We start from the raw sequence: 144,179 nt of genomic DNA, 5'->3' as shown, positions 1-144,179 counted from the left end.
CCTTGTTCAAATTTTTCTTCCAACCCCAATGGCACTTCCATGTAGACTTCCTCTTCTAAGTCTCCATGTAAAAAGGCATTCTTGACATCTAGTTGCTGCAATGGCCAATCAAGATTAGTAGCTAAGGACAATAAAATCCGAATAGTGTTCATCTTTGCCACAGGTGCAAAGATTTCATGGTAATCAATTCCATGAGTTTGAGTGTACCCCTTTGCCACTAGTCTTGCTTTGTGTCTTTCTAGTGTGCCATCAGCCCTAAACTTTGTGTTAAACACCCATTTGCAACCCACCTTCCTTTTTCCTATGGGAAGATCAACAACCACCCATGTGTTATTTTTTATTAGTGCACTCATTTCTTCCATCATTGCTTTCCTCCAATTGTCATTTCTAAGTGCCTCTTGGACAGTTTTTGGTGTCTCTATGGAATTTAGTTTGGAGACAAAGGCTTGGTAAGAAGGTGATAGTTTTTCAAGGGAAACAAAATGGCTCAAGGGGTGTCGAGTACATTGTCTTTCTTCTTTCCTAAGGGCAATAGGCAAATCAAGATCAATAGAATTAGTACCTTTTTCTGGTTGAATGACTAGGACATGTGGAGTTTCTAGGGCCAGTTGCTTCCTCCTTGAATAGACCTTGGGTGGCACTTGAAGATCCTCCCCCTCTGAACTTTGCATATAGGATTCAAATCTGGGTGACTCAGGGACAGCTTCTGGTGCAGTTACTGAGGCATTCTTTGGGGCAATTGCTTGGGTATTTTCTGAAGTAACAGCTATAGAAAAATCTGGCATTACTGGTGCAGTGTTTGAGGCATTTTCTGGGGCTGTTTTTTTTGGTATTTTCTGAAGTGACTGTTATGGAAAAATCTGATCCCTTAGTTTGGACAGTTTTGGTGGAGTTCTCTAGGATAGGAAGAGTAGGTAGGCTAGGAAAGAATTCCTTATCTTCTGCAAAAGGCTCCCCCTGAAGATAAGGACTAGAAAAAAAAGGTTGTTTTTCATTGAATGATACATCCATAGTGACAAAAAACCTTTTAGAAGCTGGGTGATAACACTTATAACCCTTTTTTGTAGGAGAATAACCAACAAAGATACATTTAAGGGCTCTTGGGTCAAGTTTAGTTCTTTGATGAGCATAGATATGTACAAAGGCCACACACCCAAAAATCCTTGGGGAAAGGTGGTTGAAACCATCAAATTTTGGAAAAAAATGTAGAAAGTGTTTCAATAGGGCTAGAATATTTAAGAATCCGAGAGGGTGACCTATTTATGAGGTATGTAGCAGTTAGGACAACCTCTCCCCAAAATGACTTTGGAACATTCATTTGAAAAACCAACGCTCTAGTGATCTCCAATAGATGCCTATTTTTAGGCTCGGCTATTCCATTTTGTTGGGGAGTATCATTACAGGATGAATAATGTATGATTCCTTCTTTTTGGAGATAAGGAGTAAGGTATTGATTAAAATACTCTTTTCCTTTGTTTGACCTTATTCCTAAGACCTTGGCATCAAATTGATTTTTTAGCATGTTATGAAAAATGGGGAAGATTGTGCTAACCTCAGATTTTTGTTTCATGAGATATACCTAAGTAAATCGAGTACAATCATCAACAAACAAAACAAACCAGCTTACTCTAGAAATGCTATGAACTTTAGTAGGTCCCCAAACATCCGTATGAATCAAACTAAATGGAACAAAACTATTCTTATTACTTAAAGGAAAAGACACACAGTGATGTTTAGCATACTCACAAACATCACAATGGAAGTTTTGAACATTTAGTTTTTCAAACATATTAGGAAATATTATTTTCAATAATAAAAAAGGTGGATGACCAAGGTGAAAATGGGATAACCAAACTTGTTCCTCAGCTGGAGTATGATGTTTTGATAAATACGTATGAGTAGGACATGTTGTGCCACTTTCAGCTTCAAGGAGAAACAGTCCCCCTTCTTCTTTAGCATGCCCAATCACTTTCCCAGTAAGAAGGTCCTGAAAAGAACATTCAGATTACATAAAGTTGACCGAGCAGCAATTTAGGTCCTTAGTAATTTGAGGAATGGACAACAAATTTACTGATAGTTTTGGAACATGTAAGACATTTCTTAATGTCAGAGAAGATGTTAAGAAGACATCTCCTTGACCAACCACAGTCACTAAGGTACCATCAGCAATTTTGATCTTTTGATTTCCCGGGCATGGAATGTAATTAGAAAAGGCTTTTGAGGAATTGGTCATATGGTCTGAAGCCCTTGAATCAATGATCCAAGGGCTGGAAAACTGAATTTTAGAGGCACTCAAAGAGAAGGAATACTTACCTGTTTGAGAAAAATGACTATGCCCCTCAGGTTTTTCTAGCTTGGAAATGAATCTTTTAAGTTTGTCAATTTCCTCTTTGTTGAGCTCCATTTCTTGGCCAAAGCTTTCTTCCTGCTATTTTCCTCCAATTTCAGCAAGATTGGCTTGTGATTTATAGCCAGAATTAACCCCTTTACCCCCATTCCCCTTGAAGAAATTTAGGGGCTTGCCATGGAGCTTCCAGCATGTCTCCCTTGTGTGCCTATTTTTATTGCAATAGTTGCACCATAAGGAGTCTTTCTCACTTGTTTTCTTCCCTTCATTTCTACCAGAGTTTGCAGCATTAGCGCCGCAACACTTCCTTCATTTCCACTTGGTTTTGAGATGGTTAAAGCAGATCTGTCCACAGTGTTTTCCTTTTCTAACATTATATTTCTCCTTCTTCTCCTCTAACTATTGCAAAGGCTTTGTTTAGAGATGGCAGTGGCTCTTTCCCAAGAATTTGGACTCGTACTTGATCCAATTCCACATTCAAACCCGCCAAGAAATCATACACCCTCTCTCGTTCAATGAACTCTTGATGCATTGTTGCATCTATGCTGCACTTCATTCTTAAATTCTGATATTGATCAAGTTCAAGCCAAAGACTTTTAATAACACTGTAGTACTTAGTTACGGAAAGAATACCTTGTTTGGTGTTGTGAATCCTTGTCTTTAGTTCATACATTTGGGCTGCATCCCTTACCTTAGAATAGGTATGATACACGGACTTCCAAATTTCCTTGGCTATTGAGAGAAACATGCATGTACGGCTTATCTCCGGTTGCATAGAGTTCCAAAGCCATGACATGTTTTGAGAGTCTTCTTCATCCCACACGACAAACCTTGGATCATCCTTACTCACAACAGGTCCAATGAGATGGTTTAACTTCCCTTTGCCCTTAATACAAGTCTTTACCAACTGTGATCACACTAAATAATTTCCCCCATTGAGTTTGAAGGATCCTACTATATTCTGGAATTCAGCAAGTGGTGTTGATTGTTGGATTGTGGTTTGGCTCGATATTGAAGAATCAACCTCTGAAGTGTTTGACATTTTGAGGGGAAGAAGGGATATGAAGGTCAAAAAAATAGGGGCAATGAAGGCCTAATATGAAGCAACGTTTCTAACAGAAGGTTAGAAACTAATGGGATATGATCTGAAAAAAAAATTCCTCCTGGCAATCAAGGCACTGAACATTGGAATGCTAGTGATTAGGCAAAGAAAATTTTAGCTCTGATACCATGTTTTCATTCAGATCTAGAACCCTTTTTTGAAATGCTTTCTGCTACCTTTTTTGTATAGGATTACATATGAATATATATAAAAATAGCCTAGGAAATAATGTCTACGATCACGCTATCAAAGATAAATAAGATAAGTGAAGAATGCTAAGAAAGGAAAAAACCCTAGGAGATTCTATGTTCAACTATACAATTATTACAGCTCATATGGGCTGGAAAAATAGTCAACACAATCTGCTAGAATTTCCAACAAATTCCCTCAAGGAAATTAGTTTAATTCTGCAATATAATTCTCAGAAGTCTCTTTGAAGTTTCAGATGATTTACTAGCAGAGTCCAAAACTGAACAAAATTGCACTATTAAGTTATTTGTTGCAGTTTATGAGTGCTATACATGGGTGTGGCATATAATTTTTTTATTTTATGTGTGCCCCTTGGTGATGTTTTTTTTTTTACCATGTCACATCAATTATCGCTACAAACCATTTATGTTTTCAGGGGTTTGGAAGCTCATTCTATTGAGTCAGTTGTTGATATTTGAGTATTCGGGTTATTTCAGGCTGACAATGTATGTTTCTTGTTTTCCATTTTTTCCTAATTCATGCTGGACCAGATGTACAGAAACAAACAGCAGAACCACAAAACCTATTAAAACCTGCCTTCCATGGTAACTTTGAATAGGGCCGTGAGTCCATGACATATGATTGCCCCAAACCATACACCTTATCTGCCTTATAGTTAAGATTGGCACTAGTTGTACTTCCACTGGAGGAATGGCATTCCAACAATGAAGAAGAAGCACACAAGATTTTAGCTACAAATATCTGAACATGGTCAATGCTGAACAAGCATCCTCATAGAATCAAAATCCTGATTATAAAAGACGACTTTATTGCTGCCTGTCCATGTCAGACATAGAAACCAGAGTCAGATAAAAGACCAAAGTCAAGATGTTAGAATCGCAGTGAGGCCCCAGGCATGACCAAGAAACTGGGGTTCTGTAAAGGAATAGGAAAACTTAAACTGAACGGTAAACCCAGGGAGGAGCCCAACCATGTCATTTGCACAATTAACCAACTAGAAAGAGGTGACTTGAGTTTCATCAGACTACCCACTAACTGACTTGTCAAAAAAATATCAGATGACCTACAAACTGGAAAACTGGGATTTTGTTGCCTACATATGGCAATTACAATTCATGATTGATACTTTTTTTTTTCTTTTTGATTTTTACTAAATCATTTACAAAAGCCTTGTCATTGTTACTTTTGGCCTGGGATTGACTCTTCCTAAAATTTCTTGCATATATTTAAGTAGTACTAGTAGTGGAGGTATCTATCTTTCTGTTGTGCATCTCAATGTATACAAAATAAATAAATAAATAAATGAGGAAATTATCCACCCTCTTCCTGTCATACATACCTGCATATTTTTGTCCATATCCATATCATCAGTAGTGTCTTTCATGTTTTAGTGCACAGAGTTTCTTTTGTTTTTATGTCTGGTGAGCTTTGATATTAGTACTTTTCTTTCATTCTATGCCAGCAGCAAGTGTTCACTCTCTTTTCTTGCTCCTCTAGAAGCAATACTATTTGACATCGATGGAACAATATGTGATTCAGATCCTCTCCATTATTATGCCTTTCGTGACATGCTTCAAGAGGTATGCTTTTCTTTTTTCAAGAGACATTCCCATAATTTGCCATTTTTGTACTGCATATGACCAAAGTAAGTGTTCCACAGGTAGGTTTCAATGGAGGAGTCCCCATCACTGAGGAATTCTTTATTGAGACTATTAGTGGCAAGCACAATGTGAATCTCGCCACCATCCTCTTTCCTGATTGGGAACCCCAAAGAAGCCAAAAATTCTTGGAGGATAAGGAAGCCTATTTTCGGAGGTATCATCAACCACCTTTTTACTTATTTTGTTCGAAATAGAGGATTTGGAAGAAAGGGAAATGAATTGAATTAGAATGGCAAATTTAAATGTTTGAAACCAGAAGAAGTTAATTGGGAAAGAATTAGGAAAGGAGTTGAAGTGGAATTTATCTTTGACTACCACACAACAGCAGTGGACTTTAGATGAAATTTATTTTAAAATTTGTTTATGTTCTCTTGATCCTCTTTTTCTTATTACATGAATGAAAAAAAGGGTTAGAAGAAAGAGCAGTTTCTCATTATCGAATAAGAGAAAAAGAAAAATGAAACCCCATTCCTTTCTTTTCCTTTTACACCAATTGAATTTGAATGGAGTGAATGAGCTGAATACGATGATAGATTGATGAAAATAAGGACAGGGGCATGAATCATGATAGCCTATGATATGATATAGAATATGACCCTAGAAAAGGAGAGTATAGTCTTATCTCAAGAAGCTTTTTGTCATGCTGTGTACTTGTGCTGCACTCCAATTTACCTTTCCTAAGAAGTAATTTCCATACCACAGGTTATCAAAATTAATACCTTTTCTATTTTCTGTGATCCATCCCAAACCCAACCTAATTATCAATATGCAGATTGGCATCAGAACAACTACAACCCATGCATGGGCTGCACAAGTTGTGCAAATGGGTTGAAGAACAGGGCTTGAGACGGGCTGCCGTGACAAGCGCTCCAAGATCAAATGTTGAGCTCTTGATCCCAATGTTGGGCCTGTCAGATTTCTTCGAGACTATTGTTATTGGGAGCGATTGTGAGCGAGTGAAACCGTTCCCTGACCCCTACCTGAAAGCTCTCCAAGCACTTAAAGTGTCCCATAAGCACACTTTTGTGTTTGAGGTCTGGCTTACTCCCACTCCCAAAACCATGTGTTTTAGCCTCTTTTCAAACCTTTGATGGGGCTTTTTGTTATTTGCCTTTTTTTTTCATACTGTTGAGTAATGTCTTATTATGGTTTCTGTTTGGCTAGGACTCTGTTTCAGGGATAAAGGCAGGGGTGGCTGCTGGGATGCCAGTAGTGGGCTTAGCCAAAAGGAACCCCGAAAAACTACTGGCAGCAGCCGGGGCCTCTTTCGTCATTGATGATTTTGACGACCCAAAATTGTGGGGCGTGTTGGAAGAGCTACAACGCAAGCCAGAGGTAACAACAGCTACTTAGCTCGAAATGCTATTATTCTTTAGCGTATATAATAAAACAATGAGACAAACATGCGCTGCTAAAGAACAAGGGCTTGGGGAAGGGGGTTTATACTTCACCTATGGGTTCTACTCTTTATACATTATCTACATCTATCTATTCGAACTTCACGTAGAAATTGCACCCATTGTCTTTTACATTGAATTTCTTTTCCCTTTTGATGAGGGATTCATGTACTTAAATGTTACGCAACAAGAATACTTCTGTTTGCTGTTGAGTATTTGTTAGAAGAATTTCAGGGGCAAAAGGAGTCCAGAGAAGAAAGTAATATCCTCTGGAGTGTCTAAATGTCCGCCTTAACGTTTTTGAGGTGACCTCTTCTCTAACCCCGGTTCCATTTTTTATTTAACTCTACTGCTCTGTAAACTTGGATTAAAGAAATATATTAAAGACGAGACACTACGAAAGACGATGATACTCAAGGAGAGGGGCCCCCGGGGGGCGGGGGGGGGTTTGGTTTGGTTTGTGAATTTAAATGCATCATATATAAAAGGCCATTTCAAGTTCTACAAAACACATAAAGACATCCGACAAGGATGTAATAAGAATTGCACAACAAAACAAAACAAAGAATATCAAGCCGTTCTTCGGTTCATCGGAATCAGAAAAGGTTTGAGTCATCTGTATTGTGAGATGAGGCATCTCCTAATATGCGTCTCATCGGACCCATGATACACTATCAATCTCATCCCTTGCCGCCTTGTATAGTTCAAGTCTTTTTGCACATTGTTGCCTCCTCTCCATTAATGCCGGGTCCTCATCTAACATCTGTGAAAGCTGCTTACCCTGTGAAGCAGATCCCAAAAACCTTTAGTTAACATCAATGGCGAAAAAGGGCTTACACATAACCAGGTCTTGGAACAGGATGATCTGAACGTTAAATTTTAAAACTAGAAATGAAACAAAATTTTAAAATAAAACTAAAACATAAATGTATACAAAAACTCAGAAAATAATAGGAATTTATTTTTCATTAACAAAGTACGGAAGGGATTGGTTACCAACCACATTCATACATGGAAAGGAAAAAAAATTAGGATTCTCAGTTTGATATTATTATTTGATTCCCCTAAATTATGTGATAGGAATTTGTTTGCACTGAATGAAGACTACTACCGGGCTTTGCATTACATAATACATTATTGCATGTAGAATTGTTATCTAATCAACATTTCCATGAATATTTTTAATATTTCCACAGAACTGATAACTTGGTCAATCCCAATACTTCAGTTACCTAAACAGGTATCACAATAAAGCTGATGCATCTAATAGAATTGGAGTGTGTGCCCACAGGCTGGTGAGTGTGTGTGTGTGTGTGTGTGTGTGAGAGAGAGAGAGAGAGAGAGTACCTCTTTCTTCCCAATTTGTGTGTAAAAAAGGTTGAGTAAAGATTGTTTGGCCTCCCTAACTTGACAATGTACCACAGCCTTGGGGATCGTATTCCTGAGTGTGTCAGACACCATGTTCACATAAGAGGACACATTTGATGCTATCCTCCTGAAGTGCCCCTCTGTATACCGGTCTACAGTTGAGGCAGCTGGATTACCTCCAGCTGGATTTCCTACTTTCTCCACTTCCTGGGGAAGTTTCCGGAAGAATTCCACTGTCAGGTATGAAGCTTCCATCTCCACCAACCGAATAACTGTCTTCTTACTGTCGTCACGGAACCTTTCCAAGGATTCACCAGTAGCAGCAGATATTTCAGCTTGCAGAGTTGGGAAACGCTTCAACTCCTGTTCCATCAAAACACAAGCATAAAACCTTTTCCCTTTCACAGAAAGAACTGCACATGCATCAATGACAAAGCTCCCAGACAAGTTTACTCAAAATCTCACCTGAGTTTCTCCAATGGACTTCCTCACAAGTTCCTTCAAGACGAAGTGAACCTACATTCCAATTTCTTGATCGGTCAGATTAAAAAAATTTCTTTCCAGATACATACCACAACTTTCCAAATGAACTTCCATATACATAGCAGATGAAACAAGAACTACTCACAGCATCCACTGAAGCTTCAGCTGGGCCCCTAAAATAATTCAGCGACCCCTCAATAAGGCGACGATAACCTTGTTCAGGGGCAATCAAGTGTGGTTGGTAACCATCTGCCTCTGAAACAATTTTCCGTACATTCTGCAGAGAAAGATGTCGGTCAAATGGAAGTTTCCTCAAAGCAGCAGGGAGCTGGTTGTCAAAAACTCCATAAATCCTATCACCTCCTGGTCGTCTGAGATTACAAAAGAACCCCAGAAGTATTAGAAAACAAGTTATAAGCATATACATACACTTATACATATCAGCAAAAACTACTGAGGTTTAATAAGCCTGGGATCAGAAGCAATTTGTCTGATTTATGTAAATTACGCCATCAACCAGCATCATTCCACCATCTAGCATGCATTGCTTGAGTGCATCAGTCCTGCAACTAAAGGAGGTTTGAATCCAGATGCCCAACTAAGATCAATATAAGAGATTGATTCAAACCTGAGTTTGAGTCTGGATCAAAAAATCTCAATCCAATCCTCACTTGGTTGGGACAAGATTGTGGCCTTGGGCAAGTTGATCCAGCTTAAGCATCATCTTTTGTGTTTGCATTGCATTAAGCATATATTATTAAGAGCTATAAACTGATGTGTAAAATTTCATCATTGTTACAAGGATAAGCTTGATTATGATAGGATTTAACCCATGGCCCCTAAATTTAACTTGTACACTAAATGGATCAATTTCGACAGTGAGACTTTGCTGCCTCTCCACCAAGGATATTTAGAATTTCAAACACAAGGAACAATTTAGTCAAGAACCACACAGCTTCCTTGAATAGAGTTCAATGCAAAGAATCAACTCAAGGATACATAATCAAAATCTACTTGGACCTAAAATTGACAAATGGAACAATATATCAAATATATATATATATATATATATATATATATATAGAAGTATTTCAAATGTTTACCCTCCATCCAGATGCTCCTTGAATATACGGTCAAATGCACGGCAAAGTTCCAAGATAGTGTATAATTGGGCCTGAAAGTAACATCACGGTTAGTTACAACAGAAAAAATGTCTCATTATTATTTAATTAAATGAAGCATAAGCCACTCACCCCTGCATCAACAGCAATAGGCCTACCAAGATGGTCCATCTCTGACTCAAGTTCATCAATGCTTTTGTTTATTAAGGACGTGATACTGGGTATTCTAGCCCTGATTACAGTCTCCAAATGCTGAAACCAAATTCACTCATTCAAATGATACCCAATGTGCTTGTATACATAACGAAGAAGACCTCAAACGGACATACTACAAAGTTTACCTTTGAAAGAAGTTTTGCAAGATATTCGGAACCCATTTTACTGGCCAAGTGTCCATAATCTGGACTAGTTGCAAAATACTCACGCTCCTTGCGCCTTGCAACAATCATGTCCACATTTTTATTGATATCAGCTTGTGAGCGATTCACAATTCCAACCCAAGGATGTTGCAGCCGATAGGATCTTCCTTCAAGAACCTTCAAGCAAAAAAGAGGTGAGGAAGAAGAGCAATCAAAATTTCAGACATCTTGTTTGGCAGGAAACCATATGATTTAGAAATACTTTTCGATATGTAATCAGCATGAATAGAAAAAGACCACAACAAAACATGTAACCAAAAAAGTTTCACATACAGAGAAAGAGAGAGAGACTCACCTCCAACGCATTTGTTCCTTTATCCATTAAATCCAGCTTTGTCAACACCCCAAATGTCCTTTCACCTGAGCACGGTAAAGGCAAACACTTGTTACGAAAGACAAAAACCAACTGACAAGGATGTCTTGTGAAATCTGAATAATACCTGAAGGATCCACTTCCCTAGCAAGTTTGATAGCATCGGATGTTGCTATGTCTTGATTGGCTGGAGATATTGCTAATATAATGCTGTTAGGCTGCAGAAACCATACCCATCGATTAGAGTGACAAATTAATGTACAAATTTAAGGGCTTCAGTTGAACCTGATAAATATCTATTATTCTCACAACATAAGAAATCAAAAGAAAACCACATGACATAAGTGATCACCCAACAAAGCCCTCCAACTATATAGTGTAAAAAACCACATGAAACATATACTGCACAAAATAAAACCTGCTTGACCACAATGGCAAGATGCCCTGAGCTTCAGCTGATAAGGGTAGAGGCTTATGAAACAGTAGCTAAGCAATACAAAAATGCAAAAACAGTTGGATATGTGATTCATATAAGGAGTGTAACAATATCAGCTACAAAAGAAGCCATATCAACAGTAGCAGGCAAATGACAGCCCACATAAAATTCCTGACTGATGATGAAATTGCTTTCTAACTGGTGGATCCATCAACCTAATCCCACGCATAAACAACCATCGTTCAGAGAAGAAGTGTTGGAAAACAAAGCTAATCCATTTCTTTCATTTTGCTCATGAGGATGATAGTGCCAAGGTTTTGCAAGAATTTGGTGACCATATCCAACAGCTTACAGGATACCCTTGTTCATTGGTTACTGGAACTGTAAAACCAGAGAGAGAGAGGGAGAGAGAAGATGGAGTGTGTGGTTGGTCCATACATATTTAATTTAAGAAACTACTATCTGTTCACCAAAAAACATGGTACACTTTCAATTAAATGAAAAAGTAAAGAGATATAACTTTCCACAATGAAAGGAAGCCGCCAGAACAAAAACTCAAGCATTATGCCCCATATTTAGCATTTTTTAAAGAAAAAAAATGCATTATTACCTTCTCCACATAACTCCTAACCATGTTTTCAATGTCTTCAACAATAGTTTCAGGCTGTCCCTCTGCAAAGAACAAAATCTTTAATCAGTAAGGGACGAAAATATCTAACTCAAAAATCAAATTCATAACTAGTAACTAAATACAATACATACCCACAGCAACCTTTGTTAAACCAGGTAAATCAATCAAGGTTAAGTTGACAACTGCCAAATAGAGAGAATCACAAAATGGTGTCAGAGTAGAACAAGGACATTATCAGTTTCTGAAGATGCAATCAGAAGATTTAACCATTCCTACCAACTTCATTTCACGTATTAAATGATAAAAAAATTGGTAGAAAGAAGAATAAATACAAGCAGGGGAAAAATAAATGGAAAAAATTCTTCACCAAAATAAAAATACCTAAAAATTATTGAAGGTGTCAGATTCATTTTTGTGACATCAAAGCTATTCCCTTTAGGAATGATACTAGAAATTCATTTTTAGAGTCATAAGCACAGGAACCTGTTTCTCAAAAGTTTTGAGCTAATTGATAATAGTGAAGAAAAAAATGCATGTGATGAAGTGACATTACAGTCAGATTTTCTTTCCATATGGTAATTCACTGTGAAGCCATATTATTATTTAACATTTCAACCCAAGTATTCGGAAATTAATGTTGCAAAATAACATACCATTTGGAGAGTAGATACTAAGATGAATAGGAACATTTGATATCTGTTTTGTCCTCCCAGTTATTCTATCAGTTTCATCCTGAATTTCTTTGCGAACCAGGGCTGCAGCAGAAAAATCAGATGTCAAAAAGTAAGCAACAGCCCAGCAGACTATATAAATTACATGCAACAAAAACAATAACCAATGTTAAAGCAAGTATAAAAATCCTGATAATGCAAAATCATAACAACAAACTTTGCTATTTGTGAATAGTTGCCCATTGAAAAAAAAATTCAAATGGGTACACAAAGGTAGTAAACTGCTTCTATCTTATCATCATGTAAGTTCCAGCCACAATTTGAATTCTTGATGCATTCTTTAAATTGTCTTCTTCTTCCTCTTTTTTTATTTTTTGGACAAGGAAAATATAAATACATATTAACAAAAGGCACCTAACAGAAAAAGTGGTACAACCATATGCACGTGTCATATGCAAATCCACATAAAAGGTAAAAAACATATTAAAAGAAAAAAACAACAAATCACACTCTCCTAAACTATCCCGCCACATGCTATCTTGATGCACTCTTTTATTTTCAATGGTGCATTCTTAATATTATAATGCAATTCTTAGTACATTGTATTACAATCTTCCCAATTCGAATACTTAAGGTACAGCATAAAGTTTTGATACGAACCTCACTCAAAATTTCAAGGTCCTTAGTTTTGGGCCATTATTTGCATTTCCTTTGCCTTTAACTACAATTATTTGTGTCATCTCATTTGATTGGGATGTACATAAAAGGTTGAGAGATTCTTCCATCAAATAAAATAGAAAAAGAAAAAAATAGAAGAAACTCAAGAGGAGGACAAGTATCCCTCAAGCTCAACAGGAGAAAAAGCTTTCCCCTTCGCCAATTTATCGGCATCCTACTTACCCAACCAAAATCTCCATGCAAAGGGGCAATTCACCAGTATGTAAATGTCAACACTATATCAGAGACACTAATAAAATCTTCAAGATCCTTTCTCATACTGACACATCTGAGCAATTTCACCAACCATGATATTAGAAAACCCAATCATAGTCTTCTTTCAGGCTTCCCAACAAGGCCAAAATCCTTTGTATCAATGGCCAAACCCAACTCTCAACCTTCAATAAAGCTCAAAAGACTATCACTTCCTGAAAACAGACCAACACCCATCTTCAAGTTACTCACAGAGTAGACAAGCCTAAGGCACCTAATGAGCAAGGAGCCAACTCATCCCCTTTAGTTTATTTGGCATTCGTGCCAATAGTAGTCTGACTATTAGATCTTTTCTTCCTAAGATTTGATGACTTTATTTACTTAGAAACTTGCTTGCGCAAAACTTCTTACTTCTAGGCACTGTTATCAACTGCACACATAGGCAATAGATGGATGAGTACAAATATTCCTGCTCTCTCTTCATTCCTTTCTGACAATAAAAAATCAAATCCTGAATAAATGGAGATACGCATACATAGCCACCCATGAAGTTATTTTGAATTTGAGTTTTCTTTTTCTCTTTCTCTCTCTTCTTTTTTTTTTTTTTTTTTCCCTGTTTTGAGATTACAATAGCTGCTAAAATTTCTTTGTTCTGTTTGTTTGTTTTATTTAAATCTTTGTATAAAGGAAATTCGTTCACTTTGCAGAAAACTAGAGTTGCACAATTTCAATATCATGTGTTATTGTGATTGAATTTGAATGTTTCTTTGTGATAAACACACATGTTAGTATATTAAAAGCTTTATTATGCAATTTGCAGTATTATTTGACATATCATCACATACACTCATGCACTTAGTTTTGACTTACCATGCCTAAATATGCTCTAAGCTCCAACATGAACCTAGGCTCTAGGACACTTAAGTGCCTTAATGTGCTTTGGATTTTCAACTACAATTTTGATAGGCAAGCAAAAAATGTATCCCTAACAAAAGACTAGTGCATTAAGGTAAATAGGAAGTATACTAAGCCCATCAAATAGCATAGCATAGAAAAAGAAGAGGCCCTCTCATCAGGCAGCACCCAACAACAAATCATCTGTGTTTTAGCAACTAAGTTCTTACAAAGTTTGTAACTGAAGTGAACTGAACTTTCTATTTTCTAAGATTTCTAGTCTGTCAGAGTTCCAAATGTGAATTCTATGGGAAATATTGAATAGGTTGTAAGCCCAACAAGTGTGTAGATATTTTCTTGGTTATTCTTGTTTTAGGAAGGTTTTTGTCCACCTAAAAATTTTTAAGAAGTTAACAATCCTGGCATCTTGGTGAAAAACAAACTAGAGTTTGATTCCTGAAATTTTTTAAGTTCTAATGATTTTCAATATAAGGGAAGATTTCCAAATGCTGTCCACAAATTTTCACACAAAAAGCCATTCCTTTATTTAATCTTCTAGCTAAGAGCCCCAATCCAACCAAATCCAATGCTTGTTTTAGAAAAAAAAAATGCTCCTGTTCCGATTCCTATAACCAAATTTCCTCTAAATGGCAAAAAGACATTCAGAAGATATAAAACTACAACTAATTATTAAAAACTAAATCACCATAAATAAATAAATAAATAAAACTACTGTGAAACTTATGCTTTCATCACAAATAAATAATGAAAAGTGCAATATACATACCAAAATCAGTAAATCTCCGTTTTGGCAAGTGAAGGAATTCCGCATACTCCTGTTGTCCACTTTCTGTCTTGTGCAGCTGCAACACCAAAGGCCGCCTCGTCACAATACCTGCAAATCTCCATAATCACCTTCACTCAAACGTCACAAAAACAAAACAAAACAAAACGTCAACGACATGTAAAATCCAAAACTGAAATCTCCAAACCTGATCCCCTTGGAAGAAAATCTCGCCCCACGATGCTCTCCAAAACCGAAGACTTGCCAGAACTCTGATCTCAATCAAAACAAAACAAAATTCAAAATAATAATAATAATAATAATAATAATAATCTTCAAAATCGGGCTTTCAAAAGCAATAAGAGCAGTTTTAAAAACCTGTCCTCCAACAACAGCGACAGAGGGAAGCGCTTCCCATAGAGAAGAGAAGGTGTTGTCGCCACCGCCATAATCGCCGAGAACAGTACACGCTCTCTGGATCCGATTGACTAGTCCGATCAAGCTCTCCATGGTAGTCATCTTGGAGGAAATTCCGTAGATCTGAGGCGCAAAACCCTAGAATTGAAAGGGGAGAAACAGATTTGACTTGAAATGAACGCCAAGTGAGGGGGTAGAGACACGGAGTTGTGGTGCGAGTTCTATGTTCTAACGTCCAAGAAATTCTGGCTCTTTCGGCATCGGGAGAAATGTCTAAATGTCAGAGTCGGTGGAGATATCATACGCCAGGTGCGCACTGTTGTTTGTAATAGATGGCTGGTCTACCTTTTTCTTTTATTCTCTCACGCCGTCACGCGTTTGAAATTTTGAATTTTGAAATGCTTACCATCGCAGCCCACGGGTGCCCCCCTTTTCTAACTTCGCCACTAAGAGATGGATGGCCACTTTTCTGTTTTTTTTTTTTTCTAATTGATTATTAGTATCATTCCTGTTATTATAGTGTTAGGTTTAATAATGGTTTTTTTAGAAAAGTTTTTCTTAGAGAAAAAGAAGAAGGGAAAAAAATATATATATTTTATTACTAAAGAATAAAGTCTTTTAATTATTTTTATTATTTTTTAAAATTTATTAGATAAATAAAAATAATAATTAAAAATAAAATGCGCACATAAAAGTTATTTTTAAAAAATATAAAAGGTAAGCTTAAAATATTTTAAGTTACCAAATGGATTTTTTTACAAAGAATATGATCACGATTTTCAAAAGTTGTTTTTTAAAACTGTTTTTGAAAATACTTCCCCAATAAAAAGCATTAAAATATATTTGAGAATTAAAAAAATACATAACATTTTTTTTCTTAAAACTATAAAGATGAATTTTTTCAAATAATTTTTTTATTTGCTTTCACTTATTTACTTACGACTAATTTAACAAATGTAAAAATAATTGTAGTCACGAAAAAATTAGTGGATTAAATTACTATTAATTTGGTCATCAAAATGAATAAATTTTATTTAAAAAAAAAAAAGAAAGAAAGATATCTCTTAGGGATAAGTTTCCCCAATCTCCAACTATAAAAAGGATAATAATAATAATAATCCATAAAGTAAAATCTTAAGGAGAAAATCCAAAGGCGACTTCGTAAAAACTACTACACGCGTTCTTCACCATTTAACAAGTTCATTTAGGAATAAGTCACTTGTAGCCTTCGATTGATCTTCAAAATTAAGAAAACGTCATCGTCATCTTCCAAAGTGTGATCAAGGTAAAAGAATTAGAGGAAAAATATTCTTTTGAAAATAATATTATTTTTTGAAATTATACCCACAATATTTTAATTTCAATAAATATTTTGTTTGCGTTATTTTCCTATTTTTTTTGCTAATTTTGTAGGACAAATTTACGAAATTTGTGCATACAATAATTAAAAATAGAACAATCAAATAACATTTATTTTTAAAACATGCTTAAAAATATATAAAAAAAAACATGTTAAAAATATTTCAAATTTTCAAACGAAATATATGAGAATAATTTTTAATAACTATTTTTCAAAACTATTTTTAATAACATTTCTCAAATCTACCTTCTCTTCCCAAAGTTATTTTAGGTATTAATATTTTTTTCTTCATATATAATTAATTTCATGCATAAAATAAAATTATTAAGTTGACGCATAATTTTTATAATTATTACCATGATTCCAAAAAGAAATTAATCATTCGACACAAAGGGTTGAATAAAAGAAGAAAAATATATTAGAATAAACAAATGGCAAATAAATTTGGAGAGAGAGAGAGAGAGATTATGAATAGAAACTACAAGAAATGTTTATAATGAGGGGAGAGAAAAACTCCATTTTCACTTGATAAATGGTTAGTTGCCAAAAACACATTGGAATTCAAATTTTATTTTATATTGATAATTAATAAAAGAAAATTACATAAATCTTTCTTGAGATTCGATGATATGAACACAATGTCTCTTGTATTATGGAATATTATATTGATTATATGTCTTAATAGTTATTAGCCACAAAAAAAAAAATAATAATAACTAAAATATCTCTTATACAAAATAATTCAAATTTTCACTTTTAGTTTATTCTCATCTAACTCATGCACAATTAAATACATCTCAATCACATTTTAAATCAACAAAAAAAAATTTTAAAACCTTAACTTACACCTCTTTTGTCCTAAAATTTCTATAAATCCATCTATTGAAGCTCGAAACTCAAAAAGAAATGGTATTTGATTTCTTTTGTTTTATGGTATTTCAATTATACTTAATTGTGTAGGTATTGTCCATTTTGAGCTTAAAGGACTCTCACAACATTAAAATGCATGCACAAGATTAAGAGGAGGTCATACATATATAATGTCAAAAACTTTTTCACTTATCCGATGTGGGATATCATAATCTATATGGCATGAGAGAAATGATGCAATACTATAGTTTATTCTTTCATTACCTTGACTAAATACACATCATTGATGGAGTTGGTTTATTTTAGGCTTTTGAATGATCAATTAGATTGAAATAATAAACATGGTGCTCTTTGAATGTGAGTGTGAGACTTTACCTATTTTGGTTTAGGGTCCAATAATGAAATCAAAGCCAAATAGTAATAATGAATTAAGACAAATGCTCATTGCCATGAGATAATTGACTATATACTTGGAAGTTAACATTAGAAATATGATGTGTGATGCCTCATGCTAGACTTTGGCTTTGAGAAGCTAAATCATCATCATTGTTGAACCTTAACCTTCTTACATTCTACAAAACGAAGCTAGACCTTCCATATAATGTTGTGAGGATGAGGATGATGAGGAATTTTAGTGATAAAAACACTATTTCAAGGACCGATAAGCTTTGGTGATTTGTAGGGTACACACTTATCCAATATAAAGAGTTTATAATAAAGAAAGTTTAGAGAATCATAGTGAAAAGTGAATGACTACTTGTTAGGTTATAACTTAATGAGGAAAATTTGTGTATAAGTAGGAACATGACATAGGAATACCAGTGTAACAAAATTTATCCTATGCTTGGTTCCTAGAAATATGAAGAAAAATATATGAAAGAGAAATAAAAATAAAAATAAAAATAAAAAAAGTAGAAGGAAAAAAATGAAGGGAGATAAAAAATAAATTTAAAGTTAGTCAATTATTTTTATATACTACTTCAAACTTCATTATATTTGATTTTTTTTTTCATATTTTTTATAGTAAAATTAAATATGAGAAAATCATTTTTCCTTAACTCTGTTTTTTTAGTACTAATTTTCTATACCAAATGTAGCATTAAGGATAAAGTTAAGGGAAAATAGAATTGAAAGAAGGGTAATTGTTTGTCAATGTTATTACTTTCAAGGAAATATTGGGAGATTTTTGGATCTAAGAGGGTTTGAGAAAGTGAGGGTTAAAAATAGGAAAAATTAGGTTCAAAGAACAAAACCTAAGTATTAATGCTATACTGCTATAAAGGTCATGAAAATATAAAAATTGCCTCAAAGATTAAACATTATAAAATGTCCAAACTAATAGTCTAGTTCATCTTTCAATCAAAATTGTTGGCCTTGTACATGCATTAAAGGTTGAGTGATATTGCTTTGTACATTGTATTTATTTTGCTTATACAATTAATTGGACATCTATTTCACTAGGTTTTAATATAATGTGGAGGTTACATATGTATATATCATGAGTCACTTGACACTAACATGCAACTTCTAATTTTTAGGGATGATATTTCATAATCATTATTGTACACCTTTGCCCATGCTTTGTATCTATAAGTGAAAAAGTCTTGTACATTAAATTATCGGGTTAATTTATTAAAAGGGATAAAATCATTCTCAATTTATAAATTTAACACTTCACGTTTTTTAGTTTTCTTATAAAAATAAAAATAACACTTTGTGGACCCTGCATTTCTGCTCATGCGCTTTCACTCAATGGCAAACTCGCTTTTTATTTTGAAAAATGATTTTATTTTTTAGAAAATAACTTAAAGTCGTCATTTATTTTTGTTTTATTTTTTTAAAAAGTAAAAACAAAATAAGAAAGAAAACTCTAAATGTGACTCCTTATTTGAAAAATGTGATTTGTGAAAAACCAAATCTAGGCTCGAGGGTTAGGTTACTTATTGGGAAGGTATAATAATGACCGTAGCACCCCTTTAAGCCCCTAAAATGGGTCTCTACTAAATAAAATAAAGCAAGTATGACAATTGATCGATCAAACATGGATACCAAAAGAATATCAATCTAAAAAAAATAATCAAATGAACAAGAAAGGCAAAGAGTGTACCTGAGTAGTGAACTGATTACTTCATGGAAAACAAAGGTTAGTGAGCAAACACAAAATAGTCGCATGCATGTCACAAAGCGAAATCAATCAAGCATGACAATCAATCAATCAATGAGGAAATCACACATGTGGGGCCCTGCCAAAACCCGATTTAGTTTTGCACAAATTAATTCCATGAATTCCATTATTTGAAATTATGACATTTATTCACGCTTATTTTAAAATGTGAAAATCAGAAAATTATTAAAAATCAAGGAGAATTTGTGAAAGGTGCTTACCAGAAAGAAATATGGTAACTAATTTTATTTTATTTTTAAAAAGAAAATATTTAAAATCAATGAAAAAATAAAAATGAAAATAATAATAATAATAATAATAATAATAATAATAATAAAATAAAATAAATAAATAAAATAAAATAAAATATGCATGCTAGTGGAAAATGGTTGGAATTGCTTTATTAAAATTGGATTTATTTAATATCAAGAGAGAAAAATTGAAGAATTTAAAATCATTTGAAAACAAGATTTTTTTTTTTTTTTTTTTGAAAATCGGTTTTTAAAAGCATGCATGAAAATATAGGGGGAGACATGTAGATTTTAAGAGTGGCCCACCAAAGGTGGCCATGCATGACATGCGAGAGTGGGTTTCAGGGGTTCATGAGGTGGCAGAAAACAAAGGATTTTCAATGCATCAGCAAACTCAATGGTGGTAGTTAAGTTTCCATCAACGTCAAAATTGACAATTCCACCAAAACCAGTCATCTGTCGCTTGGCAATATGATGTTCAGGATGACTTGGCAAGCTTGGATAATAGATGCATTTCACCTTAGGATGGACATCTAAAAGCTCGGCCATCCTCAAACTGAAATTGCTAACTGTAACAATTCCACTTTATTACTTTGGTAAATCTCCCACAACTCTGGGATCTTCTTTTCATAACTAGATATAAAAACTTTCAAGAATTGATCTTTAGGGATTATCAATGCCCTCCCCATACTCCTTATAGTCACAAGACCCTTTTCAATTAGTAGCTGAATGACACGAGACCTGGAGACCATCTTCTTCTCAAAGCTAAGGAACAACACAGTTGGGTACTTGGAAATATCCTCTGGCATCCAATGCAACTCATTCATGAAAAAAACCCAAGGATTTCTTGATCCTTGCTTCTGAGGAGTCCATAAACTGGGGTTGCTTCACAAATAACGTTATAACCTCCTTTATGCTCATATTTCTTTGAAACGTGACCAATGCTATGAGGTATCTACCATAGCGAGGATCAGCTGCACTCGTCATATTCTTTGCATCCCACATCTACTGGGTAAGTTCTGAGACTGTAAGATCTTGGTACTATTGAGATATTAGGAATGTTTAGATATTAGGAAAGTTGAGATATTAGGAATGTTGAGATATTAGGATATTAGTTGTTCTTTCCTTATATCATTCCTTCCTTGTATCATTCTTTCCCATTCTTAAAATGGTGATTACCCTCTATATATATTCTGTACATGAACGAATGAAAAAATCAATGAAAAACTATCATTCATCAATTTGAAGATGGTATCAGAGCCATGGAACTGAAATACTGGATATTTTGTCGGTAAGGCCAGCCATCGCCCCTCTTTTGCGATAAAAAAAAAATGAGTGAAAAAAATACTATTGTTTTTCAATATGAAGGTACTTTTAATCCAAAAATTATTTTGATTGAATCAAACTATGACGTTTGGTCACAACTCGTGGAGATGCATATTGCCGAACGAGAAAAACTTTCCTACATTCAAGGTAAGAGAAATCCACCAAAAGAGTCAGAAGATGGATATGAAAAATGGTATGCTGAGAATCAAAAGGTGAAGAGATGGTTGTTAATGTCCATGAGTCCAGAAATTATGAAGCGTTACTTACGCTTACCCACCGCTCAAGAAATTTGGAGTGCATTATCAAAGGCCTTCTATGATGGAAGTGATGAATTACAAGTTTTCACTTTGAATAAAAAAGTCTTCAGTGCCAAAAAAAGCGGCAGGTCTCTTTCTGAATATTATGGACAATTAACTGAAATTTTTTGCGAATTGGATCATCGGGATAAGGTAGTCATGAAAGACCTTGAGGACATTGCAGCATATCGGAAATCCATTGAACGACAACAGGTGCACATCTTTCTTGCTGGATTGGATGGTGACTTTGAGCAAGTTCAAGGAGAGATTCTACGCAAAGATCCTTTTCCCGATTTGGAATAATGTTATGCATTGATTCGACGAGAGGCAGTGCGTCATGCTAGTATGAAAGCAGAATCTGACAACCCTGACACCTCAGCTATGGTAGTCCAACAACGATCAACCCAGAATTGACAGGACCAATCCAAGACCAACCATCCTAAGGCAGACCCTAATATTGATAAGTTAACCTTCAAATGTACTCACTGCAATAAGACTGGTCATACCAAGAGTCGTTGCTTTGAAATTGTGGGATATCCAGACTGGTGGGATCATAATCGTGAACAACAGAAGAATGATTCCAAGAAAACCTCGACTGAAACTATTGCCAAAATAAAAACAGAGGCTAATGTTGCTAAGAAAGCCTCTGCATTGGTAGTCATTACAAATTATGGTGGTAAGTTTTTAAATACTTCTACACCTATTATTAATAGTGCATGGATAATTCATTCTGGTGCTACAGATCATATGACTTTTGATTCTAAACAGGTCTCACCTTTTAGACCTTCCTCCCACAAAATTGTTTCCACGGCCAATGGTAACACAACCCTAGTCATTGGGGAAGGATCCTTAACTCTTACTGATACTTTGAATTTGGATTCTGCTTTAGTTGTTACATCTTTAGATTACAATCTTTTGTCAATTTCTCAAATCACTGCAGTCTTATCTTGTATTATCATTTTTTGGCCTGAATTTGTGTTTTTAAGGACATCCAAACAAGACAGACGATTGGTTATGGTATTAAGCAGGGAAAACTCTATTACTTGGACTTGCAGTCAAAGGATTCAAATAAGTTGCGACAAGCCTTTATGGCAAATGGATTTGAGAGGGAGAAAAAAAAGTCTGAAATTTGGTTGTGGCATCGACGTTTGGGACATGCTTCCTTTGGTTATTTAAAAAAATTGTTTCCTAGTTTGTTTGCAAAAAGTGATATTTCTGGTTTTCGTCGTGATATTTGTGAATTGGCTAAAAGCCATCGTGCTTCATTTCCGTTAATTTTGAATAAAAGTCTGTTTCCTTTTATGGTTATACATTATGATGTTTGGGCCCATCCAAAGTCCCAACTTTGAGCGGTCCGCGTTGGTTTGTTACTTTTATTGATGATTGTACCAAAATGACATGGTTATACTTGATGAAGACCAAGGATGAAGTGAACTTGTTGTTTCAAAATTTTCATTAAATGATTGAAACTCAGTACAATGCAAAGGTTCGGGTTCTGCGTAGCGATAATGGTGGAGAATATCAGAGTTCTGATCTTCAAAAGTATTTGGAAGGACATGACATTATTCATCAAACTACTTCTTCCAATACACCTCAGCAAAATGGAGTCTCTGAACGGAAAAATCGACACTTGTTAGAGGTTGTTCGTGCTTCCTTGATAACAGCAAAAATACTGATATCTTATTGGGGATAAGCAATCACATCTATCGCATACTTGATCAATCGAGTACCTTCCAGCTCAATTAACTTCCAAACACCTCTCCAAGCTCTTACTAATGTCGTAGTTGCCCCAACCGTCCCAAATCTACCTCCTCATATTTTTGGTTGCATGGCATTTGTGCATCTACACAAACACCGACGCACTAAGTTAACTTCCCGTGCATTGCAATGTGTGTTTGTTGGATATGCATTGCACAAAAAGGGATATCGATGTTACCATTCTCCAACTCGACGAATGTTTATTACAATGGATGTGGTGTTTCATGAAGATTCAATGTATTTTTCATTTGAGTCTAAACTTCAGGGGGAGTACCAAGAGGAAATTCAGACTCTCGATTATGATTATCATATCTTTGAGGATGATGAATCTAGACAATATGAACTAGTGAACTAGGAAGCGGGTGAGTTAGATATGAGTGGTACAACTTTAGAACCAAGTAGTAATGACCACCCAGAAACTGAAGAAGTGATAGAAGAAGGAAGAGACAGTACAATTGAACCATTACCACCATCTGAACAATTTGGGTCCGAAGATGTCTTCACTGAAATACCATACCAATCGTCGTTTGTTAAGGGTGTTCTTAATTTGGAACCTGATCCATTCATGAAACGGTTACCACACCGTCATAATAGAGGTATTCCTAAACCCACATATGAACCTGAATTGTCTACCAAAGTCAAAATTCCTATGAGCAACCATGTGTCTAACCATCGTTTGTCAGAATCAAATAAGTCATTTGTAAATCAATTATCTACTGTAACTATTCCTAACAGTGTGCAAGAAGCCTTAGCTGATCCAAGGTGGAAAGCATCCATGAATGAAGAGATGAAATCATTGCAGAAGAATGAAACATGGGAACTCGTAGAATGTCCACCAGGAAAGAAGCCAGTTGGGTAGTCGTTGGATCTATATTGTGAAGTACAAGGCAGATGATAGTATTGAACAATTTAAAGCAAGACTGGTAGCAAAATGGTACACTCAAACTTATGGAATTGACTACATAGAGACATTTGCACCTGTAGCTAAGATCAACATAGCTTGAATATTACTATCTTTAGCTGCAAACCTAGATTGACCATTACAACAATTTGATGTGAAAAATGTCTTTCTGCATAGCAAGTTATCTGAAGAAGTATATATGGATCTTCCATCAGGATGCATGGTGTCAGAAAAACAATGTCAAAAGGTGTGCAAATTGAAGAAGTCATTGTATGGGTTGAAGCAATCCCCGAAAGCATGGTTTGGAAGGTTCACAAAGTCAATGAGAGCTTTTGGCTATCATCAAAGTAATTCAGATCACACTTTGTTCCTGAAAAAGCAACATGGTAAGATTACGACACTCATCGTATATGTGGATGACATGGTAGTTACAAGAAATGATCCCGAAGAAAGAAAAGCTCTACAAAATTATCTATCTAGAGAATTCAAAATGAAAGATCTAGGTCCTTTAAAATACTTTCTTGGGATTGAAGTTTCTCGATCAAGTGAAGGAATTTTTCTGTCTCAAAGAAAGTATACCTTAGATCTTTTACAGGAGACTAAAATGTCGGGATGTCAACCTGTTGATACACCAATAGAAGAAGACCTGAAATTGTGTGTTGAGTCTAATCAAGTATCAACCAATAAGGGAAGATACTAGAGACTTGTGGGGAGATTAATGTACTTAGCTTATACAAGACCAGATCTTGCTTATGCATTGAGTGTAGTAAGTCAATACATGCATAATCCTGGAGAGCAACATATGAATGTAGTCATGCGTATTTTGAGGTATTTGAAGAATGCTCTTGGGAAGGGAATTTTGTTCACTAAAAATATTGATCATCAGAGTATAGAAGTATATACTAATGCTAATTGGGTTAATGTAGTAGATGATAAGCGATCTACATCTGGTTACTTTACCTTTGTAGGTGGTAATCTTGTGACATGGAAAAGTAAGAAGCAGAATGTCGTCGCTCGTTCAAGTGCAGAAGTGGAATTTAGGGGTATGGTTCTAGGACCTTATGAGGCATTATGGCTAAGACTCCTCTTACAGGATTTAGGTTACCTATCTAGGCAACCAATCTGATTGTTTTGTGACAATAAAGCCGCATGTGATATTGCTCATAATCCAGTACAACATGATCATACAAAGCATGTCGAGGTGGACAGATTCTTCATTAAGGAGAAGTTGGATGATAAGATTGTGGAATTGCCTAAGATTCGATCAAAAGATCAATTGGTCGATATCCTTACCAAAGCTACAGTCTCAAGTCGAGTGTTCTCAAAATTTTTAGACAAGTTGGGCATGTGTGACATCTATGCACCAACTTGAGGAGGAGTGTTGAGATATTAGGAATGTTTAGATATTAGGAAAGTTGAGATATTAGGAATGTTGAGATATTAGAATATTAGTTGTTCTTTCCTTATATCATTCATTCCTTGTATTATTCTTTCCCATTTTTAGAATGGTGATTACCCTCTATATATACTCTGTACATGAACGAATGAAAAAATCAATGAAAAACTACCATTCATCAATTTGAAGAGGTACTGCTGAGACCCACGAGATGTGAGAGGTGCAAACCCAACCATAAAAAATTGTAGCCTTGGGAAATGGATGAGGTTGACTGCCAACTTGCGAAGATTTTAATTCGGTTGGCCAGGGAAGTGGAGGCAGCATGTGACTCTACTCATTGTGGCATAAATTAAATGGTTCGAGTCACCAAAACTGGGCATGGTGAGCTTGAGTGTACGGTAGCAAATGTCATAAAGGGCTTCATTTTCAAGAACCATACACTCATTTGCATTCTCAACAAGCTGGTGAACAGAGAGTGTGGCGCTGTCCATGGTGCCCGGCTCCAGATTCATGAACACTACCCTAGGTACGAGCCTCCCATAATTCGCCTTGTTATAGTACACATTGACTCACTCCAATTGCAACTCCGTGTCACTTTGGTAGCGCCCGGTGGAGTCAATGTCATGCTCAACACAGACCACATCCCAGAACTTGGCTTCTATCTAATTCTTACATTGCCCACCCTGAACATGAAAGATTTCACACATTTTTTTAGAGAGAGAGAGAGTTGGTTCTAGAGTGAGCAAGATGGGGTCTGGGGAGAGGAATGGGATTGAGGTGTGAAGAGAGGAAATGATGGGTGTGGAGACGAGTTCGGTGGGTATGAAAGGTGGTTTAGGCTTTCTAGTATTGGTCAAGGCAATTGGAGTAGTGAAAGTAGGTACCAAACGCGTAAGGACGACAACCCTTATCATAGGACGAGCAAAGGAGAAGAACAACATTGTGAGGGTATTCCATGTAGATAGAACATGTTGCATCTTCCCAGTCTTTTTTTACCAAAGATTTGCAGCATTTCTTTGAGTAAGTTTTCTCTATAACATCCCATGACCTTTTCTCATCCATCGTAAAACACTCGCGGGACCCATCAAGAGAAGCACCCATTTGTCATTGTCGTTTCATTATGGTCCCTCACTGTACATAACTAGAACCTTCTACAACTGCTATGAAATTATCACCATTATTGCAAGAGGATGAAACCCATTCTTTATCATTGTTTGATGTCATAACATGGGAAGAATGAAAGAAATAGACGTAGCAGCTACCCAAAATCATAAAAAATTTATGAGTCATTCCTTGTATATATAGTATTCCATCCCATAAGAGGCACTCTGAGACCACTGGATGAGTCAAAATGTCCAAAAACACTAGATACCAAACCGAAAACCTGCCTATTTTCCATTTCTCCATTGCATCAAGGGATGACCAGCACAATGGGACAAAAATACAATAGATGAGGAATGAGATGCATAGAATTGAGCACAAAAGAAAGAAACACAAAGCGATAACCAAGTACCGCACTAAGCCACGTTTCACGTTAAAATCAATGGGCTTAAACATAGGTGAGTGAATCCAAAGTGGTTTTAATAGAGAAACAAAGAATACAACGAAACTTACGATACGACACAACGGATTAAAGGCAAAATCAAATTATGCATAAAGAGAATCAAAAAAATGGGAGATGAAACAAAAAAACAATCCTAGAAATCAGTTGAAATGAATGTATGATCCTTTGATATTCATACCCAAAATCAACAACAAACATGTGGGCCTCTGATAGCCACATCCAAGCATACAACAAATTACAGAAATAGCAAACGAAAGAAACCCATAAAGTAGCAGGGGTGTTACGATGAAGAACTTACCTCCAGGAAAATGCAGTCTGATGAATCCTTTATCCTCTCTTTCTCTCAGTGCTTCCTCTAAAACTCTCTCTCTCTCTGGTTCTTCACAGACCTCTCACTGGTTTCCTTCATCCAACTTCCTTTTCTCTCCAACAACCTTTCCCCCTCCCTCTGGTTCTCAGTTGTTCTTTTTTTTGCTCTCACACACCATTTTTCCTGCTTTCCACCCTTTATAGCTTACTCCAAAAAAACCTCTCCAACATCTTCTTTCTCCACCCGTCTTGCCCGGTAATGGCCTCAACTCTTTTTCATTTCCTCAAAACCACCCAAGAATATTCTATCACACGTGTCATTGGCTCATTCCTTCTTCAGCAAAACCACTGTGATTCTATAACGGCTTCTTTTGAGGCAACACGTGGCTCTTTAAGAGCCCTCCACTTGGCAAAATAATTTGCAAAGAATAAACCCCTAAATGGGGGTCTACACACTCTCTTTTAAAACTTACATATAAATAATCCAAATATTAAAGGGTGTTTATGGAAAAAAAAAAAGAATTGCTTTTCAAGTTTAAAAGTGAAGAAGGTTAGATTTATAAATTTGGGATATTTTCATCCTTTTAATTGATTAATTCTAAATTATTTTATTATGCATCAATGAATAAACATGCATTCTTAGGGATTCTCAACATTTTTGTTTTGCTAATTAGTTAAACCACCTTTATAACAAATTTGGCTTCATACATGAGCACTCCCCAATCCCCACAATTACCACATTTACACAATCTTTTATAATACTTGCTTGTATTTAGGTTTGGTCACTTAAATTTAATTTTTCTTAAAATAAGAAGGCAAAAATGAGTGATAGTTAAATGTGCATTTAAGGGTTATATATATTGAGGTATATGATTTTCTTACCATAAATAGAGTGTGGTTCATATGATAAAAGCATGCACTTCAACTTATTCACATGTGTAGTGTTTTTAGGATTTGAAATGCTAATTCAATGTAAACCCCAAAATTTTGATGGACCTAAGTTCTATTAACATGTTTTATCTAGTTACACATGTGAACATCTAAAGAAGTCACCCCACTAAAATATTTCAAAATTAAATATATAATTTTAACAACAAATTTCAAGGGATTTAGTATCATTTTCTAAATCATTTGATTTAGTGGTTTCAAATTAAGAAATTTGTATTTATAAATATCTAGCACTCCTAAAGGGACAATATTTAGTTATCACCATTTTCATCTCAGGACTTAAAAGTTTCGTCCCACCAAGCTTATGACTTCAAAGAAAACTCAAGTTCATATGTGAATAAGGTTAATAGGCAAATCATCATTAGCTTATCTAGTTGTCACACTACAATAGTCTTATAACTCATAACAAATCAAAGGGATTACCTCCTCTTCAACTCAACTCAAAACTTTGTTCAACCATTTACCAAGGTTGGTGGAAGAACACAACAAACGTCAACCAACTACCATTCTGTCTTCTCCTAAGGCAAGTAAGAAATTTTCCTTTCAGATAGGAAGACATTCATTAGCATTGAAAGATTTAAGAGATAAATCCATGTATTTTAGTTTTAATGTCATTAGGAATACAACATTAAAAAAAAATATTATGTAAAAAAATACCCTTCAAAATCCAAAGATTCAAGAGATAAACCCCTTTATTTCATTAATGATGTCAACTTGAGTGCAAACTCGCATTCCAAATCATGGAGTACTAGAGCTCAAGGAAAGGAAGTCTCCTTGAAGTGTTCAAACTTTTATATTATCCTTTTATGGCTGTGCCAACCACAATGATTAATCCCTAATGGGAAAATAATTAGTTGAGATAACTCAAAGTATTTCTATTATTTACTTGTGGCTTTTATGGTGCACTTTCTAGATATGTCATGGATGTAGGACAACTCTAGGATGATTGCCTACAATCAAATAAGTGGACTAGGGTTTTTATTTTTAGGGTGTAAGGAGAGGAACAAAGAATAAAGTTTATGATAAATAAAATAAATAAAAATAGAAAGAAAGAAGATAAGAAGAGAAGAGATAGAAACCTTAGAATCTCACTAAAACCTTCTAGGAGTCTCACCTAGAAGAAAAATAATGGAGTATCACCATTGAGAATTGCAACAATTGCAAAAAAAAAAAAAAAAATGTAACATTATTAATATTAATCAAAATTAATTTATAGGTTTCTTTAAGAAATCCAAAGTATATTAGGATTCTAATAGCTCATTATGACTCTAATTCTAATGGTCTTATAACCTAATTAGCTAATCTTAATTAGACTCCAAATACTAATCCTACTTTAATTACAGCTAATGCTAATTCTAATTTAATTGAAATTAATATTAATCCTACTTAAAGTTTATTTATGTCTTTCATTTTTTTTCTTAAACGTATTTTAAAAGGCTTTTCCCTATCAATCCCTTTGACTTAAAAGAACTCGACTCCAACAAGTTAGATACTTGATACAAATCATAGAGATTGAGGTTAAACTTTTGAAAATATGTTGTTGTAATTCATATATTTTGAGAGTGTGGTTTGCCTCATCATTTCACCAAAATAATTTTGTATTCACTTTGTTGAGTAGACACAAGTTTATCTTCAAGAACATACTTGATCTTAGGACATAAGCTAAGATTAAATGGAAATTGAAGATTAGATTCTTCACTTACCTAGTTTTGATGATCATGGTAGACAAACAAATCTTCCATTTTAAATATTAAACTAAAATGCAATTCTGAAGAAAGCTTTAGCAAATACACATGCTCACCCAACCACTTTAGAACTGGAAATAAACCTATTTTCTTAGCTTGAAGCTTTTGATATGTGCCCAGATGAAATCTTTTTAGACGTGGATGAACCATTACTAAATCACCTTCTTCAAATCAAATATATCTTTGATGTGCATTCATTGCTTCTTTATAGTTCTTATTTCTAATTTTGTTTTTTTTTTCTCACATCTTTTCAAATTAGTGCATAGTAAGTACTATTTTTTGTTGTGCTTCCTTTGACTTCTTAATTAGTGGGACTTCATACGCATATTTCATTGGACGAAGGATCTCCTTACACCCATTGTGTATGAGAGTATATGTATTTTCATAGTCATCATGTTGAACTTTTTTTTACCAAAAAACCAAGATCTTACATGATATAGATTCTTCAAAGTCCTTACCAAAAAAGAATGTGATTAAGCAACAAAAACTTATTAAAATAGAGGTGTCATTAATCCATGCTACTCAAAATGGATTTAGATGTTACTCTATTTTAAGGTCTAGCTTCTCAATAAACTCTTGTGAAGCCATATTCAAATTGCTACGTCCATCAATGATCATGATATATAACCTCACTTGACAAGGAATATGCGTATGAAAAAGGCTAGTACATCGTCAATCTTTTTTTTTTTTTACCTTTGGGACAACTAATAAAGGCTGCACTACAAAACTATGAGTTACCCTCATACCATCATAAATAACCACATTCTTCATTATTTTCATCTTCATTGCAAGTATTTCTACCATCGCTCTCCCGCAAAAAAAGGTACAAGTGTTTCCATCCTTTATATATATATATAAAAAATTGTGATTATGGATATCAATTTTTTAAATATCCTAGGACGGATCTTCAAATGGAGAAAATTAGAATTGAATATTTGTCAGACTCCATGAGTCAACCCTTTTCATTTATATATCCAATTATAAATGACCTTTCCCTTATCAAATTTGACCAACCTATTAGCCAAAGAGAAGCTAGCAGTGAGTTGGAACAACAACAAGTGAAGGAAATGAAAACGGGATAATGTAATAGATCCGATTTCTATCTCACAATCAATATTTAACTCCAGAAATAGGTATTGCACATCTTTTACCCCTTTCAAGTTCTTTCTTTGCATCTGACTTAGATATTCCAATTGCAATTAGGAATGGGGTTAAAACTTGTACAAAACACCATTTGTCTAATTTTACGTCTTATCATCGTCTTAGTCCTAGATATGAAGACTTTACAACTAATCTGATCTTAGAATCTATCCCCAACAATATATAAAAAGCTTTAAAAAACTCTAAATGGAGGGAAGCTATATTTGAGGAAATGAAAGTCTTACATAAGAATGGGACTTGAGAAGTAGTAGAGTTGCCAAGTGGAAAAAAAAATAGTTGGCTACAAATGGGTATTTACCATTAAATACAAACTCTTGGAATTGACTATCAAGAGACATTTGTTCCAGTAGCAAAAATGAATTTCATTAGAGTCCTTTTATCTCTAGTTGTTAATCTAGATTGGTTTCTTCACCAATTTGATATGTTTTTTTTTTTTTTTTGCATAGGAATTTAGATGAAGAAGTATACATGAACCTTCCACCAAGATTTGAGAATTTGTTTGATGATAAGATATGTAACTTAAAGAAGTCTTTATATGGGCTTAAAACAATCACCTAGAGTATGGTTTGAGAGATTCACAAAATTCTTGAAAACATATAGCTTTATTCAAAATCAAGGGGATCTTATTTTATTCGTTAAACACTCATTTTTAGGGATTGTATATTTGTAAGATTTGATTTAGTTTCCTAATTTATTGTACAACTTATTTATTTATTTCCTTATAATCCCTCTATTTTTTGGGAATATGAATAATACAAAAAATTTGTTTTCTTTTTCACATCCAATGGCTTCCTAAGGCAAAACAAAGCAAATGGACATCCAAGTGGTTTTCCATGTGTTCTAGCACAAGAAGACTGAAATTTTAAGCACATTTTGGGTTTCAAACATTCTTAAATAAGCTCATATGAAATTTGACCAACTTTTCTTGAATTTTTAATTGATATTTTGATGTATTTTTAAGTTTAAAACATTTTGAGTAAGTCAAAAGTATATTTAAGAAAACTTAAGCATTCTCATGAAATATTTGAGGTTTAAGGAAGTCTCCTAGGCTAGGTAGATCATGCAAAATTCATGGGGAGCAGAAATATTAGAACTACATGCAAGATAATTCAAAGAAAACCTAATTAAGACTTTCATGAAAATTATGAAGTCTTCTTGCACCTTTCTCTCGAGTCTTGCATTTTGCTTCTTACAAGAGACTCTTGAATTAAGATGATATAGCATTTTGAACCTTGTGCTTACACAATAAACACATTAGTGTCATTTAACCTTTGATTTTTTTACATCAAAATTGGAATTACTTAACCATTGAGCTACCATGGAGATGATGTTAGAAAAAATTAAAACTTTGGTGTGATCTCTTTAATTGTTTCTCCACTGTCTATGATGTCCAAATGGATTTTGACATTACATATCCATGATAGATACTTCTTGTTAGAAATGTCCAAAGTAACAAACTTAAGTTCCATAAATCTTGACATGATTTAAAACTAGCGTTATATATATGACAAAATGCCAACAATTCGATGAATCCAACTATTGGTCTCACTTTCATTCGGTTGTGAAAACATTGATGATAAGAGATTTTTATCGATTTTTAAAACAAGTAAGAGTTTGACAACAATACCTATAACAACTTTTTGGTCTCATTTTCATAAGTCACCATCAACCAGATGGTATCGTGCATGCACTCTCGAATCTCATTTATTTATACCATCATTTAATATCCTAAGTTTCACACATATTCAAAGGTCCAAATATGAAATTTGATAGGTACCGATTTTGTACCTTAATATTTTCCAACAAATAATTGTGAAAGAAATAAGATAATCTCCATATTTATAAAAAGATAATTTAGAAATTTGGGAGCTACATCCAAAATAATTTATAACTAATTAGCCTTTTACTCCTTTAATCCTTCAAGTGAGTAGATTCCTCCTACAAATGTATTGTAACTTGGAGTTGATTTTGTTTTCCTCCTGTGATGAACCTTACCAATTTTTCATCATTACATGCTTTAGCTTGGAGGTAATTACTTTAAAATATCAAAGAGGTTTTTCATCTTTACAATTTGGCTATGTTATATTCCTAATAGACACTAAGACAAAGGAAAAATGAAATTTTCAATGTTTGAGTAAAATGAAAAAAAGGATATTTCTTTAAAATAAAATAAAATAAAAGTTTGAAAATTTTACACTTTTTTAATAGTTTGAGAGTTTGTTTAGTTGTATGATTTAAAAACTTTTTTTTTTGTTTTAAAAAATAGAAAATTATGTTTTAAAATTTTTGAACACTGCTTGGTCATTGTTATCTAAAAACGGTTTTAAAAAATAAAGTAAAATAGAGAACAGTTTTTAGAAAACAAGTAAAAATTGTACTCAAGTGCACTCATACATTCATCTTACATTTGTTTCGTATGATCAAAAGTCTCGATCTTGTGTCTATTTTGTCATTTGATGAATTTCCAAATTTATACCTAAGATTCTTTCAATTCAAACCAATTAGTTACTTAACCATGGTTTATTATCATTAAAATCTGATTAGAAGAACCTTTGAGCTAACATACATGAAATGAAAATTTTGACTCATTTACATGTTTAAAAAGTTAAAATTGATTCATTATTCATTTTAAATACAATATTGTTAAAAATTATTATTATTCACTTTTAACCAAAAATATTTATGAAAATGTTAATACCCTTATGTTTCTAACATATACTAAAATAGTATATTTTTTATAAAAAAAATAATTTATAATTTTATTATTCATGTTTTACTAAAAACTATTTATTTTTTAAATTTATTTGTAATTATAAAACTATTTTTTTTTTAATGAAACTTAAATTAAATTAAATTTATATTATATAAATCAAATTTGTAATGCTTTTACAAAATCAAAACAATATACATATACATATATATATATATATATAGTTTAAAACGATTTATCCAAACAAGTTTTTTTATTTATTTTATTTTATAAAACACTAAAAATTGTTTCTTGTACTTTAACTTAAGAACAAGTTTAAAAAAATATGAGCAAACGGAACTTATTTTTTAAATCAAAATTATCCAGAACAATCAAAGAGAAAAATTATTTTTTCATATATATTTTTTTCTATTATTTTTGCCTTCAAACCTTACATTTAGCCTTAGTTTTCTATAAGACTTCCATATGTCCATCTTCCTTCTATAGAAAGTTATGCATCCCATTTAGGTAAAGATGCTGTAAACTCGAACTCATTTGACAAAAATGCAAATAATCCAAACCATTAAGGCAAAAATGGTATGATCAGGACAAAGAAGGTTTGATTGGATTGATGTTTAAACAGAAATGTACATACTCAAGTTCCGAAAATTTTGAGAAAATTTGGTTGGTTTATTTCGAAGAATCACTTCAGAAACCCCGTCAGGTAAGTAATACAAGCAGCATAGAACAAACTCACCATTAACGGAGCACAGATTGAAGTTTCTAATGAGCAGTGACAGATGATTTAGCACTAGGATCATTACAGACAACGATTTCATGATCGTGTTAGTGTATATTCATGTTGAGCAGCTCTGGCCCCTTGGGTATTCAATTACCAAGTATGATTCGGTAGACGGACCGACCTCAATGCAGAATGATCAATCCTGCTTGTAAACCAGTGTTGGGTAGTCTGGATCCCACATGTTGCCCTCCACAAAAGTTGCAAGTTCCTCCTGCAAAAAATACAGATACTTTGAATCTGAATATGGGGATGCCCTTGACTTTACACACAAAGCTTGAGGCAGCTTCTAATCATGAAAATTCTAACTTTGAACTGCCTAAATGATTAATTCCCAAGTTAAAGAGTCTCATGTCGAATTTTCATTTCGGTGTCTACTTTGATTATGTACAACACGCCTTAATTAGAGCAAGAAATTATCATCATCCATTCCCAATTTTTTTAGTGAACTAAGTTAAATGGACATGATTAACTTTCAATACATGGTCAATATTTTAAATCTCAACTAGATTATCAAATTCTAAAATGTCAGTATTCTTTGAATATTTTTTTAATTCTTTCAATTTATCCTTAACATTTTAAATATTATTACCAGTTTTTAAAATGATAATGGGTTGTAACACTCAAAACTGATTAACTATGGCCCAATCAGAGGTTGGCAGAAACTGATCTCCAGGCATCTCTAGAACCAATAAACACTAGTTTGGCACAAGTGGGTTACACCACAAACTATCTTAAAGCTGGGCAAACATATACAGGAAGGGTTATACTACAAGTTATCTTAAAGTTGAGCAAACCTGCACTGGAAGAGAGAGAGAGAGAGAGAGAGAACTTAAAGATGGGCAAAGATATACTGGAAGGATTAAACTGGTTGAGCAAGGCAAACATATACTGGGAAGAGAGAGACATTTTTTATAAGAAAAACTCATTAAATTATTTGAGTCAGCAACATACCTATTTGTAAAAACATAAAAATGAAAATAGGAATTCCACACCTCAAATTTCATTCCTTCCTGTCAAAAAATGGTTTGCTTTGGAAAAAAATCTGCTTCAGTGGTACATGTTCAGTCGCCAAACAAAATTTTTTTTTGTGTAACACCCATATCACTCATCTCTCTGGCATGAAGTTAATGCACTCTTCTAAATGTTCCCACGATTCTCCATGAAATAAAAAGAGAACAAGAAAAAAGAAAACAAGTTTTCAGCAGATGCACATCAAGTATAAGCTAAATACCACGAATTTGTTCCTAAGCCAATTGTGCAGTATTTGGCTCACCAAAATTCTAAAGTAGGCATTTCTAGATTCCTCTTTGCACAGAGTTTTGGGATATCCTGTCATTTTAGAAAACATTAAATAATGCTCTATTTGTGGTTTAAAAATACAAGTATTTTGAAAATCGAAAATTATCCAAAAACAGATTCACTGTTTTCATTTTCAAAAAAACAAAAATGTTTCTCAATGACCATTTTCACTTCTGCTATCAAATATGCAATTATTTCTATACAACTCTGAAGAGTTCTAGAATTTTCTACCCCAACTATATACAACCCAAAGGAGCATTTGCATGGGACATGACAAATTGATACTCTCCTCCACCTAGCTTAAAAAATTGCACAAAGTCCCTATCCAGTCATAGTAGGTTTCAGTCTCCATTTCTAGTATATCCCTCCGTACTGTGTTCTGAAAATTTTCTAATAGACCATTTTCACCAAATACTCCATTCACGATGATGAGAAACCCCACATGCTGGGACAACTCTTAAGTGATGAAGAATATTTCTCCACCAACAAACCCCACTTCCCCTTGTGGTCAGCCTTCTTGTAGGATGTTTCCACAATTAGAGTCGCTCTTTTAAGTCTTCTCACTCACTTTTTCTTCCAAGTTGATGACCTTGAGCCATGACAGAATAGTGGTATGATTGTCATGATTTGTACCTTGGCATGCTCACCGGTTAGTGTCATCACCTCAGTATTTATTCACCTACCACAAATAATTTCTGGCTCCCTGGCATCCCTTCTTCTATCAAAGGGTTTAGGCTTGGGCACCTCTACCTTGGGTGAGCTCAGAAAGCAACAAATCCCTTGGCAATGGCCTTTTTGCATATCACCAAGTCCCAATGTACCTTGCCAAAGCAAGACCCAAAATTAGCTAACAACTCCACTACTTTGTCTAGAAGAGTGTGTTTTCTTGCTGCGTGTCATGTAATGCAAGGTGATCATTCTCAACATGCCACCCTTGAGCTCCTAAAGCTGCTGACTAAGCTTATCTAGGCATGCATTGCTCCATACCTTGCTCCACCAAGTCAAGCCACTCTGTCTATGACAATATTTCCACCTTAACTACTTGTGACCCAATGGAACTAAGAGCATCTTGACATTTTATTTTTTCTTGCCTTCATCAATGTTAGCTTCAGCCCTTAAGATTGCTACCTCATATTAAGTTTCTACTTACAAGATTTTAGCACATGACTCTCTCCCTTCATTAGAAACCCTTTGAAGCCATCCTCTCATACCAACTATCATAGGTCTGCTTGTTTTCTAAGCCAACCATGTGGCACTTAACTAGTCACAAGCATCCTTCTGTTGTTATGTTAACTTGTACATTTAAGGGTAGACGGATGGAAACTTGTATTACACACACACACACACACACAAAATTCTTTGCAAGGTTTTTGATGAATTTGGGAGGTGGAGAGATCCCAAAGGTGTTCAAGGTGCTTTTCCCAAATGGGTTCTCCAACTATCTGTAGGCTCCCAAGGAGCAATCTAGTTAACAGAGTTTCTTAAAACATTTCTAGAATTTGCCTAAAACATTTTAGAACATCAACAAGTGTTAATCTTTCCATAGGTTCCTAAGATTTTTCTACACCTAAAATATTCATACATCTTTTATAAAGTCTCACCATTCCTTAAGAGGTCTAGAATTTTTCATCTAACTATATATGCAACCCTTGAAGATCCTATTCTTTCCCAAAAAACTTTGTTATTTATTTATTCATTCTTTAAGTTTCTGGTCAAAAGACAATAAGGGGTACCAAACAAGGTACCCATCCTTATAAGTTAGCCAACATCATTTTCTCAACACACCATTTTACTCTGGCTGACTAGTGGTCATTTTTATTTTTATTTATTTTATTTATTTTTTGTTTTAAAATAACATGTACTAGATGAGCAACTCAATCCAAGGGACAAATATTTAATGAGAATGGGAAGTTTCAAATTTCAGTTGCCCGGATATTATTTATCTTTTATAGGTTTAATTGATGCAAATTAATTTGGTAAAAACTTAGGTCTTCTTGGATTACTTTCCCTTTGAAATTTCCTTTCTTATCTACACAAACAAGCATTCCTATGAAACTTTGAATTTCCTTTCCTCTTCATTCTGAAAACAGCTAAAATTAAGTTAGGAAATGTTTTGACCATATGACACTGATATGACATGCATATGGATATCAACAGAGAAGAAAATTTGATAGGAAACCCCCACGGATAATCTCTTACTGGAAATCAGTCTCACAAAGTGATATAACAGCTTAATTTACCACATGACGTGGACCTGATGGTTTTCAATTAAAAGGTGAAAATAAATGGAATTCTATATATGACCCCTCATATTACTAGCATCCATGCAGGGGCATCCTAACAACTTTCCACAACCATGCCAACATGATTCCAACAAAACATCATGCAAGAAAATTTTCAAATATAGAAGGGAATAAATTAAACTTTTTTTATTGCAGTAGTAAGACATATACCTGGTTAAGTTTACAGAGCTCTCGGCCATCGATTTCACGGTATCCTTCTGCTAGATCTTCTTCTATGGCTTCTCTCACAACAGCTGCAGCTACCTCCTTTGTTATATCACGTATGCTGCAGATATGAATTATGTTAACTTACATCCAGAAGACCTTTTAAATTTAAAAGTAAATCCATCCAACAGCCAATAGAAGGAAAACTCAAGTTCTGTACCTAGATATTGAAGGATATATCATCCCTTTGAGAACCTCTTCTTCTGTCATGTATGCGGCTAGACTGCAAGTTTCAGAGTGTCAGAAAACTTGAAAATCTATCATTTCTGGGCTAGAGGATAGATTTTTATTATTAAAAAACTTTAACTCTTGAATTATGGATGAACTTTTACATCATCAGCGACTAGTTTTATCTGGACGAGTAAATAATTCTTGAGTCAGGGAAACTGCAATTTTGCAATGTTCAAATCATTTCATGTTATTTACATAAGTTCCCAAATTATTCCTAAATGACAATACATGTTCTCTTCTTTTCCCCTCCTTAATTGAAAATGAACTGCTTTCCTCCTCCTTTGTAGCCTGAATTTGCTTTAAAAAAAAAAACAAAAGATCCTCTGGATTTGTTCATGATATATTTTTACAATAAATTTTGAGTTTCCCGAAGACCGAATTATCATAGCATTCATTTTAATAGAAATTAGTTCAAAAGGAAATATTTAACACAAACCACTCTGCTGCAGCCTGTAGCATGCCATCTGAGATAATCCTGGAACCTGATAGAAGGGTACCAAGTCCAATCCTGCATGACCAGACAGGTGAAAAATAAAACAAGGTACAAGGAAAAATGAAACTTAGATTAACACTCACTTCTAAGTGGAAGTGCAAAAACTGACCCTGGAAAGAGGTACATATTGTTTCCCTGGTTGCAATGACCAATATGACCATTTCCTGCAGCATCCAAAAGTTGCTGTTAACAAAGCTCTTATAATCATCTAAAAAGAAATATTGGAGAAAAGATTTTTATAGTAAGCTTCTTGCTTCTTAGAATTCAAAATGCACCTGAAACTTAGAAATGCTTTATGCATCTACAGAATGTCAGAAGGTTAATTAAAGTGAAAACTTGTTTACAACAGGTAAAGACAGCTACATTAGTACGAAAAACAAGCTAATTCTGAACCTACCAAGTAAAAATAAATTGTCAGAGGAACCAATCAAGACAGAAAATGCTTTTGGTCACTTCAATGAAAGAAAACAATTTAATCCATCCAAGGGCACCTTTTTCTCAAATGAATTAAGTGATGGGAAACAATGTTGGAAATATCTTTTGAAGACTTATAAGAGAAGGGGAAAAACCGGTCCCAACGCTTAAGCCTTAATTTGGGACACTAATGATGATTTAAATTCAACTTGGGACTAGTCATAGATTTTAAGTTTCTATTTTAGTTAGTGATCAACGTTTTGTCAAGTTTCTATTTCTTTAGTTTCCTTATTATATTAGAAAAATTACTATTTCTTTTAGTTATTGTTGAATATAATGTATTTATAGTGTATAACCTTTCCTTGTTAATATAGGACACATGTATGGTAGGACACATGTATGGTAGTTAGGGCTCCTAGCCTTGTATATATATATATTTCTCAATTGTAAGTAGATCATTACATTAATGAGAATCAAGGTCTTTCTTCTTTCTCTCTCTCTCAACATGGTATCAGAGCCAAGGAAGAAAACCTAATTCTTTCCTGTTTCCCGTGTCATCAACTCCGGGAAACCTTCCGGTGACCGTGTTTCATTCCGGTCACCTTCCCCATCTCCCAATACTTTCCGGTCATTCGGATCGTCGACAGAAACCACTCACCGCCGGAGAATTTTTCCGGCGAATTTTCCGGCGAACTTCCGGCGACGTATTTTTCCGACACCGACCATACCAGAAGGAGCGCCTGGAGGAGATCTCCAACTTTTGTGAAGGCACCGGCACCAAAAAGAGCCTCCACGCGCCGTCCACGCGCAATTTTCCGGCCGGCAGTTGCATCTCACACGCCGGCGCGTGAGGCCTTTTCCGGCGACGCGCCTCCTCCTCCAGCTTCGCCTGACGCCGACCAGCCTCCCTACCTCCCTGGTTCTCCCATCCGAGCCCTGCACGTACCTCTTTTGGGGATTTTGTCTCCGTCGGCCCTCCAAACAGTCTTTCCGACGAAGCTCCGACTACTTTTTCTCCACTCCAATCCCTGCACGTGCCTTGGGAAGTGTTCTTCTACCTTTCTGGTGGTACCACGCCGCGATCTGAGGCCGTCTCCCTTTTTCGGTGGTGCCACGCCGCAATCTGAAGCCGTATTAGGGCTCTCTTCGATCCAAACATACTTCATTCTCTAGATAAGTAGATATGACTACTAAAAATTCCATTTTTTCCGTTGTTATATCTGGATCTCCTATGATTACTTCGGAGAAATTGGTTGGCAGTGACAATTATCTTTCCTGGTCTGCCTCTGTTGAACTTTGGTTTATGGGTCAAGGATATGAGGATCACTTGATTACACAGGAGGCAGATATCCCTGAGGTTGACCGCGTACACTGGAGGAAGATAGATGCACAGTTATGTAGTGTATTATGGCAATCGGTTGATCCCAAGATTCTTCTTCATCTTCGGGCCTACAAAACTTGTTTTAAATTTTGGACTCAGGCCAAAGGATTATATACGAATGATATCCAGCATCTTTATAAGGTGGCTTCTGCTATTGTCCATCTCAGCCAACAGGACTTGGATCTATCTACTTATATTGGCCAGATTGCCTTTCTTAAGGAGGAGTTCTTGACTGTGATGCCTCTTACTCCTGATGTTGGGGCTCAACAAACACAGCTTGACAAGTTCTTCATGGTTCTTACTCTTATTGGCCTCCGTCCGGATCTTGAGCCTGTCCGCGATCAGATTCTTGGTAGTTCATCAGTTCCGTCCTTGGATGATGTGTTTGCTCGCCTCCTCCGTATCTCCTCCACTCAGACTTTGCCATTTGATAGCACTTCAGATTCTTCTGTGTTAGTTTCTCAAACTAGCTCTCGAGGAGGCCGCAGTGGTACCCGAGGTAGAGGTCAACGTCCTCATTGCACCTATTGCAATAAACTTGGCCACACTCGCGATCGTTGCTATCAGTTACATGGACGACCTCCTCGCACTGCCCATGTGGCCCAGTCCTCTGATTCTCCGCTGCCTCAGCCTCCGAGCTCTTCCGCATCTCAGGCTTCTGTTGCCTCTGTTGCCCAGCCTAGTAATGCCTCTGCCTGCCTTACCCACACATCTTCTCTTGGACCCTGGATTCTAGATTCTGGAGCTTCTGATCACTTATCTGGTAATAAGGATCTTTTCTCCTCTATTACTACTACCTCTGCTTTACCTACTGTTACCTTAGCTAATGGTTCTCAAACTGTGGCTAAAGGTATTGGTTTGGCCCTTCCTCTGCCTTCTCTACCTCTCACTTCTGTCCTTTATACTCCTGAATGTCCTTTTAATCTTATTTCCATCAGCAAAATCACTCGTACTCTTAATTGCTCTATTACCTTTTCTGATAAATTTGTGACCTTGCAGGACCGGAGTACGGGGAAGACGATTGGCATAGGACGTGAGTCTCAAGGCCTCTATCACCTCACCTCGGATTCATCTCTTGCAGTTTGCATTTCCACTGATGCTCTTCTCCTTATTCACAATCGTCTGGGCCATCCTAGTCTCTCCAAGTTCCAAAAGATGGTCCCTCGTTTTTCCACTTTATCGTCGCTTCCGTGTGAGTCATGTCAGCTTGGCAAACATACTCGTGTCTCGTTCCCAAAGCGTTTGAATAATCGGGCAAAGTCTCCTTTTGAGCTTGTCCACACTGATGTTTGAGGTCCTTGTCGGACTGCGTTTACTTTAGGATTTCAGTATTTTGTCACTTTCATTGATGACTATTCTCGATGTACTTGGTTATTTTTAATGAAAAATCGAGCTGAGTTATTCTCTATTTTCCAGAAATTTTATGCTGAAATCCAAACCCAGTTCAATATTTCTATTCGTGTGTTACGCAGTGACAATGCCAGGGAATATTTTTCAGCCCCATTTACTTCGTTTATGTCTCATCATGGGATTCTTCATCAGTCTTCTTGTGCTCATACTCCTCAACAAAATGGGGTAGTTGAACGCAAGAATCGACATCTTGTTGAGACAGCTCGTACTCTCCTCCTCCATAGTAATGTTCCTTTTCGTTTTTGGGGGGACGCTGTTCTTACCGCTTGTTATTTGATTAATCATATGCCCTCCTCTGTCTTACATGATCAGATTCCTCACTCCCTTCTCTTCCCTGACCAACCACTTTATTTCCTTCCTCCTCGTGTCTTTGGTTGTACTTGCTTTGTTCATATTCTCACTCCTGGACAGGACAAGCTTTCCGCCAAAGCCATGAAGTGTCTCTTCTTGGGATACTCCAGACTTCAGAAAGGTTATCGTTGTTATTCCCTTGAGACTCATCGATACTTTATCTCCGATGATGTCACCTTCTTTGAGGACTCACCATTCTTTTCCACCACTTCTGAGTCTCTTCCTGTTTCTGAAGTCTTGCCTATTCCCATTGTCTCCCCACCTGATGCTATGCCTCCTCGACCACTTCAAGTTTATCATTGTCGCCCTCGTGTCGTTGCTCCTCTCCCTTTTGCTGAGGCACCTGCTGACTCACTTCCTATCCCTTCGGCTTCACCTACCCCGGCTCTGCCTTCTCCTAATGACTTACCCATTGCTGTTCGGAAAGGTACTCGCTCTACTCGTAATCCTCATCCTATTTACAATTTTTTGAGTTATCATCGATTATCTTCACCCTATTCTGCTTTTGTTTCTGTTATATCCTCTGTTTCTCTTCCAAAGAGCACCCATGAAGCTCTTTCCCATCCAGGCTGGCAACAGGCAATGGTGGATGAAATGGCTGCTCTGCACTCTAATGGCACTTGGGATCTTGTTGTTTTACCCTCGGGTAAATCTACCGTTGGTTGTCGTTGGGTCTACGCAGTTAAGGTTGGTCCTGATGGTCAAGTTGATCGCCTTAAGACCCGCTTAGTTGCTAAAGGCTATACTCAGGTTTATGGTTCTGATTATGGTGACACATTCTCTCCTGTTGCCAAGATTGCTTCTGTCCGTCTGATTCTCTCCATAGCTGCCATGTGTTCTTGGCCTCTTTATCAATTGGATATTAAAAATGTCTTCCTTCATGGTGATCTTGCTGAGGAGGTTTATATGGAGCAACCTCCTGGTTTTGTTGCTCAGGGGGAGTCTAGTTTAGTATGCAGGTTACGTCGTTCTCTATATGGCTTGAAACAATCTCCTCGAGCATGGTTTGGCCATTTTAGTTCTGTTGTTCAAGAGTTTGGCATGCTTCGCAGTACAGCAGACCATTCAGTTTTCTATCATCATAACTCTTTGGGGCAGTGTATTTATTTGGTTGTTTATGTGGACGACATCGTCATTACAGGCAGTGATCAGGATGGTATTCAGAAACTAAAGCAACACCTTTTTACCCACTTTCAGACCAAAGACTTGGGGAAACTCAAGTATTTCTTGGGAATTGAGATAGCTCAATCCAGTTCTGCTGTGGTCCTTTCCGAAAGGAAGTATGCTTTAGACATCCTGGAAGAAACCGGTATGTTAGACTGTAAACCGCTAGACACACCTATGGATCCGAATGTCAAACTTGTACCAGGACAGGGGAAGCCTTTAGGAGACCCTGGGAGATATCGACGGCTCGTAGGTAAATTGAACTATCTCACCATTACTCGTCCAGACATTTCTTTTCCTGTGAGTGTTGTTAGTCAATTCCTACAGTCACCATGTGATAGCCATTGGGATGCTGTAATCCGCATTCTTCGATATATCAAAAGTACACCAGGCCAAGGTGTGTTGTACGAGAACAGAGGTCATACTCAGGTTGTTGGTTACACAGATGCAGATTGGGCTGGCTCACCCACAGATAGACGTTCCACTTCAGGGTACTGTGTTTTTATTGGAGGTAATCTAATATCTTGGAAGAGTAAGAAACAAGATGTAGTGGCCAGATCTAGCGCTGAAGCCGAGTATCGAGCTATGGCTTTGGCAACATGTGAACTCATATGGTTGAGACATCTTCTTCGAGAGTTGAGATTTGGAAAGGATGACCAGATGAAACTCATATGTGATAACCAGGCCGCATTACATATTGCATCCAATCCAGTCTTTCATGAAAGGACCAAACATATTGAAGTTGACTGTCATTTCATTAGAGAGAAGATCGCATCAGGATGTGTTGCTACAAGTTTTGTTAATTCAAATGATCAATTAGCTGACATCTTCACTAAATCTCTCAGAGGTCCTAGGATTAAATATATTTGTAACAAGCTTGGTGCATATGACGTATATGCTCCAGCTTGAGGGGGAGTGTTGAATATAATGTATTTATAGTGTATAACCTTTCCTTATTAATATAGGACACATGTATGGTAGAACACATGTATGGTAGTTAGGACTCCTAGCCTTGTATATATATATATTTCTCAATTGTAAGTAGATCATTACATTAATGAGAATTAAGGTCTTTCTTCTTTCTCTCTCTCTCAACAACCTCGTACCATACAACCACTCAATCCACTCCTTTTTGGTTGTTATATGGGTGAGATCCCCCGCCATTAGTCCGTTATAGGCATGGTCCTGCTGCTGTATCATCGGTTGAACACATGTTGGAGGAGCGTAATGTTGTACTTGAGGAACTGAAACTCAAGCTGCACAAGGCCCAAGATCGAATGAGGGCTACCGCCAATAGAAAACGTTGTGAGGAGCATTGATGTGGGTGACTTGGTGTATTTGAAGTTCCAACCCTATAGTCAGAAATCTCTTGCCAAGCGCCGTAATGAGAAATTAAGCCAATGCTATTATGGACCTTTTCCAATTGAAGCTCAAGTGGGTACAGTGGCGTATCAGTTGACTTTTCCACCATCCTGTATTTCATGTCTCGCAACTTCGCAAGGCAGTAGGCACTGCTCCTACGTCTCCATCATTACCACCACAATTAATTGAAAAAATGAAGTTACTCGTTGAACCAACATCTATTTTGGGAGTGCATCAAAGCCATACAGGATCTACCTCAATTACTGAAGTGTTGGTGCAATGGAAAGATCTTCTAGATTTTGATGCTACTTGGGAAAGTTTTGCTACTATTCAGAATCAATTCCCTAACTTCCACATTGTGGACAAGGTGGCTATTTGGGAGGGGGGTAATGATAGACGTCCAGTGTATTTCACATACACTAGGCGAACCAAAAATAATTAGTGAACAACCTTTATCCTTCTTTTATTGTAATTTTGTTGTTTTTTGATAGATGTGTTGAGCTAGATTCAGTTAGACTGCATTGGGAGTGTGGAAATCCATTATAATTTTGAATGATGATTGGTAGGATAATAGGGAAAGATTGAGGCCCCAATTGTGGATAATTTGTGTTCTTCCATATTTTTATTTTTTTTTCCTTTTTAATCACTCTTGTGGATTTTTTAAATAGGGATACGTTTATGTAAAAAATACAGTTTTGAATGAATTTTAAAATCATTCTCAGTTTCTTCATGGTATCAGAGCCTCGTTTGCTCTAAAACCCTAATCTGTCCATGGATGCCCAAAGAGGAAACAACCATGAAAGAGTGTCGGAGATACACTCTTCAATGGGCCCTGTCGGTGCATTCGACAACTCCCCACTCCACCTTACCGTTGAAAAACTGAATGGTAAGAATTACAGAGAGTGGGCTCAAGCAATCAAGCTCGTTATTGACGGAAAGGGAAAGTTAGGGTTCCTTACCGGCAAGACTCGGCGACCACCTCCGACCGATGTAGCAGCATCCCAAAAATGGTGGTCCGAAAACTCCTTTATCACCTCATGTTTCATTAACTCCATGAAACCAGCCATTGGAAAGACTTACATGTTCCTCCCGACGGCAAAGGACGTGTGGGATGCGATATGGGAAACATATTCCGATGCTGAGAATGCTTCCTAAATCTTTGAAATCAAGACGCGGCTTTAGCAGATGAAGCAAGGAGATCAGGAAGTCACGGAATACTACACCGAGATGCTGGGTCTGTGGCAAGATCTCGATCTCAGCTACGAAGAGGAGTGGGAGTGCATGGGGGACAGTGTGCGCTTCAAGAAGAAGATGGAGAACGAGAGGGTCTTCAAGTTCCTAGCGGGGCTAAACCGCAAGCTTGACGAGGTTAGGAGTAGGGTTCTCAGTCGCCGGCCATTGCCCTCCATCCGAGAAGTCTTCTCCGAGGTGCGGCGAGAGGAAAGCAGAAGGAGAGTGATGTCGGATCTCTCCTTTGGGCCTGAGGGCTCAGCCCTTTTAACTCATGGGTCTCATGGGCCTCATGGGCCTCATGCTACTGGATCTAGTGGGCCAAGCCCAAGATAGTCCAAGAGGACTTATTGTGAGCATTGTAAGAAGTTGGGCCACACTAAAGACACTTGTTGGGCTTTACATGGCAAGCCCGCAGATTGGAAGCCCAGACAACCCAATAAAGCCCATAGTCATCAGACCTCCACCGAAACCCAGGCAAACAAAACTCCCACAGAAATTCGTTAGTCAATTTCTAGTGTGGGGTTTAATTCCGATCAGCTTGCGAAATTATATGAGCTTTTTTCTAATTTCCAAGCCTCTGGTCAGTCTTCTACCACTTTATCCTCTGGTTCTTTGGCAAAAAAAAGTACTTTTTTTACAGTACTTAGCACCATGTCTCGGACTACTCCCTGGATTATTGACTTTGGTGCATCTGATCATATAACTGATGCTTATCATTTATTTTCTACATATTCTCCCTGTGCCGGTAATTTAAAAGTAAAAATTGCAGATGATTTTTTATCACCAGTTGCTGGCAAAGGGAGTATTCGTATTTCTGAGTTGATTACTCTCAACCCTGTCCTACATGTACCTAATTTGTCTTGCAATTTGCTGTCTATTAGCCAGTTAACCAAAAGGTCTAATTGCTCAGCTAAAATTCCTACCATCTCACTGTGTTTTTCAGGACCTATCATCGGGGAAGACGATTGGTAGAGCTAAGGAACGTGAGGGTCTATATTACTTCGACGAAACTGACGTGCTTGGACAGAGTTCTCCTACTGTTTGTAATTCTGCATCTTATCCTAAGGACAGTGAACTTTCGTTATGGCACAAAAGGATGGGTCATCCTAGTTTTCAGTACTTAAAACATTTATTTCCTTCACTATGTTCAAATAAAACTTTATTGGATTTTCAATGTGAAGTGTGTGAACTTGCCAAACATCATCAGGCGTCTTTTCCTAAATCTAAGTATAAACCATCCATACCATTTACTATGATTCACAGTGATCTATGGGGTCCCTCACGTACCCCTAATAAGACCCATAAAAAATGGTTTATTACTTTTATTGATGATCATACTCGCCTGTGTTAGGTATATTCGTTGACTGATAAAACTGAGATTCGATCAGTCTTCATGAACTTTCACTCTATGATACAAACTCAGTTTCACACCAAAATTCAAATTCTTCGTACTGGTAATGGTACTGAGTATTTCAATCACTCCTTGAGCACTTGCTTACAAGAAAATGGTATTATACATCAAAGTTCTTGTGTTGACACCCCTCAACAAAACGGGATTGCAGAACGGAAAAATAGACATATTCTTGAAGTTGCTCATGCTTTGATGTTTACATCTCACATGCCCTCACAATTTTGGGGTGACTCCATTTTGACAGCCACATACCTTATTAACTGAATGCCTAGTCGGTTCCTATCCTTTGTCACACCCCTCCAGAAATTCCAAGAGTTTTTTCCTCATTTGAGACTTGATGCACATCTTCCACTTTGTGTCTTTGGGTCCACTATGTTTGTCCACACTCACGGACCTAAGCGGAACAAATTTGATCCCAGAGCGCTTAAATGTGTCTTTCTTGGCTACTCTTCCACACAAAAAGGCTACAAAGGCTATGACCCAATTTCACAGAAGCTATATGTTAGCCTAGATGTCACATTTTTTTAGCATACTCCCTACTACTCGCTTCAGGGGGAGTCCATGAGTGAAACTAGACCTTCCTTAACCTTTGACTATCTTGATGTTGCTATGTTTGAATCCACTCTGTGTCTTATATCTACCCCTTCGCCTAATACAGAAGGACACTTAAACTCAGGGGGAGATACGGAATTACAGACAAATAGGGAAACACTTGTCTACTCAAGGAGGCTAAAATCGAAGTTCAATGAGACACTCATCTCCAAAGCACTAAAAGAGCCAGAACCGGTGATAGTTCCAACCCCTTGGGTGTATGGCTCCAATTCTGATCAGGTAACAGATGACTTACCCACTACTCTTAGGAAACAACCTCATTCATGTACTCTCCATCCTATCTTGAAATTTGTGTCTTATAATTCTCTTTCTGCAAAGTGTCGTGCTTTTACAACTAACCTTGACAGAATCTAGATTCCTAAAAACATTCAAGAAGCCTTCGAAATTCCAAAATGGAAAGAAGTCGTGATGGAAGAAATAAGGGCATTGGAAAAAAATGAGACTTGGGAAGTGATGAATTTGCCAAGGGGGAAGAAACTGATGGACTGTAAATGGATATTCACGGTGAAATATAAGGCAGATGGCACAGTAGAACGATACAAAGCCCGCCTAGTTGCAAAAGGGTTCACTCAGACCTATGGCATCAACTATACCGAGACATTTGCACCAATAGAAAAGCTGAATACTATACGAGTTCTTTTATCCTTGGTAGCAAACCTCGACTGGCCACTCCATCAATTTGATATCAAGAATGCCTTTCTTAATGGTGAACTAGAAGAAGAAGTGTTTATGATGTTACCACCAGGATACCAACAAGGACAGTCGAATCACACTATGTTCTTCAAACAGTCCAATGATGGAAGGATGACCATTCTAATCGTGTATGTCGATGACATCATTCTCACTGGAGATGACACAGGAGAAGTGGAAAGGTTGAAGAAAGTCTTAGCCACAGAATTTGAGGTGAAAGATCTGGGTCAAATGCGGTATCTCCTAGGAATGGAGGTCGCTAGATTAAGGAAGGGAATTAGTATTTCCCAAACAAAGTATGTACTTAACTTGTTAACTGAGACTGGCGTGCTGGGATGCAAGCCAAGCGATACCCCTATCAAGGCAAGAAACATAATGGAAAGTGACAGAAAGCCTGTGGATAGAGAGAAATATTAGTGACTAGTAGGTAGACTGATCTACTTTTCTCACACTAAACCTAACATTGCTTTCGCTGTAAGCGTGGTTAGCCAGTACATGCACTCACCAAAGGAAAGTCATCTGGAAGCAGTGTATAAGATCCTCAAATACCTAAAGGGTTCTCTAGGGAGAGGACTATTCTTTAAGAAGAGTGATAGTAAGAAAGTAGAGATCTATATAGATGCAAATTGGGCGGGATCAGCAGATGACAGAAGGTCTACTACAGGTTACTGTACCTATGTCTGGGGAATTTAGTAACATGGAAAAGTAAGAAGCAGAGTGTAGTAGCCAGAAACAGTACCAAAGCTGAATTCAGAGCAGTTGCACAAGGTATGTGTGAAGGACTATGGTTGCAGAAACTGTTGGAAGAACTACGCATTACAATAGAGCTCCCCATTAAACTCTATTGTGACAACAAAGCTGCCATTAGTATTTCTCATAATCTTGTTCAGCACGACAAAATCAAACATATAGAAGTGGACAGACACTTTATAAAGGAAAAAATTGAGAAAGGGATTATTTGCATAACTTATATCCCTACAAGGGAACAATTGGCCGATATTTTCACCAAGGGGTTACAAAAATCAAGCTTTGAAGACTTTATTGGCAAGTTGGACATGATTAATATCTATGATGCAACTTGAGAGGGAGTGTGGAAATCCGTTATAATTTTGAATGATGATGGGTAGGATAATAGGGAAAGATTGAGGCCCCAATTGTGGATAATTTGTGTTCTTCCATATTTTTTTTTTTCCTTTTTAATTGCTCTCTATGTATTTGTTAAATAGGGATACGTTTATGTAAAAAATACATTTTTGAATGAATTTTAAAATCATTCTCAGTTTCTTCAGGGAGGATTGAGAATAAAAAGAAAGAAAAAGAAAAATAAGGGGATTAGGAAAGAAGTTACTAAGTTGGGTTGTGGGGAGAGTTTGCTACCCTCTCAAATTTCTACTACCCAATCAATCTTTGTAATTTTTTTCTTTTTGATCAATGCAATTTTCTTGATTGTTGGCTCTTTCTTCCATTACTAATAGAATTCTGTTGTGAGTGTGTGGTGTCAATCCCAACAGAATCCATTAAAGCATGTGAAGTTTAAAAGACTAGTTGGGTTATTTTCAAAAAAGTTTGTAATAAGTCTTTGTCCATGCGCTATGCCAGCTTTGTTTACACATAAAAAGAATGGTATTTGGCCTATGTGTGTTGAGAACTGTGCAATAAACAATATTACAATCAAATACAAGTCTCCAATACCTCGACTTGATGATATGTTGGACATGATGGTGGGTTTTGTAATCTTCTAAAGATTGACTTGAAAAGTATCTACCATCAAGTAAGAATAAGGTCTGGAGATAAGTGGAAAATAGCATTCAAGACGAAGGATGGTCTTTATGAGTGGCTAGTTATGCCATTTGGATTCTCTAATGCACCTGGCACCTTTATGAGGGTCATGAAATAAGTACTCCAACCCTTTATTAGTCGCTTTTTTGTTGTTTATTTTGATGATATACTCATGTATAGAAAATAAGAGGAATGTCACATTTCACACTTACAACAAGTGACGAGAGCTCTTAGAAAGGAAAAGTTGTACATCAATTTTTAAAAAAATGTTCATTTATGACTCCTCGTGTTATATTTTTGGGTTGTCTCATCTAAGGGTGTGGAAACTGATCCATAAAAGATAAAAGCAAGTTTATTATTTTTTTTTTCTTTTTTTTTTATCAGAAACAAGAGATGTATTAATTAAACAAACCTGATCTAAACACTAAAACCTCCGCTATACAAGAATATTTGTACAAAAAGACAGATCAAAAAAGAATTTACAAGGGAAACCTCTCCTGAAAAAAACAGCTAAGCTCCTCTCATTGGTTAAGCTCCTCTCATTGGTGGCCTAACCCTAGTGGTGTACATACCAAAAGACAACTAAGCTGAATGATGTTTAAAGGAATGTCTTTAAAATCGTTACTACAAGAGGGCCACAAAGAAGTAAAGAAATGAAATAAATCCCATAATGTCTCAGACATCCTCCATTTATCCTAAAAAATCCTAACGTTTTTCTCTGGCCACGCCATCTAAATCAACCTGAGACAAGCAATCCTCCAAAGTGTCTTGCCTCTGGTGGAATTGCTTAGGAAAACCTAAGTGTGATTGCCAAAAAGTCTTGTTGTGATTGTTAAGAATTTCTTTTCTTTTACTTTTCTCTTTTTTCAACTATCTTTTATTTTCTATACCTTATTCTATAACACAAAAATCATACAATGCTGGAAAGTTAAAAATCCTCCATCAATAAGTTGTATAAACATCATTTTTTTCTTCTTTCTTCCCTTTTGTTGGTTTGAGGTTTGAGGTGGAGGAAGGTAGGTGAGCCTGTACGTGTCTTTCTTGGTCAAGGGAATGGGGAATGTTGCACAAATGAACAATTTGAGTAGAAGCCTAACAGAAGCACGGGTGAAGGAATATGATCAGGGAAAGGAGGAAAAATTATAAAAGAAAATGGTTTTTTGTTGGCCTGTACATGTCCATGCTCAACCTATAAGAGATGAACTGGCTGGCTGAACTATAGGTGAGATAATCAGAGGTCAATTAGAAAGGACAGAAGGTTGTTGGCCTGGAAAGTAATTTAGTTTGTATAATAAAATATTCAACTGGGTCATTGGAACTTTGGTAGAAAAGAGTACTAGCATTATACATGTCTCAATGTGCATATTGACCAAACAACTACAAATTTTTAAGGCAAAGATACATGATTGTCTGAGCTATTAGATAGATTCTCCTGGGTGAAGGAGATGTAGTACACTGGCAAGGATGCAAGAGACCTTGGAAAGCATTCTCCTTGTGGCCGTCAAAACCAATGGACCTCCCTTCCCACATAAGAGAGTAGAGCAATGATCTATAAACTTTAGGAGGGGGCGGCAGTATACAAATTTTTTTGATGGTTTTAACCAAAACAAAAACTGGATGCCTCATCATGGGTGGGTTGCAGTTGACAACTAGATACCTTTGTAAATTAGGCATGGGCATGAATAGGTACAGCAGCTTTGTGTACACAAGTAGTTTTGATCCACCATTGATGGGTTTTTCTATTGAGGTCTTTTACATGTTTATTTCTAAAAAAATGTTATTTATTTTTAAAGCTAAAATTTCTGCTTCCATAGCCTGTCCACTCCCTGATGGCCTATAGTAAATGAGAAGCATGCCCCACTATGATCTCTAATAGTTTCACTAATACCCATTTGGTCCATGTTTCCAGCAGAGCCCCATGAACCAAAGTTTAAGACCAGATAAGGGTGGAAGAGTCAAGTGGCTAGCAGTAATCTCTTTTCTGTGGTCACAAGAACACACAGAAATCCAACATAATGATACCTAAGGGAATCCCAACAGGCTTTTTGGTTGCATTCCATAGAGGATGCTAATCTTGCCACTTGCTCCTGATAAATGTCAACCTGCTGTTTTTTCTTGATCTCAATTTCAAGGTGAAAAACCAAACTGAAAGCCTTGAGATTAAGTCTAAAGTAGAAGGATTTTTCTTTCATTTCCAGCTTTTCCCCAAAGAACAAAAGAAAAAGGTGTCATCTTCAAGCTAGAGATAAAGGAACCCCAAAGTGCTACCTCCCAACATCAAAACCTTCAACTTATCCCAAACGTTCGTCATTACTGGTTATCCTATTGAAGCTGTCTGCCACTGAAGTAAAATAGAGAAGGGGAGTCCACCACTACTGAAGCCTTCCATTGAGTGTTCGTATTAATCTAGAACCAACATGAATGTATAACCTAGTGCTTGATTATGAAACTTGAAAGTAATATAAAGAATTTACTCAGAGCTTAATGCTAATGTCATGGGCCTCCCCTGCAGCCAGCAGTTTAGAGGACCAAGGTTGAAGCATCATGTACCGATGTTAAATAAAACCTTTGTCCTTTCATAAGCAGGGAATTCAGGGAGTAGAAAACTTAAGGATCATTCTACAAGCTGCTGCATCAGCATTTAGCAACCCCGAGTTTGTTCCACATTAAAAAGCTGTTTTTAAGCCAGAACAATAATTAATAATGCCATACAAACCACCAGTGCATATGTTAGAGCAATTTTTATGGTAACCATGCACAAACTTTCCAATGACTAATCAAGTTTATGAACATGCATAGCATCAAGAACATGTTCCTGTCATATCAAGAAATTTGTTAACACATACCAAGATCCACATCCTTGAATGGGCTTCCACTTGCAAATATAACATTATCACCCACGATGGAGAAAGCTTCTTCAGGGGTGCATTCAGCTGTCAAACAAGTTATTTAAGAAAAATAAGATTAAGAAGCCTAGGTCAAAGATGTGAACCAGTCTGAATTACTATACCATTTTTTGTAGGGTTTGACATTGCAAAGATTGCTGGTCTAGTCGAAGTTGAACCCTTGAGGGCCTCTAACACCTACACTAGCAAGTGCATGGTATCAAATTTAGCAAGAAAAAAGTGAGCTCAGATAACATACAAACTCTAAAAAAGATACTAGGTTCTTGACAATTGCATCAGTGATCTTTTTTGTAATTGGTTGAGCTTGAAAGTTCACAAGAACTCAGCTAGATTTAAAAGCAATGAAGTTAATTGACAGGATATTGTTTAGAATTTATGATCAGCACAATTTGCAGGAGAAAGTAATCACATCCTTGTGAATGGCTTCACAATGTGTCTGGTGGAAAGGCCACAGGAGAATTGATGCATGGTAGCATTCTAGCATTTAATGGGCATGATTATTTTACTGTGTTTTATCTACTGGGCCTAGCACTCAAGCTCACAATAAAGAATACCAATTTATAAACTAAAATAATTAAGTGTAGGAGTTCCATTGGGTGAGAGGACAATTTGAGCAAAGAAATTCTATTTTCTCTTCCTCATCATGAAATAACAAGCATTTTTCTTTCTACAGGGAGAAAAAAAGGAAAAAAAGTGAAATAAATATAGGAGAGGAGGACTCGATAGGTTGTGGAATTTTGCTTCTTCCATGAGGACTGGATAGATTGTTGAATTTTGTTGTCTGTGAGATATGTATCAACCATCAGGGATCTCTGTCACCTACATCCACAGCTGACAGTGAGCTACTGAAAGTATCCATAATTATGACATTGTTGGAGGAATGACTGTAAGTTCCTTCCCAACACACAATTAAAGTACCTCCCCAAAAATTCGAAAAGAGTTTCACATTATTCTGTTAATCTTACTAGTGCTTAAAACCATGCTAACTGGCCTTCAAGTAGTAGATTTTCTTTAATACATATTTGAAACAAAGAATAATTATTTTTTTTATAGGAGAATAAAATATAAAGAAAAATGGGTATAGAGAAGGAGGAGGGATCCTTCTAAAAAACAAATCTGGAAAATCAGAAAACTGAATTGAAGTAAACACAAGTCAAAAAGTAATCAATGCACAACACATTGACTCAAAAGTGGTGTTTACCTCTTCTTTCTGGTGATATCTACACAGTTAGCATGTGTAGTTCAACTAAAGGATTAGATACATGATATTAGTTATGCACAAATTTAAATCTCTTATTTTTTAATACGATGACTAGATGGAAATTTTCCAACCCAATCTTACGTTATAATAATACCATGTGGGAATCAAATTCTTCTCCCTTTCTAAATTTTATTAATGCTACCTTTGAGATATAGGAAAATGGAAGTAGAAATATAGTAATTACCATAATACACTGATGAATGTAGCATAGCATTAACTACAATTGCTCATGGTCCTGATAGCGTAAAAGTTTGCCAAAGCATCCAAAAGATCATTCAGATAAGCAAGTATTTTTTTATGATTAAATTGTGTGTTGATAAACACATTATGACAACACAATAAAAGTGACTAAATACATTAACAACTCTTAAATTTGAACTTTATTGATGATGGAACTAGAATTGATATTTGGAGCAAAGAACAGCGTGATAAAAGCAATGTAAGTTGTGAATATTTGATTTAGTAATGTCTTAAAATAATTAACTAGCACATGATTAATGTTATGTGGAACACAATAAGTGAAAGAAAGCAACATCCCTCCAAGTTGAAAATTCAATAATCATGTACTGAAGAAAAATAAAATTTTAGTAGGAACAGAAAAATTGGATTACTTTGTCCATTCTATATACCTCTTTAGAGAACAAGCCCCCAACTGCAGATAATCCGAGAAGTACATCAGGCTTTACTTGTTTCACCTGATTAGCATGGAATAGTTAAGATAATTAATAATGTGGCAACACTAAAGGCTTTTTTAAGCATCTAAGTAATATTTATAAATGATATGATCAAACTAGCAGATCCGTATGATTATTTGATAATCATAACTTGAAGAATTGATGAAAGACAAGGGTGCATCCAACATGTGTGTGCGCACACACACAAAGATGCAACTTCATCCTAAAGAAATTATTGCATGTGAAATTTAAACATATCTAGAAGGTTTTGTCAAAACTCGAGGGAAAAAGAACAATACTAAAATACGATCAAACAACTGGACAATGAAAAACTCAATATTAACCTCTTCTAATATGCTAGTTTAATATTCAAATATATATTTGGTGTTAGCAACAATCTTCATGGCTATCAGCCCAACAAATTCTTCAAGGGACCAACATCTCATTAAGAATCTGGAAATGATTTCTGGTAAATATAAGTGTCAACTTGTTTTCCCCTATTTATAATCTTGGTTCATGTCTTTCTAGAAGAGAACATTTGTTGGAAAAAGCAAATAAGTTTGTCAGAAATGTTTAGAATTGAAACACAAATGTTCAAATCATGCAGACACTTGAAAGCGGACAGAAACAAATGGTTGTATTTATTGAATTAAATATCCATCTGAATAACCTCAGAATAACCTATCAGTAAAATTTGAAATTTGAAAGATCAATTATGGACTTGTGTCTCTTAAATCAAGAAGAAGAACGAACCAGTTGTCAGTATCATCTTATACAAATCATCCAAAATTGTTTCCCACTAGACATCAAAATGCTGTTTCATTTTGGTTCGCATCCTTTCAACAGAAAACATCTTCCAGAATTCTGCCAAAGGTTTCAAAAGTTGTCTCTATTTGATGGTGGATGCCTATTTATAAAATGAACCACTGTTGAGTCTCAGGTTGATATTTATCCTTCTATGATAGGATGATCCTGCGGTGATGTATATCTAAATAACAACCTGAGATGTGTTAAAGACATGATTTACTTGTGTGATTTTGTCCTTGAGTCCCCATAAAAGGGCAATTTAGAAGAATGCTGCCTATGCTATAGGACGAGGCATGCCACCAGCTTGGTTAACCATCATTTCAACCATCAAGCCAAAACCCTTCACCCATCCTACCTTCAGTTGAGGCAGTATAAGCACTTAAAAAAGGAAATAACTAAAAAAAAAATTAATGGACTTCGATTATTTGGTGTTCATTTAACATGTAAAAATATAAAGCAAAAAGATCTTGATTAGGCCAAGAGAAACTAATAGGAAAGGTCATCAATTGCCCGACTTGATAAATAATAAAGTTCAATGCCAACCAGAGGACTTGGCTTGAACAAGGACATGAGTTCTTGAGTACACGAGTTCATGTACTAATTCATTCTCTTTTTCAACATTATGGTATTAGAGCTCTGGGGAACTTTTCGACCTTCATTGCCACTGAAATTTTTATTTTTTATTTTTATTATTTGTTTATTTGTTTATTTGTTTATTTTCTGATTGCATGGCCTTCCTTGCCTACAAATACCATGTCTTTTCTGTCTATCCCACAGTTCCTCCTTTTTTATCTCCTCTTCTCATTCCTACCACTAATCATGTCTGAAATATCAAAAGTAACCTCTACCTTCCCTGTTTTGACATCAACACCTGACTGCCAACATCAGAGAATACCAAAGCCTTCAGGCATTGTTTCAATTGAATGGTCAAAACTATCTAGTCTAGTTGCAACTTGTGAAAATGTTCTTGAAATGCAAAGGGAAATTGGGTCACCTGATTTGTCCAAAACTGAGCAAAGATGATCCAGATTTGGTGCGTGGGATGAGGCAGATTTCATGATCATGTCATGGCTTTTACATATACATATATACTAATTCACAAATAATTTTTTTGAACACTATGGTATTAGAGCTCTAGGGAATTTTTCAGCTTTCATTGCAACTGATTTTTATTTTTTTTTATTGCACGACCTTCTTTGCCAACAAATACTAATGTGTTTTTTGTGTAATCAATTGTTCCTCTTTTCCTTTTTTATCTCTTCTCTTCTCAGTCGTACCATCAATCATGTTTGAAACATTAGAAGTAACTTCTACAATCCCTGAATTAAATGTCAACACCTGACCTCCAACATCTAGAGCCAAAACCTTAGAGCATCATTTCGATTGAATGGTTGAAACTATCTACCCTAGTTGCAACCGGTAAAAACGTTCTTGAAAGGTAAAGGGAAATCGAGTCACCTGATTAGTCCAAAATTGAGCAAAGATGATCCAAGATTTGGTGTGTAGGATGATGTATATTCCATTATCGTGTCATGGCTTTAGAACTCTTTGCAGTCAGAGATTAGTGGGCCTTATAGGCTACTCACTATTACATAGGAGATATGGGAGACCATTCGACAATCATATTCCAAAGTATGAGATGCAACTCAGATTTATGAGATCAAAACAAAAATTATAACCACCAAACAAGTTAGTTTATACATGATTGAATATTATAATATCATGAAAGGATTGTGGCTTGAATTAGACTGTTACCAGACTATTAAGGTAAAGTGTAGTGAAAACGCTACCCTGTGACAATAATTTGTTGAACGTGAGAGAATTTTCAAATTTCTTGTTGGACTTAATGTGGAATTTGATTATGTGCCTAAATCCTTGACAAGGAATCTTTACCACCTGTAAAAGAAGTCTTCTCACTCATACGAGTTGATGAAGGTCAGTGGAAGGGTGATGCTTGGCAATCTAACCTTTAAAAGTTCAGACCTAAGATTTTTTGAGTGAGCTGGGGGCTATTAGAGATTTGTGGAATGAGCCATGGTGTATAGCAGGAGACTTTAATATGATAAGATTCCCTTCTGAGCAGTGTAGAGGAGGCCACATGTCCCCGACGATGAGGAGATTCTCAGAGGTGGTTGAGGAGTTAGAACTAAAGGATTTGCCTCTTCAGGGGGGGCTGTTCACGTGGTGTGGAGGTCTTAATAATCGGTTAAAGTCGAGAATTGATCGTTTCCTTATTTATGAGGATTGGGAAGCTCATTTTCAGGGGGCCATTCAAGTTGTACTGGCTAGGCCAATTTCTGATCACTCTCCGATTCTTCTTGATGGAGGAGGAATGAGGAGAGGGCTCATGCCCTTTAGATTTGAGAATATGTGGCTGAAGGAGGAGGGCTTTAAAGAGGTGCTGAGAAAGTGGTGGGAGAGGATTCAAGTTAGTGGATCAGTCAGCTTCATTTTGACTGAAAAATTGAAGGCTTTAAAACCGATTTTGAGAAGTTGGAATAAAGAGGTTTTTGGGCAAATTGATTCTAAGAAGCAGAATGCGTGGAATTTAATGGATTATTGGGATAAGGAAGAGAGGATTCGCTCTTTGTCATTGGAAGAAGAAGAGGAAGGAGGCAAGAGAGATGTATAAGAAGTGGGCTTTTTTAGAAAAAGTGTCTTGGAGGCAGAAGTCTAGGGAAATTTGGTTGAAAGAGGGGGATAGAAACACTAGGTTTTTTCATCAGATGGCTAATGCTCACAGAAGAAGGAATCAACTGATTAGAATAAACGTGAATGGGAGGTGTTTAACTAAGGAAAGTGAAATCAAAGAGGAGGTGAGCAGAGCTTTCCAAGGGTTGTTGGCAGATCCTGGTGACTAGAAGCCCGGTATAGATGGTTTAAATTTTGAGAGGCTGGAAGAGGTAGATGTGGAGGGGCTAGAGAAGCCTTTCTCAGAGGAGGAGGTGTTTCGAGCGCTGTTAGGCTGTTGCGGAGAGAAAGCGCCAGGCCCTGACAGTTTCTCAATAGCATTCTAGCAGTTTTCTTAGGATTTTGTGAAGAAGGAGGTTATGAATTTTTCAGACAGTTCCATGAGACTGGGAGATTTGTTAGAAGTCTGAATGCTACCTTTTTAGTGTTGATTCCTAAGAAAGGGGGGGGCTGAGGACTTGAAGGATTTTAGGTCAATTAGCTTGGTGGGAGGGCTATACAAATGGTTAGCTAAGGTGTTGGCTAACAGATTGAAAGGAGTGTTAGCCAAGGTGATCTCAATGTCTCAAAATGCTTTTGTGGAGGGGCGGCAGATTATGGACACAGTGTTGATTGCTAATGAGGCAATAGACTCCATTTTGAAAAGTAATAGAAGGGCAATTCTTTGCAAATTAGACATTGAGAAAGCCTATGATCACGTGGACTGGTCATTTCTGTTAGCGATGTTGGAAAAGATGGGGTTTAGGGAGAGGTGGTGTAGTTGGATAAAGTGGTGTTTATCCACTGTTAGATTTTCAGTCTTGGTGAATGGAAGTCCAACGCGTTTTTTCTAGAGCTCAAGGGGTTTAAGGCAAGGAAACCCCCTCTCGCCTTATTTATTCGTAGTCGTGATGGAGGTTTTTAGTTGTTTGTTGAAAAGAGCAGTTGCTAAAGGTTTTTTGACGTCTTGTTTGGTTCGGGGAAGAAGGGGTGAAGGGGTCCAAATCTCACATTTATTGTTTGCTGATGACACGTTGATTTTTTATGAGGCTAAAGAGGATCAGTTGACATATTTGTGCTGACTGTTAATGTGGTTTGAGGCATTGTCAGGGTTAAAAGCGAATCTGGAAAAAAGTGAACTGATTCTAGTTGGTAGAGTTGAGAATGTGGAAGAATTGGCTGATGAATTCGGTTATAAAGTGGGAAATTTGCCCTCCACCTAGTTAGGAATGCCTTTGGTTGCTCCTCTTAAATATGTTGGTGCTTGGGATGAAATAGAGGAAAGATTCCGAAAGAGATTGGCTATGTGGAAGCGGCAGTATATCTCAAAAGGGGGGAGGATTACCTTGATTCAAAGTACATTGTCCAATCTACCGATATATTTTATGTCCATTTTCCAGTTGCCCAGGGCGGTTAAGATGAGATTGGAACAGATACAAAGGGATTTTTTGTGGGGTGGTAGGGCTCTTGAGCAAAAACCGCACTTAGTAAGGTGGTCGATTGTGTGTGAAGACAAAAGTAAAAGAGGGTTAGGGGTTAAGAGCCTTGGTTCTTTCAATAGGGCTATCCTTGGCAAGTGGGTATAGCACTTTGTAAACGAAAAAAAGGCCCTTTGGAACCAAGTGATTAGAAGGAAATACAGGGAGGAAAGAGGAGGGTGGAGATCTTGTGAGGCTAGGGAGGTCTATGGAGTTAGGTTGTGGAAAGCTATAAATAAGATGGGACAGCTAGTAACCCCTTTTTTTGGCTTTGAGGTGGGGGATGGTAAGAATGTGAGTTTTTGGAAAGATAAGTGGTGTGGAACCACCCCTTTTTGCGAGGCCTTCCCTTCATTATTTGCTATAGCAACGTCTAAAGAGGCTTGAGTAAATGAAGTTTGGATAGCCGAGGGGGAAAGGAGGGGAAGTTGGACTCCTAGTTTCAATAGACCTTTTAATGATTGGGTGATGGAAGAAGTGGGAAGATTACTTTGTTGCTTGGATGGGAAGATGGTTAAGGTGGATGAGGAGGATAGGGTGAGGTGGGTGGAATCAAAGGATTGGGTTTTTTCAGTAAAATCCTTGTATAGGGCTTTGTAGCCGGTGTCTCTTGCTTCATTCCCTTCGAAGATTATTTGGAATTCTTGTGTGCAGCCCAAGATAAGTTTCTTTGCATGGGAGGCTTCGTGGGGAAGAGTTTTAACCTTAGACTGTTTGCAAAAGAGGGGTTGGGCTTTGGCAAATAGGTGTTTTTTGTGCCAAACGTGTGGAGAGTCGATTGACCACCTCCTCCTTCATTGTGAAAGAACAAGGGAGGTGTGGACATTGCTCCTCTCTTTTTTTGGAGTTTCTTAGGTATTTCCGTATTTGATAAAGGAAACTCTTTTAGGTTGGAGGGGCTATTTTGTGGGCAAAAAGAGGAAGGTGGTGTGGCAATTGGGACCATTATGCTTGTTTTGGGTCATTTGGAAGGCTAGAAATTTAATTGTTTTTTAGGACGGTGTGCTGTCCATTCAAAAGCTCAAAGTTGCTAGTGTATTTACTTTGGTCGGAAACCAAATTGTGGATAAAAGATGGTCCTTCGACCTTAATAGATTTTATAGAATGGGTGTGTTTGCGTTAAGGGAGAGGGTTTTTTGTGTTTTCCTTGATGTTTGGGTCCTTTTGTAAGGGGGTGAGATATTCTATATTGTAGCTCTGTGAGTCGCTTCTTTAGCGCCTCTTTGCTATACATATTTTGCTTATTGATCAAAAAATAAAATGTTCAGCCCTTGGTACAACAAGTCCTTCTAGTGGGTTGCCAATTAAAAATAATGGAGTGATGAGGAAATAAGGGGCCTCAACCATCCAGTAACAAAGATGACCTGTGATGCAATTATTGCAAGAAGCCACAACACACCAAGGAAACTTGATGCAAACTTCATGGAAAACCTGAGTCCTTTGGCAAAGGCATTGGAAATCAAACTAACAGGGAGGACAAACAATATGGCTCACTCTTATGATAATAATGTTTCTACCAAGGACAAAAAAATTGAGGTATATTGCTGATTTTTCATCAAAATATCAGATATTGGGCAAACCCAACATGTGATAAGTGCAGTATGTTTTATCGATAATATCATCAATTTAATGGGTGCCATGTCAGCACCAACTTGCACTAACTTTTTCTTTTAAAAATTCCATATGCTGGGGAAAGCATATCCAGCCCAACTAGAGTAAGCCCATCTAGCCCATAAATACGTTGTATTTCCCCTTTCTAGTTCCAATTTAGGATTGCTTATTAAGCTAAGAAACTAAAATCAAAGTGCACAACCACCAAGCTAGGGATTGAACCTAGGAGCTCAAATGCTACATTGGTTGGCTACAACCACTAGACCAAAGCTCTAGCTATGCTATACTTGCACATGCAAATTTATATATATCATCTAAATTAATTAAAATAAAACTGTCATAAATAAATCAATTTTAATTATTTTACTATGTCTTTTATACAGTAATTAAATACAAAACAAATATAAATGTATAAATAAAATTATCAATATTTTTAAATTAAAAAAAAAAAACTTATTCCAAACTAAATATATTATAATTTTAAATTTAATTTGTTTTTAAATTTTGTATATTATTACACAAATGTCACAAATACATACATACATACATATATATATATATGTGTGTGTGTGTATGTGTGTGTGTGTGTGTATGTATTTAAAAAAAAATGAATACGTATATTATTTCTTATTTATCATTTTTTAAAGTTTTTCCCAATATTTCCATGAGTTTTGATTAATTTACACATTATCAATATTTTGTGTCCAAATATTCATTAATATTTCTCAATATATCCCTAAAATCAAGTTATTGATATATCCGTTAAGACCGATATTTTCATCATTGGTTTCTACTACTCTCAACAATGGTAGTTTTACCAAAGATGAGATGGAAAGACTTTGAACCCTTCTATCTTCACCAGACAAGTACCTTGCTCTTTAGCACAGTCAAGTATCATGTTTACCATTCTTTTAAGCTTTATTTGGTTCTCAGAAAGTTTAAGGGAAAATGTGAGGTAACAAAAATATGTAAGAAAAGAAAAAGAAAAAGTGAAGGAAAAAATATTTAAAATTAATAAATCATAATTCATTTCATTTATTTTAGCTTTTCTACATAAAGACTAAATAAATTGAGAATAAGTTTTTAATTAATTTTAATTATATTTCATTTTCTTTCATATTTTCTATGATAAAACAAAAAAACATGAGAAAATCATCTTTCATAGGATTTTTTTTCTTTCCTTAGTACTTTCTTGAAACCAAACATAGCGTTAGTTTCTTAAAAAAACTGTTTTTCTAGGTCATGGATCAATTCCAATACCAAATACCACATGAGCCACTCCTCTAGCCCATGACTTGGACACCAAAAAATTAAGGTAGTTGATGGCATGCTCACAACCGTTGCCAGAGAAGGAACCATTGATCTCACACCCACTCTTATACTCAAAATCAATGTTACACATTCCTAAACTTTCAATCAACTTGTTGTCTATTCATCAAATAGCCAAAGACTTGAATTGTAGCACAACATTTTTTCCCTCCTATTGTATTTTTTAGGATCAAAATACGAGGATGATGATTGGATGTGTTAAGAAACATAAAAGGCTCTACTTCCTTGAAACTAGTAGTGGTTATAGTGACCAACTACCTTTTTCTCATCTTTCAATAACATTTTCACCCAATAAAGACTAAATTTGGCTTTATCATTTCTATTTAGGACATCCACCTTTTCCTTTATTGAAGAATATGTTCCCTAAAACATGTTCCCTTTGCTATTTACACATTTGGATGTTAACAATTTCATTGTGAGACTTGTGAATTGGTCAAACACCATCATGTTTCATTTCCTTTGAGTAATATAAAGTCTTCTACCCCTATTGAATTAATTCATATTGATGTTTGGGGCCCTCTTGAATTTCAAATATTTCAAGGGCATGGTAGTTTGTGTCCTTTATTGATGATTGTTCTAGAGTGACTTGGTTTTCCTTTTGAAAAATAATCTAATATGAGGAGCGTGTTTCCTTTTTTTTTTTTTTCTTTTTTTTTTTATAAAATGATCAACCCCTAATTTAGGGTCCAAATTAAAATTATCAAATTTGAGAATGTGAGGGAGTACTTCAATCAAACACTATCTCCATTCCTCAAAAAGAGGGCATTCATCACAAATCCTCTTGCATAGATGACCCATAGCAAAATGGTCTTGCTCAACAAAAAAATTGACACCTATTAGAAGGCACTTAGGTCTCATTGTTTCAAAGAATATTCCCAAGTCAAATCGGGGAGAGGCAGTTTTGGCTGCTGCCCACTTACCAAATCAACTTCCCTCTAGGGTCCTAGGTCAGAAAAGTCCAATGGTTGTTTTCCCTGAGTTTTTAATCCTAAATTTCATGGATTTTGCAAACTCCCTCTTAGAAGTGTTTGGTTGTGTATCCTTTGTTCATATCCATGCTCAACACTGTGGAAAACTCAATTTGCAAGCTCTCGAATGTTTTTTTGTAGGGCATTCAACAACAAAAAAAAAGGGGTACAAAGTGTATCACATAGCCACAAGAAGATTTTCCACCTCTATCGAAGTTATATTTTCAAAAAAAAGTATTTCTTTCATAGTCCTTATCTTTAAGGAGAGACTTTGATGGAAGATAAGGAAAACTTGTCATTCCTCAACCCACCATTACATTTCCTATCAACATTGTTGACACTATCAACTCTCAACCAACCAACTTCGACCCACCTCCACCTACCATGTCAACGTTTGATGGTGAAATTAGACAGAAAGTTGAACCTTTAATCACCACATCACTACAAGTTCACTTAAAGTGGAAACTGCCCATACCTAAACTCGTGCAAGCGCAGGAATCCAATCGTGTACTAGTACTGGAACTTTTACCTTACCTTCATTGTCATCATCTCCTTCATCTCCAATTGTTAAAAATTTACACTTATCAATATTACCCTTAGTTGAGCGAGTAAGATACCAATGTTTAGTTGGGAAGTTTAATCTACTTGTCACACTCACAACCATATTAGACTATGTTGTAAGTATAGTGAGTCAATTCATGCACTCTCCCAAGGAAGCACCTCTAGAAGAAGTATAAAAAATTATTCGCTATTTGAAGGTTACACTAGGAAAGGAATTCTCTTTAAGACGAACAAAGAACTAAACTTGAAAGCTTATACAAATGCAGATCGGGTAGAATCAGTGATATATTGAAGGTCAACATCAAGCTATTGTATCATTTTAGGTGGAAATCTAGTTATTTGGAGAAGTAAAAAGCAAGCAATTGTGTCTAGATCGAGTATAAAGGTAGAATTTAAAGCAATGGTATAGGTAATTTGTGAGCTACTCTGGTTAAAAATCATTCTTGATGATCTTGGAATAAAATGGGAAGGAACAATGAAGTTATATTGTGATAAAAAGTCAACCATTAATATTGCTTACAATCCAATTCATTATGATTGTACTAAACATGTGGTGATTAACAATGTGATTGACAGACATTTTATAAAAGAAAAATTTGATAGTGGATTGATTTGCACTCCATATATTTCAATAGGAGGACAATTTGTTGATATCCTAACCAAAGAACTAGCTAGTCACCCATTTCAAGTGATCACTGAAAAGCTGGGAATGGATAATACCTATTTTCCAGCTTGAGAGGGAGTGTTGGAAAGTCAACAAAATCCAAAGAATTAGGAATGACCTATGTATTTTATATTTAATTTTAAGTTAATTTATTATATTGTGATTTTTTTCCTTATTGTAAATACAATCCTTGATTCTTAGCGATTGTACGCTAGATAATTGTTCCCTTCTTAGTATAGAGGAATCCTATATATAATGTATTGATTCATTCATAATATATACAAATAATTTTTTTCAACACTATTATATTTTGTTAATATATAAGAGAGAAAGAGAGCCATCTAGGAATAGGCACATCTATTTAATCTCATTCTTTTCTCCTATTCTTCAGTTTTTCTCTTTCTTTTTTAACATGAAATCAATGTTTTGGTTAACTAGATATTTTAAGGTCAAGTCACTCCTATTTATTCTCCTGTGTGCTTATCTATAACCCATAATTTATGATTGTCCCTCCATATTCAAGTACAGGGCTACAAGGGAGGGAAAGTGCTTGGTACTGCATGTGTGAGTATGAGGCAACATGTAAGGAAGGGTATTAGATTGGTACACAGTGAATCCATTGCCTCTAAGTTTAAGCTGTAGGTTCAATTGGTAGTTCAGTATAGTATTGGAACTTTGGTTAATTAAAGGTCTCGATTTTCAGTTTCTTCTGTTTATGCATGCATCTATTTATCCATAATCTATTATTTGCCTCTCCATATGCAGGTATAGGGGCTACATTTAGGGCAGATTGTTAGCCTAGTATATATTGTATGTCCATTACCTATCAATTTAAGCTTTCAGGTTAATTGGTAACTGAAGAATTTCTGAATTCCTTTATTGATTTTTTAGGTACACACCATACACATATATATACATAACTGATTGAATAAGAAAAATCAATCTAGCTTGATTCTCTCCTAAAATTAGGAAACTGAATCATCCTAAATGATCTCTCCTTCTTTATTCCTAAAATACTTTCCTAAATTAAAAAACCCTAACTTTGAATGCCAAATTTCAACACTCCCCCTCAAGCTGGAGAATATATATCATATAATCCCAGCTTGCAAGTTAAGTCTTCAAAGTTAGGCCTAGGTAAAGCTTTGGTGAGGATGTCTGCGGTTTGGTGCTTGGTAGGAACATAGTTCAATCTAACCGTCTCACTAGTCACCTTCTCTGTGATGAAGTGTCTGTCAATCTCAACGTGCTTGGTCCTGTCATGATGCACGGGGTTCTTTGCTATGCTTATAGCTGCCTGATTATCACACATCATCAGAATTGGAGATGAACTCGTTTGCCCCAGTTCACTAAGAACCCTTTTTATCCAAATCCCTTCACAGATTCCCTGTGCAAGAGCTCTGTACTCAGCTTCTGCACTACTTCTGGCTACAACGGATTGCTTCTTACTCCTCCAGGTAACAAGATTTCCCCAAACAAAAGAACAATATCCAGAAGTGGACCGCCTGTCAATGATGTTTCCTGCCCAATCCGCATCTGAGTATACTTCAGTGTCACGGTTCTCTGTCTTTCTGAAGAATAGACCTTTCCCTGGTGTCATTTTTAAATATCTAAGAATCCTGTAGACTGCTTCCATGTGTTCCTCAGTGGGGCTGTGCATGAATTGACTTACAGCACTCACTGCAAAGCCAATATCTGGCCGAGTGTGTGTGAGATAAATCAAGCGCCCGACGAGCCGCTGATATCTCCCCCTATCTACCGGTGTACTTTCTTTCTCGATACCAAGTTTCTTCTGACTATCCATAGGAGTATCAATTGGTTTGCATCCAAGCATACCGGTCTCCTTAAGAAGATCGAGTATGTATTTTCTTTGAGAGACTACAATTCCCTTCCTTGATCTAGCCACTTCCATGCCAAGGAAATATTTCAAATTTCCAAGGTCTTTAACTTCAAACTCCTCTGACAAATACTTCTTCAAATTCTGTAATTCCTCCATATCATTCCCAGATAGAATAATATCATCAACATAGACTATCAATATGGCCATTTTCCCGGCATGAGACTTCTTGACAAATAGAGTATGATCAGCCTGACCTTGTTTGTAGCCCAGCTTCAGGACTGCTTTTGTGAATCTATCAAACCAGGCTCGGGGAGATTGTTTAAGGCCGTACAAGGATTTTTGGAGTTTGCAAACCTGATTCTTTGCCATACTTCCTTCGAAACCAGGTGGTATTTCCATGTAGACTTCCTCTTCTAGGTCACCATTTAGAAACGCATTTTTTATGTCCAGTTGTTGCAAGCACCAATCTTGATTGACAGCCAATGAGAGAAGAATCCTGATAGTGTTCAGTTTTGCAACAGGAGCAAAAGTCTCCTGATAGTCTATCCCATAGGATTGCGTAAACCCTCTAGCTACCAAACGAGCCTTGAATCTCTCGACTGATCCATCTGCTTTGTATTTTATGGTGAAAATCCACTTGCACCCCACGGGCCTCTTCCCAACCGGCAAATCTGTGATAGTCCACGTCCCATTCTTCTCAAGTGCATCAATCTCATCTTGTACTGCCTTCTTCCATTCTGAAATTTTTAATGCCTCTTGTATTGTGTTGGGAACCTGAGTATCATCAAGAGAAGTAGCAAATGCTCTGTAAGATGGTGATAGCCCTTCATATGTAACATAATTCCCAATTGGGTGATCTGTACATCTCCTAACACCCTTCCTCAATGCAATCGGCAGAGTAGAATCATCAATGCTGGGAATTAACACCTCTCCAGCCCTATCCTCACCTATGTTCTCTTCAGGAAGACTTGAATTGGAGTCAATATATTGGCCACATGTTGACTGTGATCCGTGCTCTAATTCCTGTCTTTTCCTCCTCCTGATGTAAACTTGTAAGTTCTCATTAGCAAGTTGTGGGGCTATAGGTTGAATAGGCATGGGAGACTGGATGGTCATAGGAGATGGCTGGACTGATGACGGTATGGGTGTGGACAACTCAGTGGGCGCGAATTGAAAAGGATTTGGTGACTCTGAGTGAAAAGAAGGTACACCCTCAAGAAGAGACTCCCAAACTTGATGTTCATTCATGCTCTCCCCCTGAACATGAGATTTGGGATAGAAGAATACATGTTCAAAGAAAGAGACGTCCATGGTGGTGTAAAATCTTTTGGTGGTTGGAGAATAGCATTTGTACCCTTTTTGGGTTGGAGAATACCCTAGGAAAATGCACTTATTCGCTCGAGGAGCAAATTTGCTACGATTTTGAGGATACACATGAATGAATGCCGTGCAACCAAATACTTTGAGTGGTAAATCAGAAGAGGCTACACGGGTGTGAGGAAATTGTTTTAAGAAAAGTTGACGTGGGGATTGAAAGGTAAGCACTCTGGATGGCATACGGTTAATCAAATAAGTAGCTGTGAGAATAGCTTCCCCCCAGAAATAGTTTGGAACATTAGAGGAAAACATAAGACACCGGGCAACCTCCAAGAGATGTCTATTCTTGCGTTCAGCCACCCCATTTTGTTGTGGGGTGTCAACGCAAGAACTTATGTGGATAATGCCGTGATTTTGAAGATAAGTACTGAGACTACTAGTAAAGTATTCCTTTGCATTATCTGACTTGAGGACTTGAATTTTGGAATTGAATTGATTTTGAACCATAAGATGGAAGGTTTGAAAAATGTGCCCGACCTCTGACTTTTCTTTCATAAGGAAAACCCATGTTACCCGTGTATGATCATCAACGAATGTCACAAACCATCGAGTGCCAGAAATATTTTTTATCCGGGAGGGACCCCACACATCACTATGTACAAGAGAGAAAACAGTCGAAGGTTTGTATGGGATTTGAGGATAGACTGTTCGAGTATGCTTTGCAAACTGACAAATTTCACAGTGATAAGATGCTGGATTTTTATTGATAAATAATTTGGGAAACAATTTTGCAAGGTAAACAAAGCTAGGATGACCAAGGCGATAGTGTAACATTATAATCTCACTATCTTTATTGACCTTAGAATTTGACACAGAATTGAAAGACTCTAACATACTCTGAGACTGTACGCAACTTGCTTGAGAAACTTGGTTTGAGAATTGACCACATGAGAGGAGGTAGAGCCCGGAACACAGTTCAGCACTGCCAATCATCTTCCCCGATTTCAAGTCCTGAAAAACACACAAGTTTGGATAAAATTTAGTAACACATTGGAGATCACGGGCCAATTTGCTAATGGACAAAAGATTACAATCCAAGTTTGGAACATGGAGAACAGAGTCAAGATACAAGTCTTTAGTAAGTTTTATAGAACCTGTCCCGGCAATTTTTGACTTTGAACCATCAGCAATATGGACGGATGAATGACCATTACTTGGCTTGTAATTTTGAAGAATGGTAGCATCTCCTGTCATGTGATCAGAAGCACCTGTGTCCACTATCCACGACTTCATTCCTCCTCGATTAGCAGTGAAGGCTACACCGGTAGTACTGCCACTGCCAACCTGGCTTAATAGTTTCTGTAGCATCTCCATCTGCTCTTTGTTGAATGGACTCGGCTCGGGAACAGAGGTGCTCTCAGAGTTGGCAGCCACGTGTGCTCTGCCATCTCTGTCAGACCGTGGCTTTGGTTTCCAATCAGCTGGTTTGCCATGAAGCTTCCAGCAAGTCTCCTTATAATGGCCTGGTTTCTTACAATAATCACACCAAGGCCTATCCCGTTTCTGACGATCTCCACCACTACTATTAAATGACCGAGTCGCAAGGGCAGAGGCATCCAATGTTGGGGCAGGTTGCTCTTTGGATCCCATCATCACTTTCTTTCTACTTTCTTCACGCCTAACCTCTGAAAAAGCCTCCCTGAGACTTGGCAGGGGTTTAATGCCCATGATTCGGCCTCTAACATCATCCAATTCCCTGTTTAGTCCTAGGAAAAACTTGAACAGTCTCTTTTGTTCCACAATTTTCCTGTATGTTGCTGCATCATCAGGACATTTCCATGAGTGAGTCTCGAATAAGTCAAGGTGCTGCCAATACCTTGTGAGTGTGTTGTAATACTGAGTAACTGTCTGCTCTCCTTGGCGGAAGTCATGTAGGGCTGATTCAACCTGAAAAAGTTCTGAAATATTTTCAGAACTTGAGTAAGTTTCTTTGGCTGCATCCCATATGTCCTTTGCAGTCCTAAACAGCAAGAAATTTTCACCTATGTCATTATTCATGGAATTGATAAGCCATGACATGATCATGCTGTTTTCAATCTTCCACTTCCTGAAACCCGGTTCTGTAGTTTCTGGCATGACTGCTTCTCCAGTGAGGTACTCATCCTTTCCTTTACCGCAAATGAACAGCAACACAGATTGTGACCACTGTAAGTAGTTATGGCCATTTAATTTGTGTCCTGTGATGAGAATAGGAGAGGAATCACTACCACCAAGGTTTGGAATTTCAGATCTGCCTCCTAATTCTGGTGACGTGACGCTGGATACTTGTGATGATGCCATTCCGTATTTCGTCATGGACCGGAAAGGTAGAAGAACACTTCCCAAGGCACGTGCAGGGATTGGAGTTGAGGAAAAATAGCCGGAGGACGTCGGAAAAGCTGATCGGAGGGCTCGCGGAGGCAAAAAGACCCCAAAAGAGGCACGTGCAGGGCTTGGATGGCAGAAACAGGTACGTAGGGTGGCTGGTCGGCGTCAGGCGAGCTTGGAGTAGGAAGCGCGTCGCCGGAAAGTGGCTCACGCGCCCTCACGCGCCGGCGCGTGAGATGCAGTCGCCGGCCGGAAAAACGCGCGTGGGCGGCGCGTGGATGGTTTTCTGGCTCCGGTGTTTTTGGAAAAGTTGTAGATCTCCTCCAGACGCTCCTTGCGGTGTGAAAAAAAAACCGTCGCCGGAAAAGTTCGCCGGAAAAGTTCGCCGGAAAAGTTCGCCGGCGGTGAATGTTTTTCTGACGACGATTACCGATTGGAAAGCGTTTTCTCCCTTGGCTCTGAGAACAGGGACTGATGACCGGAATGAGAGATGGTCGGATTGAGAGATGGCCAGAGAGATTTGGCCGGAATGAATGATGGCCTGAATACGAGGTGGCCAGAAGGGATTAGGGTTTCAGAAAACTGGCTCTGATACCATGAAGAATTTCTGAATTCCTTTATTGATTTTTTAGGTACACACCATACACATATATATACATAACTGATTGAATAAGAAAAATCAATCTAGCTTGATTCTCTCCTAAAATTAGGAAACTGAATCATCCTAAATGATCTCTCCTTCTTTATTCCTAAAATACTTTCCTAAATTAAAAAACCCTAACTTTGAATGCCAAATTTCAACAGTAACTCAAATTTGTTTGGCACTCCATGTGTTGGTACGTGTATGCACATGAGGGAGGGGTGTTAACTTGATATATATTGTAAATTTATTACCTAAAGATATCAAAGCCATATCTAAAACCTAGTTGTTCTTTATCATAGACCCTAGAAGCCACTTGAGTTTGTTGTTTAAGGGGAGTCCTATGTCAAGGTTTGCAAATGAAAAATGACAAAATATATATTAAACCAATCTCCCAACGCTTAGTTTGATAAGTTGATAATGTGATTTTAGAGGTGTCACTCAAATCTCTTTATCTTTCCATTGAGAAGAGAAACTAGGATTATAGTTTATTTTGTATATGTAAATGACATTATGTTTTTTTGGCAGTGACCAAGGATAAAAATGTTAATATCAATGGAAACATTGGTGGTTTGGTTCACGAAAATATAGATAGAAATATTGATATGAATATTGGTAAAAATGGAAGATTTCATAGAAACTAATCTCAAAACAGGAAAATTTTTAATGGAACTATGAGAAATCATAAAACAATCAATATGCACAAATTAAGCAAGTTAAAAAAAAATTAGCACACACAAACACATGATATAATGTCCATTGATAACAAATATGCTTAGAAATAAATAGTAAATACTAATATTTATCAAAAAATAAATAAATAAATAGTAAATACTAATGTGGAGATAAAAGTTTTATTTCATTGAATTTCAATATTTGAGAAAAACAATATATTTAATACTAAATTGATGACCTATGTGGTTTAATGGTACCTAATCACAATGGAATACAATCTTGATGTATCGCTACCATGAAAAGAAGTTCACTTGGTTTTATATGTAACTATGAACATGTCAAACATAGGTCTCCTGATTCCTTCCACTACTTCTCCATGAATAGGAAATTGTGCATGGGAGCATGTTTATTTGAATTTCTACTTGTACTATATTTGGAACTACATAACACTTGTGGAGGAGAATAGTAAAATATCCCATAACCACCATATGTTGATATTTGTCAATAACTATAAAGATCAAAAAGTTGAGATTAGGGCTCAGTAGATGAGTTACTCCAATGAGATCCTACATTCATGGATTCAAAACACCCCAAAAGGGACTTCCTGTTAGATGGTAGCATCCTTGCATGCTTCCCATCACATCTCCTTATATCTCTCTTTCCAACAACCTAGGCATGCTCCTCTACACTGATGGTTTTTGTTTTGTATGCAACATGTGTTGTTAGCTTCACCAATAAATGGGTTCAATGGTTATTGACTTGTGTCAATTACCCAACATCCTCTCCATCATTTTGTCCACCATCTCATTCATCGGCTTCTTCCCTTCAATGACCATGTGGATATTTTCATTACATATTGCCAAAATATTAGGAAATATTGGCAATATTTTGACACATGCAGTATTGAATTTTCCTCATATCGGCAGCATCTATAATTTGAAGAAATTTCGATAGTATTTTGTAGATTTCCATTTAGCCCCTCTTTCCAAATTGGTACCCTAAATTACCGATATTTCAGTGGAAATATAAGTGGCAATATCAACTTTTTCATCCTTGGAAGCAGAACTATAGATATTGAGCAGGTAATGAAGTATTTGATTGATAAGTTTCAAACTAAGGATCTTCGGGCTTTACTATTTTCTCTAGATTGAAGTTGCTTTGAAAAGATTGTAGAGTCGTCTTAAAGGAGGCGTATACATGATTTACTCGCTGAAATTGGTACGTTAAGCTCTAAGTCTGCAGAATTTGGTGGGGCAGTCCTGATGTTCTTCATAAAAAATGGTATAGAAGCCTTGTTAGAAAACTAATTTATTTGACCATAACAAGGCTAGAATCACTTTCTCAATGAGTGTTATAAGCCAATTTATGGAAGCTCCTAAACAATCCATCAGGAGGTTGGTGCAGAATCTTGAGGTTTCGGTAGGTTTAGGCATTTTTTATGGAAAAGCGCCTAAGCTTAATATAGATATTTTAGCTTTCGATGCTAATTGGCCAGGTGTTGCTATTCGTAGAAGATCTATTGTCAGGTATTGTACACTTATTGGTGGGAAACTTGGTTACATGGAGGAGTAAGAAGCAAAATATAGTGGCAAGGTCTGGTGTTGAAGCAAATTACAAAGCCATGGCTCATACTTCTGAACTGTGGATCAAGAATCTTCTGCTGGAGCTTGGTTTCGCACTTGAAAAGCTCATGAAAATGTACTATAAAACTCAAGTCACTATACATATAGCAAGTAATCCAGTTTTTTATGAAAGAACCAAGCATATTGAAGTAAATTGACATTAGGAAAGTTGTTAAGAGTAAGAAGATAGTGACTGCTTGTCTCAACTCAGAAGATCAAGTTGAAAATATTCACTAAAGCTTAGGAAAATGCTTCTTCTCTAATGTGTGGTTCAAGCTAGGCCTCAAAAATATCTTTGCCTCAATTTTAGAGGGAGTGCTAAAGTATCATTTTTGAGGCAACTTTATAATTTATTTTATTTTATTTTGTTAGAATATAAGAAAAAATTATCTAGCAATGGGCAGTGACCTTAAGTTTGTTTACTCTCATTCTTTTCTTCAATTATTCAGTTTCTCTCTTTTCTAAACTAGTCTAATATAATTCTTATTTAGCCTAAAAAAAATTGACAATCCATTATATGAATGTGCAATTTTGTTGATACAATATAAGGGTATATTCCAATTAAGTATAATTTAGACTGGCACAGTATAAAAATTTTACAAACCACTTCCGCAAGACTTGCTCCTTCCCTTAATCCTTGGCGATCAATTTCCTTGACCTTCCTTGCAAATGGCAGAGCATCAGGATCAATATTGTCACGTGCCTCTGTGATGAGGCCCTATATTCACACAAAACAATAATCAGTAGTTTGACAAAATATAAATGCAAAGTGTACCAGCAGCTGTAACTCCCTAATGAGTCAAGATACATGCCAGCATTACAAGAAGGTCTAACAGTCCCAGTAAAGTTTTGAATTTGACCAAGGTACTAGAAATTACATTAATGAAAATCAGGAATCGATATTTTTGAATTGAGATCAGGGCATTCTAATTAGCAGAGTTTGCTGACATGGCAAGTTACTAGATAACATAACAGGCATGGTATTAGCTGGCATAAACAACTTACATTTTTTACTTCAGGAAGAAAAAAAAAATTCTTCAATTAATGCAATGCCAGTGAGGAATGGAAAATGTTCAGGCTATCATGGCACATCAATTGTCTCAATGGACTTGTTAACAACCAAATGAATTGAATTAAATCCCAATTTAGCAAACCAACCATGATGCTACTAATATTGTTTTATTGCAAGAGCACAAGTATCAATTATTTACACTGTTAGTAAACATATGAAATTGTGAGAGGTGAGTGAATTCAACAAACTTAGGTAATACACAAGTTTAGGAAGGCCCTGCTGAGGATAGAAGTGCTAGAAATGAATTCGTAAAAAAATAATAATAATAATAATAATAAATTAAAAAAAAAAGAAGGAAGAAGAGAAGAAAAAAAGAATGAAAACACAAAAAGAACAAGTGAAGTATTACAAATCACAAGAAAAGGACTGTAATGATGAGGTTGCATGTTCAAGTTTGAGAGTCACAAGATACTTTAAGTTTTTTTTGCAAACCTTCAGCAGTAAATTATATTTTACAGTCTGTTTCAAGTTTATTGCATGTTCCAAGCAGAGGACTGTAATGAGGTTGCATTTTCAAGTTTAACTTCCTACTAATATGGTCCATATATCAGGTCAACTAAATATGTCTACTTAACATGAAAAGTATTGAAGGATTTATTTACTTGGATGTCAATTTAAGCACCAGAAAAGTAGTGGGTGTAAAGATTTGGATTCTAGTTCCATGGGCAAAGCAGCACAGGAAGCAGAGATGAGGGGGGCAAAGTTAAAATTTGCAAGCATGGGTAACATATAGGCTGGGACAAGGTTTGCTTGGCTCAGCATAAATTAGATATTAACAACTACTAAAAGAAATTAGACAGAAGATTTTGTGGTGACGACAAAGTTAATAAAGTTAATGACATTCTTATAATATCTTATTTCGCCAATTGTTAGGGCACTGCTGGCCTCTTCAGGATACAGTCTCTAAAAATGTTGCTAATAGCACATTTGTGGCCCAAACTTGTAGGACTATGTAATTAAATTCATCAGCTTCCAGTTTCAAGATATGAGATCTATCCTAGCAGTAGAGATAAAATGTGTATGAGTTGGATTTTTGTCTGTAAATTCTAGCTACATGAAAATGAAATCTGATTACTCACTTCGGCATCGACTACCCAGAATTGACTCCCTGCACTATCAAAAGCAGATTCATTATTTCCCAACATCCTTGCCATTGTTTTCCTTGCTGCATTGACAACCCCTATTCCTGCACTGCAACAGCAAAAGATTAAGCAAACAAGCCAAAAATAATGTCTTAGAAGTGTGAATTCATTAATGTCAGTCCACATGATATAATAGTTTCCTGACCTAATTTCTAAAGCACCAGAATAACAGAAAGCCTTCAAACAAAATAATTAGCAGATTTGCAAGATCAGAGAAAGGTACAAAAGAACCCCATGGTAAAGAAATTCAGGCATAAGAAAAGTTATCCTATAAAAAATTATGAACAGATAAATTACTGCCTAAAATTATTCAAATTACTAAAACTATAAAACCCTAATTCCAAATCAGCCATGATGTTTAGATTTATTTGGTAGCACAACAATTAACAAGGATGATATGCCCACCACAAAACCTGTAATAGGTACTCATTGCTAATGTGGACCAACAAGCAGAAACCAGATTGTATATGGTCTCAGCCCTTAAGACTTACAATACAATTTGACACTAAACTTTCCCCTCCCATCATTCTTCCATACTAAGGAATCCTCCCCTTCTTGTACTTTTAAGAGATTTGGGGATCATGTGCTCCTCTTATAACTCATTTTTTTGCTTGGGAAACAATTTGGGGGAAAATCTTAATAGTAGACACGTTAATGAAGAGGGGTTGGTCCATGGTCAATAGGGGTAGCCTTTGTAAAGACAGTGAAGAATCGGCTAATCATATTTTGATTCATTGTGATAAGACAAGGAAGCTTTGGAGTCAGTTGTTAACAATTTTCGGTTTGGTGTGGGTGTTCCCGGCTTCAGTGAGAAATCTTCTTCTAGAATGGAAAGTCAAGGGGCTAGCGAAGAAGAGAAGAGCAGTTAGGAGATTGGCTCCAATTTGTCTTTTTTGGTGTATTTGGGAAGAGGGAAATGGAAGGACCTTCTAAGAGGAAGAGTTGTCACACCAAAGTTTGAAAGATCTCTTTATCCAATCACTAATAGAGTGGTCTCAGCAATTTTTGGAGTTGGATAATCCCTCTTTTCTGAATTTTTTGGGTGCTCCTTATTGTGGCTAATCTTCTCTCTCTTTCTCTTTGTCTAGGTCTTTTCTTTCTTTTCTGGTGCCTGGATGGGGTTTTGATGTATACTGCTTGTATACGTCGGGTGCACCCCCTATTTTTGGCATTTCTTATTTCAAATCGCCTTTGTTTATCAAAAAAAAAGATTGTATATGGTGTGCTGACCCTGGGTTCTCACACTCCATAAACTACAATAATTGCATTGGAAAAACAGTATTTGCTGGCAGCTACAAGAATTCTCTTTCACAACTCTTCTTACTGGAACCTTAACTTCCCAAAAATCATAGGCATACAATCTTTTCCCATAGGATAGCTTGAACCTACATTTTCTTTTTCCTTCTCACAGTCCTGGCATATTTAATTCAAACCACCTTACTCCTTACTGGTAGAGCAAATCATCTTCATTGAAGGTAAGTAAACTACCTCAGCCAACTTCTCCTCTTGCCGTGTATTGAAGATAACTTTATGTATTGCCATTCATATCCACATCATTTCAGCAAAGCTCACTCAGTAAGCCCTGTTTTCAGTTCTATTCAACAAAGTCTTGAATCCCAAGTCCCAACAACTAGGGGTTAGCAACATTAATTCTTTTCTTCAAGCTCTATGCAGAGTCATATCCAAAACAGAAACATTTACTCCATTATGAAAGATCAAATTAAAATGTTCTTGTCTATTAATAGTAATCCTTAGACAAGCACATTATTCACTTTCTAAAAATTTATTAGAGAACATTACATAATTATTAAATGCATGTTTATTACAAAGATATTGAGTCTAATTTCTGTTGATGAAAACCAATTATCATGAAAATATTCTATAACCATATAAAGAATACGGATGCAGAACTAGGCTTTATTCTTAAGGCAGGATAAGTGTCAAACCTTCCAGCACCAGCAACAACAATCTTTTGCTTTGGAAAGTCAATCATTGGTTTTCCTTGTGCTCTTACAGCTCCTAAAAGACCAGCAATTGCAACTCCTGCAGTTCCCTGTATCATAAGTTGACCTTTTAATCATGCAAGTAGGCAAGGACAATATTTCTCTGAATGCTTCCACTAGAACCATAACAAACATGATGAATTCCTTTATAAACAATTTACACATTTATCTCAATTCAAATGAATGACTCTTAAGCAAACCTTCCCTGATAGTTCAGAACTCGGATAATACAATATAGCATTCTCAAAGCAAAAAGGGGGCAAAGGTGAGCAAGGCCATCACTAGAATGAACTCTAGAGATTCAATCCACAGATAGAAATTGATAGAAAAACCAAAAACATGATAGAAGTACTTGCACTAGGACATGAAAAAACGCAGTCATACTAAAGTTCCTAGGTTGGTTTTGAATGCCTCCTTCAAAAACTTTTTTGGATTTCTATAACATGAGTTATTGTCCTTTGGTTACATACTATCCCAAACGTATAATAACAGAAATCAGAAATCAATTAAAATGGAAAATACTCAAACACACCAAATCTGCCCCAGTTATGGAACAAGCATCATACTGTTTCAAGTTTCGACAAATGTGTCAATGGTACATTGGAAAAAGACTATGCATTGCCTCTAAGGCTCGAATATAGTACAGATTGATCCTTTTTTCTTTCTTTCAGCCCATGCTTCTCTCACTGTGATTAATCCCGCAATGCTGCTGCTGCTTCTGTTGCTACCCACCGCAGTGCTACAGTTGTGGGACAGCTCATGTTTCTAGTGCTACTTCAGATATGGCATGCCGACTTGCAAAATTATTGGCTTTGCCTCTTGCACATAGTAATTCATCTTTAGTTTTACACATGCTAATGTTAGGAAGCCTACTTCTAGTACTAGGATGCTTACAAATACTAATTTATTTTATTGATAGGTGCTAACAAATAATAATTTATTTATTGATAATTATTCTTGTTACATGTACCTTTATTAGGTTTTAACAAATTGATGAGAGAGTCCAACTATATTGCATTGTCAGGATACATTCTGTACATCTGACAAAGAAGAGAGTGGACTCCTCACTTTTTTCATGGCACAATAATCTCCATGCTGAGCCCCCTCCACAATGATCTATAGTCAGTCTTCCAAAATCATCAAGATTTTTTGTGAATAATTAAGGGTTGCAAATCTACAATTCAACATCACAAGTATCATGCCCTTTTCTCAGCCTCTGTTCCAGCTGAATTTTGGATGGGTTTGTCTTTTCTGCCTTCTATTTCATCCACCATATGTAATTTACTAGCTTTAGTTGTATCTCCTTTCCAACAACTCTATTCTAAAACAATGGTTAGTTTTCAAGTCCATGTCTTTGGTTATGTGTGTTTTTGTGTCCATGTATGGACACTCACATACACACACCTCTTCTTCTCATCATGTCACCTTCTTTATAAAGCTCAAGCCTATTTTCTTCTCTTCTCCTGCACTTTCCCCTGGAGTTCCTACTATAAATTCTGACCCTAGACTGCTTCTAATTGATGGTTCAAGCTCATCCTATGGTCCTCCAAAGTGTTCTTATACAATTTTAACCATCAACAAGCCAGAGTCTTACTAGGCCACTGCTGATATCCTTTACACTGCAATGCAGTTTTATGGAGATTATTGCTCTTCCATCCACTCATACCTGATACTTTATTCCCATTCTTGCAGGTAAGGTTTCTATTAATGGCAAAGGGACCAAAATCAAGACCAATGCAGGTAATACTTCATGCATCAGAAAGCTTGTTTGTTGGATATGGTTCAACCGTAAGAGTATGGCATCATTTACGAGGACATCATTGTTTATTTTTCAGTAAATTACCACCATTTGTCAACTTATTGTTATTATTATGGGCTTTTCAGTAAGGAGATCTTCATGCAGCCAAGTCCTGATTTTCCTATCCTGGATTATTTGTTCATTTTGACCATGCTACTTAGGGTTTCAAATAGGCTTCTTGTACTCAGTTGGAGAATTTTAATCAGGCAATTTTGTATTATACTTCTTATGGTGGTGAACATGGTCATTTTATGGTTGGGGATGCATGTCTCGTATTTAGTCCACATGCCTATTTTGAGATGGAAAACCTTGGTTTCTTTGATACATCATATCCACATCTAATCCATACAGGACTATTTCAGATGAATCTCAAATAGAACTCAGTTTCGAGATATTTCTTTTTGTTTTGGATCTAGAGGTTATTGCTATTCCTTGTAGATTTCAAATTGCACCATGTATTCCTGCTAATGCTTTTCTCATAAACAGTTACAACACAATTCAGCTTTATTTAATATTTGTCCTGTTTTGAGGTACTTCCACCACCAATTTGTTGATTTCCTCATCCATTTCACCAATATTCAAGTTGATAGAGCATGTCTTATGCACTTGGTTAGTCTCATCACTACCCTCACCATCGCACATCAATACAACCATCTTACCCAAAATTTTCTGGTGATTTAGTCGCTCTTCAAATATTTGTGTCCTCTTTAAGTAATCTTAAACCATTCTTGCTCTCATGATTGGTCTAGTAATGCAGCTGGTTAACACTAGCATGGCCCTATTCATCGGCACATAAGAGAAAAGAGTATATATATGGCAATAAAAGATGTATATATATGGTAAAAGAAAAGAGTACATAGAAGGTATTCAACAGGCACAAAAAGGCAAGGCTGCATAAGAGAACACAAAAAACAACTCTCTCTCTCTCTCTCTCTCAATCGACAAAATCAACAAAAGGCATCTAGGCTTCCTTTATGTACATCCCCACCCATGCTAAGAGGTTACTCAGGAATAAGCATTCAGCTTTTGATCCAATATCTCATTGTTTTCAAATGTTCATCGTTTTCAAATGCCCATCACTTTCTTTCCTTCCACAAAGCATAAAATATGAAAACAGAGCGGCCTTCCAAACCTTATTTCATTTTCTCCCTACGAAGGAGTCATGGCAGCTTAAAAAAGATTATCTAATTGTGGAAGGAAACACTCAAACTACTCCAAATAAAGAGAATAACAACTACCATAGGACCCTCAATTTGACGCAGTTTAGAAGAATGTGATCAATTGATTCCTCTTTAACTTTACAAAGAAAACATTTATTCAACACCAACCACCCTCTTCTTTAGAGTTAAATCTAAGGGCTCTTAAGCAAATCTCCTAGGGTCCCCTCCGAAGTGCTTAGTGGCCCCACACCCTCTTCTAGCCTTAACAACTTACCACTCTCGTGGCTCACCTCCTCTCCTACCAAACATCGTCCACCAATAGATATAATTCATACATTTGAACATGTAAGGTTTATTGAGTTAAGTCCTATGGTAGGTTGAGCCCATCCCAAACCAAACTCTAATTTGATAACATAGAGGGGAATTTGGTTGTTCCCAAGAGGGACCTACTATACTAAATTAAGAAAATACCCAATTTTCTCTCCTTGGGTTCTCCTTTTGATGTGGACTCCTTGAGGTCCACTTTGTGAAATTACTCTTAAACATTCTTTCAAAAGTGGTTAAGGACAAATATTAGATCCATACCATTAAACAAACCAATCAATACTCATTTTCTCTCTCTTTTTTTAATTGTTCTTCTACCATATGTGGTGAATACAATGTGTTGTGAAATTAAATAGTGAGAAAAATTAAATTGACCTTCCCTAGTTCTGACAATTACACCTACTTCCCCTAAATTCTCAAATTTTCATTGCCCTCTTTGCCCTTCCAAAATTCATATTGTACTCCCCTAAGGTTACCTGTTGACAACATAACTTTCTGATGTTATGCATGTCCCATGCCATTAGCTAAGCCAGCAAAAGTTCTGATACCAATAAACATTTTTTAGAAATGCCTAATACACCCTTGTGATCCCACGTGAAGAACTAGTGAATCCCTATAAACATATCTTTATAAATGTGTATGTGATAAAATTTCATCTCTCAAGAAAAGGAAAATTCATCGATCAGACCCAAGTGGAGGTTTGTATTAACGTGTTAAGCAAGTGTCCTCGTTGTTTCCCATAGGTCATGAAAGGAACAAAGGGACTGCTACTAGCAAAAGAGAATGCCCTATGGAAGCCTTACACTGATGCAAGATGACACCTGATGATCATTAATACATGTTCTCCTAAATTTCTGAACGAGATTTCACTGTTGCAAAAGAAAAATTGTTGGAAAACCGAAACTGATATGGAAAGAAATAACTTTGTAAAACTGTAAATTATTTATTAGTTGTCAATCTATGTATTTTTAGGAAAGTAATTATTATGAGTTATTTATTAGTTTTCAATCTTTGTATTTTTACGAAAGTAATTGTTAGGAGTCATTCTTTCCTTTTAATCAGTGATTTAGTTTCCTAATTTGAAGGATTTGTATGTGATGTAAACTCTATAAAAGAATAATCTCAATGAAAGAAAATTATTCCCGTGAAACCCTATTCTTCAGCTTGGTATCAGAGCTAGTAATTTGCTTGTCGAAATCCTCCTTCTTCCTCTCTTTCAATCCCTGTTCTCTGAAAACATGTCGGATATTTCAAACGAGTCCACTACTGTTCCTCAACCTTCTCTGAACAATCCCATCATCACTGATTCTTAAAAAATCAGTCCTACCACCTTGGAATCTCACTCTGTCCAAATCACCACGATTCGCTTGAATGGTGACAACTTTCTGAGATGGTCTCAGTTAGTTCAGATGTACATCAGAGGACGTGGAAAGATGGGCTACCTGACGGGTGAAAAGAAGGCTCCTGCAGTGGATGATCCGAACTATGCTATATGGGATGCTGAGAATTCCATGGTGATGACATGGCTTGTGAATTCTATGGAAGAAGACATTAGCTCTAATTACATGTGCTATCCAATAGCACAAGAGCTTTGGGAGAATGTAAATCAAATGTATTCTGATTTAGGGAATCAATCACAGATCTTTGAATTAACCCTCAAACTTGGTGAGATACGACAAAGGGAGGACAACGTCACAAAGTACTTCAACTCCTTGAAGCGGATCTGGCAAGACCTTGACCTCTTCAACACCTATGAGTGGAAATCTGCCGAGGATGGACTTCATCATAAGAAGACCATGGAAGATAATCGGATCTTCAAGTTCTTGGCTGGCCTTAATGTCGAGTTTGATGAGGTAAGGGGGAGAATCATTGGAAGACAACCCCTACCTTCAATTGGTGAAGTTTTTTCAGAAGTTAGAAGAGAAGAGAATCGGAGGAATGTGATGTTGGGCAAGAAGGGACCTAGAGTTGCTATTGAAGGTTCAGCCTTGGTTACCACGGGTGGAGGCTATAATAAAGCTGCTGTGTTTCAGCGCAAATCAGATGAAAGACCACGGGTTTGGTGTGATTTTTGCAACAAACCTCGCCATACTCGTGAGAATTGTTGGAAAATCCATGGGAAACCTGCAAATTGGAAAGGAAAAACAGGTGACAAACCAGGCCGAGCCATTATTCCTACTGCTAATGAGGCTGAGACCAGCCCCTTCACCACTGAGCAAGGCCGAGCCATTATTCCTACTACTAATGAGGCTGAGACCAGCCCCTTCACCACTGAGCAAATGGAGCATCTTCTTGCACTGCTGAAATCCAACTTGACATCCGGTACTTCTAGTGTTTCTTTGGCACACACAGGTAATGAATTATATGCTCTATCTTGTCGTTTTAAATCTACTTCATGGATAATCGATTTTGTAGCATCCGACCACATGACCAATTCCTCAAACATGTTTGAATCCTATTCACCGTGTCCTGGAAATAAAAAGGTTCGGATAGTTAATGGTAATTTCTCACCTATTGCAAGAAAAGGTCTAATAAAAATCTCTGAGGGAATAGATCTTAAATCTGTTCTCCATGTTCCTAAACTTACTTGTAATCTATTGTCTGTTAGCAAATTATCTAGAGATTCTAATTGTTGTGTTATCTTCTATGAATCCCATTGTATCTTTCAGGACCAGAGCTCAGGGAAGACGATTGGCAGTGCTAGGATGATCAATGGTCTCTATTATTTTGAAGATAATTTACCTAGTAATAAAATTGCTCAAGGACTAAGTAGTATTAGTTCTCTTTCTGTTCATGATCAAATAATGGTTTGGCATTGCAGATTAGGTCATCCTAGTTTCTCTTAGTTAAAACATTTATTTCCATTGTTATTTCAAAAGGTTGATCCTTTATCATTTCAATGTGAAAGTTGTTTATTGGCAAAGAGCCAACGAAAAACTTACATTCCAAAACCCTACTATGCATCAAAACCATTTTATCTTTTTCACAGTGATGTTTGGGGACCTTCAAAAGTAACCACAATTTCAGGAAAAAAATGGTTTGTGACCTTTATAGACGACCATACACGTCTTTGTTGGGTATATTTAATGAGGGAAAAATCTGAAGTCGAAAGGATTTTTAAAGAATTTTATAGAATGATTGAAAACCAATTTCAAACAAAAATCAGTATTTTGAGATCTGATAATGGGACTGGGTACTTTAATAAAGTTTTGGAAACCTTTTCAAACGAGAAAGGAATTTTACATCAATCCTCGTGTTCTGATACCCCTGAACAGAATGGAATAGCTGAACGTAAAAATAAACACTTGTTAGAAGTAGCACGGGGCTATGATGTTTTACATGAATATTCCAAAATACTTATGGGGGGATGCCTACAAAAATTTTGCAGTATACCACTCCTTTGGAGTGCTTGAAAAAGGTATTTCTAGAATCTCGAATTAATTCTGAATTACCCTTGAAAATATTTGGTTGCACTACATATGTACACATTCCAAAAAGGTCAAGATCTAAGTTAGACCCAAGAGCAGAAAAATGTATTTTTGTAGGATATACTCCTAATAAAAAGGGCTACAAATGTTTTAATCCCCTTACAAAACATTTTTACACAACTATAGATGTTTCCTTTATGGAAAATGTCCCATATTTTACCAAAAATTTACTTCAGAGGGAGAAATTAGTGGAACCAAATTTTTGGAAAATTGTTAAACCTTTGCCTAGTGTAATTCTTGATATCTCTCTTGAAAAAGAAAATAAGGAAACTAAGCCTCCTAAATCCAAATCTGAAATTGGTTTGTCAGAAGAAGAAATACTACGAATGAAAAAAATAGAAACAATCTTGAGCCTGTGGTTTATTCAAGGAAAAAAGTCCCTGGAAGAAGTAAAGACCAGCCGATCATCCCAGCACATGGTCAACCAAAAGCCCTGGGCAATGGCTCTCTAAATGTCTCAGGTAACCCTCCTTCTATTCCTACTCATATACATGTTTCTTCTTCTTCTGTTACTGGTCTAAGTTTACCATCACACTTTGGTCCAAGTCCAAAAATATCTGCACCCGAACCCAGTTTAGGATTAGCCCCAATTGTTCCTGCATAGGACCTTGACCTTGATCTCCCTATTGCTCTTAGAAAGGGAACCCGAGCTTGCACTAAACAACCCATTGCCAAATATATCTCCTATAGTAACCTTTCTGACAACTATAGAGCATTCACTACAAATATTTCAAAACTTGTGGTACCTAGAAATATTCAAGAAGCACTAGATGAACCGAGTTGGAAATTGGCAGTGTTTGAGGAAATGAATGCCTTAAAAAAGAATGGCACTTGGGAGGTTGTAGATTTACCAAAGGAAAAAAAAGTTGTAGGGTGCAAATGGGTGTTTACAATAAAGAGTAAAGCAGATGGAAGTGTTGAGAGATACAAAGCCAGACTTGTGGCAAAGGGTTTTACTCAAACCTATGGGATAGACTACCAAGAGACTTTCGCCCCCGTAGCTAAAATAAACTCGATTAGAGTTTTGTTGTCCCTTGCAGTAAATTCCAATTAGCCCTTACACCAATTAGATGTTAAAAATGTCTTTCTTAATGGAGACCTAAAGGAGGAAGTGATCATGAGTCCTCCACCAGGTTTTGAAGAAAGTTTTGGAGTTGGGAAAGTGTGCAAATTGAAGAAGTCCTTATACGGACTTAAGCAGTCGCCTAGAGCTTGGTTTGAGTGCTTTGGCAAAGTAATAAAGCATTATGGATATACTCAAAGTCAAGTTGATCACACGATGTTCTACAAACATTCAAATGAAGATAAAGTAGTCATCTTAATTGTGTATGTTGACGATATTGTGTTAACTGGGGATGATTGCAATGAACTAGAGAAGCTGAAGGGGAAACTTGCTGAGGAATTTGAGATTAAGGACCTGGGGGCATTAAAATACTTTCTTGGGATGGAGTTTGCTAGGTCCAAAGAAGGTATCTTTGTAAATCAATGGAAGTATGTTCTTGATCTTCTTGATGAGACAGGTATGTTAGGATGTAAGCCTGCTGAAACACCTATAGAGCTAAATGTAAAACTACAACCTGCAAAAGCCAAGAATGTGAAGGACCGAGATCGTTATCAGAGACTTGTTGGGAGATTGATTTACCTATCCCATACACACCCTGACATAGCATTCTCAGTGAGTATGGTTAGTCAGTTTATGCATGCGCCTGGACCAGAGCATTTTGAAGCTGTTTACAGGATTCTAAGGTATCTAAAGGGGACACCAGGTAGAGGTCTTCTGTTCAAGTCACGAGGACACCTACAAATTGAAACCTACACCGATGCAGACTGGACTGGAAGCATAGTGGATCGTAGGTCCACCTCTGGGTACTGTTCATTTGTAGGTGGCAACTTGGTTACGTGGCGAAGTAAAAAACAGAACGTGATTGCTAGAAGTAGTGTTGAGGCTGAGTTTAGAGCTGTAGCTCATGGTATTTGTGAGATTATGTAGATAAGAAGATTATTGGAAGAGTTAAAAGATGACAGGTTCATCTCCTATGAAGTTGTATTGTGACAACAAGGCAACAATTTCAGTAGCTCACAATCCGGTTCTCCATGACCGCACCAAACCTGTGGAAGTTGTCAAGCATTTCATTAAAGAGAAGATAGACAACGGATTGGTCTGTATGACCTATATCCCTACTGAGAAACAAGTGGCCGATGTTTTCACTAAAGGACTACACAAGAGGCAATTCGATTTTCTAGTTGGCAAGCTGGCTATGGAAGATATCTTTAAGCCAGCTTGAAGGGGAGTGTTGGAAAACCGAAACTGATATGGAAAGAAATAACTTTGTAAAGCTGTAAATTACTTATTAGTTGTCAATCTTTGTATTTTTAGGAAAGTAATTATTAGGAGTTATTTATTAGTTTTCAATCTTTGTGTTTTTAGGAAAGCAACTGTTAGGAGTTATTCTTTCCTTTTAATCAGTGATTTAGTTTCCTAATTTGAAGGATTTGTATATGTTGTAAACTCTATAAAAGAATAATCTCAATGAAAGAAAATTATTCCCGTGAAACCCAATTCTTCAGCTAAAATAGATAGAAGGTTCTAAATACAAGATGAGTTTCTATAGAAAATCAATTACAGTACACCCCAAAATTAATAAGAATCTCTTACGAGTAGCAATAAAAGAAATTCACCTGTACATCATCGTTAAACATTCTGTAGGTACTTCTATAACGCTGCAATAACTTAAAGGCCCACTTGCTTTGGAAATCTTCAAACTGCACAGAATCTCCAAGGAACAGTGAGTTGACCGATGCATTTGAGCTGCTATCTGATAGCAGGCATATCTAACAATTTAGCATTACCTGTACAATCACATGTGGCCAACGTGTAAACACAGCCTCCATGAATTCATCAATAACAGCAAGGTACTCATCACCATCAAGACGATGTTCTTGCAATCCCAAATCTGGCACAAAATAATACATAGATTATCTTGCTTGTTTCTGATTTTGCTTTTCCATTTTTGGAAAACAGATCAATTAGCAGTAGCAAATCAAATGAATCTATCATCTATCTAGGGACACAAAGACAACAAGGAATAATATGATGCATCGAGGATCGGAAGTGCTGAGGCTAGGGAGTCTTACAAAGGAAGATGGTGAGATGTGTGGAAATCCTTTTAGTTACTTGTTAAGATCTAGGGGCAGAAAAAAGGGTAAATTCCTGTTTATTCCAAAGTTCAATTCAAGTTTGTTTTAGAAATCCTAGGATTCCCTAGGTACAATACCAGCAATGAACCTTATAAACAGTCACATTAGCTGCTGCTCCATAATACAGCTTCTACCATATCAACACATCTACTGACTACTGAATATCCCTTTTCTTTCTAAAGTCCACCCTATTGACTCTCAAGGAACTCAACCCTGTCATATTCTTTTTCTTAGTGAACAAAAATCAAGTAACATCTCTCTCTTCTTATTTATTTACCCTTTTCATAGGACATGACATCTTTTTTCTCCTCCCTAAATCTCCCAATCAGTTTCCAAAGTGGTAAAGAGCTTCTGTGGTTGATCTTACTTGCATGAAACCAAACTAGTTTTCCAATACCCTGACTCATAAACATTGGTAGTTTATGCAACTTTGAGTATTATGTGGTTTCTTTGACAGAACATGAATAGCAGTCTTTTTTTTTTTTGACAAGTAAACAATTAAATAATGACAGTCACTTTTTATATTAGTAAATGATAAATAACAAGAAAAGAGGTGTTTATTTATTAAAAAGATATAATTGAACAATTTGTTGGTGGTGTCTTTTACAACATCTCCAATATAGTGGACAGAGATTCTTACACAAGGGGTCCTTGAGAAGCTTCTCATTGTTTGTTCCAACGTCAATCATGACAGGAAGCACCTATTGAGAAGAAAAAGAAAAAACACACAAAGCATCAACAACTACCCAAGAGAAACTGGAATATAGAAAAACTTGGTGGTACACAACATTTGATCATAGATTAAACCCTACAGATCAAGGAATACAAGAAGACAGAATAAGAAAACTAACAAAGAATGACACCAACTTGCAATAAGAATTTACAGAAGGAAGAGCCAACATGATAATTAGAATTCCATATCCCAGGAGTATATATTCTTCTAAAAGTTATATATAAACATATTCTATCCTAGAGTGAAGAAATGTATTTTGAAAAAGAAAAGAACAAAAACAAAAGACCAACATAATAAAGTGTTATGAAACCCTACTCAACACCCCACCCCCCAACCACATTAAAAGGCAAGATCTAGTAAGAATGATTTTCCAAAACCCGTCCCACTGAACAGAATAAGACCACATGAATAGCAATTATTGATGAGCAGTAACTGTTAACTTTCTTTTTCACTTATTATTCAAGAAAAATATACATCTCTTGCTCAACAGTCACTAATTTCTGTTAATATATGCAACTGCTAAAGTCAAACAAAAAAGATCCAATAGCTCTTGCCAAAAGTCTCTCCTAAGAGTGGTGTTGTTTGAAAAAAAACATCGATGAGAATGAAGTGCAAAGCTGAAAGGATTATCGTGGAGAAAAAATCTTTTCAGGTAGAGTTTGAAGGTTCGAATGGTGGAACGTGGGTATCGGTAACAGAGAGGAGCCGAGGTTTCGTAGTTTCAATAGGATTTGACATGGAGGAGTTGGATTGGCTGATGGAGCATTTGAAGAAAGCTGTGGAGGTGGAGGCTTCCAGGGGTTTTGTACGAAAGATCAGGGGCAAGACTAAGACCCTCTTGATGGAGATATGCTTCAATAACAGAGGGCGGTTCATGAGAATTACAGAATTTGTTACAAAAGGAAACCTCTCTTTCTTGTCGTCCCCGAGGGCGTCAATGGGAAAGGATGGGAAGATCTTAGGAAGGCAATTCTATCAGTGCAAGAGTATTATGAACGAGACGGAGGAGCTTCGAAGGAGAAGAATGGTGATATTCAGATGAATGGGGACACTTTCAGAGGAGGACGGTCATATGCAGAAGTGGTGGCAGAGGCTGGTTTGAGGACTGGAGGTACGTGGTCAACTGGAATATGGGCCAGAGCTGTAATATGTGAAAGCCAAGAAAAAGTCCAAGACTGGACTCACGAAGGAAGAGCCATTGCGAGGATGATGGGGATGAAAGGAATGGTGTCCATTAACCCCATTTCCGCTTTTAAAGGATGTTTCTTTGTGAGTTCAACAAGGAGAGCGGAAAGGGTTCACGATCAGGGAAGACTTTTAGTGAAAGGAAGAACGATTCTGCTAAGGAAATGGTCGCCTAAGGAAAATATGGTGGTTCAAGGAAAGTTCAGGAGGGGCTGGATAGTTCTGAAAGGTCTCCCTTTCCATTTGTGGGATGAAATCCAGTTGAAGTTCATTTTGAAGCAATGGGGGAGAGTAACGAAGGTGGCAAAGGAAACTTTGAAGTTGGTGGACTTGACGAGGGTGAAGCTGTGGGTGGAGATGCTTCCAAACGTCGTGTTACCAGCGATGCTTGAGGTGGAAGATGGAGAATGGTCCTATACAGTAGCAGTTTCAGTCATCGGAGAAGACGACGATGCCGACGCTGTCACGTCTGAAATCAACCGTAGCAGGAACGAGTGGGTGAGAGTGGGTGGTTGCGTCTCTCAGTTGCCAAAAGTTGCAGAAAGGCTACGAGGCAATGTTAGGGACATCGAGTGCTACAGAAAGAGGAGTCTTCCCCGGGCACGTCATCGGCAATCAAGGATGCGTTTGGCAGAGAAAGGGGAGATAGGAGGAGGATGGAGCAGATCGGGTCCAGCTGATTTTATTGGGCCTGAGAATGAGTCCTCCTCTAAAGCCCACAAGGTTAGGGCCCAAAGTGGGATGAGGCTTAGTGGGCTTCAAGGTGGCCCAAAACCTCAAGCCCATCAGTCTGCATCGACGTCGTCCCTTTCTCCCCAGCGAGATGCTTCTCCTACAAAGGCGATCGCGAAGTTCAGTCTAGATGATGCAAGGGCCGGCGCCGAGGCTTTATTTGGAGAAGAAGGTCGGGCCGTTGAGCTAAAGGCCCAGTCTCTTCCCAACCCTAGGCCATCTTCAGACAACACCGTGGGCTGTAAGTGTAAAGGCCCATCGGGTTTGGGCCAAATCTTAGGAGGAATGAAGTCCTCTGATATGGAAGTCTCGTCGCGAAGGGAAGAGATCGAAGCGAGGAAGGGGAAAGCCCCCGCGGTTCACACGAGAGATGCTACGCAGGAGGAAGAGTCGGCAATCTCAAAGAAGACGTGGTCTATCCTCTTCCCTCCAAGCGCCGATCGACGACAGGGAGCTCAGTGTCGCAGTGAGCCTATTATCATACGGGGATCGTCGTCGTCAAGTAAAGACCGCATCATGGAAGAGGAGTTTGGGATGGGTTTCAGATGGAGCGAGGAATCATAGTGAATCCTCTCTCCAGATGTCCTCTGACTGGCAATATTTCGAAGGAGGACACCTCGGCGAGCTGCGTGGAAGTCAACCGAGGGCTAATGGGACGAGTGGGGTCTGATCCTCGTGGCTATTCAGACATGGTTTCACCGTCTAAGTCAATAACCAGAGGTAAAGGACCAAACTTTGAGGGGATTTGTGAAATTCCGGGAGCCAAAATCTTGGAGGTATGTCAGCCCTTTTCTTCTCAGCCACCCGAGTCTCCTTCTCTTCCTTTCTGTAGTCCGGATTCTCCATTGATGAATCCCTCTGGTCCTCTTCTTCCCAATTCAGTCCCTCTTCCTCAGTCTCCTACGGAAATCAAGGCATCTCAAATTTTTTTTATGAAAAAGGTGGTGTTGACTGTTTAAAATCTGGTGACATCCCTGACCGCGTTGAGGTGGAGAACCAGTGTGCTTTATCTAACCAGATGACCGAGTGTTGTACCCCTAAGGAATCTATTGTCAGGTCGCATAAGGAGGATTCGGATTTCCTTATTGATGGCCTGTCCCCCGGGAAAATGGCCAAAGTGCGAGAGGTATTATGTTCTCTTGACATTAAGGTGTATTCTAGGAGGAAGAATAGAGGCCCCACAGGTTATTGAGACTTGTTGGTTTTGGCTCGGAAGGATAGGGTCTTCGTGTTTTCCCATGAAAATCATAAGCTGGAACGTGAGGGGTTTGGGTTCTAGGAATAAGCGTAGGATGGTTAAAGATTTTCTTAGGTCAGAGAATCCGGATGTTGTGATGATTCAGGAAACAAAGAAGGAGAAGTGTGATAGAAAGTTTGTGGGAAGTGTCTGGACGATCAGAAATAAGGATTGGGTCGCTCTTCCGGCGTCTGGGGCATCAGGTGGGATTTTGATCATCTGGGATTCAAAAAAGCTGTGTAGAGAGGAGGTGGTAATAGGATCTTTCTCGGTCTCAGTCAAGTTCTCTTTGGACGAATGTGGACCTCTTTGGATTTCTGCTGTTTATGGTCCAAATAGTCCCTCACTTAGGAAGGATTTTTGGGTGGAACTTTTTGACATATATGGATTAACTTACCCGCTATGGTGTGTGGGCGGTGATTTTAATGTCATTAGGAGAAGCTCAGAAAAAATGGGGGTTCTAGCCTAACTCCAAGCATGAGGGACTTTGATAGTTTTATTAGAGAATGTGAGTTGCTTGACCCGCCTCTTCGGAATGCTTCATTCACTTGGTCGAATATGCAAGAGTCTCCCGTGTGTAAGAGATTGGACCGTTTTCTCTACTCAAATGAGTGGGGGATGCTCTTCCCCCAAGGCCTTCAAGAAGCCTTAATCAGAAGGACATCGGATCATTGGCCAATTGTTTTGGATACCAACCCGTTTATGTGGGGGCCAACACCTTTTAGGTTTGAGAATATGTGGTTACAACACTCTAAATTCAAGGAGAACTTTAAAGATTGGTGGAGTGGGTTTCAAGGAAACGGATGGGAAGGTCATAAGTTCATGAGGAGACTTCAATATGTTAAAGCTAAATTGAAGGAGTGGAATAAGTTTTCTTTTGGAGAGCTTAGAGAAAAGAAAAAAAGTATTCTCAATGATTTAGCTAACTTTGATGCCATTGAGCAGGAAGGGGGTCTCAATCCTGATTTGTTAAGCCAAAAAGCCTCAAGAAAAGGGGAGCTAGAGGAATTAATATTGAGGGAGGAAATTCATTGGAGACAAAAAGCCAAAGTGAAATGGGTCAAGGAAGGGGATTGCAATTCTAAGTTTTATCATAAAGTGGCTAATGGCAGGCGGAATAGGAAATACATCAAGGAGTTGGAGGATGAGAGGGGCTTAGTGCTGAAGAACGCCGAGAGTATCACAGAGGAGATCTTACAGTACTTTGAAAAGCTTTACACAAATCCTACAGGAAAGTCTTGGGGTGTTGAAGGATTAGATTGGTCCCCTATCTCGAATGAGAGTGCGCTAAGGTTAGACTCCCCTTTCACTGAAGAAGAGATTTATAAGGCCATTTTTCAGTTGGATAGGGACAAGGCTCCGGGGCCAGATGGCTTTACTATTGCCGTATTCCAAGAGTGTTGGGATGTGATTAAGGAGGATTTGGTGAGAGTGTTCGCGGAATTTCATAGGAGTGGAATTATCAATCAAAGCACTAATGCCTCTTTCATTGTTCTAATACCCAAAAAGAGTCTGTCAAAGAGAATATCAGACTTTAGACCCATTAGTTTGATTACTAGTCTCTACAAGATAATAGCCAAAGTGCTCTCAGGGCGTCTAAGAGGGGTTTTACATGAGACCATCCACTATACTCAAGGCGCTTTTGTTCAAGGGAGGCAAATATTGGACGCGGTTCTTATAGCGAATGAGATAGTGGATGAGAGAAGAAGGTCAAGGGAGGAAGGTGTCGTATTCAAAATAGACTTCGAAAAGGCATACGATCACGTGAAGTGGGATTTTTTGGATCACGTGTTAGAAAAGAAGGGGTTCAGTCCTAGATGGAGGAAATGGATGAATGGATGCTTATCTTCGGTATCTTATGCAATCTTGGTGAATGGTAGTGCTAAAGGGTGGGTTAAGGCATCAAGAGGATTGAGACAAGGCGACCCTTTATCCCCTTTTTTGTTTACTTTAGTCGCAGATGTACTGAGTAGGATGCTTATGAGAGCTGAGGAAAGAAATTTGATGGAGGGTTTCAGGGTGGGTAGGAATAGAACTAGGGTGTCCCATTTGCAATTTGCTGATGACACCATATTCTTTTCTAACTCAAGGGAGGAAGAGTTGCAGACTCTGAAGAGTCTTTTGTTAGTGTTTGGGCACATTTCTGGGCTCAAGGTCAATCTTAACAAGAGTAGTATTTATGGCATCAATCTTGATCAGGTTCATCTTTCAAGATTGGCTGAGATGCTCGATTGTAAGGCGTCTGGATGGCCTATTCTTTATCTGGGTCTCCCTTGGGCGGGAACCCTAAGGCGCATGGCTTTTGGGATCCAGTGATTGAGAGAATCTCAAGTAGATTAGATGGGTGGCAAAAGGCCTACTTATCCTTCGGGGGGAGGATAACTCTTATCCAATCTTGTCTTACCCAGTTGCCAAGTTACTTCCTTTCTTTATTCAAAATTCCCGCTTCAGTGGCTGCAAAAATCGAGAGGTTGCAAAGGGATTTTTTATGGTCAGGGGTTGGGGAAGGCAAAAGGGATCATTTAGTGAGGTGGGATGTGGTGTGCAAACCGAAGACAATAGGGGGTTTGGGTTTGGGGAATATTTCTTGGAGGAATCTCGCTCTTCTAGGGAAATGGTTATGGAGGTACCCTAGAGAGGGTTCAGCTCTTTGGCATCAGGTCATTTTAAGCATTTATGGTGCACACTCTAATGGTTGGGATGCTAACACTCTAGTCAGATGGTCACATCGCTGTCCTTGGAAGGCTATTGCTCAAGTCTTTCAGGGGTTTTCTTTGATTACTCGGTTCGTGGTAGGAAACGGGGAAAGAATTCGGTTCTGGGAAGATTTGTGGCGGGGGGACCAACCTTTGGGAACCCAATATCCAAGACTATTTAGAGTAGTTGTGGATAAAAACATTTCTATTTCTTCAATTCTCGGTCCATCTCGGCCTTTCTTGTGGAATTTGAATTTCCGCCGTAACCTGTCAGATTCTGAGATTGAGGACTTAGAAGGCCTCATGCGCTCTCTTGATGATTTGTATCTCTCTCCTTCGGTCCCAGATGCTAGATTATGGCCATTATCCTCTTCAGGGCTTTTTTCAGTCAAATCCTTTTTTCTAGCATTATCTCAATCTTCTGGATCTCCTCAGAACTTTCCTTCAAAGTTCGTGTGGAAGTCTCAAGTTCCTTTCAAAGTGAAGTCCTTTGTCTGGTTAGTGGCACACAAGAAGGTGAATACTAATGACATGTTGCAAGTGAGAAGACCCTACAAGGCCCTTAGTCCTGATATTTGTATCCTGTGCATGAAGCACGGGGAATCAGCAGATCACCTTTTTCTGCATTGTTCCTTGACGATTGGGTTGTGGCACAGGTTATTTCAGTTAGCTAAGATGGATTGGGTTTCTCCAAGGAGCATATATGACATGATGTCCATCAAATTTCAAGGCTTCGGTAATTCTAAGAGAGGGGTAGTCTTGTGGCAAGCTGCGAGCATAGCTCTAATTCGGGTTGTGTGGTGGGAAAGAAACGCAAGGATTTTCGAGGATAAAGCAAGGAATTCAGAGTCCCTTTGGGACTCTATAGCTTTCCTTGCTTCCCTTTGGGCTTTCTGTTCCAAGGCATTTAAGGGGACCCCCCTTAATGTGATTCAGTTGGATTGGATAGCGGTGTGTTCTCCTTAGGGATTGGTCCTTAGTGGGAGTTCGTTTGTTTTTGTGTTTTTTCCTGTATTTTAGTTGTCTTTGGTGGGAGGATTTCTCATCCTTCTTCTTGTACTTCTTTTTATATTAATATATCTTTGTGGCGTTTCCAATCAAAAAAAAATATATGCAACTGCTAAATACATCTAAAGCCAAATTGCTTGACATTCTTATGCTAGAACAGATTGACATGCACCTACCAATTTTGGATATCAAGATCTCCTTTCCTTCTCATTGAGTGGATGTGGAAATCTATGTAGCCATGAATTAGACACTCCCAAGTATCAATAAAAGGTATTTTTCAACCATTACAATTAAAAATATTTACATTGAAAGCTGAGGACCATGATACGCTCTGAGATCAATACCAAAGTTCTTCAAAAGAGAACTTATGAGAAAATAATTAAAAGAAACATTTTAGCAAAACTAAACAGAAAATAAACCACATAACATTACCATGGAATCAACCAATTTCTATTAGAATCAGCTTATCCATGAGGAGATCTATATGATATCCTATTGTCATAGTACTTTTTTTTTTCAGTATCTACCTGAACTTGAGTCCATTCCACTTTCAGAGTTCACTTCAACTATTGAGAGATTCAAGAAACAGGTTTCACAAAATAAAAACATGCCTACATAATCTGCATTTTAGTACAAGGATTGAAATTTTAGAGGGGCAGTCTAGCCAAAATTCAGAACATGGTTTCTAGTCATATTCATCTAAAATACTTAGACAAGAACAAGTGACATGTAAAGCAGGAAGATACTCTTTGAGGATTTATTCCAGCAGCGGCAACATATAAATCCAGCTTCCCAATTGCAATCCCAATGCCCTGAACTCCAAGATCTCCAAGACCCAATATTCTGCTTCCATCAGTCACAACAATCATATCAACCTAAAATGAAAAATAATTTGTCAATACTTTATAACTTGAGCTGGAAATCATGTTTGTGTATTCTGCAAGACACAAAACCAAAAGATTGCAAACTATATTAGATAAGGCATTTTAATAGACTAGATGCCCAATCAAAGCCAAAAAGCAATGAGAGTAATTAAGTCATTGCACCAAAAATGTCAAAACAATAAAATTAAGGACAAATCACACTCCCTTCCCCTATGTTTGCTTTAACCATACGTATGATTTCAAAGATTACACTCCCATCCCTTGAGGTTTGCATTGACCAGATGACCTTCCTTTGTACAAACTTAAGCTAATAAATAGAAAATGATGACATAAGCACTAGAATTTTTAAAAGTGCTCAAATATCCTTCATCTTCTCAAGAACCTTAATCCACATTTTTCTTCTCAAAATCATAATCTAACACTAACCCACAAATCAAAGCATAAACCCCTTTAAAACATATCTCTTCCTTCTTTTTCTTTTTCTTTTTCTCCTCTTCTTTTGTTTTTCATTCAATTATAACACAACACAATGACATTTTATTTACCTTTTTGTAAAAGGTTTGCATGCACAACATGCACACTCATTGCTTTATTTTATTTTATTCATAAAAATGTTGTCATGATTATGGATCTCAATTTCCATAATCTTTTACCTTTTTTTTTAATCAAAAACTAAAGATATGTTAATTGCAATAAAAAGTACGTGGGAAGATGAGGGATCTTCCCCACAAATACAAGACACCAATCAAAGCATGACTAAACCCCTCCACCATACAAGGAGAACTATACACGAAGGTTTATTCCATTTAAGGATATACATAGTTGACGTCTCCTCATTTCTTGACTAATCTCCTCCCATTGTTGTCCAACACTTTTGATTTACAAGTTGAATGCCAACTAAGTTAGATAACATTGAGTTGAATGCCTTTAAAGTTGTTGGTACAAGAGGCTCAAAAAGAGGAATAGAACTGAATTAGATCCCATAACATCTCTTTCATTCTCCACTTTTCCTCAAAGATCTTAACATTTCTCTCTTGCCACACAATCCAAGACACTGTGAGACAAGTGATTTGCTAAAGGGTCTTACCTCTTATGGAACTCCCCAAACTCTGTATAAAATGGTCACCATGTCACACAACTCTTGAGCAGAACCCAATCCATCCTAGCTAGACTAAATAGCTTGTGCCCAAGCCCCACTATTAACGGGGAATGTATGAAGAAATGGTTGATCCATTCTCCACTCCTCATGCATAGAATGCATTAATCAGAACTAAGTAATTTGTAAGGTCTTCTTAATTATAGCATGTCATTGGCGTTTACCTTCTTGGTGCCACTAACCAAGAAAAGGCCTTGACCTTAGATGAGGCTTTTAAAATCCATAAAATTTTGACTGTAGAAAAAGGAACTGGATTTGATAAACTGGACAAGGCCAAAAAGGATGACTTTACTGAGAATAAACTTGAAAAGTATAAAGACCAAGATCTTATATCTACAACAGATTGAGACAATTGCACAAGAGTGACTGAGGATATGAGTTTTTCAAGATCCTCAAATTCCAAATCAATAAGGTTGTGATGGAAGTTAAGGTTCGATGAAAAAGAAAAAGATTTTACTTTCATTTTTTATGAACATTGTTGTGCACACATGCCAGTAACTTCTTTTCCCCCAAAATTTGCTTATTGCAATGAGAAAGGATGTCAGTTCAAGGAAGAAAACAAAGATGGTTGCCATGAAGTGGCTAGAAAGGGTATGGGTTGAAGACTTTCCAAAGCTATGAGAATTTAGTCCTTGAGAACAAGGGTGACTTTTAGAGGGAAATTTTTTTTCATCTATAATAATGTTGCATGCAGATAAAAGTCATAATCATTTACCCAAAGTGTGAGCAGATTTAATTTAGTGTTATTTTATAAGTCAATTATATAGTTGTTCAAGAAGAAATATGAATGATTTAGGTTTGATTGATCAGCTATTTTTTTGGCTAGTTAATTCCCTATCTATTAGGAGATTTTATCTTTTTGTTATTTGGGAGTCAATAAATAAGTCTTCCAAAATGAAATAAAGCATCAAAGAAAAGTATATTATTGTTGAGTTTCCAGGAGGAAGTAGACCCTTATCCATCTTTTTCCCTTTTCTTTTAAATTTTTTTTTATTTCATTAATTTATTAAAATAGTTTTGTTAAAGACTCCTGCCCTAGTTGCACAGAACAAAATACCATTGACAAATATATATAATAAAATAAAAAATTAAAAAATTAAAAACTTGATCAAATAACCTTGAGCCAAGTTAGGCAGTGATAAAATGTAACATACAACCTCAACTCTAAGGAAACTGGAGAGCAAAATCTCAGGAATTAACTTTGATAAAAAATAAAAATAAAAAACTCAGTACACTCTGTAAACAAATAGCTATACAGAATAACTAAGCCTTAATTGCAAATATGAAACTCATTGTGGAAAAAAAAAGCCTTCTCAAGAGGATCACCAGGTCAAATGTCCCAATGTAGAATATTAGGTATCATACTTAAAAGTGCTAAGAGGTGCAATATTTGGAAAGCACCGTAAAGGACTAACCAAAGTAAAATCAAGTTAACACTACAGTAAAATCTGATCCTGCTCTAATCTGTAGAATAACAAGTAATATCATATGCCAAAACTGTATAAAGCTTTCTAAGATGAAGAGTTCCATTCCAAAAAATTTAGAATGCACTTTGCACACATAATGCAGAAGGCACTGGCACAGAAATCAACCAGCAACAGCTACTAAAGTTCCATCATTCAAATAAATAATTACCAATCGCATCATTTACAAGTAATAATTACCTGCTCAGCTGGCCAATTATAAACCATTGACATCATTTCCCCTCGATCTGCAGCACTAAAATACATTCCCCTTGGTCTTCTGAATAAACCACTATAGTTTTGGCAAACAAGCCCAACAGTTGGAGTATAAACTATAGGTGCATATTCCTCAATGTTGTTAATTAAAACCTGTCAAAGTTAAGAAATAATGTCATTAAATAAGGTGCAATCTGTGAATCATTGTGACCCATACGTCAAATTATAAAAAGGGTTTTCAAGAGCCTCTACCAGAATGAAATGCAAATACCAAACTATCATTTAGCTTTTACAAAATTATCAAGTAAAATATAAAAAATCGTGTAATGCAGCTGGAAAAAAAAATGTAATGCTGCTGACAGCATATGGCAGAGTACTTATTCTCAACACATGCACTATCAAGCAAAATGACTAGAAGACCAAGAAATAATAAGATCATTACATTGTATGAGAGATCATGATGCAATGCAAATAGTGGTGGTGGCCAGCCTTTGGATTATATTTCTAGCACATGGCTGTAATGCTTGTTAAAAATCAAGTTGATTTTGGAGAAATTAAATGAACTCAATTGAAAACATGATAAAAGAATTTCACCAGGAAAACCATATTTATTGCTATCTTTAAGAAAGGAATTTCACATGTATGAAATCTTGTCTACAAAATGCACATGCCCATCTTAATTGAACAACAAAAAAAAAAAGGTCTGCAGTTTTTGCTGTATCAACAACCAGGTCTTACTCTAGGAGGAAGAAAAGACAGAATCTATTAACAATCACCCAATGCTTAAAAGTGACCAACAACAATGTACACAGGTATCGTCACAACCATACAGAGGAACCCTTAATTTTCATACAGACTTTGGCAATGAAAGGACACTAAAGAATAATTAAAATACATTCTCAGTCATTTTTAAATAGAAAAGATACCGCTTCTAGATATATATGAAAATGAATAAATGCTTTATTTAAAAAGGAATACTTTTCTAAAGTGCAAATCCATAGTTGGGTGACCCATGAACCTGATGTTGAACCTAAGGAAATGAGTATGAAACAATGAAGTGATTAACTTCAAATGAGTAAGAGGATTTTGAACTTGATCTTAGAATGCCGAATGTTAAAAACATCAATCATACTATATATTTGGTTCACAGGTTTCTGTTAAACATGCAAAAATCCTTATGGAGAATGCTATCATGCATCAATCCTCTTCCATACCTTTTTTCCTCTGTTTAGTTACATTAACAGAAAATGAGTAACAAAAGATGGTAGCAGTGACGATGGCAACAAAAGCAAGTGGAGGTGACTGAGCAGTTATGTTGCTCCTTCTCCCTTTGTTTCTTCTTCTTATTACTATTTATTCATTTATTATTGTTATTTCTGTTCTTCTTCTCCATCTTCACAGATGTGGTTCAGCAACAAAAAAACATGGACAAGCAACTGTACACATCTGCAGAAGCTATAGCTTGTTCTTTCTCCTCCTTCCGTTTTATTCCTCTCCTTTGTTTTTACCTGCCGTTTTTATGTCTTTCTACCAAAATGGAAGCTCAAAATTCAAACTGGTACTTCACCAGCATAGTTTCCAACCATAGAGAAATCAACTCCAAAGAAGATTAATTAAACTGAAAAGGGTTTTTAATGTTGTTTATATTGATTCTGTCAGGACAAATCTGATCCTTTTGTCTGTTAGTATCTCCATGTATAGATATTTTACAAAGCAAATGTCTTTTTAAGTAGTATAGGAGAGGTAATTTCTCTATCTTTTTCTTTTTTACCAAGAAACACACCCTATTAAAAGAAATATATTTTGAGTCAAGAGATTGTTCTGAAAATATGGATTTTCCATCTTTTCTTACATCTGGGGAAAGTACAACTAGGGAGCTAATACAAACCCCTCAGATAAATAAGAACATCACAAGGGCTTCACAACACTAAATTGGGGATGGAGATGACTGAATTGGCATGAGTTCCATATGTAGTCAACCATACACACAAAGAGACAGAGAGACATGATAAAGTCTGTAAAGGTTGGGAAGGTTAAGAACTGAGATCTGCAGAAATTTCAGTGAATTTTTAAGGGCATCCTTCTTCATTTTTCTATCAATAAATGGGCAGCAGCCTGCCACATTACTGAATCATAATTATCACATGATCTACTTGTTGATTAGTGGTAGTCATCAACTATTGTGCAAAGTACTATCAAATATTTCATTTTGCAGACTATCTTTGCTTGAGGAAAAAATGCTAAAACTGATTTACAATCAATTATAAGTTATAACTTATAACCATCAGCATAGGGCAAAGGAATAGCATTATTATCTCACCTTATAGTACATTGTCTCATTTCTGTCATGTAACCGGTTAAGTATCCGCCACTTAGCCAAAGCATATGGATCAGAGGGTCCATCTCTTGCATTCACTTCAAGTCTCTTCAGGTCAACCACTGTAAATCAAAAATCATAACAATGATATTAATGGAACATTAAAACACTGTTTTAAAAGGAAAACATCACCTGCACACAAGGAGTATCACACCATTTCTATGTAAGAAACTAAATGGGGATACTATTTGATTACTAATCAAAAAGAACATATTTTAGATGGTAATTTTCATGAGTTTCACATCTTTTGACTAGTAATTATGTCTAAAATTCTCGATTAACATGTTGTTGCCCTTGCAAGAGTTACGAACAAGTTTTATGAAGTTTTGGAATCATTTCAAGGTATGATTTTAATAAATTGGTGATGAAAGAGATGAATCGAATTGAAGAGAGAAAATAATGTGGATGATGAGAAAGAAGCAATGTAATTGGATCGGGATTTGGAGCTAATTTGAAGGTAGTTAAGGTGGAGTCAAAAGAAGAAAATGGAAGAAATGATCAAAGGGAGCTCAAAAACAAAATATTCCAATTTCGCATGATTGTGCGAAATGGACTAGAGGAGAAAAATCGGTTGCAGTATAAGGAGGATGCCTAACCTGATTTCGCATGAATATGCGAAAATTTCGCACAATCATGCGAAATGGTCCAAAAAGTTGTTGTTGTTGTTGTTGTTGCTCTGGTATTGATTTCGCACGACCATGAGAAATTGATTCTCTTCGTGCGAAATGGCTGAGCTCATGCGAAATGATTATTTTGTTGTTAAACTCCATATTGTTGAACGGAGAAGGTTCCGAACGACCTTTTAGATGATGCCAAGTGTCCACTTGACCTTGGCATATAAATAGGAACTTGAATATCTCATTAAAGAGCTTTTAGATACTTTTGATTGGAGAATTTTCTAGATTCTCTCTAAATAGAATTCTCTATTTTCTTTCATTTTCTCACTAGTCAAACATGCCTTGTGAGACCAAATCTCCAAGCATAAGTGGCTAAATCTCGTTTTTCTCGGAGGAAGGAGGATCTAGAGGTAAGATCTATGGTGAATTAGAGAAATGAGCTTTAATTGCAAAGGTAATTTGATCCAATTGATTGATTAATTGAATTTTGGGTATTTTTCTCTTCAAATTGTCTTAGATGACTACTACAATGCAAACTAGGTAGATTCATTAAATTCTTAAAGTTAGATTTATTGAGATTGAATAGTTGCAATGTGTGAATCATTGGAAGATGATTTAAGATGAATTGAATATATGGTTTAAATTGATTTTTTGGATTAGATAATCCATTTTGAAGAGAAATTAAATCTAGACCTAAAGCTAAATCAAAAATCGGTTTAAATGAAAATTTAGATTTTCAATCTAACTTGATGAAAAATAGATATCAACATCTATTCACCATATAGATTGTTTTCTAGAAAATCCTAACTCCGAGAGTTTCTTTTCCTTATTAATTTCCTTTTATTTTACATTTTATTGTTCCTCTCAATTTGAATCATTGTTATTTTGAATTTTTATCATGAATTGTCAATCCAATTTCACTTGATCATAATCATTTCTTTTCCCCCCATTCAAGCCTTAATTACCGGAAATAATCCATCCCAGTGGACGACACCTAAGACTGCTATACTACCATAACTTTTGCTAAAAACTCTTTTTGATCGGGCAAGAGTTACTTTAGCATAATTGAATTAGGTTATAAATTTTGTTTTGATGCGATAAACGATGAAAAATCAATCGATCATTGTTCCTGCCATAAACCTTAATTCTTCATTCCCCTTCATAAAGCCTACAAGGGGGAAACCCTAACTCACCATGATCTACTTTAAGATGATTGAGCTGTTAGACCAAAATGAGTCAGTTTATCCGCTTAAACACAGGCAGAAAATCTGAAGCCTTAGAAGGAACCACCAGAACTTGGCTGACATAGGCTTCTCCTAGAATTCCTTTTAAAGAGGAGTCACAGTGAGTTACAAGCAAGACAGACTTTCTGAACGTTAGAGGCTTTAAAATCCCTTTCAGCACTTTTAGGTAGCTGAGCCATATATGCATAAACTATAACTAGAAAAAAGTATAAACAATCAATCCAATTTATTCACTAGAGTGCAAATACTTGGTCTTTTATCGCCTTCAATATCTAGGTCTCCTTAATAATGATATAGTACTATGATATCCCCATTCCTTACTGAGCAGAAAATGTTAGACGAAATGGAAATAATCGATAGACTCCATATACTGCTCATAAACCCTAGACCTAGATTCATTCAGTTAACAGTTAATAGGTTTCTGCATAGCATCTCTGACTAATCATTACCGGAATGTCTGAAAAGCTCATCAAGTTGTATCTGTATTTGGAGGAGGCAACAAAACTTACAACTGGATTTTGTTTGTGTCGAAAAGTTTGAATCTTAAGTCTAAAATGATACAGGCTGAATTGAAAAGCTCTGGGATATACGCACATTAAGCAAATTTGGAGCTCAATGACAATAATTTCAAAGGCATTCTCTGAGCAGAAAAATAATTTCAAAGGCAATCAACAAGTACCTATTGCCTCTTCATGTGAAGAAAAAACTGAATGCTGCCAAACCATATGTACTGAGTTAGCATATGTGTGTTTGAGAGGGGGAGAAAGACAGAGAACTCACTGAAGCGTTCAATTTGCATTTCAGGGGACATAACTGTTGGCGGGAGAAGTCCACGAAGATCAAGACGATCTCGTTCGGTCATGGAGAATGCCGTTCCCTACATGTCATATATATGAAGATGAAAAGAAACTCTCCCTAACTTATAAAAGTAAAGCATTATTAGGAAATTCAAAAAACGCCAATGTATTAGTTATCATTCCTATTTTGTAGGAAATGATTGTCTATTAAAGAGGTGAAAGAGAAGCAAGGGGAAGAAAGTACTAGGAGTCCTTTCCGAAAATAGAAGAAGGAAAAGTGTTAAGAACAGTTTAGTAGCTTAGTTCTTTTTGTACTAGGGGGAATCCTAAGATCTCTCCCAATATCTAGGATTCCCACTGCTTCTAGGATTTCTAGGATTTCCATATTTTCGCTAAATATACCATAGCAATGCAAGTATTTTTAACATTAATAAAGAGGAATTCTTCTGTTTCAACATGGTATCAAAGCTCTTCTCTTAGAAGTGATCAGGGACTTTTTTGGCGGTGGCTGCAGTTTTTTTGAGACTGTGATGGTTTTGTTTCCAGTGGTGACTGCAGTTTCTGAGGCTGTGATAGTTCTGTTTTGATGTGATCCATTTGGATTGACTGGTTTTTGTGAGGGGTGCATTAATTTCAATGTGTATTGCAGTGAGCCATGAATTCCATGTTCTGGTGCTTTTTCATGCATTTGGATTGCTCTATGTGCCAAAATCAATGCCAAGTATGGTTTGTGCTGTTGTGTAGACATGAACTCAGTGTTCTGATACTCTCCCATGTGTTTGGATTACTCAATGTCCTGAAATCTGTGTCAAGTGTTAAAATGACCGCTTTTTCCCTTGGCATCAGTGTTAAAGTTCAGTATACATTGTTCCTCATTATCTAGTTGGTGATTATGGCTATAATTGGTGAAAACAAATCTAGAAATTCCATAAACTGCATTGGTGTTCAAGTTACTTCCCTAGAATTGAATTACCCCCTGATTATCTCTTGTAGGCTAGTGTTGAACAGGTGTATGCTGGAGTGAAAGGAAAGTTGACTCACTTGTTAGAAGATCCTTCTCCACAAGAATCTAAGAGATTTACTGAATGGCAGAAACATGATTTTGCAGTCGTAGCATGGTTGTCAAATAGTATGGAATCCTCGATCAATGTGGAATATCCCTTTATTAGAGAATTTGTATGAGCAAGAAGGTGAGCACTTCATATGTTAAGTTTGAGGATCAAGGGGTTGATGTGTTTACTAAAGCACTTTTTTGATAGGCAAGCAAAAATATATTATAAGCAGCAAACAAAACGTGCAACAAAGTACACAAGTTGTATACAAAGTACGCCAAGAGGTAAAGCAAAAAAGAAAGGAGGCTCAAAAAACAAAAGTCCCTCACGAAGTTCCCAACCAATGAATAAAATCTATCATGGTTAGAGGAACCCCCTATATATTCATCCTTATTCATCCTAATCCATGACACAAGGTTCCCAAGAAAATAGGACTTAAGGGTCTTACATACTAAAAGCACTTGGAAGAAGCATATCTTCTACTTTGTGCACATTGGGTTGGGGGTCTTATAGATATATGGATTGAGGAGAAGTGTGAAAAATAGTTTACTAGATAAATAGAATTGCTTTCAATAATGAGGAGCTTTCGATTCAAAAGCTGAAAATTTCTTTTGTTTGTAGTTTTTAGCCTTGGACTAAGTTGTTTATAAGAGAAGGGTCTTTACCTTTAATCAACTTTTTTTATTGGTCGGGTTCTAGATGGGGGTGAGGTTTTTTTGTAACCTCTCTTCTCTTTTGTTTTTACCTTTAGGCGCCTATTGTATACTCCATGTATGCTATAGGATGTCCTTTGGGTACCCTTTTCTCTTTATGTATAATATTGTGTTTTTACCTAAAAAATAGTTTACTAGCTTAGGTATTTTTGTACTACAAGGATCCCAATATCTTTGCTAATTAAATTCCTAATGTCTAGGATTCTTTATTTTCTTGACATTATACCGTTGCGATGCAAATATTTTGAAGGTGAAAAAAAAAAGAATATTTTTCTTTTAAAAAAAATGAAAAAGGAAAAGAATGTGCAAAGATCTAAATTCTAGACAGACTACACTCAAACCCAACATGATGGAGAGTGAAAATTTCCTTTAAACTCCTCAAAAAGTGAAAATTGAACTCAACTTGCATGCTAGAATTAGGTGCTCAAATTATCTCTCATGAAACAAACAATCCTACAAGAACTCATGAAACTATAGGATACCTAGTGAATAATAGCAGAAGAGCCCCCTTCAATTTTAAATTTCACCCACCCACACTCCATTGTCTCACTAGGGCCTTGAAGAAGAGCAAGAAACTCCACCCTTTGAATCCACCCAAATAAACACTAAAGGTACTCCTCATACCAATTTGATCCCCATTCTAAAAAGAACCATCCCTCAAAATTAGAGGCAGGGTCAGCTTTAGATTGACAGCAAAACTGAAAGAGCTGAAACAAAACTTAAAAATCTGGAATAAGGAGGTGTTCGGGAGTCTGGAATGCAATAAGGTTGCAGCTCTCCAACAAGTGGAGTATTGGGATCGGATGGAATGTGAGAGAAGTTTGACAAAGGAGGAATTAGCTTGTAAAAAGGAAGCCAAGGAGGGGTATGCTAAGTGGGTGGACCTAGAAGAAACTCATTGGAGACAACTTCAAGGGAGTTATGGTTAAAGGAAGGGGATAGAAACACGGGCTATTTCCACCGTATGGCATCCGCCCATAGAAGAGCCAACTACATGGACAGAATCAAGATAAATGGGGTGAGGCTGTCAGGGAATCAAGAAGTGAGGGAAAGGGTAGCAAATGCCTATCAGCAGCTGCTCTCAGAAAGCTCGGATTGGAAGGCGAACATTGGAAGGCTACAGTTAAACCAAATCAGCCTTCAAGAAGCGGGTCTGCTGGAGCTCCCTTTCTCTGAGGCTGAAGTCCAAGTTGCTCTGATGGATATGAACGAGGATAAAGCCCCAGGACCAAATGGTTTCACCTTGGCTCTCTGGCAAAATTGCTGGGACTTTGTGAAGGATGAGATATTGGATATGTTTAAGGAGTTCTATGAGCAGAATGCTTTCCTCAAAAGCCTCAATAATACTTTTTTGGTGTTGTTACCTAAGAGAGGAGGGGTCGAGGATCTAGGGGACTTTAGACCCATCAGCCTTTTGGGGGGGCTATATAAGCTGTTGGCTAAGGTGCTGGCCAATAGACTCAAAAAAGTGATAGGAAGAGTGGTTTCCTCCAATCAGAATGTGTTTGTCATGAGAAGACAGATTTTAGATGTCTCTCTAATTGCAAATGAGGTGATTGATGCATGGCAAAAAAGGGGTGAGAAAGGTTTAATCTGTAAGTTGGATATCGAGAAGGCGTATGATAGCATTAATTGGCTCCTAATGAAGGTTATGCAAAAAATGGGGTTTGGTCCAAAGTGGTTGAGTTGGATGTGGTGTTGCATTTCCATAGCCAAGTTCTCAATTTTGGTAAACAGAGTTCCAGCTGGTTTCTTCTCAAGTTCGAAGGGGTTGCGCCAAGGGGACCCTCTTTCCCCCTATCTTTTTGTCATGGGAATGGAAGTGTTGAGCGTTTTAATCAGAAGGGCTGTGGAAGGGGGTTTTATTTCGGGGTGTAACATTCGGCGTGGTAGAGGGCAAACTGTCCACATTTCACACTTGCTCTTTGCCGATGACACAATCGTTTTTTGTGAGGCAAAGAAGGAGCATTTAACGCATTTGAGTTAGATTCTTTTTTGGTTTGAAGCTGCTTCAGGATTAAGAATTAATTTGGCTAAAAGTGAAATCATCCCAATTGGGGAGGTGGAAGAGGTGGACGAAATGGCAGTGGAGCTAGGGTGTAGAGTGAGGCAGCTGCCTGCAGTCTACTTGGGGCTGCCACTGGGGGCGCCAAATAAGGTCGCTTCCGTGTGGGATGGGGTGGAAGAGATAGTGAGGAGGAGACTTGCCCTTTGGAAACGCCAATATATTTCAAAAGGTGGGAGAATCACTCTTGTTAAGAGCACGATGGCTAGCATGTCAGTATATCAAATGTCCCTTTTCCACATGCCCAAGTCTGTGACAAGGAGGTTAGAAAAACTGCAAAAAGATTTTTTGTAGGGAGGGGGAAATCTAGAAAGGAAAACTCGCCTTGTCAATTGGGAGGCGGTTTGTGTGGATAAGGAGAAAGGGGGGCTTGGCATAAGGAAGCTAACCCTCTTGAACAAAACCTTGCTTGGCAAATGGATTTGGAGATTTGATTGTGCTAAGGAGGATCTTTGAAAGCAAGTGCTCGTGGCGAAGTATAGGCAAGAGGATTTCGGTTGGAGGACAAAAAAGGCTTTTGGTGCGTTTGGAGTGGGGGTTTGGAAGGAGATTTTGAAGGAAGTTGGATGGTGCTGGGAAAAAATGGCATTTAAAGTGGGAAAAGGCACTAAAATCAGGTTTTGGACTGATCTTTGGTGTGGGGGTACAGTGCTGTCTCAAAGATTCCCGCATCTCTTCACTTTGGCAACTCATAGGAATGCGACAATAGAAGAAATGTGGGACCAGAATTTTGGCGAAGGAGGATGGAATTTGAAGTTTATTAGGGATTTTAACGATTGGGAATTGGATATGGTAGGCAACTTGCTTCATGTTTTGAGGGGTCATAAGATAACTTTGGAGGAAGATTCGGTTTTTTGGAAGGAAGGAAGAACGGGCAGTTTAGAGTAAAGAAAGCATACAACCTGTTGGAAAGCCCTTTGACGGCCGTTTTTCCAAAAAATAACATATGGGTGGAGAGAGTTCCAACTAAAATTGTGTTCTTCACGTGGAAAGCCGCTTAGGGGAAGATTATGACTCTTGATAGACTCTAGAAGAGAGGGTGGCAGCTTCCCAATCGTTGTTTTTTGTGTGGTTGTGAAGAGGAAAATGTAAATCATATTCTCATACATTGTACAATGGCCAGAGTGCTGTGGGATTTAGTTTTGGGTTTGTTTGGGGTTCAGTGGGTGTTTTCAGAAACTGTAAAGGAGGTTTTATTTAGTTGGAGGGGATCCTTTGTGGGGAAAAAAAGAAAAAAACTTTGGAATTCCATTCCGTTGTTTATTTTTTGGACGGTTTGTGAAAGGAATAGACTATCTTTTAGGGAGGGCATTAGCAATTCAGAGACTTAAATATTCTTTTGTTTGTAATATATGGGGTTGGGTTAAATTGTATATTGGAGAGGAGCCACCTTCCCTCATAGGCTTTCTGAAGTGGTTAGCCTCCAAATAAGGGGTGGTGGGTTTTTTTGGTTTTTTGCTTGTAAGGCCTTAGTAGCCTTGTATACCCCCTGTATACTTTGTGGCTATTTTGCGTCTTTTTATTGAATTTTGTGCTTACTTATCAAAAAAAAAAATTAAATTTCTCCGACCATATCCAATTGGACGATGCCAGTTGGGTACATGTGGAATTGACTGACTGCATATTACAAGCTCTGCCCCAATCCCATAATGCACAATAAGCACTAATGCATATAAAAAGGCAAAAACAAAAGACAAAAAATAAAAAAGAGGCTAATTTTATCACTTTTGTCCCTTGTGTTTGCAGTTACCCTTAACCATTCTAGAGTTCCTCTCCAACCAGACCAAAGCATCCTAAAGAAGACACAAAACGGCAACACTTTTCACCACATAAGATATAACCATCCTCAATAATTTTTATTTTTTTTTTTATTATTATTTTTTTTTGGGTAATCGAGGAGCCTTCCATGCCAAGCCCTTCGAACTCTCGATGGGAACCCAAACCTCTGGGAGCTGACCAACATGCTCCCACCAACACCAAAATTTTCAAATAAAAAACAGAGCGACTTCAAACCAAATCAATAAATAATACCACTCCCAAATTAGTGTACCGCCAAGTAGCAACCATTAGCAAAGCCTTCAAAGCAATCACAAACAACCAATCTCTCAGCATCCAAGTTTCCAAATTATAATCAACAATCCAGAATCATCAGAAACAGTGAGCAAACCACGAATCCAATTGATAACGATCACACGACTTCTCAACGACAACCAAAGAGCAAATCAAGCAAAAAGGGACAAAATTGAAGTGCATTGATAGTAGTATTACCTTGTTGAACCAAGGATCGTGAAGAATATCAAGACTCCGCTTGTGAACAAGGCTTGGGCGATGGCCTTCGGTTGTAGTGAAAGATCTTCGACCGGAGAGCATCGAATTGGATGATCTGTGCTTGAGGCGCCTTATCAGAGACGAAGATAGCTTGATCTGGCGACAGAAATTCGACATTTTCTCTGGAGATTGTTGCAGAGGAGATCCAGAGAAAGAAAGAGCGGGGGGCAGAGAGAACGCAGAGCCTAGAAAGTGGAAGTAGTGGTGGAGCTTGGTATAAGAAGAAGAGGCAGCTGGAGACCAGTGAATTTTGACTCAATTTGGTAAAAAAAAAAAAAAATTAATGGTGATCGCGGGAATTGATGTCGGAGAAAGAAAATGAAAAGTGAATTTAACAACCCTTTTCCAAATGAGAGTGAATGTGGGCGTCAACTACACAACCTAGACCCTTTAAATATTCCAATAATTATATCAAATTATTATCTATATTTAAAAATTTTGGAGAAAAATAGTGGTGATTTTTAAGGAATAGAAAAAATAAATACGAAAAATCATAAGCAAAACGAGTTTAAATTTTTAAAAGAATTATATATTTTTAGAAACTTATTTTTTATTTCTTCTTTTATACAAAACTATATCATTTTAAAATATATAAAATTTTAAACATTTTTATTTATTTACTTTCCATAATAAACCAAAAAAGAAAATTTGGAGCCTGTTTTTTATAACCGTTGTTCTTCATACTAAAAACCACACAAAAAGTATTTAGCAACCAAAAACCTTTTTTAAATTTCAATTCTTTTTTAATTATTTTATATTATTTCCACTTATTTTTTATTATTATTTTAAGAATCAATTATACAAACATATCGAATGATTAAAAATAAAACACTATATATAAAAATTATTTTTAAAAATATTAAAAACATGTTAAAAAAATTTTAAATTTCTAAACAGATTTTTGTTCTATAAAATTCAAAAAACTATTTTAAAAAATTATTTTCAAAAACTATTTTCAGTATTATTTTTTAAAATAATTACGAAAATGGCCATTAGATATATTTATTTATTTACTTTCCATTATAAAAAAATTAAAAAAAAATTGGGATTTCTTTGTCCTTTTATTTCATTTCTTTGGTCCCATATGATCAACTCAAAAATCCTAATCTCTAATTTTCCTTTTGTCCAAAATAAACTAAAGTAAGTTAATTTCCTCTAATTTTTTTTCAAAAAACAAAATATAAATAAAATAAAAGAAGAGAAAAGTTAATTAGAATCACTTAGAGGGCCTAATTTAGGCCCAATTTAATTATTTTATTTGAAATTGGTTGAGAATGGATTGAAGAGTTGATTTTAACACTAATTTAGTATGTGTTTAAATATATTTTCTTTTTTTATAAATAAAAATAGTAACATTTTTATAAATATTAAATAATAGTTTTTATAAATTATTTTTCATAATTGCTTTCAAAAATTGTTGCTAAACAATGAAGTTATGTTTGCATTGGAGATAATTATGATATCTTATATCGGATATGAGAGAAAAATTTATAAGATCATATAAGTATAGACTCTTTTTAATCAAATATACATGTTTTAAAGTTATAAGAGCTAATTTGGATCTAAAATGGACAATATCTATACAATTAAGAATAGGTCATTACAAGCAAATACTGGATTTTTGTAATATAATAATAATAATAAATTCTCTTCGAGAGATGACTCTCTCTCTAATAGACTTTAAGGTGAGTGGGTGAATTTGGTTTTTCATTTTACATTTTCCAGTTTAAGTGAAATTGTTTTGATTTTCATTTACTAACTCGTAGTTAATGTGAATTATTCTAATTGATTAATGTTTTCACAAGTGGTAACTACTAATTTACAATTCAAATTAAAATATAAAAAATAATATTAAACATCAACCAAACCAACCAAACTTAATTTGAAAACAAAAGGAAAATAAAAATAAATGAACTAATAAAATAAATAAATTGCTGAAAAATTCAAATTAATCAAATAAGTGAAGGCGTGTGGCATAAATGCATGCTTGCATAGATTTTGAGTTGAAAATGAGAGAATTCGGTACGTAATAATGGTGCATATGTATAAGTTCCTTTCTCATTATTAAGTTAGGTTTCAATCACTATCCTTACAATAAAGTCTAATAATAATAATGAGAGAGAAACTTATACCTATGCACATTATTATTATTATTATTATTATTGTATATTCCAAAGACAAGTTTGAATACCTGCATTATGGTATTAAAAAATCCAAAACCGCACACTTGATTTTTATTTATTTGAAAAAGAAAGAAATTGATTTTAAAATGCTTGTGGATTTGTCTTAAATTGCTATTTGTTTTTTTTTTTTAAATAAAAATTTTAAATTTCTTATGAATATTATATTTTTTTTAAACATTTTGCTAGAGTTTTTAGTCAAATTAATAATCTAGACCTATGTTAAAAATATTTGTGGAAGTAGTGTACGTGTACAATATTAAATTCAACTTTATTATTTATTATTATTTTTGTTTTAAAACCATAATTGGTAACTGTGATATTTTACACTTTAAAAAAAAAAAAGTCACGTGAATGAACATGTAATTGTAAATACTAGATTGGTAGATATTTTGAGAGATGATTTATTTCCATTTTTTTTTCTTCAAAAGCATTATTTTGACCTTAAACTCACAAAGTTTTCTATTTAGAACATATATAGAATGGAAGAAATAACCCATTCCACATGCCCTTTAATATCAGGGTTTGTTTGGTGGTGTGATTTAATAATAATTTTTTATTTTAAAAAGCAAAGCTATTTCTAAAAATTCATAATACTATTTGATCATCATTCCATGGAAATAATTTTTAAAAATAAAGTGAAATAGAAAAAGTGTTTAGAAAATAAATAGTTTTTTTTTAAAAAAAAAACAAACAAAATTGAATTGATATCATTCTATTTATCTCTCCACATTCTAATATTGATACAAAAACTCTCTTAAAATACGATACTGATTTAAATTACATAGCTTTTCTGAATTTCTCTAAAAAATTTTATTAACCAAATAAAGTTCAAATAAAATTGTACTTGATACATAAAATTTATTAATTTTAAAAAATAATTTGAAACTCAAAGAACTGATTTAATTAATATTAAAAATTCTTAAAACTTAATAATATCAATAAGTCATAGACCAAAATTTATTTTAAATGTTTGGGTTAGTTTCCTTTATATATAATTTGAAACTTAAAAACCAATTTAATTTATACTAAAAAGTCATGGAATTCAATAACATTACTAAGTCATAAACCAAATTTTATTTTAAATGTTATATATATATATATTAGGAAACAAGGCTAATTGATTTAATAAAAACACCCGAGAAGGTGGGGTGAATCGAGTTTTAAAAACTTTTTTTAAAAATATTTTCAAATAATGAGGAAACAACAATAGAAATAAAAAGATAAAAGACAAATGAAATGCAATTACTAATTTTATAGTGGATCGACTAATCCTACTCATGTTTACTCTCCTCAAGCATGCAGATGATTACGTGGTTCAAAGAACTAGTTTGATAAATATTTTGGAAATCTATTTCCATTATTTTTTTTTCTTAGAAAGCACTATTTTGACCTTAAATGCAATAACACACAATGTTAGTAATAAATAATGGGCTGATATTACTTGAAAACCTAAAGCCAATAGCCATACCAAGAGCCACAAAATAACAAAGGAACAAGGTAAAACAATATGCTTGCAAAAAAAAAAAGGTATAGATTGTGAAAATTGTAAGGGAAATTTAAGAAAATTGTAAAAATTGTATTAATAGAGGGGAAACCATAAACTTGTCATGATAAATCCAGCCCATCATGCTAAAAAACTATGAAAAATCAAATGCCTACAAATTTGTGTAGCTGCAGAGAAAAAAAGAAAAAAAAAAAAGTTTTTAATGGGTTTGCTTTTGGGCTTTGGACTTGGGCTATTGGGATGGTTATTGGGTTTTGATAGGTTTGAGGTTTGCTTTTGTGTTGTGGGGTTGGGCTGTTGTATTGGGTTTTAAGTTTTTGGGGTTGGGTTGCTAGGTTTTGTTGGTTTCATAGTGTTCTTTTCTTCTATTTTCTTTCTCTTCCTAATCTCTTGTTTTCAACCTTGGGAACAACAAAATATATTATTAAGTAATATATACTGAGAAAAAAAAATAAAAGTAAATTTTATAAAAAAAAAGAAGAAGATTATAATAGGAGAAAAAAAGGTTTCTAATTTAAAAATAAGTAAAAATAATATATTACCTAATTTATTTTGCCCAACAAAAATCAATTAAGTTTAGAGTTTGCTTTTATATAATACTTACAAATAAATTAAAATAGAGTTTTTTTTCCCATAATTTTAATTTTATTATATGAGGAATTAATAATAAATTTTTTTATTTTATAGTAGATAAGTTTTTGTATAAGATTATTTAACAACAACAATATTTCTTTTATAAAAAAGATAATCAAGAAATAAAAAATTTCTAAAATTTAAAATTTACTTATACTTGGTCGGTGTTTGATAAACCATATAATAACTTAAAGTGGCTTAATAATTTATTTTAAGTTATTAAGTAAATTAAGCATATTTAGTAAAATAACTTAATGGTATAAATTAAAGGAAAAAATAACTTTAAGTAATAGTTAAAATAATTAATTTATTTTTAAGCCTACATCTTCATTTTATATTTATATCCTTATTTACCTTAATTACCTCAATAATCTATTTTGTTACTCTACAACCTTCATTGTTACTCGACCTTCTTTACCTTACTTATAATTTATGAGGATGAATGTGTTAATTTAATGATTTAGAATAAATTTTAACTTAATTTTATCAAATAATCTTAATATTTAAAATAAGTATTAAGTTAATAATTTAAGAATAATTTAACTTAAAGTCAACTTAAGTCTTTAAGTAATAAGTATTAAATTTTACCGCATACCCCTTTTTTATGTTTTCTTTCTTAATTTTTAAGTTAGTGATTATTAGCTTTTTTATTAAACATGCTGTGAATGTCTTTTAATGGGATTATAAGATTCCATGTTGAGGCATGAGCCATTCCACCGAACTTGATCAACGGAGAAAGATAAGAAAATGCGTTCTAATGGCAAAAGCCAAACAACCCCTAACAAGCCCGGCCCACTACATATTCTAAAAAGGCTTATCCTCCGAGTAACAAGCCCAACCCAGACCACCCCAAAAGAGTGGACTTAAACCCCATATTGGTAAAAGCATAGGCCCATGTAGGAAGTCCAAAATATTTAAATAGGAATGACAGAAAACTCTAACAAAGCGAAAAGACCAAATTCAGAAAAGTATTTAATTCAAATATCTGAAAAAAAAATATAATTCATATTAATCTCAACCTTTACTGTTGAAAAAAGTTATTTGTTATATTAATTCCATATTTGCAAGTTCTTATGTGTTGAATGATATATTTTAACTTTTACCTAGTGTACTATTTTGTAAAATATTTTTAAGTATTATTAATTAATTTATTATGTAATTGATGATGAAAATAATAATAAAATCATATATCTCTAAGAGATTTACCTTTAAAATAATGTTTTTTAAAAATTGATTAAAAAGATCGAGGTATTAATATTTTTTGCTATCTCTAAGTTTTAAAATTTTAAAAGTATGGATAGCAATGAGACATTTTTTTGAGTGCTTGTTTTGTTCCATCCCTAATGAAACAAGTTTGGAATTTAAATAAACAGGTTTGAATTTTTTTTTAAAACATGGGATGGGTTCATGTATTGCATTGTCGTGCCTTGTCTCACCTTATCTCGACTATATATAAAATTAATTTAATTTAATTTTTATTTTCCTATTTTTAATATATATATATATATATATATATATAATACTTGTAATAAAATATTTTTGAATAAAATAAGTATTGAAAAATTAAAATATTTTAATTATTTATAAAATATATTTATTTTAATGTAATTAAAATTTTAAAATAAATGAGGCGCAACGGGGTGAGTATGAGAATTTTTCATACTTGCCTCCCCCTCCCCCTCCCCTTTTAATTTATTTAATGGGATAAGAATGAGAATTATTTTAAATTATAATATTTTAATTATTTATAAAATATATTTATTTTAATGTAATTAAAATTTTAAAATAAATGAGGCACAACGGGGTGAGTATGAGAATTTTTCATACTTGCCCTCCCCCTTTTAATTAATTATTTTGAATAAATAAAATTGGATTGGAATGGGGCAACTCATGCTGAACCAATTTGTTGACATCTTTATTTAAAAGTGATTTTTAAGAATATAAGGTAAATGTATATTTTTTATAAACAAATTATTACTATTTTTTGTTTTTAAAACAAAAAATAAGAAGTGTATCCCAATTGCACCTTATTAATTTAGATGCAAATCAAGATTGAAAAATCAATGCTTATTATATTATTATGGACAACTTATGGGAAATATAAAATTATTCATGATGGATAAATATCATGAAAGAGTTGTTTGGTAAATCAACTTAATGACTTAATATGACTTAATAAATATCATGCCTTCCAATGATCACCTCTCCTCTTGGTTGTTTTCTTCTTTAAAGGAAATGTCTTGTCCTTTTAACCTTCATATCTAATGCAAAAATGAGGACAAATTAATACATATGTAGAATACAAAACTCTTAGAGGGCAGAGTATACAATATAATTAGGTTTTATACAACTCAACATACAAGTGTGTGAAATGATGTTTATAGTAATTTAGGATAAAATAAAAGCAATGAAATGAAGGAAAGCTTTGAAAGGGAGACATCGCAGGTAACTCGTATAAGCCTTGTACAATTAGTGTAAATGTTTTGTATAATTAGTGTAAATGTTTTCTACACTTTGTAGAAATGATTTGTACAATATGTGTATATGTTAAGAAAATTAATTTGACATGTGTGTAAGTACCTCAAATGATGTTTCTAGTGATTTTATTTGCAATCATACAAGAAAAAATAAAGAACCCAAATATAAGATTCACAAGTACCTTGTAAGTTAGTATGAATGTCTTGTACATTGTATACAAATGTTTAGAAAATCCATTGGACATGTATGCCGACATGTGAAACAATGTTTCTAGTTGTTTGGATTGAAATAAAAGAAAGGTAATGAAGAAAAACATTGAAAGAGAAATATTATAAGGTAATTTGTCCATTTCTTATATTGTTAGTATAAATACATTGTATACTTCGTGCAAATTTCTTGTACTTTATATCTAAATATGACAAAAATTAACGGGATATGTGAATGTCTCAAACAATATTTCCAACATTTGATAGGAAACACAAAGATGCAAGCTCACGAAGCTAAGCTACTAAGCTAATAAAGTCATGGTTCCTTTTCAAATTCTCCTAATTTCCTTCATTGAACTTGAAACATTGAAACCCAAGCCTTTGAAAGGTTTCACTTCCTTTTTTTCCCATATGAGGAATGTTGAGACTTCTTATCTTGAATCTCGATATAAAAATCCTAAGTTCTTATTTTCGAGATAGCACAAACTAGTGTTGATAGGATAGACATGAATCAAGTAGCCAGTATATATATGTCTATTTGTATTTTATGTAATAATATATAATGATATTTTATTCTTATAATTTATGTATTTAATTTTTATTTTATTAGATCATTTTAGATTTATAATTATCTAAATCTTATTCTTAAAACTATTGACTTAGAATTAAATACTTTTAATTAAGTTTATGGACCATTGACTTTTGCATCTTCTAACACCCTTAAAACACAATTCTCCCACAATTCTCCTTCGGTGAGATGGCAATAGATGGGAAGGTGGCCAACTCAAGGGCTTTATCCAAGAGTAGTTTAAAAAATATCCATAACCTCAGCGGTGGCGGTCTCATCCATCACGTTGGTGTTGATTATTCAAACGACATATTAAAACTATAGACTAAAACTCAAATGATTAAATTTCACAAAGCAGCCTAAGGAACATATCCACCTTACATTAGTCTTACCAACTACTCCTTGATTGACGTGACTACATGGATCGAACAAATACTATAATATTAGAAGATAGCATGCATGTGAACAAGCAAAAAAAAAAAAAAAAAAAAAAAAAAAAAAAAAAAAAAAAAGCTCTAGAATTGCGGCCAGTTTAATTTATGTAACTAAACAACTACTGATCTTTTATTAGTCGGCAGGGGTATATGTGACAGTTCCTGTCTTTTCTGGCTTCACCTTTCCATAGATAATATTAAAAATAAGCTTATAATATTCAGAATATTTAAGTATATGACTTTTCCTAGTTGTTAACCTTTCAAACTATCTTACCTTCTCATTAGAAGAAGCAAACACCTTGTTGATGATTAAGAAATATTTGTCTTTGACTAAAAAACTAGCCCAATTAATGATTGTGAAATAATTGATTTTTTATTTATTTATTTATATTTATATTTTTATAATTTTTATAATTTTTTTATTCAAAGTGATGGTTACATGACCCCAATGAAGTGGTTCAAAATTGAACCCATGGGTTGAGAGGTAGTAATTAATTTGCATTAAAAGTGTAGATATTTTTTTTAATATTGTAATAAATATGAGTGATGAGGTGGCTTTTTAAGAATTATGATCATTGAATATGGACAATAAAATTAACTAATTAATTCCCATATTTTTCATGCTTCATTGATTTTTCTATATCAAAGTTCATCCCCTTGGATTTTGTTTGGTCATATTTTGATTTGATTTGATTTTTGACCAGCTGAATTAGACTCATGTCCAATTAGTAGGACCACTTTGATGTACTAAATTTACAATAAGATTTTCCCTTGGATGCATAGAGAATGGTCTTTGGAAGTTTATTATTATTATTATTATTATTTTCATAGGCTTTGATGTAGTCCTTTTTGTCTTTGGGTTGCCCTTTTTGAGTTGATGTTTAAATATAAATTATAAAAACTATCTTTAATAATTGTTTTCATTTTTCAAGGGATCATTTTTAAAGTAACTTTTAAAATTTTATCAAATATCTATTTTTTTTATTATTAAAAAAGAGGTTTCAAATATTATAAAGTAATTTTATATACTAATTAAAAAAACCATGTACTAAAAAAGAAATTATATATAAAATCATTTTGACAGTTGAATTTAAACAAGTGATATTGAGAACTAAGATTGCGTTTAGTTGATGAAATATGATATGATAAGATATGTAAATAATATTGGGAACTAAGATTACAATTTGTAAATAATGAGATAACCTATCTCATCTCAACACTAACTAAACATGAGATAAGATACATCATCCTCTTTCTATGATCTTATCACATGTTATATCAAACTAATCAAACATAACTTATGTTTGTTGGCACGATGGAATATATAGAATATGTAAATTTTAAGATATTATATTACATGAGATATGTATATCTTATATTTTAATTTAAGATTAACATGTTCCATTTATAAAGAATATAAAACAAAATTGATAATATATCTCATCATTTATCATATCACATGTTTGATTGAACTTAAAGATAAGATAAGTGATAAGATAACTTGTCCTATCTTATCATCAATCAAATATGAATAGAATATAATATTTCCTTTATTCTATCTTATGCTAAATTCGATCAACCAAATATAATCTAAGTGGAGCGAATAATCTTATTTCCAAACTATCGTTCCTATAGAAAAAAATCTCTCTTTATAGAAATTCTTTCTTTTTTGCTCAGCAAAAAACTAAGCACTTCGATGTCAACTTTTTCCATGTGAACGATTTGAGATCATCTTCGACAATGTTATTTCTTTTTCCTATGTTTTTTCGTGCTTCCTTAGTATACAAAAGACTCATAATTATTATTTATGTGATTTATTATTAGTTGAATATGTTAAGGATTTACACCTATTATAATAGTTTTATCCTTTAATTTCAATTAGTTTTTAAACACATTTAGTACCTTTTCTCTTAACAACCACCATAGACTTTTATAGTTTTTCTCCAAGGTTCCATCTGATTCTTGAAAAATCAATAATGTAGCTTGGAAGCACTTTTCAAACATTATTAGTAGTGTTTGGGGTTAAATGTAATTTTTGAGGTTACTTGAATGAACTTTCAAATATAGCCTTACACTTCATTTGTAGTTGAATTGTTCATATCATAAATATATAATTTATATATTATATAAAATTAAAAATAATTATAAAAAATTAAATATATGTATAAAATTAATTTTTTAATAATATTTAATTTTTATATTTGATATATCAAATTAAATGATATAAATAAATATAAATATATTTATATTTTTAATTTGATTAAATAGAGCATATATAATAACTAAGAATGAAAATATATTTAAGATGAAAAGAAAATTATTATATTTAATTTTATCTATATTTCTTTGTATTTTATTCTTTTAAATTATTATATTAATTAATTTATATTATTTTCATAATTATCATTATAAAATTATAACAACAATGAACTTGAATATAAATATTTACAATTGTTCAAAGGTTTATATGATAAAAATTGATAAGAAAAACATCAATATTGCTATATATTTTGTTTTATAGCAACATTAAGCAAAAATGTTGCATAGCTTAGTGGTTCAGCCCTTAATTTTATGGTTGTATGTGCTCTACAAATGCCTTGCAACACCCTTTGTCATACAAGCTTGCTAATGGGTTGGGCTTAGTGGAGAATTGGGCTTTAAGTAATGAGAGGTTCATTATAAAGTGGGGCCTTATAATTATTTTGGGCTTGATTGGTTCGACGGCCTAATTGTAGTTTTGAACTGCTCGATACTAAATGGTTCATTAGTGTCAATTGGACCGAAAATTTGTTGGTCGACGATCTGACTGGTTGGATTGATTGATCTAGTTTGATCTTTAAAACTTGGGTATGATTTGTCTATTCGCTTTTGAAAACCAAAATGAATTTAATCATAAAAAGAAATAAAAAACTTTTAAAAATCAAAATGAATTAATCATAAAAAGAAATGAGAAGCTTTAGTACCGCAATTTGATTGTTGTCTCAAGTAAATATGTGATTTTTCTAAGAAAATCAATGTGAATTCTTTAATATCTAGTCAATTTTAACCAATTTATTAATGATCATTCCATAAAAAATGTATATGATACAAGAATTATAAAAATGAAGCAAAAATATAACACAATTAGACAAAAACAAAAATAGAGATGGATAAATATTTGGAAAAATATGACCTTTAAATCCGATCTCAACATCGAATAGGATCTATTTTGAAGCAATTCAATTACACTACACAAACTCAAGATCTTAAGAAGTTTTGGCTTAGATTCATTCAAAGATCTGATTGGGAGTTTGCTTATAGATGATGTAATCGAAAAACATTGAATCATATTTCATGGATAATAAATCAATTAATCAAAAAAGCATCATATTTGACTTATAAAGGATGACGGGAGAATTCATCTTCTCAAGTCTTGGCCTTTGACTAATTTTGTATTTTCTGTTTTTTTTTTTAAATCACATTTAGTTGTGCTTATAAAAAAAAAACCTGAAATATATTGATCTTTTGTTAAAGTATGGTTTCATAACAATACCACAAGTTTTAAAAAAATTAAGGTTATACTTAATTCCGAAAAATAATAGGGAAAGAAAAAAAATGTTCTAAGAAATGATTTTCTTATATTTGGTTTCACTATAGAAAATGTATATATATATATAAATATAATTAAAATTAATTTGAAATTTGTATATTTTTAAATTATTTAATTTTACTATAATAGAGAAAAATAAGTAAAACAAGTTTAAAAAAATGTATAAAATAATTTATTAAATTTAAACTTTTGTTTTTTATTTATTTATTATTCTTTACTTTTTCTTTGTATCCACTTTTCCTCTCTATTTTATTTCCTCCGTATTTTCCCTGAAATTTCTCGAAAATCAAACATAGTCTAAGGGTTTGATATAACATGCATGATGATAAAAAAAGAAAAGAAAAAAAGAAAAAAGAATTGACCTATTTTATTTATATTGATATACAACTCAATTTGAATTAAATAAATCATTATATCATCTTAAATTAATTTTTAATGCTTTAATTTTATTTTTATTTTTGAAAGATTTAATTTAATTTTTCTATTTTATCTGATTTCATGTGAACACATCTATAATTGCAAAATTTTATTTTCTAGTTTATGACAAGTAATAAAAAATTTCAACCAACTTCAAATACCCTTACCTCATATATTGTAATAATATTAAATATATTAATTTAATATAGAGTTGTAAGTGCTTAAAAAAAATTGTGAGTTGAATTTGGACATAATAGAAGATAATTTTTGTAAATTAATAAAGAAGAAAAAAAATTTAGTGGCATGCAATGGTGACCATAACAAGAACAAATATATGGTGTTAATGTAGGATGGTTGAGTCAGTCAGACAGCCAAACTATTCTCCTCATGATTGAAATGGTAGGGCTTAGGTCCCATAAAAACAAATATACCCAAAACAAAATACCAATGGACCCACTAATCTAAACCACTAATCTGCCTGAATCTGCTTAAAAATGAGAAGAGTGCGCGTGGGTCCATATAGAGACAGTGAAATCTTTGTTTTGAGGGTATGGACTAATGCATTTTTTTTGACATTTAATGTAATTTCCATTGTCATTTCATGCTTCTATAGCTTCCAAGAGCCTTGATTAGATGTCATTTTGGTGGCGTGAGTGGGTTGATTTTCATTCATTTTGTTTTATTTATTTATTTATTCGCACATTTGATTGAATGATTGATTGATCGTTTCCAATTTTTGATTGGAAGTTTCTAAGGGGATGCCGGCGATATCATTGCCATCTTTTTTGCCTTTCAAGCATGGATATGTTGATGTAATGTTATTTCTTAAGGTATGGGGAGAAATGCACAAATTTGAAAATTAGAGGAATATTTGGTTAAAAGAAAAAAATAATTCTTTCTCTAAACAAGCATGTTGAAATTATAATTTGAATTAATTTTAAATTAAAATAATTTTAGGAATTTGAGAGACATTAGAAATTGTTATTTATTTAGGTTCTTTTTATGTTAATTAAGACTTTTAGTTTTCTGAATTGAAGTAATAGTATAAGTATTATCAGTTTTCTTGATAGGGGCAAGTGCCTCTTCGAAAAAACAAAGGACATGAGAGGGTTTTGAACCTCTTTTCAAGGAAAAGAAAAAACCATTCATTACCACTACCCCACATGATAGGTTTATTCATTTATGTCCCATCTAAAATATGTTCTTATATTTTGCCCTCCCTTAGTTCATTTTCTAACTCCGCCATTGACTAAAAGATTAGCGTTTGAATAGTAGAAAATATGCAGAATATCAAGAAAATTACAATTTTGTTTGTGAAATATGGTTACAAGTGATAACTCAATTCATCATCAACTTCCAAAGTTCACACGTAAGAATTTTGATAATTATGTATTTAGATGCATGTCTTGTATAGATCTCAAAATGTGTAAGATCTAATGAATAATGGTTACAATAAGAAACCGATTCAAAAGAATTCAGGGCATTATCAAAGGAGCAAAAAAAAATTATTAAAAGATTCTCAAAAGAAAAACCAGAAAGCATTCTATGCAATATTATAAGTAGTAGATAAATTCATATTTGAGAAAATCTTAGGAGCAAAAAAGACAAAAGAAACATAAGTTACTTTACAAAAATTATATTTCACTATTATTTTAAAGAATTTCCTCTTATGGTAGTTTCTCTATAGAAGTTTAAGTGGCAATAAAATCAAGGTCATATGTTTTTCTTGTTGAGGTTATTAAAGGAATTGGAGCACACATGGACTTCACTAGCTAAATTACCTACTCTAATGGTGGTGTTGATGAAAAGGAAGCATTATTGAGGCATATGGTTGTGACCATCTAGAATTAATTTGCAACAGTGTTTTCCTTTTGTTTCTCATCAACTGATAAACCATTATTATCTTCAATCATATATTAGGGTTAGGGTTTTATCTCAATTTCAAAACCTCTTATCCCACTTACATGGACTGCTTATGTCAATCCAATTTTCTAAAATATTTTGATTTTTGAATATTTTCATAATGTGTCATGATTCAAATGATTCTTATCCAATGTGTATGACTTTGTGATGTTAGAATTTTAGTTAGAGGTCGACATAAGGGGGGACAAGAAGGGGCCACTGTCCTCCTAACTTGGTGAATTTTTTTTTATAATTAATATTTTTAGAAAATAATATGTGCCTTTTCCAAAGTCTTATGCGTACTCTTATTTTTTTCCCTATCTTCATCAATTACTAAGACGACCAGTACACTGTGCGTACAAAATTGAAAAATCTTGCCACCCCATCTCGTTCTAACTATTCAAACCTTTTTTCTTTATTTTATAATAAAATAAAATAAAGTGACGTCAAGAGAGTTTTTTTTTTATTTTTTTTTATTTTTTCTCTCTTAAAAACTTCTTCTACAAAGCTTCTAAAATCCCTTTTCCCAATCAATTTCTAGGCTTGCCCTTACCTATTGCCTTGTTGTCCAATTGTCCTCCATTGCTAGTGAATCAGTTAGACATGTATGCTTCTTTTCTTGTCCTCTTTCACTTTTTTGTTTATTTTATCCTTTTTTTTTCTTAAGTTTTTTAATTATTTTCTTAGGATTTTGCTATTTTTTCCTTATCAAAATTTAAATGGGATTTTTCTGTAATTTTGGACTTTTAAATTTGGGAATTTTAATTTTGATTGGGTTTTGTTGATTGCTCAATTGATATTAGGAATTTGCTTTATTTTTATCAAATTTTGAATAAGATCTCTTTGATTTTTATTTTAATTTAATATTTAGCTTTGTAAAAGATCAATTAATAAATTTAATAGGTGATGAATTTGATCATTTAAAGAAACATCTTATATTATATTTGTAATCAATGTTGGACTCATTAATTCAATCAATTATGATGAAAAATGAACAATTGATTCATTTTTCTAGAAAAGAAACTCTCGACCTAGTATTTCTTATCCATCAAATTCAATTGAAGATTTTGCAAATAATATTGAATCTTTAACTCATGATGAAGAACGTCCACCAAAAGTACCTCAAATGGATGTTCAACAAGAAGAATTTGATATTATGTCCTTAGAACACGATCTTGGAAAGCGTCCACAAATATGGAGTTATCCTGAATTTCAAAGAGCTTATATAAGGATTGGGCCATATCGACATGTGATATTTGAATATCCTTTGAATGATAAAACTCATCATCGTTTTCAAGCTTCTTGGTTTAAATTGTTCCTTGGATAGTTGAAATATTATCCAAGTAAAGATGTCATCTTCTATTTTCCATGTTATTTATTTGCTAAACCAAGGTCATGCCTCGGTTTAGGAGCATTTACAATTGAGGGGTTTCGATCGTGGAAAAAGGTTAATGATGGAGACAATTGTGCTTTCTTATCTTATGTTGGAAAGGATCCTAATTCGCCACATAAAAGGGTTATCATGAATTTTCATGATCTAATGAATCAGATATGTCGCATTCAAAATGTCATTGAGAATCAAACTTTGCAACAAGTTGCCGATAATCGATTGACGTTAAATACCTCAATTGATAGTATTAGATGGCTCACATTCCAAGCATGTGCTATTAGAGGCCACAATGAATATTTGGATTCAACAAATCCAAATAACTTTATTTAATTTGTAAAGTTATTAGCATCTTACAATGAACATATGTGTCTTTGGTTATGTTGGATAATGCTCCACAAAATGCATCTTATACATCACCTCAAATTCAAAAGGAAATGCTACAAATTTTTGCAAAGAAAATTATGGATGCCATTAAAAAAGAAATTGGTGATGCAAAATTTTGCATTATTATTGATGAAGCAAGAGATGAATCAAAAAAGACACAAATGGTGATTATTTTAAGATTTGTTGATAAAACTAGGCTTGTGAGGGAACAATTTTTTATTTTTAATCTAGTTCATATTTCTGATACTACCTCATTGACTTTGAAAAAACAAATTGTTAATGATTTTTGCCAACATAATCTTAATATGCAAGATATTTGTGGTCAAGGATATGACGGGGTTAGTAATATGCATAGAGAATGGTCTAGGTTATAACATTTTATTTGTAATGAGTGTCCACATGCTTACTCTATACATTGCTCTACCCATTGACTTCAACTGGCTTTAGTGGCAGCATCTAGAGAGGTTATTCCTATCCATCAATTTTTCTTTAAATTAACTATGATTGTCAATATTATTGTTTCTTCCTGTAAGCAACATGATCAATTACAAGTTGCACAAGTTGCTAAAATTGAAAGACTAATTTTCTTTGAAAAGTTAGAGACTAGTAAGGAATTGAACCAAATTGGAACCTTGAAGTGAGCCAGTGAAACTAGATGAAGTTATCATGTGAGCTCTCTTTGAAGCTTGAAAATTATGTTTGAAGCTACATGTTTAGTTTTGAAGAATACAATTTCTGAGGGAGCTACCTATGCTGAAGGGGTAGATAGATGCAACTTATGATGGAATCACATCATTTGGATTCGTATTCATTTTACACTTTATGATTAACATTATGGAAATCACATATCATCTTTGTCAAGCTTTACAATGCAAGTCTCAAGATATTGTAAATGCTTTGCATTTTATCTTTACAACAAAGACATTGATCCAAAAGTTAGGAGAAGATGGATGAGATCTTTTGTTGGAAAAAGTGAAGTCGATTTGTGGGAAACATAAAATATTTGTTCCCAATATGATGCTTCTTATATTGCAGGTAGAGGTCGATCTCATCATTGAAAGGATCCAACTAAAATAGAACATCACTTTCGAGTTGGTGTTTTGTGATGTTTTTTTTTTTTTTTGCTATAATTGATTCACAGTTGCAAGAACTAAATGATAGGTTTAAAGATGATACGTTGGAATTGCTTATGCTTTGTTCAACTTTAGATCCTTGAGATGATTACAAATCTTTTAAGATTGATGATATTTGCAAGCTTGTGGAAAGATTTTATCTTGAATATTTTTTTGAATAAGATAAAGTGCATTTGAGATTTTAGTTAGAGCAGTTTGAGCTTGATATTTGTGAACATATAACACTTCAAAATTTGTTAACAATTTCAAAATTATGCCAAGAGTTAATGAAGATAGGAACGTCATAGATTGATCCTCTTGTTGGTAGATTGGTTCAACTTATGCTAATGCTTCCTATTTCCATGGCTACTAGTGAACATGCTTTTTCTACTTTGAAAATGGTGAAGACTAGGCTTTGAAACAAGATAGAGAATGATTTTTGGGGAGTTGTTTGATAACATATGTTGATAAAGAAATACTAGCATTTGACAATGATTTAATTATTGATGAATTTTGTGATATGAAAGAAAGACGATCATGATTTAAGTAGCCTAACAATAGACATGTATGTGAATAATATTTTCTTTAGTATTGTTTGCATTTCACATAACTTTATTATCTATTGTACGCACAAATTTTGTGAAAGTCTTGCAAAATTAGCAAAAAAATAGAAAAAATAATGCGAACAAAATATTTTATTAAAATTGGTAAATTGTGGGGTATAATCTTTTCGGTAATATTCTTTTACAAAAGAATATGTCCTTTTGATTCTTTCACCTTGATCACATTTTGGGAGACATTGAAAATGTTTTCTTGATTTCAAAGATCAATTGAGGGCTAGAAGTGGCTTATTCCCAAATAATCCTGTTGAATGACGAAGATCGTTTGTGTAGACGATGAAGATATTTTCTTTATTTTCAAAGTCATCGAGGGCCTAGAGTGGCTTATTCTCGAATGACTTTTTCGAGAGACGAAAAACACGTGTAGTTTTTCTATGATTTCTCAAACTTATAAGGAAATTGTGTGAAACTTTCTCTTCTTTGTGAAGCATTTTTTCTCGTGTAGATTTGTTTTTCCTATCCCTAAAAGTCTCCTCATTAAAGGAAGTCACCTTATTTATAGCTGAAATTAGGGAATTAAAATTTGAAATTCACTAAGATTTAGTTGCTTGATTTTAGCAACTTGTCTTATTCATTAAGGAAATTTGTCAACAAGAGAAAATTTATTTATTCTTTATTATTTTTTTACTTCAATTAGAATATTATTTTCCTTCAAGAATTTGTAATCACTAAAATATTTATTTATTTATTTTCAATTCTCCTTTAATTGCTATTGAAAACTTTTATTCGAAAGACTAAATTTTGAAGTCTTCCAAATTTCGTCATGTGATACCTTTTTAACATATGCCATGTGTCAAATGTGTGTAGAACCTATCACTCATCAATCCTGAATTTTATCGAATTGGAGAGTCACATTTTTTCAAAGACCAATTTAGTGATAATTTATTTCACTACAAATTTTGACATCTACATCTATATGTCTGAACACATTATATTTTAATAATGATTTTTATCTTCATGTAGGAATGAGATCACATCACTATCACCAATAAGAGTTGTTATGCTACAAACACTATAACTTAGTTTTTCTTCCAATCGATTGATATTCCAGCATTTGATGTATCGGACGATCAGATTAGATACTTTAAAATTTTCATTATATTTCTATTTATATTTCAAACTATATATATTATTGACATATAACAAATAGTTAAAAAATATTAGAGTTTATAGGTATTATCATAGTGAACAAAATAAGGGAAGCAAAAATCACATGCACTTGTCAATTGACCCTCCAAACTTTAAATCCTGCATTTATCACTAATTATAGTTATATCAACCTAAGATAATTACCCTAAAGGGAAAGAGGGGTTGGGGGTTGAATAAGGAAATGGTTACTCTTTAAAAATTTAAACTTATAGAATGAAAGTGACAATAACACATACATATATGTGAAACCAAGGTTTGGTTAATCTTGATTTTGATGATAACAAAACAAGGTTTAAAACTAATGATTATATTTCAAGTGTGATTAGGCAAGACGATTTCCAAAGTGGCAATCACAAAGACAAATCAAGCCAAAGAGAAATCATGAAGAAGAAGCCACCTCAAAGAGAAGTGTTTTTCAAGATCTAAGCTTTATAAGATCTCTTTGTAAGGTTGTTGGTGCACTAGGATTTTCATGCATTACATTCTTTACTTATGCACCAAAATCATCTAAGAGTTATTTTGTTTTAAATATTTTAAGAATTGGATGATTTCATGTTTTCAACTAAAACCTTGTGTTAAATGTCTTTCAAACTTGTTTTAAAAGGTTTTAAGTTGAAAAAGTTGGTTGTTGAGCCAAAAAATGACTCAACCAGTTGAACCGGGTGAGGAACCGGTCGACTGCAAGCTCAACCGGTTGAGGTCTAGGCCGACTCCTAGCTCAACCGGTCGAGGTCCGGGTCGACCCACAACTCAATTGGTCGAGGCTCGGGTAGACCTCCAGCTCAATAGGTCAAGGGTGCAAAAACTTTCTCTTTCTTCCAAAACGGTGGTTCAACCAGTTGAGGTCCGGTTGAGGTTCGGTTGAGGCCCAATGATTACCTGCCAAGCATTAAATGCTAACGGCTAGTCAACCGGTTGACCCCTAACTCGACTGGACGAACCCCCAAACGACTAGTTTGACTTTTCTCTTCTATAAAAAGACTTCAATCTTCATTATTTAAAAAGCTTAACCTTCCCAAACCTTTCTTGAATATATTTGAGCCTTGGAAGAGTGTTTTTGAGTGCACCATTATTCTAAAACTTGCATATCTTTAGTGCACCATTCAATCATAGTTTCTTGTATCATTTGAGCTTAAAATCTTTGTACTAGGATTTTGTGAGATTATTCATTTGTAAACCTTTGAGAGAAAGTTTCTCAAGAGTGTGGTATCTCTTGAAAAGTGTAAAGGGTGCTTGGAGCCAAAAGTCCAAGTGGGTGAATTGGAACCATAATCCAATTGTATTGCTTGAAGGCTTGGTTTCGAAGCCTTGAATTAGTGGAACCTCAAGCTTGGGATTGAAGCTAGAGGAGAGTGGATGTAGGCCGGGTTACACCGAACCACTATAAACTCTTGTGTTTGCATTCTTTCTTCCATACTCTTTAATTTATATGCAATTGTCTTTATATTGCTTATTATATACTTGCATATAATTGTCTCTTACATTCATATAGTTTAAATTTGCAAAAAGAGACCATCACCCTATTCACTTCCCCTTTAGGGTGATTACCATAGGTTGGATTAGCCTAATTTTCCTAACAATATATAACAAATATAATGGAAAAAATAATTACATATAAAGTAAAGAAAGTAGGGAAAAGAGGGAATGCAAACTCATCATTTTTATTGTGGTTTACTACAACTTGGTCTATATCAACTTTTCTCAAGCTTTAACTAAATGAGAGTTCTACTATCAAGGATTTTAACACATGTCTTCAAGCTTTACACTTAGATCAATCGACTCCAAGGAGCACTCACCTTTAAGAATCTAGATTACTCCATTTCCTAGTTGTGGATCATGTAAGGTGCATGAATCTATCCTTAAGGTTCTCCAGATTTATCATAGTAGAAACATATGACATAAAAAACCATTACAAAATAAAGATTTAAAGATAGAAAAGTTCAAACTTGTGATCTAGACGTTTCTAGAATGATTTCTATCCAATGAAGACTTTGAAATCGCGGTTGTCATCATTGAACTTGTCCACCCAATGATCTTCCACTTGATCTCTTCCTCTATAGGTCTTGGCATGAGAAAAGAGTGGAATTTTTTTTCTCTCTCTAGAGGGTGGCTAAGGTTCTTCTCTTGAATTTTAGAAAACTAAATGACTACTTTGAAGTCCTAACTTTTAAAGGTGTTTATATAGGCTTCTTTATAGGCTTAAGTGACTTGAGCCCAAATTGAGCTTTAGATTACTTAATCCAACCCACTTAGATCCTAATTAATGAATTAGATTAATCTAGAAAGACCATTCATAAGATCTAGTGTAATTTTATGTTTTTACAAAAATGCCTTTATGCACACTTATGAATTATATACCCAAAATACCCTCAAAGCTTGTGTCACGATGAACTAGAAGCTTGAGCGGGGACCACTGAAACCTATAAGAAAATATGGATCCCTTAGAATCCAATTTTGAAGTTGACTCAATACTTCACTAAAGAGATTCAACTACACTCTTGTATTCTATGAAATTACAATGAAACAAAGATCGAGTTTGTAACCTACTATTCATTGCATGCAAACTCTAATGAACTAGTGTTCGTAATACAATAGGGTAGTGTTATTACCCTATCAAGACTATCTTTTCAATCATTGAGTTATGCATCCTCTTATCACGTGATCAATTGACATACACTGGCTCCAGGAACCATATGTCTAAAAAATTACGGTCCAGTAGGGTAACATTCAGAGGGAAGGAAGAGCGAATGAGTGTATTTAACCAAGAAACATATGTTTGAAAAACTATAGTCCAGTAGGGTAACACTCAGAGAGGAGTAAGAACGAATGAGTGTATTTAAAAAATGTTAAATAAATATTTATATATTATAACTAACTTTTCCCTACGAGTATCTAGGGATTACCAATTCATTCAACAATAGGCAATGCAAGCAAGATAATAAAGATATGCAATAAGGCACAAGGATTTTTATGTGAAAAAACCCCATGTTAACCATGGAGATAAAAAACCACGAGGTTTAAGATTGCTAATTGAAATCCACTACATACAATCAAGTTACACATATTTACTTGACCATTTTACCCTATAGACTTGCTCTCTAGTACCTATAACTTGATTCACATCCATGAGTTAGTAATCTTCAATTGCTTTAGTGAATATATTTCAACCTTCCCGAAGAGATGAAAGTGTTCAACCTAAGATTCAATGCTTGAATCCTTTAAATGAGAGATTGGGAAAGGTATAACTCGTTAGGTTTTTTACAAAAAAGACTCATTTTTGAAATCTCTTTAATCTCTTGTAATCTCTAACTCTTGAAGGGTTATAGAGAGGTATTTATAATCAAATATCCGAAGAGGTTTTGTATCATAAGGTTTTCAAATGAGATTTGTGTGAAATGTTATAAAACATCTTCTAAATCCTGGTAGAAAATTTATGAGCGATTGAGCACACTTAACCATTGCTTGAGTGACTTGGGCACTTGAGCCTAAGCACTTGACCAATCCCAACACTTGAGTGGTTGACCGAACTTCTCTGTTGTACCAAAATACTTAGCTTTTTACGTAACAACTTTGGTCAAGAAAAATTAAAGAAAGAGTCATTACGACTTTTGTAGTACTTCGAATATTGTCCTCAATGACTGGCTTTTGGAAATTATCAATACTAGAATAAATGAATTGCTTTTGTTTAAATTCTAAAGTGAAACAAAATATGTGAATAATGTGAAACTAAGTAAAAGAAATTAAATTAATAACAAAATGAATATTGATTTTAAATTCGATTGATTCAAGTTTGGGGCTTTCCACAATCCAACCTAGTGTATATAAATTAGAGAAAACAAGGGTCTTTTAAGTAATATGATCTTAGGGTTTTGAGATCCTGGGCCGCTCGCGATCAAGTTGAGTTCTATAACTCAAAATTGTATCCGTAACCTAATTTTTCATTTGAAAAATAGATTCCTAAAACCATCAAATGAATGAGATTGATTACTAATTTAAGATTTGGATTTTTAACCCTTCTTATTCCTTATAGTTTTTTTTTTTTTTTTTTTTTGGTAAATAACGATAGGGAAGACGAGGATAACTAATGATCAAGAATTACCAAGAATCACTAGTATTGGGTAATAACCTACCGTATCATTCCCTAAACTAACTGACAAGGATAGGATACAAAAAAAAAAAATGATAAATTGTCACCCAACCAATAATTAATCTCATTATTATAATAATAATTTACCCTTTGTCCCTATAGGTTTCCTAGCCCTTAGGTTTTCATACTTTAAGCCCCAAGTTGGCTCTTAGCCTCTCATGGGGGTGATGTCACATTCACAATCCATAATAGGGTAAAAATCCATAATTTGAATAAAAAGAACCTAAAACAATATATTTAATAAAGAAGGAAAAAAAAAAAAAAAACTAAAGTTCTCATCTTCTTCCACCTTCAATGTCAAACTCTTAAGAAAAAGATCCAAGATCCCTCAAACCTAGAACTAAGAGAGTTTATATAATATCATCAATTACCTAACATGGGGCACACTCTCATTAGCCACTTATTATAAAAATAATTATTTAAAAATGATTAAAAAAATAATAAAATGGTGATTTCTAATCGTGTGGGGTCCACTTAGAGCGGATGGAGTGCCTTGGATGCAATTCCCGAGATAAAGGAGGCAAAACATCAAAGTGGCAGTGGGTGGGTTCATTTCAAATTGGATTTCGAATTCATAAGTTGAATTTCGAAATCATTTCGAAATGGCCCTTCAACTTTGCACGGTTGTCTTCAAATGACCATAACTTCTTTATTTCAACTCCGATTTATACATTGTTTGAAGCGTTGGACTCTTGACTTCCTAAGCTTTGAAAAATATATGGTATATCTAAAATAGACTTCAGAAAGTACTCCAAATTTGTCTTCAAAGTCAGAGTACATGTTGCCACAAGATTTTGAGTTCCAAATTTCCATGTAGCTGAATCTTGCTTCATGCCTCATTTCCCGTGTTTTCTTGCCTTTTTTCTTACTCTATAATGGTCATTTTTCATCTTCCAAACTCATGATATCCTCGTATTACCTTTTCTCACGGTTCATGAGTCTTGAGTCACTTATTTCCTCATTTAGCCATTTCTTGATCTTTCAAAATTTAAAGTGATTCAACTTGCACAATTTTCTTCCCTTAAACCTGAGATAAATCTCCAAAATACAAGTTGAACTCATGGCTAGGGCCTTAGCTTTGATTTAGGTCAAGTTGGGTGATTTGAATGTCCTTTGGTGCACAAATCATATCGAATATGTGCCATTAAAGCACATATTTTGGCTCCAATTAGTGGTCCCAACACTTGAGTGTTGCTGTCTGCTCGAGTGTTCCCTATTTCTTTCAATATTTATATAAAAAAATCATTTTTCATTATTATCATTAATTAAAAGGATATTGTTCCTCTTTATACCTCTTTGGAACCTAACTTGCCATAAGCCAAACCTTTTTAGATGTACCTGTGATTTCCTGGTTGGATGAACAACAACCATTGATTTTAAATGGAGAGTAAGTCACTATCCAAAAAGACTTCCTTGGAAAAACATAGAATGGAACAAAATTGCTAACAAACAAATAAGACTTAATGTCTCAATAATGTCAAATTCCATTAATGGTGTTATTACAACCATAGATTTAATGATCACATGTCCTTTGGGTCATCCAAGGGAACACACTATCTCAATCCTATGAGATATCGTGGTGCCTCTATTGAGAATACTTATTGTCACTAGCTTCCACCAATAGTGACCTTATTTGTAAGAAATATAAGACCATTTTAAGGTTTCAGCAACAAGTCAAAGCCTCATGTTGATTTAAGCACAACTTCAATATCCTCTCAAGGTTAAGAATCCATGTAACATAGTAGCTTGGTGAATTATGACTATTTGATAGCCTTATGTCAGGATTTATCATGGGTTATGTCCAATGTGTAACCATACACGAGAGTTCTCATTATGGGAGACTCATCCTGATGACTAAGACAAGTCATTCTTCCAATTAAGAGGTAGTGCACTACAATTTCTACAAGATTGACCAAATCTATGAACTGACTATGAACAACTTATCATGACTTGTATTCTTTGTGCAACTCGTAATGCACCAAACTAATAACAACTTTTAAAATATTTTTCTTTTATTTAACCATATATCAATTTTTTTTTAAGAAAAACATTTCATTTAAAATTTTAAAAGTCCTAAAAGCCTATTTTCTATGAATAAAACACCTATTTTATTTAAAATATTTTTAATAAAAGTATTTTTATTTTTAGAATAATCATCTATCAAGTATTCTTTTTAGAAAATATTATAAATAATTTTTCAATATCACAAATGGTTTTTTTAGATTTTTAAAAGAGTTTATTAAATTTTATCAATTACTTTTAAAAAAAAATTTTTTTTTTTAAGTTAAAAACATTTTTTAAAATTATACCAAACAAATTCTAAATAAATAAAAAAAAGAAAAAAAACGATGAACCGAATTCTATGTGAAAGATGAAAAATGGAAAGGAATACAAGGAGTGCGAGAGGGGGTCCCAACAGTCTAATAAAAGAACAAAAAAAAGGTAAAAACAAAAGAAGAAGAAGAAAGGGCTTTAGAAATGGTATTAAGTAATATCCACAAATAAAGTTCTGAGACTTCAAATAGGTAGTACCCAAGTTTTACTTAGGTAGTACTTAAGGTCGGTTAAGGTAGTATACCTAAGGTACAGTCACCAAAATATCAAAGATGAACCAAATGATCACACTAATTAATTACATAATGACATGCTCTGAGGGTCACAAATGAAATAAGTAATATCCACAAATAAAGTTCTGAGACTTCAGATAGGTAGTACCTAAGTTTTACTTAGGTAGTACCTAAGATCGGTTAAGGTAGTACCTTAGGGCTATTAAGGTAGTACCTTAGGGCTATTAAGGTAGTACCTAAGGTACAGTCACCAAAATACCAAATTTGAACCAACTAATCACACTAACTAATCACAAAATAACATGCTCTAAAGGTCACAAATGAAGTAAGTAATATTCATAAATGAAGTTTTGAGGCTTCACACAAGTAATACCTTAGTTTAACTAAAGTAGTACCTAAGGTCGGTTAAGGTAGTACCTAAGGTAGATTAAGATAGTACCTTAAGGCTATTAAGGTAGTACCTAAAGTACAGTCACCGGTCGAGGTTTGGTTGAGGACCGGTTGACTGGTTCGTCGGGACCCAATACCTGTGCTTCATTTTCTACACCATTTCCTCTGATTCTTCAAGGGCTTCACTGATTTAATGGTCTAGGAGAGATGTTTGATGTTATTTCTTGTTAATAGAGCTATCTTGGACACAGATTTGTGAGTCTATGACACATTCAAAGGTTAGGGTTTTGGTTTTTGGGTACCCACTCCCTCCACTTGAGCTCCATTTCGTTTTTTCTGAATTCTCTTGGACTCCCATGGCTCCTAGACGAGCTGAAAGACACATTTTGACATCGCCTTAGAGATTTGAATTTCGGTTTCTGAGCTGAAATGAGAGATTTTAGGTTTTCAGGAGTGAAGAAAGATGAGAGAAAGATCCCAAATGAGAGAGGGTGATATGGAGGTTGGAATGTTGCTGAGGATGTTGAGTTGGAGAAACAGAGGGGTAATTTAGGCACAAAAGATGGAGCCGACTCAGAGTGCACAAATATGATAAAACTTTTCATATTAAAAGCTGATTGTCATATTTGCCATTGTTGGGTTTTGAAAATGCTATTATATTGGGATGGGAAGCCCAAAGCCCAACTTTCCCATAATAAATCTCTCAACCTAGCTCAACAATAGCTCAAATACAACTTAAGGCTATGATGAATCACAAAGGTGCACTAAAGGATATGCAAATGAAGATTTAAAGCACCAAGAAAGAAATGAGAGCTTTTAAGGTAAGAACAAGTGGGTAGACAAATAAATGCAAGTGTTCTCTTGCTCATAAATGAAGTGGAACTCTCTATTTATAGGTTTCTAACATCGGGAGCCAAGAAAATCAAAAAGCAGCCTCAACCGGTCGAGCTGGGGGTCAACTGGTTCACTAGCCATTGGAACATTTAATGCTTGATAGGTTACCGTTACCTTCAACTGAACCTCGATCAGAGGTCGACTGGGAAGAAAAATACCTTGACCGAGAAGGAAAGACTACTGGAAGAGAGAGAGTGCTTTCTACACTCCTCGATCGGTACCCTTAGTCGGTTGAGCCAGTTGGCCAGTGCCTTGACCGGTTCACCATTTTTGGCTCGAAAACCTAGCATTTTATATTATTTTCTTTTCTAACACTTAGGCAAGGTCTTTAGATAAATTAATATGCTAATTTTGAAGTGATTTGCCTAAGGTTCATTTGATAAAACTTGGGTTTTGATGAAACTGTAACTTTAAAGAATAAACCAAGTTTTTGAAAGATGCATGAAATGATATGTAAAACCTAAGTGCACCCATGCATTCATCTTATATTTGTTTCCTATGATTAATGGTCTTCCAAAAGTCTTGATCTTGCATCCATTAGGTCTTTTAATGAATTTCCAAATTAATACTTGAAATTCTTTATAATTCAAACCAATTAGTAACTTAACTATGATTTTTTATCATCAAAACTTGATTAAGAGAACCCTTGAGCTAACAATCTCCCTATTTTTTATGATGACAAACCTCGGTTATCTAGGAGAAGAAAAATCTCCCTCTCAAACCAATCATGGGTCAACAATCAAAATTTACGAAGTTAAAACCAAGATAATCAAGACATGCTAGAGAGAATGAATTTGCAATAAGAAACAATGTAAGTCATGAAACATATAAGCATATCATATATAAGTCAAATGTACATGAAACATATAAACATATCATATATACGATCCAAGTGATGATATGACAATGAAAGTACAATGATGATATGCATGTGAGTCTCCTAGATCCTAAAATACCTCCCCCTTTTGGCAACATAAAAAAAAGGAACAAAGAGGGTCTTTAAGAAATCAAGGCTGAGGAGATGGAAGTGGAAACACAGAGCGTAGGTAAGCCATCATCTTCTCATGCTGGCTATCCAGGCGATCCTCAATGTGCTTAATCCTTTGTTGGAGATGCTCAAACTATGAGGTAAAGCCAGCTTGATGTTGATCCATGTGACGCTCAAGATGCTCAAACCTTTATTGGAGATGCTCAAATTGTGAAGTGAAGCTAGCTTGATACTGATCCATGCGATTCTCCATAGAGTAGAACTGACTATCATTGACTATAACAAACTCCTCCATGCGAGTGCCTAGAGAGCTAATATGAGCGGATAAATCCATCCAAGGTGCATGGTCAAGAGTGAGATGTGCATGGGGAGGTGGTATCTCAGTGTGAGGAGGCTTAGTGAATAACGGTTGAGTAGATGGCCCCCCTGTATAAGTCGGCTCAGAAAAGGTAGCCTCAAACTGAACACCCTCTAACTGAAGTGAAGGAATGTCAAGCTCAGGTTCTCTATGCTGAAATCCACTTTTAGGGTCTACTCCACCCTCCATCTCTCATATCTTGGCCTTTTCCTCAACTTCGGGATGTCCTTGTCCCTATCCTCGAGCTTGTGTAGGTGCTCTCTCTACTTTCCTTACCCAAGAACCATCTAGGGCCTTTTCAAATTTCATCTAACCCATGGAGTGATCGTCATACGTATCATAAGCGTTGGGGGCCTCAAAGTCTATTTCTCTGCTCAAGTTAATGCCAACATCCTTGAACACTCTAGTGAAGAAGCGACCATAAGGGAGTATGAGAGTGATGTTCTTGCAACATGAAATCATGTGCATCATCATCAAGTGCCCCAAGTGGATCTGTTTCCCAGTCAAAACGGAGTCAATAAAGAATGCCTCATAGTAAGAGACCTCATCTCAATGTTCGCCTTGCGGTAGAAAGATAAAACATATCATGTGGTGTAGCACCCTACTAATGATGGTCAAGCTGTGGGCCGAGGGTTTGCCCATTCCCTGGGCGTTTGGAAGGCCACAAATCCTCTGAATGACCTCTCTAGGCTCAAATCCTGGTACAGTGGGCCAAATCTTGGACTCATACACTTTGAGTCCAATCAGAGTAATATTGAAAATGCGGCAGATGCACTTCGGGTCCAGACGGATCTTGACTCATTTGATAGTAGAAATTATAGGCCACCCAAACCATAAGTTGCCCTCGAATAAAAATCTCGCACCAAGATTGGGAAAACCAGCTTCGAAATAGTTACCACGGGCAGCCAACCCATCCTAGTGAAAATGCCCTTGAATCCAAAATACTGAAGTTGGGGAAAATTAATATTTCTCCTCGGAACTAGTTGTCTTTGGGCAAAGTGTTGCTTGTATAGCTGGTCGTCCTCCATAGAATTGAATAAGGTGGTGTCAAATCTTGCCTTTCGGTGTGCCTCCGACTGAGACGGCTCAGTTGGGCACTTGCCCTATGCCTTAGAGGCAGCGGACTCTCATCTAGGAGCCATGAGAAATAGTGAAACAATGGAAAAAGGGCCGGTAGAGAAAGAAACACTCACAACTGAAACCCTAGGTGTATCGAAATGGAGAGGAAGTTGACTGCGACACGTGAAGGAAGAGAAGGCGACCCAAATCTGAAACCCTAGCCTCCAATCTTCCAAAAAATTCAATCCAAAGCTTTTAATCGGTCCAAAACGCACTCAAATCAGTCTAGGAGCCAAAATCAGAGAAACCCTGAAGAAATGGAGGAGAACGGTGCAGAAACTGAAGCGCAAGAGTCACTTAAAAACCCTAATCCCTACGAACCGATCGACCGGTCCTGGTCCGGTCGATCACTTGGTCAATACGGTCAACGATTTGATTTTTCAATTTTTTTGTGCATTTCCTCGTTTTGTGATCCCTCTGCCCTTTTCAGTTGAAATCCACAATTTTTTATGCCCAATGCCAAGGGAGTTTTGATTTTTGGTTGAAATTTGACCATTATCTAAGCATATGACTATATGATGCATATGACATGAGATTTATGCAATCAGAAAGTATATTCATCAAGAATTCATTAAGCAAACATTAGATCATAAAGAAATCACCCCTAGTTGTCTTCTAATATCAATAAATTGTTATTCACTTAGAGGTTTTGTAAAGATATCGAAAAGTTGATCTTTTGTGCTTACAAATTCAAGTGTTATGTTACCCTTTTGTGCATAAGAAAATGATGTCTAATTTCTATATGCTTAGTCCTAGAGTGTTGTACATGATTTTTTGATATACTTATGGCACTAGTATTATCACATTTAATAGGAATATCCTCAAAAGATAAATCAAAATCACTAAGTGTTTGTTTTATCCAAAGGCTTTGTGCACAACATAAACCGACGGCTATGTATTCGGCTTCTGTCGTTGACAAAGCTATCAAATTTTGTTTCTTACTATGCCATGAGACAAGTGAGTGTCCTAAGAAATGACAAGTGCCACTAGTATTTTTTCTTTCAACCCTACAATCGACAAAATCAACATCCGAAAATCCAATTAATGCAAAGTTATCACTCTTAGGATACCATAAGTCTATGTCCATTGTCCCTTTCAAATATTTGAGAATTCTTTTTACAGCCCTTAAGTGAAATTCTTTAGGACAAGATTGAAATCTACTACACAAACATACACTATACATAATATCGGATCTACTAGTGGTCAAATATAGCAAAGAACCTATCATGCCTCTATACATAGTAGAGTCAATAGATTTACCTTTCTCATCCTTATCAAGCATGATGGATGAGCTCATTGGAGTCTTCATTGTTTTGGATTCTTCCATGTTGAACATTTTGAGAAGATCTTTTATATATTTTGCTTGATTGATGAAGGTTCCTTCCTTTAGTTGTTTGATTTGAAGTCCAAGGAAGAAGTTGAGTTCTCCCATCATGCTCATTTCAAACTCACTATGCATGCACTTAGAAAATTCTTTACAAAGAGAGACATTAGTAGCACTAAAAATTATATCATCAACATATATTTGAACTAAGAGCATATCATTTTCTTTGGTTTTTATGAAAAAAGTTGTGTCAATTTTTCCCATTTAAAAACCCTTTTTCAAAATAAATTTACTCAATCTTTCATACCATGCTCTAGGTACTTGTTTCAAAACATAAAGAGCCTTTTTAAGTTTAAAAACATGGTTAGGGAAGTTGAAACTTTGAAAGTTGGGTGGTTGTTCAATATATACTTCTTCATTTATAAAACCATTTAAAAAAGCATTTTTCACATCCATTTGATATAAAACAAAGTTTTTAAAACATGCAAAGACAAGTAGCATCCTAATGGATTCCAACCTAGCTACGAGGGCAAATGTTTCTTCATAATCTATCCCTTATTCTTGATTAAACCTTGGATTATCAATCTTGCTTTATTTCTAACAATTATGCCACTCTCATCCATTTTATTTCTAAAGACCTATCTAGTTCCAATAACACTTTGATTTGAAGGTCTTGGTACTAATTCCCATACTTCACTTCTTTCAAATTTATTTAACTCTTATTGCATAACAATCATCCAATTTTCATCATCTAAAACATCATTTATATTTTTAAGCTCAATTTGAGAGATAAAAGCTAGATTATTGCAAATGTTTCTAAGAGAAGATCTAGTTCTTACCCCACTAAATGGATTACCTATAATTTGATCTTGTGGGTGATTGATGACAAACTTCCATTCTTTAAGAAGGTCTTGACTTGATTCACCTTGTACTTGTTGAGGAGGGAGTAGCGTCAATGGTGATTCTTCTTTCTTGGGATCCACTGCAATTTCTTCTTGTTGTCTTCTATCTTCAATTTGCAATCTTCCCATCGAGGTCTCCAAACCTAAATCATCATCAAAACTCTCTCTTTCTTGGAGAAAATTGTTAGATTCATAAAAAATAACATGGATGGACTCCTCTACAACCATGGTTCTTTTGTTAAAAACTCTAAAAGCTTTACTTGAAGTTAAGTAACCAAGAAAAATTCCAACATCTGATTTTGCATCAAATTTTCCAGGATTGTCTTGTGTTTAATATAAAATATTTGCATCAAAAGACTTTGAAATAACAAATGTTGGGTTTCTTGTTTTTCCAAAGCTCATAGGGAGTTTTCTTAAGAATGAACCACAATAATATTCTATTTAAAACATAACAAGAAGTGTTGACCGCTTCAACCTAAAAATATTTTGGTAAGTTGTTTTCATTTACCATGGTTCTTGCCATATCTTGAAGAGTTCTATTTTCCCTTTCAACTACCCCATTTTGTTGAGGAATTCTAGGAGCTGAAAAATTATGGTTCAAAATCAATATTTTCAAATTCTCTCCATGATCACTTCTTATACAAGTAATTGCAAAACATTTTTCATTTTGAACCTTATTGTAAAATTTTGAAAACTCATAAAGGCTTTATTCTTTTGACTTAAAAACAAGACCCATGTGTATCTAGAGAAGTCATCCACAATAACATATGCATAATATTTATCTTCAAGACTTGGTGTCTTAGAAGGACCAAATAAATCCATATGCAACAACTCAAGTAGCCTGAATGTGGAAATGAAGTTTTTGTTTTTGAAAGAGTTTTTGATTTGCTTTCCCACTTGACAAGTTTCACAAACTTTATTTTTTGAAAATTTATTTTGGGAAGACCTCTAACAAGTTCATCTTTGTTGAGTTAGGAAATGAGATTCATGTTAGCATGTCCCAACCTCCTATGCCACAACCAACTTTGATCATGCATGCTTGAAAAACATCTATCACGACCATCAAATTTTGAAATATTTATAGTGTAAACATTATCACATCTATGGCCCATGAAGATGGTTTTATAATTTTGAATATCCTTGATGATACAATAAGATGCTTCAAAAATCAATTTAAAACCTTTGTCACAAAGTTGACTAATGCTTAAAAGGTTATGTTTTAAACCCTCTACTAATAAAACACTTTCAATAAGAGAGGATGTGTCATTACCAATGTTGCCTTAACCAATGATCCTTCCTTTTACATTGTCTCCAAAGGTAACATATCCTCATTTTTTCTTTGTAAGGAAAGCAAACTTGGATTCATCTCCGGTCATGTGCCTTGAGCATCCACTATCTAAGAACCACGTATCCTTCTTTGAACCCTACAACATAAAACTCAAGTTGATTTAGGTACCTATATCTTTTTGGGTCCTTAAGGGTTAGTGACTTTGGATTTTTCAATCCGAACCTTTTTAGTTTTTCCATTTGAATTCTTTTGAGAACCATTTCTTAAAGGGCTTGTACTACTAATGTGCCCTCCTCTTCCATAAAAGTTGCAAGTAGAGGACTTGTACTTGTGGATTCCTTTACAAAATAGTTTTTAAACTACTTTTGATTTTTTGAAGATTTGAATCTTAGCCCTTATTTGTCAAAAACACATTTTTGGCTAGCTAGAATCATTTCAAAAAAAAATTTGTCCACAAGAAAATATTGAAAAAGAAGAGGTCAACCATTCATTTTTCT

The 144,179-nt window shown here is 35.3% G+C and overlaps 3 protein-coding genes across 4 annotated transcripts in view; 1 reads left to right on the top strand and 2 right to left on the bottom strand.

Moving 5' to 3' along the window:
* LOC117932117 (haloacid dehalogenase-like hydrolase domain-containing protein Sgpp) overlaps positions 1–6,932 on the top strand; it is an 11,730-nt gene extending 4,798 nt beyond the window's left edge. The window contains exons 2-5 of one of the 2 annotated variants that reach the window (XM_034853169.1): positions 5,125–5,239; positions 5,320–5,474; positions 6,093–6,354; positions 6,485–6,932. In XM_034853169.1, the coding sequence (XP_034709060.1) occupies positions 5,125–5,239; positions 5,320–5,474; positions 6,093–6,354; positions 6,485–6,673 (721 nt within the window). In that variant the 3' untranslated portion in view covers positions 6,674–6,932. Of the gene's footprint in view, positions 1–5,121; positions 5,240–5,319; positions 5,475–6,092; positions 6,355–6,484 lie in introns of both variants that reach the window. The other variant, XM_034853167.1, reaches the window with a different exon arrangement.
* Positions 6,933–7,169: 237 nt separating this feature from the next.
* On the bottom strand, positions 7,170–15,513 carry LOC117932116 (dynamin-related protein 1E). Its single transcript, XM_034853166.1, has 15 exons — positions 15,146–15,513; positions 14,976–15,039; positions 14,771–14,878; positions 12,142–12,243; positions 11,620–11,670; positions 11,468–11,529; positions 10,549–10,639; positions 10,404–10,468; positions 10,031–10,225; positions 9,822–9,941; positions 9,672–9,742; positions 8,714–8,939; positions 8,551–8,601; positions 8,065–8,448; positions 7,170–7,498 (listed from the first exon to the last, which is right to left on the bottom strand). The coding sequence occupies exons 1-15, from the start codon at positions 15,284–15,286 to the stop codon at positions 7,370–7,372; spliced, it is 1,860 nt and encodes a 619-aa protein (XP_034709057.1). The 5' UTR covers positions 15,287–15,513; the 3' UTR covers positions 7,170–7,369.
* Positions 15,514–34,522: 19,009 nt separating this feature from the next.
* Positions 34,523–111,391, bottom strand: LOC117932479 (NAD-dependent malic enzyme 62 kDa isoform, mitochondrial). Its single transcript, XM_034853744.1, has 19 exons — positions 111,077–111,391; positions 104,962–105,058; positions 102,264–102,382; positions 99,929–100,096; positions 96,971–97,099; positions 89,274–89,334; positions 88,286–88,389; positions 88,115–88,198; positions 78,609–78,715; positions 76,600–76,711; positions 75,053–75,166; positions 55,858–55,923; positions 54,072–54,144; positions 53,908–53,994; positions 39,364–39,418; positions 39,198–39,269; positions 38,691–38,753; positions 38,477–38,591; positions 34,523–34,935 (listed from the first exon to the last, which is right to left on the bottom strand). The coding sequence occupies exons 1-19, from the start codon at positions 111,251–111,253 to the stop codon at positions 34,861–34,863; spliced, it is 1,878 nt and encodes a 625-aa protein (XP_034709635.1). The 5' UTR covers positions 111,254–111,391; the 3' UTR covers positions 34,523–34,860.
* Positions 111,392–144,179: the final 32,788 nt, after the last annotated feature.

Source organism: Vitis riparia, chromosome 15, assembly GCF_004353265.1.
Source record: "Vitis riparia cultivar Riparia Gloire de Montpellier isolate 1030 chromosome 15, EGFV_Vit.rip_1.0, whole genome shotgun sequence".
NCBI lineage: Eukaryota > Viridiplantae > Streptophyta > Magnoliopsida > Vitales > Vitaceae > Vitis > Vitis riparia.
Note: the sequence above shows the minus strand (reverse complement) of the source record. Positions and strands in the feature narration are given on the sequence as shown.

What these genes read in the sequence shown, in the direction of transcription:
- LOC117932116 (XM_034853166.1), bottom strand. Translation starts at nt 15,286, where the DNA reads ATGACTACCATGGAGAGCTTGATCGGACTAGTCAATCGGATCCAGAGA. An exon ending in TCGCTGTTGTTGGAGGACAG is followed by an intron (nt 15,040 to 15,145) that starts GTTTTTAAAACT and finishes GATTGAGATCAG; the next exon opens with AGTTCTGGCAAGTCTTCGGT. An exon ending in TAGGGAAGTGGATCCTTCAG is followed by an intron (nt 10,469 to 10,548) that starts GTATTATTCAGA and finishes TACCGTGCTCAG; the next exon opens with GTGAAAGGACATTTGGGGTG.
- LOC117932479 (XM_034853744.1), bottom strand. Translation starts at nt 111,253, where the DNA reads ATGTCGAATTTCTGTCGCCAGATCAAGCTATCTTCGTCTCTGATAAGG. An exon ending in AATGCAAATTGAACGCTTCA is followed by an intron (nt 102,383 to 104,961) that starts GTGAGTTCTCTG and finishes TTTGATTTACAG; the next exon opens with TGGTTGACCTGAAGAGACTT. An exon ending in ATAATTGGCCAGCTGAGCAG is followed by an intron (nt 97,100 to 99,928) that starts GTAATTATTACT and finishes TTTTCATTTTAG; the next exon opens with GTTGATATGATTGTTGTGAC.